We start from the raw sequence: 108213 nt of genomic DNA, 5'->3' as shown, positions 1-108213 counted from the left end.
CGACCACGAACTGTAGAGCCGGGTTGGGATGAATGAGAATGGGGGCTGAAGTGAACCGCCTCTTCAGTTCCACGAACGCCGCCTCAGCCTCAGGGTTCCAAGAGAAGGGGATAGCTGGGGAGGTAAGTCCAGTGAGGGGAGCCGCTACTCGACTGTAATCCCTGACAAACCGTCGGTAGAAGTTGGCAAAGCCCAAAAAGCGCTGGAGCTGCTTCCAGGTCACGGGTTGAGGCCACTGTGCCACCGCCTGTACCTTCTCGGGGTCGGCCCTCACCTGCCCTCGCTCTATGATGTACCCCAGGAAGTCCACGGAGTCCACATGGAACTTACACTTCTCTGCCTTGACATACAGCTTGTTTTCCAGGAGTCGCTGTAACACCTGCTTCACGTGTTGGACATGTTCCTCCTGTGAGCGAGAGAAAATCAGTATGTCGTCCAAGTACACAAACACAGTGCGATTTAAGAGGTCACGGAGCACATCATTAACCAAAGCTTGGAAGACAGCGGGGGCATTAGTGAGACCAAAAGGCATTACCAAATATTCAAAATGTCCGAGGGGGGTCTTAAATGCAGTCTTCCATTCGTCACCCTTCCGAATGCGGACAAGGTGATAAGCATTGCGGACATCAAGCTTGCTGAAAACTGTGGCACCGTGGAGGGATTCAAAAGCAGAGTCAATTAAAGGCAGAGGATACTTGTTCTTGATAGTGATATTGTTAAGACCCCTATAGTCTATGCAGGGACGCAGGGAACGATCCTTCTTGGCCACAAAGAAAAACCCAGCCCCGACAGGAGATGACGAAGGTCGGATAATACCTGAAGCAAGGGACTCCTTGATGTATGTCTCCATTGTCTCTCGTTCAGGCCGGGACAGGTTATACAGACGACTGGATGGCAAAGGAGCACCTGGAAGAAGATCAATAGCACAGTCATAGGGCCGGTGAGGGGGCATAGAGAGAGCACGTTGCTTACTAAATACCTCTCCCATACTGTGATATGCGGCAGGGACTTCAGACAGGTCAGGGGGCTCAAGCTTTAAAGGCACAGTGGCTCCCTCTGCTGGGGACAGGGCGGACCGCAGGCAAGACGAGAGGCAATAATCACTCCAACTTAGTACACGACTAGTCGCCCAGTTGATGTGGGGATTGTGTAACCTTAACCAAGGCTGACCCAAAACTAAGGGAGTGTGAGGGGAAGAGATAATGTGAAACTGTATTACCTCATGGTGGTTGCCTGACAGGACAAGGCGAAGAGGCTCTGTGCGATGGGTAACCCGTGCCAGCAGCTTCCCATTAAGTCCCTGGGCATTGAGGGGAGTAGCGAGCGGTCGAGTGGCAATACCTGCTCTGGCAACGAAGTCTGCATCCAGAAAGCTCTCGTCAGCTCCAGAGTCCACCAGAGCGAACAGTGAATGGGTTTGTTGGTTCCAGGAGAGCGTAGCCCGCAGTTGCATGCGAGATTGGGGGAAAGGTTCCGATGTGATCTTGCTCACCAGTATTCCCACCGTTACTGGGGAGCACTCCCTTTTGGCCGCTGGGGACAGGAGCTCAGGAAGTGACCGGGTTGAGCGCAGTAGATGCAGAGCCCTTCATTTATCCTCCAAAAACGCTCAGCATTGGAAAGTTTGGATCGGCCCAGCTGCATGGGCTCCTCTGCCGAGGAGGAGGGAAGGACAAAGGAATCAGGGGACTGACTGGAGCTACGACCTGGGGAGTGTCTTATAGGAACTGAGGGAGAACGGGAGGAGAACGGGTCATGAGACCGCCCGGCTCTTTCCCTACGACGCTCTCTAAGGCGATTATCAAGTCTGATAGCTAGGGCCACTAACTCGTCCAAGCTAGCTGATTCGTCCCGAACTGCTAACTCATCCTTAACTGGATCGGCTAGTCCGTTGAGAAATGCCCCCTGCAGAGCCTCATCATTCCACCCCGTCTCTGCCGCTAGCGCTCTGAAGTCTACTGAATACTCAGCTACGCTGTGGGTACCCTGTCGAAGTGTGAGGAGTCGCTTGGTGGCATCCCTGCCGCGCACCGGGTGATCGAACACCTTCTTCATCTCAGCCAAAAATAAAGCAAAAGAAAAACAAACAGCTGACTGACCCTCCCATACTGCTGATGCCCAGGTTAATGCTTTACCCGTGAGTAAACTGATTATATAGGAGATCTTGGCTCTGTCTGTGACATAGGTAGATGGCTGTTGCTCAAACGCTAAGGTGCACTGAATCAGAAAAGGCCTACATGCCCCAAAGTCACCTGAATAGCGCTGCGGCGCCGGGACACGGGGTTCACGGGCTTGGGGAAGCGGCGGAGCCGAGGCAGGACCCTGTTGAAGACGACCGGGGTCGGCAGGAGATGGGGGAGTGAGGTGTGCCGAGACAACGTTGAGTTGCTGCCCCATAGCAGTAACACAGGTGGAGAGCCCACTTAACGTGGAGAAGACATCTCGGAGAGTCTGCTCGTGTTTCCCTACGAGCACTCCCTGCGCTGCCAATGCCTGGTGGAGGGAGTCCGTCTCTGCTGTGTCCATGTTTAGGGCCAGATTGTACTGTTACGGTTGGGTCTGGAGGACACAGGCGCAGAGACAGTGTGAGTAAAAGAAGATTTATTTTAGGAGAAAACCAGCAGGGTGTTAGGACCGGGATCCGGGGAGGGAAACTGGCTGGCATGGGGGTCCAGGGAGAGAGCAACGGGGCAAGTCCAGGGGGCTGAGGGGAAGCAGGCTAGAGCGGGCAGGCAGGAGGGGTCCGAGGAGTAGTGCTGGAGAGCTAGGGCTGGAGCTGGTGGCTGGAGTCAGGCCGGGAGAACTGTGGCAGAGAAACAGGGGTTAACCAGGAAAAAGTGGAACAGAGCATAGCTAAAAACAAGTGAGCGAGAGAGTGAACTGACTGTGTGAAAAACAGAAGCTACAATCTGGCAGTGTCTGGAAGGTAGGCCCGGGTATAAGTAGCGCAGTTGATGAAGATTGAAGGCAGCTGCGAATGTTGTTAATTGACTCCAGCACACCAGGCTCCACCCCTGCAATTAGCTCAGCACACAAACACAGGTGAAAAGGGAAAACACATATAAGGCCAAGGAGCCCAAACGGGATCATGACACTAGTAGTATTTGGTGTGCTGAATAACATACTAAAAGTATACCAAAATATACCTCCCAGAAAGCCGTCATTTCCAAGATGGCGGCCAAAATGGCGGCGGGGAGCTTGAAATGGCTATATCTCAAATTGAAAAAATGTTGCAAAGGGATTTCCAACTGATTCTGGTACCTCTGGACATGCTTACGAAAATACTAAAAATCTAGGAAAATACACCTTCCGGAAAGGCTTCATTTTCTTGATGGCGTCCAAAATGGTGGCCGGCCAATCTTAAAATGGCTATACATCTCAATAGAAAAAGATTATTCAAATGATTTTTCACTTGAATTTGGTACCTGCACATATGCTTATGAACACACTAACAATCTAGGAAAATATACCTCCCAGAAAGGCTTCATTTTCATAATGGCGTCCAAAATGGCGTCCGGGAGCTTAGAATGGCTATATCTCTGGAAAATGTTACAAAAGAATGTTTCAACTGATTCTGGTACCTCTATACATTAAGAACGTGCGACAAATCTAGGTAAATATAACTGCTAGAAAGGCATCATTTTCAAAATGACTGCCTGTAAAATTGGTTACTATTCAAACTAGAAAGGTGGTGTTGATGTTGAACAACATAAATGCCACACTTATTGTGGTCTTTATTCATCATCATCTTCGGGCTCCTCTGGAAGAAACTTGTTATGTGGATTGTCACATTCCTTAAGTTGACATGGTCCACAGACGGTAGTACAAGGTAGTCCATATTTGCTGCAAGAGCAGCGGAGTGTCTTGCAGGCAGTGGTACAGTTACAATGAATGACCTTCAAGAGACTGTCTGGAGCAACATTCATTGATGACATGAGTGGGACAAATCTATTGTCCTGCAGGCTCCACCCCCAGTTCAGGGCATCCATACCATCTTCTGTTCCCATCCAGACCATGACCTGGTAGTATGCTCTACGACAGTGAAATTTGGTCGCAGATTCAGTTGGTGGCAGACGTTCAGGCGTTACAGTATCTTCTCCAATCAGCTTAGTGGTGTGAAGCAGAGATGATTCCACTGTGGCCCTTACAATGTCTACATCAGCATCTCCAATTGAATTAACCACAGTGCAAATCCTTTCTTTCAGTTCATCGCTTATCATTTGGATCAGCCTCTGTTTATTCAGATCTCTTGACAGGAACTCCTCCTTCTTACCTAAGAACTCTATTGAAGATACAGATCTTCTTGTCTTACTACTTCACTATGCACAGAGAGATAGTAAGGGCGTTTATTTCAGATCAGACAAGTCAAAAGCTGATGGCAGTTTTAAAGTGTATGCCGTAAACCATTTAAAATAAGTACTTGGACATGATGTGTGTTCTCAGTTGATGTTCATCCATGCTCTCACTCGCTGTGACACAACTTCTCCGATCTTCGGGGTTGGCAAAAAGACTGCTTTCCAGAAGCTTATAAAAGGGGATCCTGTCCTTCAATCTTGTGCCAATGCATTAATTGTCCCAAACCAGACCACAGAGGTGATCGATGACCTTGGGTGCCAAGTAATGGCTGTCCTCTTTGGTGGAAAGTGCACAGATTCCCTTGCAGCAATGCGATATAACATTTTCAGCAAGAAGGTTGTCTCAGCTTCATCAACTGTAACGCCTGAACGTCTGCCACCAACTGAATCTGCGACCAAATTTCACTGTCGTAGAGCATACTACCAAGTCATGGTATGGATGGGAACAGAAGATGGTATGTGTGTCAATACACCTGTTACTATAAATAGCCATAGCCCAACTTCTTAAAACTCACCGAAACAATGCTAGAAACGGTTAACCTCCGGCACACGGGCCGTCCTCCAACTCCTCAGACAGACAACACGTCAAAGGCATACGCTCAAGCCTCACTCACGTCTGCAGTTTAACTTTTACAAATCAATTTGTACTCTGTGTGCATTAATATCATCTCATTCTGTGTTGAAGTTTTCTTTCTTCTATCATGGAGGTGGAACTTAACTTTACCATCCAATGAGCAGTCTCTATTCCTTGTCATAACCAATTAAACGCCTCAAAGCAAGACCAACATTGATTGACAAGCTACTTAAGCGAATAGGAATTTGGGAAATAAAATAATAACTAAATAAGCACATAATGATGTATTATGATGATCTTATCAATGGGTTTATGGGCATTTATTTATTTGTTTGTTTATGTTGATCCGTTTTTGTCACTGGGTTACACTTTTATACAGTAGCCCAGGGGTGGCCAACCCGCGGCTCGCGAGCCGCATGCGGCTCTTTGCCCAGCTTCGTGCGGCTCTTCAGTTCATATCAAATTATGTGATTATAATTATTATTTTTTTTTTTATACTTTTTTTTTTGTGTGGGCCTATGTATGTGCATGTTCGCAAACGTTTCATGCGGCTCTTACGTTCGTTTTACATGTTGTCTATTATTTATTTTTTTATTTTATTAATGTGTAGGCCCTATGTGTATGCCTGTTCGCAAATGTTTAATTGAGGACGCAACATAACGTTCGCAAACGTTTGGTGCGGACGCAACATAAAACTGCCCGCTCAGCTTGGAGGGAGGTTTTCCGTGAGTAAACTATTTGTGTCAAGTTCGCTCCGAAACAGAGTGGGAGAGTTCATATTTTTTGTTGAACGTTATGCCAAGCCATTCTGCCTTATATGCCAGGTGTCATTTGCGCATTTCAAGGCTTCAAATCTTCAGCGCCACTTCAGCTCTCCATGCTAAAAGTAAGTCCCACAAAGCAACATGCATAGTAAGAGAAAAACGCTATCTTAAATTGTTATATTTTTGTTTGTGGACTTGGTTGAACTGAGAGTTTGTGTGTGAGGCAGTGCTCACAATGTTCATTGTTGAAAATGACTGCCCTGTCGTCTTTAGTCCAGTCCTGTCATTATCACAGGGGCGGCCTTAACGATCTGGGGGCCCGTTTCAAGTCCTAGTGTGGGGCCCCGTTTTTTTTTTTTTTTTTTTTTTAATAAATAATGCTTGTGCATGCATGTGCAAGCTCCCCGCGAAAATAAAAACGCTCCCCCCCCCCCCCCCCTGAAATCTTACTGGCCACCCCAGTGTCCCCCCCCCCCCCCCCCAGTTCAAATGTTATTTTTTATTTTCATTTTATTTTTTTTATTAAATTTTTTTCCTGATATGTATCCTAGTTCAGAGATGATATGTATATTTTTTTTCTTTCTTAACTTTTTTTGATAGGTAGTTGCCAAGTTCATCACACAAACTCCAATCCACTGATATGAGATCAGTTTTCAATTTTCAATTACTAAATTAATGGTAGGACTGTGGCCACTAGAACTGGTCTCTGGTCAGCAAAGGTCTTGAAAACAGCATAAGTGTGCTTGTGACATGCGTGCCACCCATGCATGTGTATAGGCACGTGTCCCAGCAGATTTTTGAAATCTGAATAAAAAAATTAAAGTTTGTAGTTAGCGAGTGTAACATGTTCTTAGCAAGGGCAGACTTTCATAAATAAAGGTTTATTTTTTTAGCAAGATATTTGGTTAAAAGCTAGTGGTCATCCGTCCCTCTGTCCAGTTGTTAGGCATCTGGCTGCTAGCAAGTTATGTTGTCTTGCTAATTTTACTATTCATCTGAGCTGAAACAAATATTGACTTTTTCCTTTATTATCTTCGCGAGAATGCACCAGAATGCTTAGATTACATGTTAAAAACACAAAAAAATCTTCTGGGGGGATGCCTCCAGACCCCTTCAGGGGTTTAGTTTTCTGACAAACATTACAATGGATACTAACATGATTTGGGCATTTGGGATTATAAATCATCTTTGAATTGGTTGTACAGCATATCACATGCTATTCATTCAGGGGTGCGGTGGCCACCCCACTCTAACTTTGTGGCCCACCTTGGCCACCCCCAGTCAAAATTTCCTGGAATCGCCACTGTGTGTACCCGTGTGTACGATGTGGCTCTTTGCAGTAACACAGTAAAACATGTGGCTCTTTGTCTCTGACTGGTTGGCCACCCCTGCAGTAGCCTATATGTCTCGTTTTATCTTTACAATGACAACCATCATATTATCTGCGAAACTGAGCAGTTTTTACGAATTTGCATAGCCCCTTCATCTGTATAAATATTAATGAGCGCAAACTTGTGAGCATAGCCTATATTTTGTCACAAAAGTGTATTCACGCCATAGTTTTAACCCATATAGTTTATAAAAGGACCGACCAGCCAAACTGCAGACGCGGAGCCCACTTTCGTTTCTGATTTATGATATATGATTTAAACCGATATTCAACGCGTATTGAACACAGTAGGCTACTATGGTACAAGTGTGGCGATTTAATTAGCTGGCATAACAGAATTAACACGCTGTGAGTATTACACTTGCGAAACCAAAACCTTTTCATTCGTTCTATACAGTTTAACATTGTAACATAAAAAAAAAATGTAAATGTTACTCACCGAAAAAACTGGTGACCACAGTTCTCAAACCATCGGTTGGTATAGTGTACCGAGGAGCATGACGACATCTCCGCAGCAAGGATCCACACACAAATGAAGGAATGAATGCACTGTCTGCAGTCGACTTCAAGATGACGGAGTTAGCATGCTAACCCTTACAACTAGCCTTCGAGGCAGAGTGAGGGACAGAGGCTAGCTGTCAATCAAGAGGCAGCGCCCCTAAAATTCATATATTTTAACCTCCAATAGAATAAAAACTAGCCTGCTAGAAAACAATTTACCCCCCCAGAGTTGTCATGGACATATGAACTAAACATACAGACTAGAATGGTTTTTCAATCCAGGCCTGAAATAGGTTTAATAATGCTGTGAAAACGGCATGTTTAATATTGGAGTCAACGGAAACGGGCTCTCTTCTGCATACAGCCCCCAGTGGCCACCGGGAGGTACTACAGTGTTAGTCACTTCTGCATTGGATGCCGGGAGAACGAGTAGTGGTTGGGGCTTGGTCTGCACATCAGTTAATTATGCCTACAACACAAAAGTTACAATGATCAAATTACATGAAACTGGAAATTTTTTATCCTGTTTTTGTTGTTGTAGTGTGTTGTGTGTATGTGTCTTTGTTTTATTGCTAGAATAAAGCTTAAACAAAAATAGGCTCTACATTTTAAATCTAAGTACAAGCTATGACAGTCAAAATCACAAGAAATCACATCTTTATCTTTAACATAAAGAATTCAGTTAGCCTTACGGGTCCCAATATTAGACTAAATCTAATTTAGAAACCCTGAAGGTAAGAAACTACATGTCATGTAAATCACTACACTATCTGCATTGCCTTACACAAGGCTACTGAGAAGTCACTGGGAGCTCAGAAAAGTTAGGGGTGTCTGAAATCATTGGGAAACAAAGTTACGAGTAAGGATATACAGTATAAATGTTGTGACCCCATGAACTGTGATTTTTACTTTTTGGAAGGGAACAGGGTTGAATTTCATATTTTTTGAGGGGGACAAATTTGCGTCTTGTAAAAATTGAGGGGGACTTTTAATTGTGCATGTGACAACATAACTGTAGAAGTAAGACTTTCTTTTACATTTCTACATATATATATATATATATATATAAGACAGATTGTCCCTTGCAACACTTAAAAAAAACAATTGCTCACGGTTTATGGGTATCTGTGGTTCAAATTGTAGTTATTCATTGGTATTATTCCATCGGAGAATCTGTAATGATATGTTCTGATGGAAAAACTGCATGAAATGAAGCAACAACATACTGTATTGTTTACACGGTGAGAACATTAGAAAGGGGCCCTTTCAAATCTCTTTATTATTTATTTACTACTACACTGTGTTTCTGTTTACTTGCGTGTTCGTCTTTGTTTTCTGTCACGATGTGTTTTATGTATTTTACAGTTTGTGTGTTTCTACAGCATCTGTGACTCAGAGACAAACATGACAGCAGGAGGTGTGTGCACTATGGAACACATAAAAGTCTGCTGTCTGTCTGTTGGCTCTACCTGAAGAGGAAGCAATACTGAGGAGACAACACCGGCAAAGAGGACTCCTAATGGGTTTAATTTTTAGAGAGGTATTAAAATGCATACTGAAACTGTTTGGGCTTTAAAGAGTGCAGATGGTAAAGCATTTTCTTCATGTTATTTTTCTGAGAGACCTAAGTTGGATATATTTTTTGACCATTTTTGTTCAAACTATGTGAACATTTAAATAAGCTTATAATACAAAATAGTTCTGTTCCTCTACTCATCCTGAGATTGCGAGCTGAAGATGATTTCGTCGAGGTCCAAGCTCCCTCTACTCCTGTATGGGATCCTCCTATGCAGCTCCTTTGCTTCTCTCACAGTAGGCAGCAGACAAACCATACGTAGTGCCAGTTCTCTGCTTTGGGCCAGTGGCAGCTCTTGGGACAAGAGGGAGGTGACTGCTAGAGATGGAGAATACCTGCTGGGTATTAAGAGATTGAGGAAGCTTTACTGTAATGTGGGCATCGGCTTCCACATTCAGATCTTACCAAATGGGAAGATCACAGGCGTGCATAATGAAAACAGATACAGTAAGTTATTTAACATTCCATGTTGAAATCCATTTAAAGCATAAAATACATGTACAAATACAAATCTTACAATTGTGATGTTATGAAAAACAAAGTTCATGATGTTCCTCAGTAGCTCTGGACCAACTGCAAGCCCTGACCGGCACATGATGGCAAACCTCTGGCTTTCTACTCATCTAATATTTTATTACCATGTTCAACCAGACACATCAAATTTGAAAGAAAGTCTGGAGACGCTTTATAATAAGGTATTTCTAATGAGCTTTTGTTAATAGTTAATATGGCCCGTTATAGATGTTAATAATACGATTATAAGACATTAATAAGCACTAATAAGAAACATTTACTAAGCTTTTTTGTTGTTGTTTTAAAAACAACTTTAAAGGAATACTTCACCCATACAGAACCAGCGTTCTATCATTATAAAATAACTATTATAATATAATGAATGAGGTTTTTCTTCCCTCAGTCTTCCCTTAGTCTTCCCTTGGCCCAGCTGTCCTGTTAATCCTAACCCACTGTGATGTCACAAGAAGGAAACTGTAGTGTTAGACAGTGAGACCATAAAACACTCTTTCTGCCTTTTCTCAGGCTAAGATAATCCGATTTAATATTTTTTTGCACATTTATACTAAATAGGATCTCCGAGTTCAACACACCTTCATATTCCAACCGGTGAAGTAGGCCTTTAAGTTTAATTTATAAGCAGTTAACTATGCACCTATTAACAGCTATGTTTTCAAGTTGATAAAATGTGAATTTAAATTGTTTTTAGCATGAAGCACAAAAACTGACTTAAAAACAGCGCTTTTGTAAAAGATTTGTTTTACTTTTAAGAACTCAGAAGTTTCATCAACAACAGTTTAATAAACATAAACATTTTAATAAAAAATAACAAAGGGGTATATCGAGAACAAGTCCACGGAATTATTATTGCCATATTTAAATACTTTTTAAAAATTAATTGTAGATTACAATGCCAGAACCTGAAAATAATTAAATCTTTCTAACAAGTGGGGTAATATGAGCACTAAAAAATCTTTATTGACTGATGTTAATCGCTGACACTATAACTGTAGGCCTACCTCACAGATCTGTTAAGGAAACTTAGATGTAACTTTGCATTTTTTCTTCTTAACTAGACTTATCCCCCAGATATTTTGACTCTTGACTGAGGTTTTTCATTTATTTAGCTTGGGATGTAAATATGTTAGAGGCAGACAGGCCCAGCAAACCAATCCAGCTGCCAATTTGTTATGTTTGACATGATGACTGATGGTTACAGGTCGGCCCGCTGTTTAAATGGTTAAAATGTAGACTCTACCCAAGATTGGCAGAAGGCTATAATATTAGTTTTTTCCATCAGTTGTCTCTTTTATATATACATACAGTATTTGGCTCATATTTTTTGCTAATTTATTTTGTCCGAGTCTTGTTAAAACTAATTTTAGAATAGTTTAAAAAGAAGGTAAGTAGTAGAATTGGATTATGATTATTTTACTATGAGTATTCCCACTATAATATTAAGATATTATGAATACAGTATTACACACAATATATAATACTACATTTTGATTAACTACGATTTCAGGTAAACTGGAAGCTTGATATTCTTTCACACTTAAAATGTACAGGTCCTTCTCATATAATTAGCATATTGTGATAAAGTTGATTATTTTCCATAATGTAATGATAATAATTGAACTTTCATATATTTTAGATTCATTGCACACCAACTGAAATATTTCAGGTCTTTTGTTGTTTTAATACTGATGATTTTGGCATACAGCTCATGAAAACCCCAAATTCCTATCTCAAAAAATTAGCATATCATGAAAAGGTACTCTAAACGAGCTCTTAACCTAATCATCTGAATCAACTAATTAGCTCTAAACACCTGCAAAACATTCCTGAGGCTTTTAAAAACTCCCAGCCTGGTTCATTACTCAAAACCGCAATCATGGGTAAGACTGCCGACCTGACTGCTGTCCAGAAGGCCATCATTGACACCCTCAAGCAAGAGGGTAAGACACAGAAAGAAATTTCTGAGCGGATAGGCTGTTCCCAGAGTGCTGTATCAAGGCACCTCAGTGGGAAGTCTGTGGGTAGGAAAAAGTGTGGCAGAAAACGCTGCACAACCAGAAGAGGTGACCGGACCCTGAGGAGGATTGTGGAGAAGGGCCGATTCCAGACCTTGGGGGACCTGCGGAAGCAGTGGACTGAGTCTGGAGTAGAAACATCCAGAGCCACCGTGCACAGGCGTGTGCAGGAAATGGGCTACAGGTGCCGCATTCCCCAGGTCAAGCCACTTTTGAACCAGAAACAGCGGCAGAAGCGCCTGACCTGGGCTACAGAGAAGCATTACTGGACTGTTGCTCAGTGGTCCAAAGTACTTTTTTCGGATGAAAGCAAATTGTGCATGTCATTTGGAAATCAAGGTGCCAGAGTCTGGAGGAAGACTGGGGAGAAGGAAATGCCAAAATGCCTGAAGTCCAGTGTCAAGTACCCACAGTCAGTGATGGTCTGGGGTGCCATGTCAGCTGCTGGTGTTGGTCCACTGTGTTTTATCAAAGGCAGGGTCAATGCAGCTAGCTATCAGGAGATTTTGGAGCACTTCATGCTTCCATCTGCTGAAAAGCTTTATGGAGATGAAGATTTCATTTTTCAACAAGACCTGGTGCTCACAGTGCCAAAACCACTGGTAAATGGTTTACTGACCATGGTATTACTGTGCTCAATTGGCCTGCCAACTCTCCTGACCTGAACCCCATAGAGAATCTGTGGGATATTGTGAAGAGGAAGTTGAGAGACACCAGACCCAACACTGTGGATGAGCTTAAGGCCGCTATCGAAGCATCCTGTGCCTCCATAACACCTCAGCAGTGCCACAGGCTGATTGCCTCCATGCCACGCCGCATTGAAGCAGTCATTTCTGCGAAAGGATTCCCGACCAAGTATTGAGTGCATAACTGAACATAATTATTTGAAGGTTGACTTTTTTGTATTAAAAACACTTTTCTTTTATTGGTCGGATGAAATATGCTAATTTTTTGAGATAGGGATTTTTGGTTTTTCTTTACTTTTTTGCCAAAATCATCAATATTAAAACAATAAAAGGCTTGAACTACTTCAGTTGTGTGTAATGAATCTAAAATATATGAAAGTCTAATGTTTATCAGTACATTACAGAAAATATTGAACTTTATCACAATATGCTAATTATATGAGAAGGACCTGTATATGGATAATTGGAGGCGTTTCTGAATGCAAATGGTCTGAGCGTGAACGAGCATGGTACTTAAGAACATGTGGGATTTATCAAGATTGATGACTTACTGGTGTGCGTACGATAGGCCAGCGCACGTTTGATAAATACCGATTTTTTTGTAGTTAAGCACATACTAAATTTCATTCGTAAGAGTGAATTTAGAACCTTTTCTACGCACTGTTGATAAATGAGGCCCCTGGCATTTTGGCATTTCCTTCTCCCCAGTCTTCCTCCTGACTCTGGCACCTTGATTTCCGAATGACATGCAAAATTTGCTTTCATCCGAAAAAAGTACTTTGGACCACTGAGCAACAGTCCAGTGCTGCTTCTCTGTAGCCCAGGTCAGGCGCTTCTGCCGCTGTTTCTGGTTCAAAAGTGGCTTGACCTGGGGAATGCGGCACCTGTAGCCCATTTCCTGCACACGCCTGTGCACGGTGGCTCTGGATGTTTCTACTCCAGACTCAGTCCACTGCTTCCGCAGGTCCCCCAAGGTCTGGAATCGGCCCTTCTCCACAATCCTCCTCAGGGTCCGGTCACCTCTTCTGGTTGTGCAGCGTTTTCTGCCACACTTTTTCCTTCCCACAGACTTCCCACTGAGGTGTCTTGATACAGCACTCTGGGAACAGCCTATTTGCTCAGAAATGTCTTTCTGTGTCTTACCCTCTTGCTTGAGGGTGTCAATGATGGCCTTCTGGACAGCAGTCAGGTCGGCAGTCTTACCCATGATTGCGGTTTTGAGTAATGAACCAGGCTGGGAGTTTTTAAAAGCCTCAGGAATCTTTTGCAAGTGTTTAGAGTTAATTAGTTGATTCAGATGATTAGGTTAAGAGCTCGTTTAGAGTACCTTTTCATGATATTCTAATTTTTTGAGATAGGAATTTGGGGTTTTCATGAGCTGTATGCCAAAATCATCAGTATTAAAACAACAAAAGACCTGAAATATTTCAGTTGGTGTGCAATGAATCTAAAATATATGAAAGTTCAATTACTATCATTACATTATGGAAAATAATCAACTTTATCACAATATGCTAATTTTTTGAGAAGGACCTGTATGGTCACAACACATCCCTTTATCAACCATGTGAATGTGTTTTATCCCTCTCCGCTACAATGGCAAAGAGGGCAACGAAAAGAAACTTCTCCAACACATAAATGGAAACCCTTGTAAACGAGGTTGAATCAAAGCAAAACATATGTTGTTGGCTCACTTAGTGCAGGCATTAAAAGAAAAGAAAGCTTGCTGCATGGGAACATGTGATATTTTCGAGCAAGTTGTAAGGCAACGGCATTGTTTGTTGTCCGCGATCTGACAACTATACGTGCAGTCATTCATAAACTCTTTCAATAAATAAGAGATGAAGATAAGTTCTTAACAACATTAGAGTTACTAAGTGAAATGAGTGATTGGCGAGTCACCGCGGCTCGTCCAGCTCACAGCTGAATGCTGTCAGATGAGACGCACAGAGAGCATCGGAGGGATCCTCCGCTTCAAATCATGTAAACGTGTGACACATTTAATGAATAATCAATTAGAGCTTACCTAAAAATAAGTGAGCCATATAACTATAACTACATCCTAAATGCAATAATTTATTGCATTTAGGATGTTAGCTCATTTGGACGCTGTTTTGACCGTCTGTTTTCATTGATGTATTGGCGATATTATATCTACTTTCAGTTTCATTACTGAGTCGTGATCAGTGTTCTTAAAGAAACTTAGATTTATAAAACAAGAGGTCCAAAACACAGATGATGATTAAACAAACAAATGTATGACTTCATATTACCCTAGAAATGCACGGGTGGATTTGACGCGTGGCGATTATAGATATAAAGAGAACGCTGGCGGTTCTAGTGTTAATGCAGACGTTGAAACTCTTCAATGCTTTGCTTTGTGCTTGTAATATCGCTATTCTACCACTAGATTCTGTTCGTAAGCATGGTCAGAGTTGTGTAAAAAGTGGCTCAGATTACCCCGTTCTCCCCTATATACATCAAGGGCCAGTTTCACAGACATGGATTAAGCCTAGTCCTGGACTAAATGGAATTTTTAATGGAGATTGTCCATTGAAAGTACAATTTAGTCCAGAACTAGGCTTAATCCATGTCTGCGAAACCGGCCCCAAATGTTGTAGTATTATATAGGACTTCTGAGGCAATCATCTTAAACTTTATGTGTCCCATTTTGTTTGGCTTTCCCTTTTTGATGTATTCTATGGACTCCTGATTATTTTCATGTTTCATTCTAGGCCTTCTAGAAATTTCCCCAGTGGAGAGAGGAGTGGTTACTCTGTTTGGGGTGAGAAGTGGTCTCTTCATTGCCATGAGCGACAAAGGGAAACTCTATGGTTCGGTAAGAACTGAACATGGCTTTCTAAATTGCCAAAAAAAGATGTATGCACAACTCAATTGTCAATGCTTTTTATTAGATGCTTTACACAACCAATACATTGATAATGGTATAAATGTAAATAGTGCTAGCAAGCGCGATCATATCCGCACGAAAGGCCGCGATTTGCAGTAAATAAATGTCCACATGTGTCTCCAAGTGTCTCTGTTGGCTATTTAAAAAGAAATCAAGCAAGTAGACTAATAATAACATTAATGAATTACTGGTTATCGCATCACAGAAGGCATATTGGCCTATACTAAAAAAAAACACCACCTTAACTATGTTTACAGTTTAAAAATGTTTTGAATGAAATGCAAACCTCAGTGAATCATTTGCTCTTGTTTCTCTGTCCTGAGATTCACACAGTCTGAGACTTGTTTAAATGTTACACATTGAGCTAATAAACTGAACTTTAAATTTTTTTGCTGCAGAAGTTATCTCAGTTAATTTTTGTTATCTAATTTGATAATAAGGTGATTGTATGCTCATGCCAGAAACTCATACAGTGGTTTTGTACAGATAAATAAATAAATATTAGCAGGTTCTCAATAGTATTTCAATTTAGGGGGGGCGCGAAAAAATTTCTGTCCCCTAGGACACAGAAAATAATTGAGAACCACTGGACTAGCACATGATGGAGAGGGAGGGAGACACTGTCCAGGATGACACTTAGTTTAGAACGCATCCTCCTCTCCGACAGAGAGTCCAGCTCCAACCCCACCACATCACCAGCCCTGCAGATCAGCATGATGAGGCTGTTAGCGTCTGCTACCCTCAGCCTGCTGCCCAAGCAAATCACAGCAAACAGTACTAGCAACCATTCACTCATAGAACATACGCAGCATAGTGTGGCAGATGTTGTAGATCTCAGTCTCTTCAGGAAATAAAGACGGCTTTGGCCCTTCTTGTAGAGGGCATCAGTGTTCTTAGCCCAGTCCAGTTTATTGTCAATATACTCTCCAAGGTATTTGTAATCCTCCACAATGTCCACACTGACCCCCTAGATGGAAACAGGGGTCACTGGTGTCTTGGCCCTCCTTAAATCCACAACCAGCTCCTAGGGCTGGGCAATAAATTGAAATTCTATTTCGATTACGATTTTGGCTTCCATCGATCATGAAAACAAGATAATCGTAATAAAACGATGATTGTGTTGCACGCCGTGTCTTGTGTGGTAAATGCAGCAAACCCTTCTGTGTGCGCTCCGCTCTGCCCCACCCCCGCCCGAACACTTTCGCTTTCAGCGATTGATAGAGCGCGCACCATATTGGCTCCGGCCTTCGTTCGCAGTGGTCGCGGGTTCAAATCTGACCCGTGGACCTTTACTGCAGGTCATCCCCCCTCTCTCTGTTTCCCCATTTAAACTCTACTGTCTAATAAAGCTTGAAAATGCCAAAAAACTTTTGTTAAATCGAAACACAAAGCCTTGCGCGAGCGAAATAGCGAGTTGCCAGTTGTAAGTCCGTGACGGTGGCCGCACAGATTCTGAAGTCCGAATATTACGTTGGCAGCTGCTGTGCAGTTTTTTTTTCAGCAACTCAACCTGCACTGTAAAAAAAAAAGGCAATAAGTTGATATTTTTGTAGATTCATACCTCCTCAACGTCCAAATAAATGAGTTGTTCACAATCACATCCCTAGTAAAATATTAATTTTACTCTTAGATTGGAAGGTTTCACTGTTTATTTATTTAGGGTGGCTTTTTAGTTGTAGGCCATGTTTGAGGAGCACATTTGGGAGTTTAATTTATGCAATGTTGAAAGAATTTTAATTTTGGTGCATCCCTACAGTGAATAGTCGTCTTTAATAATCGTGATTGCAATATCAATCAAAATAATCGTGATTATAATTTTTGCCATAATCGAGCAGCCCTACCAGCTCCTTTGTCTTAGTCACATTGAGCTGCATGTGGTTCTGCTCACACCATGTGACAAAGTTTTCCACCTGTACTCTGCCTCCTCACCCTTGCTGATACATCCAACTATAGCAGAATAATCGGAAAACTTCTGAAAATGGCAGGACTCTGTGCTGTAGTTGAAGTCTGTGGTGTAGATTGTGAAGAGGAAGGGAGACAGTTATGTCCCCTGTGGAGCCCCAGTGTTGCTGACCAGAATAATTGGTTTTTACCCATATTGGTTACTGCTTAGCTTGTGACTAATCTTATTCTGATTCATATCTTTATGTTGTCACCTGCTTGTGGTGTCAAATGTACACTTAGGGCCTGTTCACACCAGCTTTGTTTAGTGCAGTTGAAACCCTGGAGTGTTTAAGCCAGGGGTGTCAAACTCTGGCCCGCGGGTCAAACTCTGGCCCCCGGGCCAAATCTGGCCCGTTTCAATATTTAATCTGGCCCGCGAACCAATTCGGCAATTCCCATAAACCATGAATTGATGAATTTGCATTGAAGAAAATGTCAGTTTTCTAATGGCTGTAAATAGGCCAATCTATGTGGCTAAATAGCATGCTAATATTGATGATTGATTGTGTCAAGTGTCTAAGGATGAATGCTAACATTATCTGGTTTCTAACTTTTGACACCCCTGGTTTAAGCCCTTGGTGTGGTACATTTGGGTTGGTTTGAATATAGTCCGAGACAGAGCCGGCCCAAGCCTTCAGGGGGCCCTAAGCGAAATATGATTAGGGGGGCCCTCTCCAATGTTAGCGCTGCTGAAATTATAGATCTTTTTTAAATATCATTCACACACCCAGTGTTTTCCGCTAGTGCCTCCACTGTGCAGCTGTGCGAAAATATTAGACAGCCGAGATTCAGACCCTCCTAGGGTGGTCCGGGGGTTAGACCCCCCAGGAGATTTTTTTAACCTTTTTAAAGTGAAATGCATGAATCTGGTGCACTTTGAGAGGAAAATTAAGAGGCTAAATCTGAGAAATTTAGTGTGAACAAATAATTTGGAGACACTGGGTCAGATGAATTAGAAGCTATTGAAGAAGGACACATGGATTTTACATAAAAATATTAATATAAAATAAAATATTACGGGGGTCCTCTGGGTTGGGCTTGGAGCTCTTTTTCTTTTACGGGACATATTTCTCTGTAATATAATGAATGCATTTAAATGCAGTGAGAGGAACGAAGCAGAAGAACTCTTGTCCAGCTATCTTTTTTTCCACAGACGAGGCTGAAATAGGCTATAGACTATACACAGTGCATGGGCAACTGAGGGCAGCCCCATTTCCATTTAAATAAACTCAATACACACTGTGCATCGATGTGAACGTGACGTGATCAGATAATTTCGGATTACCTCACAGATTTTTAGGCTATTAATTATCTAGACCAAAACATTTTATTCCTTTTTTGTATGATAACTCAAATTTGCATAATATGATGTTAAAGGTCACATATTATGCTAAATGCACTTTTTAAATGTGTTCCAACACATCCATGGGTCCACGGTGTGCCTAGAGACTGCCAAAATATAAAAAAAAATAACAATCTCTCCTTTTCTCACTGTCCCCCTTTCTGAAACCCCCACCCCTCCCCCCCAATATACTCCAGTCACATCCCCATATTTTCTTTATATGTCCATGCTTCCGATGCTTCCCCCCCACATTAGTAACCAGAAATGTCCACCGTGCAGTAGTCTATGATAACCCCACCCCCCCATTTCTTATTGGTCCACGGCCCCGAGATCCCATGAGATCTTCTTCAAAATTTTCCGAGGGACAGCCATGTTGCTTTCCCCGCTAAGCGACAAGATGCCCATAGTACAGCCTGAATGTTACATACACCAACACAGAATGCTTTTGCTCATACTCCACTAATTTATCTTAACCACAGCAGGATAGGAAGCTACTTGTGGGTTTTTGCAAACAGTGAAACTGAAAGAAATTTTTTTATTGGTATTTTTGCCTGGCTGGTGTATAGCTATTTAGCTTTGGGACAAGCATTCAGATTTTGCTCATAAAAACATAATTCTATTACCCACACCAGTCTGGAAATACCTTGTTTTTAACAGGACAAAGAATTGTAACTTAATAGTGTGGAAGTCAATTTTGAAAATATTTTTTTCACCGATTTGTGTGGTATTTTTAGCCGGTAGCTCACGGGCTAGCTTCGAGACAAGCACTGAGATTTTGGTCATAAAAACATAATTCTTTTACCCACACCAGTCTGTAAACCCCTCGTTTTTAACAGGACAAAGGATTGTAACTTAATAGTGTGGAAGTCAATTTTGAAGATATTTTTTTCACTGATTTGTGTGGTACTTTTAGTTTATTTTATCGTCTGAGTCTTATTTTTAGCGTTAGCGCCCATGTAGCTTCTGTTGTAGCACCAAGTTTTGCTCATAACATGCTGTTTATACTCCCCACAGCAGTCTGAAAAGGACTCGTTTTTAACATGACAAAGGATGGGAATATATTCCTGTTGAAATCAAACTTTGAAGCTACTGTTTTCACTGGTTTTAATCATGTCAGGTCATGTCAAACTGTTCTCTTAGCTTAGCTCCGGCCCGGAGCCTCCGACTAAACACTGTAGACTCACGTAGTGTCTCTCTAGTATCGCGAGAGCACGGCAGAGACGGTGGGAGAGCCCCATGGCCATATAAAGAAAGCCCGGCAGAGAGGTGGGAGGGGCCAGCCAGATCGCACAAATATAGGTCATCCTGAGACCAGAGGACAATCAGGGTATAGAGGCTTGCTACAATAAATGATCTGAACGGGGTTTTCAGCAAACATCTAAAAAAATAAGTATTAGGGACTACTTAGACCATATAAAATTGACAGCAAAGTGCATAATATGTGAGCTTTAATATCAAACACAAACTAAAAAAAAATATATTTTTTTTATTTATTTTTAGAGGGGGCCCCCCTGGCGGTCGGGGGCCCTAAGCGACCGCTTAGTTCGCTTATGCCTCGGGCCGGCTCTGGTCCGAGACTCTGGTAGCACTAAACAACCAGACTGTGCTCCGCTTGAAAGAGGTGGTTTCTGGCCGTTCGAAAGTGAACTCTAGCGGGGATCATCTATGGTGTGAACCCCATCCGCACTAATCACAGGAAGCTCATTTCACCGTCTTTTGCATAATGTCTTTCATTGAATGCACATGTCATGATAAGTTATTCAGCGCACGTTGTCAGAGCATATGGCCATATGCTGCGCCTGCTACAGTCCGATATTGTAACGTGGGCTGATAGAGGAAAGTATCTCTTCATTTAATAAATTCTGGCTGTTACAATATGCGCTCCACATTAGGCATGACGATGCTCTGTGATGTAGGTGATGGTAGAAATTGCAAGCGATTTGCATTTTATACACACTGAGCAAAATATAAAGTTATTTTGACAACAAGCCGGCACTCAGGGCGAGCCCATGGACACCGCCCATCTTTAAAATATGTTTCAAATTAAACACTGACCAAGGAGCCGATAATATATATTTGATACACTGCATAAGAATGTACATCTACTTCACTACTACACAGTGATATTAACATTTTACATAACCTGATGTAGTCCAGCCACATACTAGCTATTCACGTAGTCTGATTTCCATTGTTTTGTGGTGATAATTTGTAATCTAAACACCAGTGGTCATTTGACTCCTGCTGCTTATTATTATGTTTCTTGTGTTATTAATATTCTATATATATATATATATATTCTATTACTCAATTACTAATTACTATATTCTATTTCTGACCTGCAGGTTATACTATACTATAGGATTAGACTGTGAATATATAATAATTTAAAACCTGAACAGAGGACAAAATTCCTTGAACATAACTATTAGTATACAGTTATGGTAAATGTGTGTGCTGCTTCTGTCTGATTAAACTCCATGTCTCAGTTAATTGCAGTTCTGTATTTGGCCCTAAGCTATAGGTTTAATGTTGTATATGGTAGCAACCACTCTAGTCAACATTGTTTTGAATGCTGACTTAGGCTAAATTAGCCATAAACCAAACACCAGTTAGTCATCAAACAATTAGTCATCCAGTTGCTCACCTAACAGCAGTCCTGCCTGTTGAGAGGTAGGTGGTTCGGTTGGGGGTGGAGTTAGATTGACCTTCGGCTAGTGAGTTTTTTCCCCTTTATTTAATCAAGCTATAATACTATTATAATGTGACACAATGAGGACAGCCCCTCACCCGGATGGCACTTTCCCAAACCGATAGGATATCAATGCCATGCTTTGAGTGCCCACAAGAGGATCGCATCATGCAAACAGAGTGCAAATGGTTCTCCAACCACTTCTTTTGTAAATTTGCACAAGCAGATGCTGAAGCCTGTTGCATCTAAACAGCTCACTGTGCCTATTTCTTGTTATACTTTTCTCAATGAATTGCATATATCTCAGGGTGTCCGCGAAGTCTTAAAAGTCTTAAAAAGTCTTAAATTCAAGTATCTAAAATTAAGGCCTTAAAAAGTCTTAAATTCATTAAAAATGTGATATGCTGGTCTTAAATCCATTACTCAAAGGTCTTAAATTTGTCGGGGCAGGACTATTCAATGTTATATTTTTTTTTTCTTCCGCGAATTTCCGAGAAGGAGATGTAGAGAGGCTACTTTTAACTAACTGCTCATATAAAAGTCAGACACTACGCTAGAGGCAGTACGGCCGTGTGTGGCTGTGATCCGCATATAAACGTAGCGTAGAAGAAGAATGTGTGTCCCCTGCCTCCGAATTTGAAGTCGGTCACGTGAAAGCAAGAAAGGGGAGAACGACCATGAGAACGACCCAGCGAAATGCATGCCCTGCTATTATAAATTCAGTGAGAAGTGGAGGTTGGACGACAAATATCATGGCTGGCTTTATTCACCCCGCAACCACACACTGCCGCTACTCCGTAGGTGTGCAACCACCCGCCCGCTGGCGATCTAGGTAGGCTACTGACCCAAACGCAAATCACACAGAAACAAACAGATTTATTGTATTTAGTAAAAAAATTTATGTATCTATATTTAATAATTAATAGCTGTTTATCAGACGGTCATTCGGGTCGCGTTGCCGTGAGCTCACAGAGTGAGACGCGAGTCTATGCTTCTCTCTCTGTCTGTCGCTTTCTTTCTCTCCACTCTGCCCTCGCTCTCTCTTTCAAAGGTTTTTTTATTAAATGTTCGTAACAAAGAAATTGTAGCACAATTAGTACAAATTTTTTCCCCTTTTTTTCCCGAACATACCCCACCCACATCCCACCCTCACACCCAACAACACGAAATATACACTACAAGAAACAAAAATAAACAATCAATATGAAAAAAAAAAACACATAAAGAAATAAAATTAAATCAAATAAAAGAGGGGAGGAGGTAGCTACTCTTCTATAGTTATTATTGTTTTTTTTAAATAATTTAGGAAGGGGCGCCAAATTCGGTCAAATTTATTCTCGGATCCCTGGGTAGTGTAACGTATTTTCTCTAAATTCATACATGCCATAATGTCTCGAATCCAATGTGAGTGGGAAGGAGGAGCAGGATCTTTCCACTTGAGTAGGATAGCCCTGCGAGCAAGTAATGACGAATGGCCAGTACTCTCAGCTTCACTTTAGGTAAGCACGAATTTGGTGCAATGCCAAAAATTGCAGTGAAAGGGTTCGGCTTAATTTGATGCTGAAGTACTTCAGAAATTGTTTGAAAAACTGATGTCCAGAACTCAGTCAAGGTGGGACACAACCAGTACATGTGAAAGAGTGATGCCTGTGCGCTCTTACAGCTATCACAGGTCGGGTCTACATCGGGGAACATACGAGCTAATTTAGTTTTAGATATGTGGATACGATGTACTACTTTAAATAGCACAAGAGCATGTCGGGCGCACATGGAGGTAGAGTGTATCCGATCCAGGACTGAATCCCACACGTGATCTGTGAAGGCAGAACCTAGGTCCTGCTCCCACAGGGTTCTTATAGCTGCTAATGAGGGGCTATGCAACTTCGAAATAAGGTTGAAAAACACAGAAATTGAGCCTTTTAATGTGGGGTTTACAGAAAGAAACAAATCGACATGATTGGCTAGCGGTTTATAAGGGAATTGGGAAATTAACTTCTGCGTAAAATGCCTGATTTGCAGAAATCGGAAAAAATTAGTCTTTTCGATACCAAACTGTTTTGTCAATTGAGAAAAACTAGCAAATAGATCATTAATAAATAAATCACCGATGCATTTTAAGCCTTTTTTATGCCAGATCTTGAATGCACCATCCACCGTCGAGGGAGTAAACATGTGATTAGCTGCAATTGGGCTGAAAAGTGAAAAATTCTGCATTCCAAAATTCTTCCTAAATTGGGTCAAGATTCGAAGGGAGTGCTTAATCACGGGACTACTGTTGGGAATAGCCGAAGAGAGTGGAAGTGCGGCGCTTAAGAGGGCATATAGAGACAATGGGCTAATAGTGCTAGACTCCATTGTTACCCAGACTGGGGCTGAGTCGTCAAGGTGAAAATGCACCCAATACACTAAAGAACGGATATTAGCAGCCCAGTAATAGTATTGGAAATTAGGGAGGGCCATTCCACCTGTTTGTTTGGGTCTTTGAAGAAAAGCTTTCCGTAACCGAGGGTGTTTACCATTCCAAATATAATTTATCATTAACCCTTTAGGCGCCGGGTTTTATTTTTAAAAATACTAGATTTTGACACTTAAATTTCAGAAGGCTCTGGATTGAAAGTGGTTTGAGATAGAGACAAAGTGTAAATGAGACGAATATTGAGAATGACCTAAAGTTTATCTGGGGAGTACATTTTCCGATCTAATTAGCATATTATGACGTCATATGGTGGCGGCCATGTTGGATTATGCAATTTCCATGAAATACCTGATATTTTGAAAGAGAGTTGAATTTATTTAATCAGATTCACCCCTCCATCCATTTGTAATGATGTCCACTTTGTTGTAAGCCAACAGTTGTAAACTAGAACTACACCACAAAACTCATGTAAACAGTAGGTGTTTTTTATGATTTTTTATTTTTTTACCCACCACCATTTTTATTTCCTTTTTTCTACTATTCTTCATTATTATTATGATGATTATTATTATTATCATCATTATTATCATTATAATATGATAATATTGATATATATAATGCTGCGTCGCATGGCTGCACCACTGCTGCGCATGGGCATGGACGCACCGTGACCGGGGCCGTAGAAAGAGTGAACACTAAACTCCCTACTCGTCAACTTTTTGCTTGCCATATCTCTAAATAACTCCTAAATCCAGCAATACAGCTGCAGCATAAATAGCTTCGTGGCACACTATCTGGGATTTTACACCTAACAACAGCGCGATTCATTTGCAGCCTGGACGCAGAAGTGTTTCTCCTCTCTGCTCTGACAGCAGGCTGGGACTCGCTCAGAGGGGCTGCTCCGAGACTGACCGCCTCGTAGTGCTTTGAGACGGGGAGGGGCTCTCGGCAACACCCGCTGCTCGTTGAGCAATGAGCACAGTAACTGCAGAGTGAAACGTGCTTTCACGTCAGAGTCTCCAAACACCACAAAAGTTTCAATCAAACCAGAAAAAATCGCTAGGATATGAAGAAAAAAAGTTTTGATGGGATTTTTTTATTTTTATTTTTTTGGATGGGATTTCCGCGAATATTTTGCATTGAAGGATGACATTTTTCTGAGCTAAGGTCTAGGTATGGGATGTCTGCCAACTAGTGGAGGGGAGTTTGAACAAAATATAACACTATTTAGAGAAAACAGCTGTTTGATTCAGTAAAGCGTCTTGTCGCAATTTTGCGACTTTGGCGCCTAAAGGGTTAAAGACTCAAGGGCCTGAAAAAAGGATTCGGGGAGAAAGATGGGGAGACATTGGAATAGATATAGGAACTTTGGGAGTAATGTAATTTTAATTGAATTTATTCTACCTATAAGAGAGAAAGCCAGAGGAGACCACTTCGATAATATTTGCTTCGCCTGATCCAATAATTTGAGGAAGTTCGATTTAAATAGGTTTTTAAAATTTCTGGTAAAACATACCCCAAGGTAACTCAGATGATCTGTCACCACTTTGAGTGGGAGAGCTGTACAATCAAGTTTAAGAGCTTCTTTATTAAACGGAAAGAGTTCGCTCTTACTCAAGTTAAGTTTATAGCCAGAAAACTGACTAAAGACCTCCAACACAGAAAGTGCCTCCGGTAAAGAGGTGGCTGGCTTGGCGACAAACAAAAGTAAGTCATCGGCGTATAATGATACCTTATGTTCACTTCCTCCCCTCCATATCCCCTGAATCTGTTTGTTACCGCGAATGGCAATCGCAAGTGGTTCGATTGCAATAGCAAAAAGGAGCGGGCTCAAAGGACAACCCTTCCGGGTCCCACGGTGCAGATCAAAACTACTTGAGTAACGGCTGTTTGTTAATACTGAGGCAGAAGGGCATGCATATAATAATTTAACCCAAGAAGTGAAAACAGGACCCAAACCGAATTTTTCAAGGGTGAAAAACAAATAATTCCATTCTACTCTATCAAATGCTTTTTCAGCATCCATAGAAGCGAGGCATTCTGATTCAATATTTCTGGGGGAATATAAAATGTTCATTAGCCGGCGGATATTATAAAATGATTGGCGTCCCTTTATAAACCCAGTTTGGTCGGGGGATATGATAGAGGGGAGAGCATCCTCCAATCTGTGGGCGAGAATTTTAACAAGTACCTTCACATCCATATTTAATAGTGAAATTGGTCGGTGTGATGCACAATCTAGAGGATCTTTATCCTTTTTTAACAACAGGGAAATACAGGCCTGGTAGAACGAAGGAGGGAGTTTACCTGAGTCAAATGAGTCTGAGAATACTGAACATAAAAAAGGCGACAATTCGGCTGAACATTTCTTAAAAAAGTCAGATGGAAGTCCGTCTGGACCAGGAGATTTGCCTGATTGCATAGATGTTACTGCTGCAATAATTTCCTTCTGAATAATAGGTGCCTCAAGGCTATGTCTCAGGTCTTGAGAGAGGGAAGGCATGTTTAGGTTACTGAAAAAGGTTTCCAACACCGCTGCGTCTACTGTACAATCAGAACTATACAAATTTGAATAGAATGTTTTGAACTTTTCGTTTATCAATTTCTGATCTGATGTTGTACACCCACTGTCTGTCCGTATTCCAGGGATGAGTTGCTTCGCTCTAAATCCGCGCAGTTGATTGGCCAGGAGTTTACCAATCTTGTCACCATGCTCCTAAGCAACTGGTCAGCAACTTGACGAGAGGAAAGAATGTTGAATTCTGTCTGAAGTTTTAAACGTTCTTTGTAAAGTTCAGATGAACTTTAATTAGCATATTGTCTGTCTATGTTCAGAATCTGATCAGCAATTTCAGTTTGTTTCTGTTTTGTACACTTTTTGTATGCTGCAAATGATATAATTTCACCTCTCAAATAGGCTTTCAGGGCTTCCCAAATGGTTGCATTGGACACATCTGGTGTTTTATTTATACTCAAAAAAGTTTTAATATGTGTAGAGATGTGTGCAGTGGCGTGCACAGGTAGACCTGAAGTGGTGCTGAAGCACCTGCCCTTTTCCCCTGGCCCAATCAAGTGCCCTTTTGAAAAAAATAAAAAAAATCTGAAAGTTCTTTTTTTTTTTTTTTTTTTTTTTTTTTTTTACAGTGTATGTGGCCCATGCCGACATTATCATCTATAAATGCTCAACGATTAAAAACGTTTGACAATAATGCCCCAATATGCCCCCCTTCCTCCTCCTCCGCACACACTTCAACGTGAACGCGCAGAGTGGACACAAACGGAGGCGCGTTGCCGCAGCAGTTCACAGCTGCTGCACACACACACCTACTCCCCGACCTGCCCTGCCCCACCAGTGAGGTAACACATACATTGAATGGAGTCAAGAGTGTATTGTTTGCCCCCAAAGCCTCAGTTGCCAAGCTATAACTTGCATTTATCTGTCTCTGTTTTAAAGTAGCCTCTATCATGCAGCGCCACACAGCTGAGCATAAATTAGCCGACTGTCCTGCTTAACAAGCTAGCCCAAAAAAAAAATAGATATGACGTGATGAACACATCTAATTTCGGCGGAGTTTGTCACTGTTACAGCATGTGAATCTATCAGTATGCTGAATATTTAGTGTTGTTTAGGTTTACTTTAGGCTATATAATTAACACATGCAGTAATTTATTTGCTAAATGACAAACAGGCAATTCCCAATTGCCTGCAGATAAAGTAGCCTTGTGCCTGGTTGTAATGTAACCAAGCAGTCTTATTTTATATGGTTGGTCTCTTTTTATTTACAAATTGCAATGCCTAGAAAGGAGAGGTTAAAAAGGCAAAAGAAAGGGAGCTACAGCTCTCTGCTCTCCTGGATGAAAGCATCCACCAGCAGCAAGGAGGAAGATGAAGATGAAGGGTCAGAGTCAAGACCAGAGTCATGTTAACTGTCCATTCTTAAACCTGGTCTTAACTACGCCCATTCTTAAGCCTGGTCTTAACTACGCCCATTCTTAAGCCTGGTCTTAACTACGCCCTACTTAGCAGTTACAACCAGGCTTAGTTAAGACCAGTTGGTGCACCAGGGCCTTTTAAAGCTCAGATTTTAATGTTGAACTGTTCCTCAAATGTTATTGAAATGCTGTCCACACATTTTATTTTAACTACGCAAAGTGGGTTGGTGGTACTAAATCATGAAGCTATATAAGCTAATTATATTATTTTGTCCCAACCATAAGTTATTTCTATGTTACCAGACTTGCAGTAATCTTGTATTTACCTTAGTAGGATATTATTAGTACGGAGATCAGGGGCCTAACGAAGACTTCAAAGAGATAATTCGGGATAAGGGATTATTTAAAAAAATCCGAAACTGACTGTTTTTTTTTCAAACATGTACATTTTTTCTTTCTGCTTTTTGGTAATTCTGTGTCTCCAAATTATTCCAGAAAATAGTATTAAATAGCCCACATTGACACAGGTGATTTAGCCTTAGCTTTCTTCTCAACGTGCACCTGATTGATGAATTTTACTTTAAAAGGTTAAAAATTTTCTTCCGGGGGAGCATTCCCCCTGACCCCCCTAGAAGGTCCAGGGTCCCAAACACAGTCTCCCAAATTCCTTTGAGAAACACTATGTGTGGCCGGGTATTAAAAGTCATTAGGCCAGGGGGGGATATTGTACAAGTACCCTTAAAATGATTTGGTCATTCATCGATAGAATATATTGTGCGCTTTTTTTTGCAATGAGCACCTGCCCCCCAAAATGTCTGTGCACGCCACTGGATGTGTGAAAGAAAACTCATCTGTGAGCAACAATGGATCCAGTCTCCACTGCCTTCTTGTATACTCAACGTCAGAGAAAGCCAGTTGAAGGAGCAGAGGACCGTGATCTGAGATCACAATACTTTTATAACTGCATGACTTTAGGTCTGGCATCAATGAGTTATCGACAAAAAAATAATCAATTCGGGTGTAAGTGTGGTGGACATGTGAAAATAATGAGTATTCTCTTCCTGTGGGGTATAAAAACCTGTATGGATCAGAGAGGCTATAATCAGCAACAAATTATTTGATATAACCTGCAGATCTGCTAAGAGTGGCAGGTTTGGGGGAAGAGCGGTCTAAGACTGGATCTAGATAACAATTAAAATCCCCACCAAGAATAAGATAATGGGAATTGAGATCAGGGAGCTGAGAAAAAAATCTCTTAAAGAATTCTACATCATCAACGTTAGGCGCGTAGACGTTAGCCAAGATGACTGACTTATTGTAAAGTTTGCCTGAAACAATAATAAAACGTCCATTTGTATCTGATATAATGTTTGAGGACTCAAAAGGAATATTACTATCAATAAGGATAGCTGTGCCCCTAGCCTTAGCCCTGAAATTAGAATGAAAAAATTGTCCACGCCAGCATTTACTTAATCGCCCATGGTCAGAGTCATGTAAGTGGGTTTCTTGAAGGAAAACTATTCCAGCCCTGAGCCGTTTTAGGTGGGTTAAGACCTTACCCCTTTTCACTTGGTGATTTAGCCCGTTGACATTCCACTAATTAAATTAAGATTGCCCTTCATCTAGCTCAGTTATAGTGAGAATAAAAAGAGTTGCTCCGATAAGAAAAAGAGTAGCAAAATACAGAGAAGAAAAACACATAAAAAACTGCTAAACCCCCAGTTAACACCAACCCATCCCACCCAGAACCCACCCCATATATTGCTCTAAACAGCAAACCCCAAAAGACCCTTACTAGTCTCACAACATACAATTAACTTCTAATATCAATTAGGTAACCCTGCAGCTTAAACATACTCATGAACTGAACAGAACACACAATGAGCAATGTACAGGTTCAGCTTGCCACACTTGTTATGGCTCCAAGGACTTTTTCCATTTAGGAGCAGTAATCATTCAAAACTTATCCTCTTAAGATTCCAACAACACAGGATCAGAAAGATAAATAAAAATAAGCCTGGCATGAGACAGAAACCCCTCAGCACGAGTCATAACAAGGCCCTTGAGGTTAAATGTAGGCTATGTGAACTTAACAGGCATAGGCCTCATGACAGTTAGGCTGTATTTCAGTCAAACGTGTTTGTGCAATATGAGGCATTGAGTCAAATGATCTAACACAGTCAGTGAGCCAGGCATTATGATACTTATCCCTAGGGGTGTAACGGTACACTAAAGTCACGGTTCGGTACGTACCTCGGTTTTGAAGTCACGGTACGGTACAGTACGGTACGGTTCATAGTTAAGGGAGAATGAACAGCTTTAGCTGTCAGTAACTAGCTGACAGTATGTAACATACAAATAAAATGCATAACAAATATAAAAATACTGCTGCAATTCTCCAATAAATAAAATACTTATTAAATACTAGTGTAGGTGCAGTATAAACTAAAATTGCAATGAAAAAATATACAGTAGGCTATTAATGGGTCTTTTTGACTTTAAAAAAAGAAAATATTGATGCAGCTCTCTTAACCCATTGATGACTATTGCAATCTAGGATGCATGTCCTTAATGCCTGAGGGTTTTCTGAAAAAATAGTATGAATTGTCAAGTCTACCAAAACCTTAATATCTAAGTCTGTGTAGCACATAGAAACATGAAATAAAATACATTTAAAAGTTAAGGTTCACAGGTTTTATTTGAACATGCTCCCTTAGCGCTTACAGACCAACACATTTTTCTAAAAATCGTCAAAATTAGATGGGGGAGAAAATAAATAAATAAATAATATAAAATATTTAAAAATAATGTGCTAAATGAGGTTATAATCCTGCTTCCTTTTAGCATGGATAGTAGTGACTGAGTGTGCAGTGGAGGGATAAAGATAGACAGATATTTAGGAAGGAGAAGATCGCTTTATTTTATCATTTAGTTCAGTTATCACTGGCACCATAAATCCGACTTCCCAGTACAACTGGAACGCAGACTGACTCCTGCTGTCGGGAGCCGATCAACTGGTCCAAACGGCTGTATACCACGGAGATGAAAACGAAACTGAAACTTAACTATCGCCTGGCTGGGCTGAATTTGAGTTGGAGCAGCAAAATATAGCCTAAATTCATAAATATTGTTAATAAATAGATGCAATGTGTTGTGTGATTTTCGTCAGTAGCCTATAGTAGACCTAGATTCTGCGCTCCGAACGCCACAAACTGTTCTGTAATACACTATCACCCCGTATTTTTTTTATTATTATTATTTATTTATTTATTTTTAATTTTTTTTATTGGCGTGATTTTCGGCAAACCACACAACTTTTGGGTGGTCAAGTGGTCTTAAAAAAATCAACAAAACCCACCTCATGTGTATTTGAACCAGTGACGGTGCATTCTATGTTGTGCACGCCATGAAAATTAGATAAAGTAACAATGCTGCGTTACACAGCATCAGGCAGGAGATACAATGTGGCATCGCACAGCAGCCGTCATCAATGGGTTAAGCTGTTCTCTTATCAATATAAAAATTGCAGCATTAATTAAATGACAGCTTATGTATGTTCATTATAAAAGAGAAATTACTGCCTGGGTTTGCACAGCTCCTTTTTTCTTCACAGTAACGGTGATAGTAGCTTAACACCTGGATGGTGCCTTCTAAAATGCGTATGCATGTTCGACGTGTTGCCGCATAGGCGATCGCAGTGAAACAATGCCCCTTCTGACGACATTGTTCCAAACGTCTATCACTGTTTTCATAATTCACCTGGAATCTTAAATTATCTCTCAAACGGGATTTGAATAACAGGGGGGCGCCTGCAAGCTCCGGTTTCCTGTTGACTTTCGTCATGCAGTTCGCTCTCTGTTCGATAGCACTGTATAACATCTTTATTTGCACTACTGATAGACTGTAAACAAGGGTTACTATAACTGCTAATAGTGATGCAAACGGAACACTAGAGTGGAGAGCTGTTTATCTCTTGCTCTGACTGCTGCGTGAGAACTCGGCCGCCTGTCAGTGCTCTGGGACGGGGGGAGTGGCCGCGGAGTCACCCGCTGCTCGTTTAGAAGTTAAGAGCGATACATGCTTTAGCGACAGCCAGGGTCTCCAAAAGTCACCAATAACACCAGAAGAAGCGGCTAGATTGGTCGCTGGTGACTTTTTTTGAAAAAAGAGTCGCCAGAGGGGTCTGAAAAGTCGCTAAATATAGCGACAAAGTTGCTAAGTTAGCAACACTGCCTGACCCTCATGCTCACCATGGAGATAAGAGACTCTCAATCCTGGCTGCTACTGCGCACGTGCGAGCCGAGCCGGAGGCTAAATGGTCCGGGGGGAACTCCGACGACAAGTTTTAAGTTCCACACAGCAAAACAAGCCTGTACATTCGCCATATAACCATAACGCTATGTACGCCACAAACGGACCGCGGTCCACCTCTGTAACACCAAATACGTGCCTGTACCGTTACACCCCTACTTATCCCCTATCCCCTGTCGGCTGAGGCTATTCTCTGAGCATATCGGTGTGCTTCATTTGGGTCGGTGAAGATGGTGTCAGTGCCATCGTATGTGACACGGAGCTTGGCCGGGTATAGGAGCCCAAAACTAACTCCTTGTACATCTCTTAGGATCGCCCTCGTCTTGGAGAAAAGAACTCTCTGTTTGACGACCTCGGCGGGGAAATCCTGGAAGATCCTTATCTGCTGTCCCTGGTATGATAGGTTCCTATCCTTCGCCACTTTACGCAGTATTTCCTCCAGTACATGGCAGTGGTGCACCCGCAGGATCAGGTGGCGTGGTGGTCCGTGGTCGGGTCCTAAGCGCCCTGTGCGCTCGGTCAAGTGTGGGCTTTTCGTCCAGAGCAAGAGTGTCTTTGAGTAGCTGCGCAGTGAAATCACGCACACTTTGTCCATGTTCCGCTCCCTCCTTTACCCAGGCTATTCTCAAATTTTGACGTTTTGAGCGTCCCTCTAAGTCCAGACACTTTTCCGACAGTTTTGACACCAAGCTAGAAAGGCGTTCCATCTCGGCGTTTAAGCTGTCTGTAGCGTCGGAGCTAGTAGTAGCCGCTAGCTCTAGCTCTTGTATCGTCTTGCTGTTAGAGAGGGAGGTAGCTTGAATGGCTCCTAGCTTACCGTTGAAATCCGACTCCAGTCGTAATATTTCCCCTCTCAGGGTCGTGGTCGTGGACAGCGGTGGTTTTTAAAAACACTTTTAAATGCAAGCAGTGCACAGTTTTATCCACTCCTCAAAGTTTTGAAGTGACTTTATTTGAGGTTGGTCGTTCAGACCCGGTGCTGTGCGCTGTCATATACCGACCCCCGAAATATAATAAGGATTTTGTGAATGACTTTTCTGCTCTTTTGGCTGAAATTATGCCAAAATATGACCGTGCAATTCTCCTGGGGGATTTTAATATTCATGTGTGTTGTCCTGGTAAGCCTTTGGTGAAGGACTTTTTAAGTCTTATTGACTCTTTTAACTTGGTGCAGTGTGTATCTGGCCCCACACATGAACATGGACACACATTAGACCTCGTCCTCTCTTACGGTTTATCTGTGTCTAACCTGGAGATTCGTGACGATGCGTTTTCTGATCATATGCCTGTTTTGTTTGAGATTGTGTTATCCTGTGCTGACTCTAAATCTAGCGCCTCTGTTCAGAGCCGGCGTTTTTTTAACCCTTCAACTGCTGGTCAGTTTCCTGTGGCTTTTAACCAGCTCTCAGCCTGCCCTGCCTCTGCTAATACAGAGGAGCTTAGCTCCTGGTTTAACTCCTCCTGCTGAACCATATTAGACTCTGTGGCTCCAGTAAAAAATGTGCGGCCCAAGTCTAAACCTGAGCCCTGGCCCTGGTTTAATGAGGAGTCTCGTACAGCTAGACGGGAGTGCCGCAAAGCCGAGCGGAGGTGGAAGAAGGACAAGCTGCAGGTCTCCTTCCGAATATTAAAAGACTGCTGCTACCAGGACACGGTCAAACAAAAATACTTGGCAAACCTCATTGAGTTAAATCGTCACAACCCTCGTGTATTATTTAAAACAATTGAAACGGTTCTTAATGCCCCACAGCCTGTCAGCTTGTAGGCATCCCCTGAGACCTGCAATAGCTTCCTGGACTTTTTTATCAATAAAGTTGCTACTGTAAGGGCTCTCATTTCAGCTCCTGCATCGGACCCCACTGTTCCTGTTCCTTGTTCTGCAACTCTTGAAATGTTTGAACCGGTGTCATTATCGTTTTTAGAAGACCTGATTGGCCACATTAAACCATCAGGCTCTCCTTCTGACGTGGTCCCTCCTGTCTTTTTAAAAGCAGTTTTTCCTTGCATAGGACAGTCTGTCCTGGCCATTGACAACAGCAATCTGTCCTCTGGTGTTGTCCCCCAGTGTTTTAAACATGCTGTGGTCCAGCCCCTACTTAAAAAACCTGGCCTTGACGGCAGTGTGTTGGCCAATTTCAGGCCTATCTCTAAGCTGCCTTTTATTTCCAAAATTTTAGAAAAAGTTGTGTTCACTCAACTCAAGTCGTTTTTAGATGAACATAATGTCCTGGAGGTTTTCCAGTCAGGTTTCAAAAATCTGCATAGTACCGAGTCAGCTTTGCTAAGAGTGTTCAACGACATCTTCTTGGCAAACGACTCTGGTGAACATGTTATTTTGATCCTATTAGATCTGACGGCAGCTTTTGATACCGTGGACCACAACACTCTAGTGGCTAGGTTACGCCACCTAGTGGGTGTATGTGGTACTGCATTAGGCTGGTTCAGGTCATATTTAACCGGCAGATCCATGAGTGTGAGCCTTGGAGACTCCAAATCCAGCTCTGCTCCACTGCCATATGGGGTTCCACAGGGGTCTATTCTAGGGCCCCTACTTTTCTCCCTGTACTTACTGCCACTGGGATCCATCCTGAGGAAGCATGGCATATCTTTTAATTTTTATGCTGACAACAGCCAGATTTACGTTCCTTTAAAGAAGAAAAATGCCTTCTCCCTCGCACCACTTCTGGCATGCCTTGAGGACATCAAAGCTTGGATGGCCCTCAACTTTTTAAATTTTAATGAGAAAAAAACGGAAGTGATTGTGTTTGGTCCCAGTGGCCTCTGTGAACCCCCCCCCCCCCTGTTGACCTCGGTCCTTTGAAAGAGTTTTTAAAGCCAACAGTTTTAAATTTGGGTTATAAGATGGACAGTGATTTTAAATTGGATCGGCAGATCAGCTCTGTGGTAAAGTCCAGCTTTTTCCAAATCAGACAGCTGGCAAAAGTCAAACCGCTCCTGGCACATCAGCACTTTGAAACAGTAATCCATGCCTTCATTACATCTCGGCTGGATTACTGTAATGCACTTTATTTTGGAGTCAGCCAGACGTCTCTTGCACGTCTCCAGTTGGTGCAAAATGCGGCCGCACGCCTGCTAACTGGAGTCCGCAAGAGGGAGCACATCACCCCCATCCTGGCCTCCCTTCACTGGCTGCCTGTGCACTTTAGGGTTCATTTTAAGATTATTTTGTTTGTTTTTAAATCTTTAAATGGATTGGCCCCCTCTTACCTCTCTGAGCTTCTTCACCCCTATGCCCCTGCACGGTGCCTCCGATCAGCTGATCTGCTGCTTCTGGAGGTACCGAGGTCTAAACGAAAGCTCAGAGGGGACAGAGCTTTTTCAGTTGCCGCTCCAAAATTGTGGAACGAGCTCCCCCTCCATATTAGACAGGCCCCCTCACTGCCCATTTTTAAAACACGTCTTAAAACCCATTTTTACTCCTTGGCTTTCAACCCAGCATGAGACCTTAATTTTGTTTTAGTGTCCTATGATGTATTTTATTCATTGTGCTTATTAGTTTTATTTGTGTAAATTGTTTTACCTGCATTATGTACAGCACTTTGTTTCAGCTGTGGTTGTTTTAAAGGGCTTTATAAATAAAGTTGAGTTGAGTTGAGTTGAGTGGTTACGTCTTCAATGCGAGAGTCTATTTTGGCACATATATCCTGCTTCATTGTGGAGAGTTCTCGGCGGAGGGTTTTAATAGCTTGCAGAACCGGCGTTTGGTCCGTTTGTTCCTCGTCTGCGGGGCTCTCCGGCTCAGGAGAGCTCGGGGCTTCTGCGCAGCCTTCATCTCCGTCTTTCTTTGATTTATTTTTGTTTGGCATAGTGAACTCTTTCCCGTTAACGATTGTGTCGTTAATTTTTCGGTCTCTCGGGTATATTACTGTAGTAGTTATAAGCGAATTCTGTTCAGTTTTTGGTATTATTTGTTCGGAAGAGTGCAGAGCAACCTAAAAGTGCGTCCTATCCCTCCATAGCACTACCGGAAGTCCTGCCCTCGCTCTCTGATGGCTAGTTAAGAACTATTGCCGTCCCGTCAATCTTAGACAGTAGCCTACATTTCCATCACCATTCGGTACAACCCTAATACCCGCAGTTTATTAACCTGGCTGCCTGTAACAATATGAAGAAAATAAAACATTTCGCAAATTACCGCAAACCTGTATACAGTAGCCTATGCTATGCCTACTTTACAGTGGCCTATTTCCCGATTTTGAAAGTGCAAAAACATTCACCTGTGGAACCAATTTTTAAATAGTTTCTGCCATAAGTTCTGAAAAATAAAGTTAATGTAAGTTTGTTGTTTATTGAATAAGTAGGCCAGGGGTGGCCAACCAGTCAGAGACAAAGAGCCACATTTTTTACTGTGTTACTGCAAAGAGCCACATCGTACACACGGGTACACACAGTGGCAATTCCAGGAAATTTTGACTGGGGGTGGCCAAGGTGGGCCACAGAGTTAGAGTGGGGTGGCCATCGCACCCCTGAATGAATAGCATGTGATATGCTGTACAACCAATTCAAAGATGATTTATAATCCCAAATGCCCAAATCATGTTAGTATCCATTGTAATGTTTGTCAGAAAACTAAACCCCTGAAGGGGGGTCTGGGGGCATCCCCCCCAGAAGATTTTTTTGTGTTTTTAACATGTAATCTAAGCATTCTGGTGCATTCTGGCGAAGATAATAAAGGAAAAAGTCAATATTTATTTCAGCTCAGATGAATAGTAAAATTAGCAAGACAACATAACTTGCTAGCAGCCAGATGCCTAACAACTGCACAGAGGGACGGATGACCACTAGCTTTTGACCAAATATCTTGCTAAAAAAATAAACCTTTATTTATGAAAGTCTGCCCTTGCTAAGAACATGTTACACTCGCTAACTACAAACTTTAATTTTTTTATTCAGATTTCAAAAATCTGCTGGGACACGTGCCCATACACATGCATGGGTGGCACGCATGTCACAAGCACACTTATGCTGTTTTCAAGACCTTTGCTGACCAGAGACCAGTTCTAGTGGCCACAGTCCTACCATTAATTTAGTAATTGAAAATTGCAAACTGATCTCATATCAGTGGATTGGAGTTTGTGTGATGAACTTGGCAACTACCTATCAAAAAAAGTTAAGAAAGAAAAAAAAATACATATCATCTCTGAACTAGGATACATATCAGGAAAAAAATGTAATTAAAATTTTTTTTATTTTCGCGGGGAGCTTGCACATGCATGCACAAGCATTATTTATTAAAAAAAATAAAAAAACAGGGGGCCCCACACTAGGACTTGAAACGGGCCCCCAGATCGTTAAGGCCGCCCCTGTGATAATGACAGGACTGGACTCCTACAGTACTAAAGACGACAGGGCAGTCATTTTCAACAATGAACAATGTGTGCACTGCCTCACACACAAACTCTCAGTTCAACCAAGTCCACAAACAAAAATATAACAATTTAAAATAGCGTTTTTCTCTTACTATGCATGTTGCTTTGTGGGACTTACTTTTAGCATGGAGAGAGCTGAAGTGGCGCCGAAGATTTGAAGCCTTGAAATGCGCAAATGACACCTGGCATATAAGGCAGAATGGTCTGCCATAACGTTCAACAAAAAATATGAACTCTCCCACTCTGTTTTGGAGCGAACTTGACACAAATAGTTTACTCACGGAAAACCTCCCTCCAAGCTGAGCGGGCAGTTTTATGTTGCGTCCGCACCAAACGTTTGCGAACGTTATGTTGCGTCCTCAATTAAACATTTGCGAACAGGCATACACATAGGGCCTACACATTAATAAAATAAAAAATGAAATAATAGACAACATGTAAAACGAACGTAAGAGCCGCATGAAACGTTTGCGAACATGCACACACATAGGCCCACACAAAAAAAAAGTATAAAAAAAAAAAAAAAATTATAATCACATAATTTGATATGAACTGAAGAGCCGCACGAAGCTGGGCAAAGAGCCGCATGCGGCTCGCGAGCCGCGGGTTGGCCACCCCTGAAGTAGGCTAATTAAAATTTGAAGGACATTCTTCCCCATAAATTACCAGATTTTTGTATTTCATTCTAATACTGCATGCTGCAGCTAACACATTTTCTTTATTGATTAAACTGTTCTTGTGACTCGATTAATCAGAAAATGTCAATCAATTGATACAGCTCTATAATAGTTTGAAAAGGTGGTAATGATGGGTTTTCACGTTGCCTTTACAGTGATCTTATATTTATTTGATGGTAAATGCGGGGGGACATTGTCTTCATTCAGACTGCTGAACATTTTTTATTTTCTGTAATTAGACAGCAGTTGTTAGCTAAAGTGCATTGAATATTTGATATTCAAACTTAATAAAACTCTACAGAGCATATACTGTAGTGTAGTTTGTTGATTTATGTTGCCAAGGTATTGGTGTTCATTAGAGGTCTTCAAATGTGCAGATACCCTGAGAGAGGCTACTTTCTTCCTAGCTTCTGATATAAATGAGTATCACTTTATGTTCAATAAACAGACAAAAAGTAAACTTGAATGAGTCTCATTGAGTGACACACAAGCTATGCTTGGGTTGTAATACAGCTGGACCCCCCAAATATCGCCTATATGTATTGTGTCTTAGGTCTTAAATTTCATTCAAGGTGGTATTAAAAAGGTCTTAAAAAGTCTTAAATTTGACATGCTGAAACCTGCAGATACCCTGTATCTATAACAGGGCATAGCTACCATCGTCAGTAAGAGTAAGCAATTTTTTCCGTTCTCTAGGAACTGTTCTTGATGTTGTAGTGGTAAAAGCACAATGATACGTTTGTAATGCAATAGGTTTTTATTTCAATCAATAGCAAGAAACTCCGCGGAGTGGTCACTAGTTCCAACACAGGTAAGTATGTTACAAGGAGTGACAACCTTTCCTTAAATCGTCACATATTTAAGGAATATTTACTCCCCGAGGGGGAGGCGTCTAACAGTGGGTTTGGAGGAGAGACAGACTTACAGGCAGACAGTTCTAATATACATACATTGTTATTGTAAAACATGGGAGGGGTCAGGTTGATCTGAGTAGGAGAGACAGGCAAAGGAGGGGGACGTAGGAGACAGGTAGACAGGTAAGCTGGGTGGGGGAAGAGGAATGGGAGACAGGTTGGGAGGCAGACAGGTTGAGATATACATTTGTATTATAATCGTGGGTGGGGCAGGTTGACCCAGAACAGCAGGAGGCTGTCTGCAGGAACATTGTCTTCTTTCAAATGAATAGTCAGGCTGGATACTCTCCCTCCACAATGTAAAAACTTTTTTTTCTTTTTAAATAAGCAAATGCCTGTCACTTGACGTCTTTTGTTGCATTACAGACAGGTCTCTGTAGCTCAGGCTGGTTTGGGTTCCAGATTAAAAGATCTTGCTTTTTGGCGAGGGTTCTGTCTTGTGACCGGTGTTGGTAGTTATCAATCCCCAACTACAGCGAGTTCTACCAGCATCCAATAAGGAAGTGATTAAGGGCAGGTATCGAAACAGAGCAATTTCTCATTGACTCCCATGTTAAATAGGCCGTTTTTACAGCATTATTAAACCTTTTTAGGGCCTGTTACAAAAAAACATTCTAGTCTGTATGTTTATGACAACACTGATGGGGGTGAATTTGATTGTACCAGGCTAGTTTGTATTCTATTTGAGGTTAAAATAAACGAAAAATTAGGGGCGCGACCTCTTGAGTGACAGCTAGCCACTGGCCCTCACTTCGTCTCGGAGGTATCTTCCTCCCCCGACATCACATCAATGCCCTTTTTTGTTAATATGAAATGAGGTGGAGTAAAAGTCTGACAAGACTGTTGTATTTGGCAGGCTTTAATATGGCAAAGTGTGAAACTGTAAATACAGACAAAAGAATATGTCACTCATAAAGTTACTTATAGGTAAACAGGTAAGTAAAAATACAAGAAATAGCAATTAACTTTAAGTAGCTAGCAATATAGTATGGCCAGGGCCGCCTTAATGCACGGGCTTACCTGGGCTGAAGCCCCAGGGCCTACAAGGATCAGGGGCCTCTAAAAAAAAAAAAAAAAAAAATTTTTTTTTTTTACTGTCTCAATATAGGCCCCTGATCTAAGAAGGCCCCGCACATTGTCATTTAAATAAATTATTGACTGGCTCATGATAGGCCCCTGATCTTAGGGGGCGTAGAGAGATCAGGGGCCCATCATGAACCAGTAAAGAAAAAGGAAAAAAAATCACATTATTTTTGGCCTACGAAGATCAAGGGGCCTATCATTCACCAGTACATTTTTGTTATTTTTGTTTAAATAACATTGTTCGGGGCAACGCAGATCAAGGGCCTATATTGAGATGAGCCATTAAAAACAAAACAAATAATTCAAAGAGAGAAGTATCTTTGGGATAAGGGATTAAAAAAAAAAAATTGGAATGCTGACTGACTGGATTTTTTAAACCTGTATATTTTTGTTTCTGCTTTTTGGTATTTCTGTCTCCAAATGATTTCAGAAAATAGCTCACATAGGACACAGTTGATTTAGCCTTAGTTTTCTTCTCAAAGTGCACCAGATTGATGCATTTTACTTTAAAAGGTTCAAATTTTTCTTCCGGGGGGGCATGCCCCCGGACCCCCCTAGAACAGTGGTTCTCAACCGGTGGGGCGCGGACACTCTACCGGGGGGGCGCGAGGGGGATGAAAAAAAAAAAAAAAAATCTTAATTTTTTTTTTTTTTGTAATTTCAATTTTTTTCCTGATATGTAGCCTAGTTCAGAGATGATATGTATTTTTTTTCTTTCTTAACTTTTTTTGATAGGTAGTTGCCAAGTTCATCACACAAACACTCCAATCCACTGATATGAGATCAGTTTACAATTAAGTACTGAATTAATGGTAGGACTGTGGCCACTAGAACTGGTCTCTGGTCAGCAAAGGTCTTGAAAACAGCATAAGTGCACTTGTGACATGCGTGCCACCCATGCATGTGTATGGGCACGTGTCCCAGCAGATTTCTGAAATCTGAATAAAAAAATGTAAGTTTGTAGTTATCAAGTGTAACATGTTCTTAGGGCAGAATTTCATAAATAAAGGTTTATTTTTTTAGCAAGATATTTGGTCAAAAGCTAGTGGTCATCCGTCCGTCTGTCCAGTTGTTAGGCATCTGGCTGCTAGCAAGTTATGTTGTCTTGCTAATTTTACTATTCATCTGAACTGAAATAAATATTGACTTTTTCCTTTATTATCTTCGCCAGAATGCACCAGAATGCTTAGATTACATGTTAAAAACACAAAAAAATCTTCTGGGGGGGATGCCCCCAGACCCCCCATCAGGGGTTTAGTTTTCTGACAAACATTACAATGGATACTAACATGATTTGGGCATTTGGGATTATAAATCATCTTTGAATTGGTTGTACAGCATATCACATGCTATTCATTCAGGGGTGCGATGGCCACCCCACTCTAGCTCTGTGGCCCACCTTGGCCACCCCCTGTCAAAATTTCCTGGAATCGCCACTGAGACACACACAACTCCGCGTTCAGGCTGCACAGCACATTAATCGCAGGTAGCATTTTGAGCTAAATCTGGCCACTTTCCAAATCCAAGATTCAATAGTTGAAACATTCTCTGAACTGGGTTGTCAGACAGCAGTGTTTCCCATTGATCATAGACTTTGTTTTGTGAAGCTTTTTCATAACAGGTATACCTATTGTAGAATTTATTCTGTGTATGTTCTATTTAGGCTACTATTTTCTTCTCTTCTAAGGAGATTTAAAAAAAAACATTTCCTCAGTGTCTCATTGATACAATCTCATAATTAGCTATTAAAGTGCACCAGAATTTAACGTTAAAATATAAGAAATTTCCGGACCCCAACCCTAAACCCAATGTTCAACTCAAAGGTGCGCCACTGGCCTAGCCCTTGTGATAATAACAATAATAGATTATCTATCTATCTATCTATCTATCTATCTATCTATCTATCTATCTATCTATCTATCTATCTATCTATCTATCTATCTATCTATCTATCTATCTATCTATCTGTGTAGGGTGGTGTGTGTGTGTGTGTGGGGGGGCGGGGGGGGTTGTCAGGGTCAGTGGGGGGGGCCCAACTGCAATGACCCAGCTTTGGGGGGGCCCAGCTTGCAGAAGGTTGAGAACCCCTGCCCTAGAAGGTCCTGGGTGCCCACCACTGTCTCCTCAATAACTTGGAAAAACACAGTAACCAACCATGTGTGTTTGGTTATTAAAAGTCACTAGACCAGGAGGGGGTTTAAGTACATGTTACCTTAAGTGATTTTGTATTTCATCAATAGAGATATTGTGGTGTAGACTAACATGGCTTTAACGCATCTGTATTGTAAGACCGCCGCCCGGGGGGGCCTACGAAACCTCTCAGCCCCAGGGCCTAGTGGCAGGTAAAAGCAGCCCTGAGTATGGCATAATACATTCAACAGGCATTTCACATGTTACCAAAAATTAACGTGTAACTTTAGCACAACAAAAATGTAATTCCTCAAAATAATCATCTGACACCAACATAAAACACTTAAATGATGTAAAACTTACAGATGGTGCCATCTAAAGGAAGATACACAGAAGGATGGCAGTGGATTGTCTCAGCATGCTCTGATACTGCAACATGTCCGATTTTCAACTAATGAACTAAACATCTCTTCCTGTTTACTTCTTCTGTGGTTCTAACAGGAAGTACCAACTCTGCAATCTTTCCAAATAAAATCAACCATTAAAGGGCATATAACTTCGGTGAAGTTACAACACACTCCCCGCCTGACGTCCTAGAGACGTCACTACAGACTATTTACACATATGTGTCTTCTGGAGAGATGAGGAGGACAACTTCTGAGATAGGTCTTACGATGGTCTTCACTTCCTGTTGCCGGATGACCTTAACCTCCAACTTCCTCACCAGTCCGTCTTTACTGGGAAGCGCTTTTGTGATGACTCCCATTGGCCATTCGTTCCTTCTTGTCTGGATATCCTTCATTAGAACAACGTCACCTTCCTTAAGGTTTTTGTCTCTTGTAGAGCCACTTCTGTCGAGTCTGAAGCGTACTCAGGAATTCCTTTCGCCATCTTGCCCAGAACGTCTCAGCCAGGGACTGCACCATCTTCCACTGGTTGTTGAAGAGATCTCCCTTGGAGAAGTCCATAGGAGGCAAAGAGGGAATGCCTACCTTCTGAATCAGAAGTGTGGCAGGTGTCAAGAGGAGGGGGGCCTCTGGATCAGATGAGACTGGAACCAGAGGTCTTGCATTCATGATAGCAACCACCTCTGCCATAAAGGTGGTCAAAACCTCATGAGTCAGGTTTGACTTTCCAAGTTATAGGAACATATAATCAAGAATGTGTCTTGCGGTCCCAATCAGGCGCTCCCACACGCCACCCATGTGTGAAGCATGTGGTGGATTGAAGACCCATGTGCATTTCTGGTCCAGGAGGTACTTCTCAACACTGGTCTCACCAAGACGTGGAGGATCCAACTTCAGTTCTCTCGATGCGCCCACAAAGTTAGTGCCACAGTCTGACCTCAACTGCTTGGCAGGGCCTCTGATTGAGAAGAATCTGCGCAGAGTGTTGATGAAGCTAGAGGAAGTCATAGACTCTAAGACCTCTATATCAGTGGTTCTCAACCTTTTTTGAGCAAACGCCCCCCTAACCTTACCGAGATACTCTAGCGCCCCCCCCCCCCCCAAAAAAAAAACACACACAATTAAGAATATGTTTTGGCTACATCCTCTATCAACAATAAAACATATTTTCTGTGCTGTTTTGGTTTCTTATAAGAATTATTTAAAAAAAAATCCCAATATGAGCCTGTTCTATGATAGGCAGATTTAACCCACTGTCAGGTGGCTGGTTGCATAAAAAGAAAAAACACTATCAGCATTGGTTGTAATCAGGGGTGTAAAGTAGCGAATTACATTTACTCGCGTTCCTGTAATTGAGTAGTTTTTTCGTGTACTTGTAATTTTTTAAGTGATTTTTAAAACCTATACTTTTACTTTTACTTTTATGTTTATTGTGAAGTATTGTACTTCGCTACATTTTATATCACCTGCGTTACTGAGTAAAACAATAGATAGGGAAAGGAGAAATATCGCGGGGGGCTTTTATTTTTATGGCACAATACCGGAAACTAACACAGTGAATGATCGACAGGAGGAGTTAACACATTGCGACTACATGATAACAACAAACATTGCTTCCCTTTATCATTAAAACTAAATAATCCTAGTTAAACTATCATTGTACCGCACGTGAAGACGTGAAGGCTTTTAAATGCAGCAAACCTTTCATCCAGCCGTGCGATCGGCCCCTCCCTCACCTGATAGTTCAGCTTTCAGTTTAACAGTGCAGAGTAGGATGGAGACGGTGCGTGTTGCCAGGGCTGCTGTACATGCTTCAGTGAGCCTCTCGCGGTGCACAGCGTTTAGTATATCGTCCCTCTCCAACATAGGAGGGTTGTGTCTTTAACATGGTTCTGCTTGTGTGTTAGTTAACTCCATGCTTTGGCTGATTACTCTGTGTTTTCTCCACCTCAGAGACAATAGTTAGTTTAAGTTTGAATTTCGCTGCGCTAGCATTAGCATTAGCAATATCAGTAAACGTCATTATACTAGTCTGTGATTGGCTGATTCCTCTGCCGCTAAGGCTTTGATTGGCTGGTTGTTCTGACTCAAAGACTTCTGATTGGCTGTCTGCGGAGCCTTCTCTTTTCTAAGAATGACAGTCAGCAGACCGCAGAACATTGGAGAGAATAGTTAAAAAGAGGTCGAGGGGTTAGAAACATGAAAAGTTAAAATAGGCTGTTTATTTCAGGTAACCTATTTTTGCAGTCAAAAGATTTATAAGATTTTTAAGAAAGTTTAAAATATATTTATTAATTAAAAAAAAAAAAAAAAAAAAAAAAAAAAGCTCTCGTGTCCCAGCCTGGTCCCAGCGCCCCCCTAGGTTGTACGAACGCCCCCCAGGGGGCGGTACCGCCCCCGTTGAGAAACCCTGCTCTATATGAACAGCTCTCGTAGACATACGAGTAAATAGCACTGCCCATCTCTTGCTATTCGCCTGCCCACCTCTTGTGCGTCGTGTTGAAACCTCCCAAGGCCCAAAGACGTCAAGTCCCACGTAAGAGAATGGGGGGTCCGTGTACAGACGCTCAGCTGGTAAATCCGCCATCTTCTGATCTTCAACTTTTCCTCTCAACTTACGACAGGTCACACATTTTTGGAGGATGCTGCTGATAACCCTCTTGGCTCCTACTATCCACAAACCACTGGCTTGGATAGCTCCTTCCGTCAAATGCCTTCCCTGGTGCATAACCTTCTCATGGTGATGGCGAATGAGCAAAGTAGCCACATGATGTTTCCCTGGTATTATGAGAGGGTTAGTTTCGTTCTGAAGAAAGTTTGACTGAGTCAATCGGCCTCCAACTCTCAGTAAACCATCTTGGTCGATGATGGGATGAAGTTTCCGGAGGGGACTGTCTGTAGGAAGATCTTTCTTGGCTTCTATACACTTGCATTCATTACTGTACACCTCACGCTGCACACATCTGATCACTGTTTGCTCTGCGTGTGTCAGATCTTCATCTGTAAAAGCTTTATTGCAAACATGCCACCCATGACAGCTTTCATCTCCTGTTGACTTGGTAAAACTGTGACTGATGTGATGAAGTCGTGCAAGAGTCTTGGTGACAGCACTCCAGCTTGAGAAGCGCTCAAATCGCTTCGAACCTAGCAGATTCTGTGTAACTTGAGTTGACAGTGTGGTCACCTTTGAACGTATCTCAACATCTGATTCTGGACTGATGAGTTCAAATGTTGGTTGCTGTTCTTCTCGTATCTCTGGCTCTAGCAGGAAAGCGGGACCGGACAGCCAAGTTGTGCTTGAGAGATGACCTGCTGCAACCGCTCTTGATCCATGATCAGCAGCGTTGATCTCTGTCGAAACATAGTTCCATTGTTCAGGTTGACTTGACTGCCTGATGCGCTGCACACGATTCTTCACATACACATAGAATCGCCGTGTCTCGTTTTGGATATAACCGAGCACCACCTTGCTGTCTGTGAAGAACCTTATTCTGTCCAGATTCAGGTCAAGTTCATCGACAATCAGTACTTCCACATCTAATACTGCAGCACAGAGGTCGAGGCAAGGCAAGGCAAGGCAAGTTTATTTATATAGCACAATTCAAACACAAGGCCACTCAAAGTGCTTTACAGGGGCAAGATTAAAATACATAAAACACATTAGAAGACATTTAAAAGCGAATGAAAAGAAGTAAAACATTTAAATTAAATAAAAAGTACAGGTTAAAATGGAAACAGAAAAGTCTTCAGACTCGATTTAAAAGAACTGAGGGTTGCAGCAGACCTCAAGTTCTCTGGGAGTTTGTTCCAGATATTTGGTGCATAAAAACTAAAAGCTGCTTCTCCTCGTTTAGTCCTAACTCTTGGGACTGTAAGTAAACCTGTCCCAGACGACCTAATGGCTCTGGACGGTTCATAACGTATCAGCAGATCAGTAATGTATTTTGGCGCTAAACCATTTAGTGCTTTATAAACCAACATCAGTATTTTGAAATCAATTCTTTGAGTGACAGGAAGCCAGTGTAAAGACCTCAGAACTGGGGTAATGTGATCCACTTTTTTGGTCCTAGTGAGGACTCGAGCAGCAGCTTTCTGAATTAGCTGAAGCTGTCTGATAAATTTTTTTGGAAGGAGGTATGGTGAGGTCAGGTAGGGGAGCCAACTTGGTCTTTCCCAGGACAAATCCAATGTCACTGTTGCCGTTGTCTTGCACGGTTTTCAGGTAGGCAACTGCGGCTATTGCTTTAACCGGGGCATCTGAGAAGAAGAGTAGCTCTCTGCTTTTGGCTTGGGACGTAGAACTGGATGCATATGTTCAGGGAACTTGTAGATCCTCAAGCTCACGCAGCGACTGGACCCATTTTTCCCATTCTTCATACATTCCTTCTGGCAAGGGGCTGTCCCATTCAGGTTCCTGACAGGTAAGTTCTCGGAGAAGCAGCCGTCCCTGGATTGTCACTGGAGCAAGGAATACTAAAGGATCAAACAAGCTGTTAACGGTTGACAGCATGCCTCGACGAGTAAATGGCTTCTGTTGCTCTTTAACCTTGAAGACAAACGTGTCTGCCATGATGTTCCACCTTAAACCCAGGCTGCGCTGTACTGGAAGATCATCCACTGTAAGATCCAGGTCTTTGATGTTTTTGTCCCTGTCTTCCACAGGAACAGCATCCATCACTTTGGTTCTGTTAGAAGCGATCTTATGGAGTTTGATGTTCGAGAGTGAGAGTGCCTCGCGGGCTCTTTGAAGTACATCAACAGCTTCAGCCTCTGTAGGAAAGGACTTAAGAGCATCGTCCACGTAGAATTCTCGTTCTATGAACTGCCTCACATCGCTGCCAAACGTGTGTTCTGCGTCTCTTGTTGCCTTCCTCAAGCCAAAGATAGCTACAGCCGGTGAAGGACTGTTGCCAAAGACGTGGACTGTCATGCGGAAATCGACAACGTCGTTATCGAGGTCATTATCACGGAACCACAGGAACCGTAACACATCTCTGTCTTTTTCTTGCACTGTGAAGTTGTAGAACATCTGCTGGATGTCTGCAGTGACAGCTACTGGCTCTTTGCGGAATCTGAGGAGGACTCCCAACAAGCTGTTATTGAGATCAGGTCCTGACAGAAGCACATCGTTAAGTGACACCCCATCAACCTGCGCACTGGAGTCGAAGACAACCCAAATTTGATCAGGCTTCTGGGGGTGAAACACACCAAACGTCGGCAGATACCAGCGTTCCTGGCACTCTTTCAGAGGTGGCGCTGACTCTGCATGGTTGTTGTACTGAGCTTTCATGTCTGGTTTCTTGTCCAAGGTGCGTCTGAGTGACATCAATCGCTTGTAAGCATAGTCTCTGTTATTGGGAAGGAAGCGTCTGGGGCTGCGAAATGGGAGCGGTGCGACCCAGTTATTGTTATCGTCCTTCACAAATTCCTTCTCCATTATCTCCAAGAAGGTTCTGTCCTCAATGGAAGGTGCAAGCTGGTTGTCATTCCTATCTTGGTGGAATACAGTTTCTCCTAGGTTCTCTACTGAGGTTGCTTTTGGTGGAATGATTTGCTGTAGGCTCTCTGGTATTGTCCTCTGATTGCATGTTAGGCTGTAGTTATCCTTGACCATTAAGTGGCTGTCACAGGGGGTGAAATATGTTGGACGTCCGTTTTCCAAAATGCAGGTTTTGAAGACACTTACTTCGTTGGGTTTATGTGCATTTCCCAAGCACACGTCGCCTACTACAACCCATCCAAGATCCAACTTTTGTGCATAGGGTGCATTGTGGGGACCATTCAGCTGTCTGCGCACCTTGTGAACCCTCAGGATATCTCGTCCTAGCAGGAGCAGTATTTCAGCGCTGAGATCCACAGGTGGTATTTTATCTGCAATTGACCTCAGGTGTTTCTGATGAAGTGCAGCTTCAGGGGTGGGGATCTCTCCCCGGTTGTTAGGCACATTGTTGCACTCTACCAGCGTGGGTAGGGGGATGGTTACTTTCCCATTGACTGACTGGACAGTGTAGCCTTGAGCTCTTCTGCCTGCTTCTTCCTTTGTTCCTGCACAGGTCTTCAACGTGTAAGGACTTGTGGTTCCTTGAATGCCAAACATGTCCAAGAACTCCGTCTTGGCAAGGGACCGATTGCTCTGGTCGTCTAAGATGGCATACATTCTCTTGATCTCTTTTGAACAACCAGTAGGATAGACGTCCACTAGACATATCTTTGCACATGATTTTGCCAGCGGTTTTGCTAGTGCTGAAAACCGGTGGATGGTGGGCACCAAGGCGTTTTACCTCCAATTTCTCTTCCAGACTAAGCGTCTCAAGTCTGTGCTCCAATAGATGATCTACTTCATTCATGTTGACTCGTTTTCGTTTGTGTAGGCTACATTTGATTTTGTTAGCAAGGTCTCTTCTTGCTACTGGACTTTTCGCGCTAAACTATAGAACAGCGATGGCACCACACACGACAGTGAATGAACTGTGAACAATGAAATGACACTGTCGTAGAACGAACCATGTGGTGGCATACATTCTCTTGATCTCTTTTGAACAACCAGTAGGATAGACGTCCACTAGACATATCTTTGCACATGATTTTCCACTGAATCCATTACCGCAGACTTTAGTGCAGTTGGCTGTTATATCCGGACTTACTGATACCATTCTCTTTGAGGACCCTCTTACGTTCGTCTAGAAGCATGGCTCTGAAACCCTTGCACTTACGTGAGGGGTGAGGTTTGTGATGTATAAGGCACTCCTTATTTGGGTCTTCCAAGGCTTTGTCAGCTTTGTTGGTTTCTGACCACACATTGGTTTTGTGCACTGAGATGGGTGTTCTATTGTTGTTGCCTGTAAACCTTTCCTTCTTCTGTGTAGGAGTGCAGAAAACTGTTGTGTTAAAACTTGGGTCGTTACGTGATTTAGCCTCTCGCCGTACAAACTCCACAAAGTAGGAAAATGTTGGGAAGGCTACTTTCTTTTCGTGTTTATACCTTGATCCTATGGACATCCACTTTTCCTGGAGGTGAAAGGGCAGTTTGTCCACGATCGGTCCTACACCTCTTGCTGTGTCCAAGTACGACAGACCTGGTAGGTAGCCATCAAGCTTAGCAGCTTCCAACTCCAGAAGTACATCTCTGAGCTTGCGCAGTTTTACATGGTCCTTGCTGGTTAGCTTTGGGAAGTTCTCAATCTTTGAGAAGAGGTCTCTTTCGATTGCTTCAGGGGCACCATAACACTCCTCTAATCGTGACCATATCACAGGGGTTGACACTGAGGTTTCAAATGCACTTGCCCATAGGGCAAGTACAGGTAATGTTTTACTTGCCCGAATGTTGTGTTCACTTGCCCAAAAAAAACAAAAAAACTGTTAAACAATGATATATACAGTATAGGCTAATTTGAATTATAAATTTTAGCGATCTCTTAAATGCAAACACTGCTTACTAGTCTCATCCTGACCACATAAAACGAACAACAATTCATATAAGCCTATATATCATGACATCCCACATACAGCCAAGAGCTTGGTCCTGCTGCAGCATCGTGAAAGGGCCTCTTTTTGCCATGCACCTGGCCCAGGGGCTCAGAAAACTCAGTCTAGCTCAGAGTCAAGCTGAATGTTGGCTTCCACAGAAAAATTTTACTCATTTAAAACGGTCACATTGTGCCAAAAAGTGATTGTGTGCCATAAAATGATTCAATTCCACCATGTTAAAGCTGTAAGTAGGGAGGGGGATCATTCATTTCTATTCATATTGATACCATTATAAAGACTCCACAATCCAAATTTTTATCGATACCTTTCTATTATTTTGTTTAAAGAGAACTGGTATTATTGCTTTAATTGCTTATAAGATGAGCAGAGCTCAGGATAGGACTTTAAGCAGGTCATAATTCCATATTTAGGCCTACTATTTAGTTTATATTGCTGGGAAAACAAGTTTTTTACCCAAACTGTAGGCTATTATTCAAGCTTTCCGCGAAAAACTCAAATTTCTTATTTTCTTGATGTTACATTTGAACACATGATGTCATTTTATTGACCTTTGCCTAATAATCATTTTACTGAGCCGACCTGAACACATCACATTTGAACTGTTTGCGATTTTTTTTTAGCTAACTAGGTCTTATCCTGCAGATTTTAATATGGATTTAAAAACTATCTGATTTTTTAACTGCGGGACTTGCTACAGTCTCTCGATCACCGCTGCATTGAATAAATGATGAGACGGTGCGGAGCCCGTCTGCAGCGGCAGCGGCTCAGCAGACAAGAGTTTTTTTTTTTTGGAGACGGAGCGGGTTGAAGGAGTTTCTTCAAGACAGTTGAAGGTAGAACACTTTTACAGTCCATGATGCGGTCCAGTGATGGAATAATACGCTGAAGTAGGCCTAATTAGATGAAGATGACCCACTCGATATTTAAAATTATATAATGTGACCTAGCCTACTGGACTCCATAGCGCTATCGATAAACTCAAACGTTATTGATTTCTGGGTTTTGAATATAGCGGAACCAGGTCCGTAGGATAGAGCCGGCTTTCGGAACGTAGACAGCGAAACTGCGCGCACACAGGCTGTGTGTGTGTGTGTGTGTGTGTGAGAGAGAGAGAGAGAGAGAGAGATAGATAGAGAGATCGAGTGCGAAAGAGCGACCGTGATGCTGCTGGCTGCCGCGCGCAGCTGCTCAATTGCGAATATAGCCGATCTATTTTGTGTAAGTTAGCGGGAAAAAAATGTTTTTGCAGACTGTAAAACACATGAATACATAGCCTAGACTACTGACAATCCCTCTAAAATCCACTTGCCCGTCCGGGCAACCAAGAAGCAATCTCAACTTGCCCAAACATTATTTTCAGTTGCCCCAGGCAAGCGGGCAACCGTTAGTGTCAACCACTGTATCATGTTCAAACCTTCAGCAGGGCAACGAATATTCACCGATTTAATCCTACGGGCTTGCTTACTGGACTCCGGGCCCAACCATTTGATGAGGAGATCGACTTCTTCGTTTATGGTAAGTCCAAGTCCTGCTATGGTGCTCAAGAAGGTAGATTTCCAGCTGAGATAGTTTTCAGGGCGGTCGTCAAACGTGTTCAACCCTCCAGACACAAGTTGACTCCTGGCAAGGAACCTGGCTAACTCTGTGGATGTACTTTGGTCCTGATAGGGGAAAGGGCTGAATTACTGACCACTTTGCCTGGAGTTATATTCACTGTTGTGTTGTGGTAGAGGAGCAAACTTCTGAGAGACTGCTTGTGGATTCAGGTGTACGTTCCAATTTCCTTGTGTTGCTTTTCATTGGCTTGGATTCAGTTTTGATGTAGGGTTCTGTGTTGAAATTACCAGTCATTATTTCAGTAGGCTTGATGTCAGCGTGTTGTGTTATGTATTCAATTACTTTCTGCCGTGAGGAAACCTGGGCTGGGAAGGACTCAAAGTCTTTAAAGGAATACTTCCCCCATTTGGAACCTGCGTTCTATCATTATAAAATGGCTATTATAATATAAGGAAAGAGGTTTGTTTTGACTCACTCTTCACTTGGCCCAGCTGTCCTGATAATCCACACCCCACATTTTACATAGCGTCATGGGCAATGACGCGTTTCGCGTCTTTGCCCATGTGGCTATGTTGGGCCCGAGGACTACAGACTGCTATTTCCGCACATTTTTCTGCCAACTAATAAGGAATGAGGGAGGCGGGACCTCCCTCACAAGATGTAAACAGAATGTCCGCCATGTTTCTTCCCCGCTAAGCGAGAAGCCGAAACACTGATCATGGCAGAAGGAAATTTTCCATTAGAAAAGCCTGAAGGGGATTTTTAATGTTTCCTGCAGTGAACGGACATTCGTGTCTACCTGTATAAACCGGATTACAGTGAGGAAGAGAGGTGATAGTCGGCAGGAGGAAGAGGAGAAGCTAGCTACACTAGCAGCTACTCCATGCTGTGGAAGAGGAGCCAGCCGCTATGCCTGGTGTGTTCGCGCGTTCACTGTTAGAAACTTCACTGTAGCTTTGCTCCACATATTGAAAGACGGACCCTGGAGACATATTTCAGTATTGAGAAGTTGAACTGGAGGCGCCAGCCACAGGCCGCGGGGAGAGACGGACGTCGACCACAACACAGTATGTTTTTATTTTTACTCATTCATCACCGCCACACATCTTGCGTTTGCATTTCTTTTCCCCCCCGGCGCTTGTGTTAGCAGGTCAGAGCAGCTACACAGCGCTTCATTAATGGGAATTATCATAGAAAAACTCATGTAGCAACAGGCTGGTAAAAGCAGCGCTGCAGCAGTTAGACACTGACTGTGTGTGGGGAAAAAAAACTGCGAGCTAGTCTAGATGCACTGCACAGACGTATTGGTGTGACCCGGGCGTAAACATGGCACAAGTGTTATATCTTATTACAGTTTTGAATTCTGTTCTAAAATGTCTTATTGGCACTATGTTTTCCTATTTTTGGTAACATGGGCAGCAAAACTAACGTGACGTAACCTTGCAGTTCTTTTTCATGTAAGCTACTGCAGGCTCAAATTAGCTGGCCTTACTAATGTTTTGCTCAATGTTTTATAGACAATATCGCCGATTCATGCCATTTCCTCGCGTGAATCCTGCAAAGAGAGAGACCCAGGACCGTGGCTATCAAGAGATAAGAGCAGCTGTGACCAGAATGACCGGAGCCAACACACTACACATTTTATTTTGATAAATAGTTGTTCATATTTTTTGCGATTAAAACTTTGAATTCAAGTTGGTTGATGTGGTTTGTCTACTAACCAGAGTACTGTTCAACTTGAGTACTATTAGAGAAATACTCATTTCTACTGGGGTAAAAGGTTGAGGACAATCTTCAGATGTTGAGCTACTGTATTCAATAAATAAGCAAATGTGTCTGTTTACATTAACCATATTACTCGTGGATGGTCTCGTTTCAATCATGACAATCTAAGCTTTCTAACGGTGTATGGCATGACTATATTCACCCAAGGGTCGTTGAAATAATAAGCTGATTAATGTGTGTAGTGTAACAATAGCTTGCCGGACTGTTTACATTGAAAGCTAACGAGTTAACCGCTAACACTATTATTGCTGTGAGCAACCATATTACTCGTGGATGGTCTCGTTTTAATCAAAAGGTTAAAGTGTCGTCTTCATGCCCAGAATATTTAGCTTCAGAGTCCGGTTTGAAGGCTAGGCTGCTAGGCTAGACCCACAGACTGCGCGCTATCAACAAAACTAGCCTAGCAGCGGGCATGTTGAAAAACTATCTTTAAAACTGTAGCAAACGTAGCCAAGTGCGCGTTTCCTTCCCTCCGTTTTACAGTGAAACCGGAAACTATGTATACTTTAGAAAAAAATCATTCATTGTGGAATCTAAATAGTGTTTTTATTTGTCGAGGTATCGCCCACAACTGTATTTGGAAGTTGTTGTTTACTCTCATCAGTCAGACGAGACTTCAAGGGAAATGTGGGCGGGGCCTTGGAGGACTGCGAGCGCAGTGCATTGTGGTAGTAGGAGGATTTCTGACTTTAGAGGCAGAGACAGCCAGAGAGACCATAAAAACACTCTTTCTGCCTTTTCTCAGGCTAGGATGAACCGATTTCTAAAAATGTTGCACATTTATACTACATAGGAGCATAGAGTTCAATACACCTTCATGGTTCCACCGGGGGAGTAATTCTTTAAACACAGTGCCCCCTGTTGTCCATCCATGTAATGTAGCCCACTTAAATTATATGTGAACAAGGTATCCAACAGCGGTCTGTCCACTGACCATAGTCACACCCATTACTACACTGGTCATTACCACTAGGAGCGCAAAATCTAGTGATACAGACCAGTGAGAAACCGTGGTACCTAACACAGGGACCACTGGTCATTACCACCAGGGGGCGCTGGAGCTAGTGGTACTAGTGATCATAATCAAAAATAAAAGTATATTTTAATTATGTCATGTACAGAGATTAAGAGAAAGTGGGACCAGAGATTATATTGAGGAGCAGTCGCTGTCTGATCTGTACCACGAGCTCCAGCGCCCCCTGGTGGTGGCACACAGTGGTGTGTGGCAGAGACCATGGTCAGTGTACAGACCACTTAATCAGCTACAACCCCTGCTGGACATGTCCCTACATTTATAAGGCATATTATCGGCATATATTCAAGATAGACAATCTAACTTCAATACCATTCTTTAGTAATTCTTCCTTAAAATAAAAGGTTACATTTTTCCTTGTTTGTCTTCTTTACATTCTATTCTGTTTTGTTACATTTCTCATCCTCCGTAAGAAATGTAAAACAAACCTTAATCCTTACTGGACCAAGTGATCTTAATTTAGAGCCAACCAAAAGCCTGCAGGGCACAAACAAATAGAGAGGGAAGGACACACATCTGATAAATAAAAATAATGAATAGTAATGAATGGCTAACTTGACAATTACCCTCTGTCTTTATTTTCCTTTTACTCTCTTCAGGGCCAATACAATGATGAATGCAAGTTCAAGGAGAATCTCCTGGCCAACAACTATAATGCCTATGAATCAACTGCCAACCCTGGCATGTACATTGGCCTCAGCAAGAATGGAAAAACCAAGAGAGGCAACCGGGTCACACCCACCATGACCATGACACACTTTCTTCCAAGGATATGAAGTTCTAACCGCTAACAGTTCAAAATACGCTACACTAGAAAAACTGCAATGTTTTTGCCCAATTACAAGCTTTACGTACACCGTAGGCAGTTTCGCCTAAAGCGTTTTCATGCATCAACCAAAGAACAATAATTTGGCAGGAAGACACTAATGGACACACTTTGAACAACACAAAATACCAATAAATATCAGTGTTATCATTGCTATCAGTGAAATGTGTCTCTCTACTAACATTGGGGGCAGTTCTAGGAAAACACAACATCAGCAAATGAGTGTCTTCCTCGAATTCCATTACTCCCATTTTTAAAAATATTTTTAAAATAATTATTTCAACTTGAAGTCTGGAACAGTCTCAGTACATGTTTCTTCATGCTGGTGGTAACAGATTGAAACTGTCAAGGTCCAAATCAGGTCGATTTAGTTTGAAACTGTTCCAGTAGGGACCGTATTATTGTATTATCACATGCATCAAATATATAACTGGTGTGGTATTTTGCTCCATCCAACTCTTTCATCCTTATATGGTTAGATATTTCAAGCCCCAATTCATCATGTGAAGGATCCTAAAGCCTGTATTATGTAGTTTAGGTGGTGACTTGTAAAATGGGAACCAAAATTGCAGTATCCATAATCAGGGGCCGTATTCTGAAAACATCTTAAGCCAAAGAGTAGCTCCTAAATTGCTGATTTAGGAGTAAGTTTAAAATAAGGGGTGTGTCACTTAATATTTTATTTTATTTGACACGGACACTTCATATTCATAAACATTTCTATAAATAGGGGAGAACGGGGTAATCTGAGCCACTTTTTACATTTGCTCCCCTCTAAGCGAGCTAAAATGATTTATCACTCAAATTTACACATTTCCCATTAATTCAGGATGTTTCCTAGAAATGGGCATTACCAGAATTTTTTCAAGACAAATGGCAGTGAAAATTAGCCTGGCATTCCCAGACCTGCCACTAGGCGCTGGCAAATTAAATTTGCTGCGCGTGTTGGTCTGGACACGCTCTGTTGAAGCTTTATCAAGAAAGCCAGAAATCCGGCGGGCGCGCCAGAGCCCCTTATATGGTACTCTGGGGAGGACGTAACCGGATGACGACAGTGAGGTGCATGCGACGTCGAAGCCGTGATAGTAAACATCAGAGATGGCTGCGGATATGTTGTGTGCGTTTGAGACTGCTTTGGCCTCGACCCTTAAAGGGGTAGTTCAGGATTTTAGACATAGGGCCTTATTCCCAAGTTAGCCTTGGTGTTCTTTATCAGTGGAGACAGTTTTCAACACATTTAATTCAGTCCTTCTAGTTGCAGAGTGCGCTCGTGCTAAGCTAGCGCACGGCATCGGGGGGATACCTAGCCTGCTACTAAAACAGTCTTACCCACTCCACAGTACACCCGAGGCCAATCAATTATAACGCCAGACTATCGATGTAAATGTCTGTGTTGATAGAATAATTTTAGAAATAAAACCAACCTCGCATATTGCATTTTGAGGGACTTTATTCCTTGTAGGCTGCGGCAGCGGCGGACTAATACCTAGGTTACAGGTTCTTTAATAGTTTGTTTACCTGCTGCTGTCTTACAGACGCAGAGTACAGTGCACAAAGGAGTTGTATTAGCCTATGCAATAAACAAGATATGGCCACGTTTGGAGGACTTACCAATGCGTCTGCTTTTGAAGACGATTATGAGGAATTTGATGTATCCAACGAACCGTACCTGTACGAGCCGGAATACACTGATGAAGAATTGAGAGGGATGCTCAAAGGGCAGAAAGAGAAAGAGCGTCTGTAGAGACAGCCCCCGCTGGAGCTGCAGCAGAGAACCGGGACAGAATGACGGTAGACTGGTGGCAGTGCAGTTTCAGTTTCTGTCCCACGCTGCTTTACGTTTACTTTCTGCTGTAGTGATTCGGTTACACAGCAAAGTAAAAGTCCGCTGCTGCTAAGAAAGTAGTCCCTCAAAATGCGATAATTCATGCGATGTGAGGTTGGTTTTATTTCTAAAATTATTCTATCAACACAGACATTTACATCGATAGTCTGGCGTTATAATTGATTGGCCTCGGGTGTACTGTGGAGTGGGTAAGACTGTTTTAGTAGCAGGCTAGGTATCCCCCCGATGCCGTGCGCTAGCTTAGCACGAGCGCACTCTGCAACTAGAAGGACTGAATTAAATGTGTTGAAAACTGTCTCCACTGATAAAGAACACCAAGGCTAACTTGGGAATAAGGCCCTATGTCTAAAATCCTGAACTACCCCTTTAACGATTTGGAAGACGGCACTCAAATCTTTCATTAGCAAGTAAGTGGAATGTTCTGTTTTGCCGACCGACCACGGCAAACGTTTAATTTAACAGTTTAACAGCTGTTCGCTAAACGAAAGGGGCTTACGTCGCCTTGTGCATCGCTCTGATTGGTTGTAGTGCTATCCAACTGCGTGCAGTGGCATTTGAAATGCACGAGTAGGAGCCGCCCCTTGAGTTGGAAATTACTATTGATCGTCGCCAGACCCTCTATCGTTCAAGATATCAGGGTCTGGATTTCCAGGCTAAGTGAAAATATGATTGTTTTAAAAAAAGTTGTCATGTGGCTCACTTTACCCCAGCTGTGAAACTGATCCACTCTGATTCTACCATAACAACACATATTGTAACATGAAGAATCCTGAAAGCTAGCCACACATTCCAGAACTAATGTCGGACTAGTAAAAGAATGATGGGGTTTGGTCAATTAAGCAAAGCAAATTTTCTAAACACTTGAAAGTAACTCTGAACAAAATCAAATACAACATATTATAATTCAAAAGGTTTTAATAAGATTCAAATTAAAGAAAGAACCAGTTAGATTAGAACACAGTCTGGGGGTCAGAACACAGGACCCTTAGAGCCAGCTATAATGTCTGAGGGTCAAAGCATAGGAAAATCAGAACCAGCGAGAACAGCCTGGGACTCAGAACACAGGAGAAGACCCAACTGGATTATAACATCAGCCTGTCATACTCTACAACTAGGCCTACTCTACATTCCAGCCCTGAAGGTTACAGGGAAAGATCAGAAGGTGCTCTTTTCGTGTGGTTGCCCCAGGTCGTCTTCCTGGTGTATTTCCTTGGCATGATGGCTTTTCTACAATGTGTATGACATTAAAATAAAACATATATTATGTAATATTACATTCAAATATGGTTAAGACTAAACTTAACTTGTGCCTCATGGTGGGGGACAGTGAGACAGTGGCTCACTTTCCCCCACAGCATTTGGCTCACTTTCCCCCACCACCACAATTTGAGAAAAAACTACCTCTCTTAGCATTTCAGGCTAATCTTCAGTTATCAGCATCCCATGGTTTAATTTGTTGGTAGTTCATCAACACGTATGATAGAAGTTTTTCTACGTGAATACATTTGCTTTGGCACAACAGTTGATTAAGTTGACATCAAGAAAATTTACTTTTACATGCAAAATACCTATTTTGGTAAAAAAAAACATGCTTACCAAAGCACCATGAGGTCCTCTTTTTCAGGGCCATGGGGAAATGAGTGGGGCTTGAAAACATATATCTCACATGACCACAAATGTTTTCCGTTGCCTAGATGCAGGGGGTGGCTCACATTACCCGATGCCTCAGATTCCCCCGTTCTCCCCTATGCCAGATTAAGCCAGTCCTTTTCATCCGCAGTCCCTGGCCAGGTGTTAAAATAGGCAATAATGTGGCATGAAGACACCAATGGATAAACTTTGAAAAGAGCAAAATACAAAGACGTATCAGTGTTATCAATGCTTTCAGTGAAATGTGGCTCATTACTAACATTAAAAGGCAGTTCCAGGAAAACATCAGAAAACCCTGGCAAAATGACTCCTGACTACTTATGTTAGGAGTCCTTAATTTTTGGGATAAGAGTATTTCCAGTGTCACCAAGTCTCACGCTTTGGCCGTGAGACACACGCATATCAACCAGTTCACACGCTCACACGCCACACCTCCAATTTCTCACGCAGAGAAATGAATCCCCGTAATATATATATTTTTTTTGGTACTTTTACTTTGAAAGTCTTATTTTGAAAAGCTAAACGGACTGAGTTCCGTGACATCCTCTTTCTGCCATGCTTTCTGCATGCGCGGTGTCTTTATAGGTCCATGACCGTGCGCAGCCATGGACCTATAAAGAAAGTGTGCAGCCCGTACACAGTAAATTCCCCAGTGTTAAATATGCAGTGTCAAACTCCATTAACTCTATCTGAGTTAATATAACAACAGCTGGAGTAGAATGCCTCCTAGTGTTGGTGTCAATTTCGGTAGTTAAAAACGGGGTGTAGAAAGTACTCTATAAGGCTTTAAATAACACTATACAGTGTATTTTTAACTCTATTTTGAGTTAATTTAACTCTAAAATGTAAACACTTTGAAAAGAGTTAAGTTAAGTTAAGTTATCTTTATTTGTCAGTTGTACACGAGGCACATTGAAATTCGTCTTTTCGCATATCCCCTCTCAAGTTACCACACTTCGGAGGGGGTCAGAGCGCAGGGTCAGCCGCAGTACAGCGCCCCTGGAGCAGTTTTGGGGTTAAGTGTCTTGCTCAAGGACACAATGGTAGAGATGGTGGGCACCGTAGACGAGAGTTCATTTAACTCCAATTCTGAGTGGGACCAAATACACTCGGAAATAGTGTTAAATTTAACTCTTTTAGTGTTATTTTAACACTTCAAAATTTACTGTGTAGCCGCAGCAGCCACTTGGCAAACCACCACGGCCATGCCCCCCTGCGTTACACTACAAAACTAATAAAAACCCTCCGCCTCCCAGTCCCGCCCTTTGTTCAAATTATATGGAAAATTAATGACAACAAGGACGCCGGTATTAAATGAACAAAGAGGTAAGAACACCTTAATTCAAATCAGTCACTTCACTTGATATATTCAAGCTTGTTTTGCATTATGTTATTGGGCTGGTTGACACACCAACACATTTTTGTTCTAAAATGTTGTCAACATTAATTGAATGAATGTATTGAGTAACTAAGCTTAGAGGTTACTGTGGGAAAAATATGTTCTGAGAAGACATCAAGTGTCATCGATTTAATATAATAATGGTGAATTGAAATTGGATAATTGGATAATAATAATAATAATAATAATAATAATAATAATAATACATTTTATTTATATAGCGCTCTTCTCTCACTCAGAGCGCTTTACAAAAACAAAACAATAAACAAACAAAAATAACATGTAGAGTTGGGTTGGTGGGTGAACTAGGGGTAGGCAGAGGAGAAGAGATGGGTCTTGAGTTTGGACTGGAAGATGGTGAGGGACTCAGAGTCACGGATATGTTGGGGGAGGCTGTTCCAGAGCCTGGGAGCTGCCCTGGAGAAAGCTCTGTCGCCAAGGCTGCAGAGTTTAGATGTGTGGGTGGAGAGGAGACTGGCTGAGGAGGATCTGAGGGCCCGAGGGGGTTGATAGGGGGAGAGAAGGTCAGTGAGATATGGGGGGGCCAGATGGTGGAGGGCTTTGTAGGTGAGGACCAGGAGTTTGTAATTGATCCGGAATGAAATGGGGAGCCAGTGGAGCTTTTTGAGGACTGGGGTGATGTGGTTCCACGAGTTGGTGTGAGTGAGGAGACGGGCAGCTGCATTCTGGACACGTTGGAGTTTGTTGATGGAGGTGGTGCTGATGCCGGCGAGGAGTGAATTACAATAGTCAAGGCGGGAGGAGATGAAGGCATGGATGAGTCTTTCAGCAGCATGGGGTGTGAGGGAGGATCTAATCTTTGCAATATTACGGAGGTGATAGAAGGAGGTTTTGACAGTGTGACAGATGTGGGGTTCAAGGGAGAGGGTGGGATCAAAAATAACCCATACAATGTTGAATAGGCCTACATATAGAATAATTACCTTTATTACAGTTTAACCAAATGTTTTAACAATAGGCTACAGGAGATATTTGAAAGCACTACACATGCATTGTAGGCTATTCAATTAAATTTGTGTCAGCGAAACCGTGAATGTTCTCTTTTACTTTACATAAAAATGAATGCAGAAAAGGCACACATTGCTTCATAAAAATTCACCAGAATGCAGGAAATTAAGTGTTTAATGCTAAAAAAATTCTGGGGGGGACCCCAAGACCCCCACTTACAATATGTCCACACCCAATGTTTAATTAAAACCTGTCCTACGACTTTGCAATTCATGAATTCGTTTATTTTAATAAGATTTTTGATGTTTTATCACATTTTCCAATTGTCTTTTATTTCTGATTTATTATGAACAATATGTAAACTTGCAGGACACAAGCAAAAATTATTGGGTGGGAAAGAGGACACGGTTTTGGGTCCCTCGGCCAAAAAATCTCACTCCAAACTTTTGGTGAAACTTGGCAGCCCTGGTATTTCACAAAGCATTTAGTGCTGAAACTAGCTCCTAAACCTAAGAAAAGGTAGAAGCACTCAATTCACTAAGAGTAAATCACAAACAATCTTTACTCATTTGGAGTGAGATTTAAAAAAAAAAGGTATTGCCTTAACTGTAAGGCTTTTTTGATCATAGTAGAGCTAGGCTATATTTAGAACTATAGATGACATGTTATGACATTTATAGCAATGTTAATTTAACACTTTCTGTTCATCTTTGTATAGGCCTTATAAATTGAGTGATATGGAATTAAAAAATTGTATCAAACTATCATCCTTGCCTATTATTTTAATGTTGTATTTTTTATGTAATTTATTATAAATAATGAATACATTTTATACGTGACCCAAGAAAATCATGTAAGTAGAATGAAAAAAAACGTCTCTTATGCAAGTTTGTTTATGAAGCTCCTTTTCCTGGGGCCTGTTTCAGGAATTGGATTTTGTGGGAACACAGAGTATGTTGAGTGAGAGTCACACTAGTTACGACAAAGCTTTGCAGAGATCTGCCTTTCAGGCCTAAAAGGTAATCAGTTTTTGATGCTCAAAATATATATTTTCAGTATAATGCACCTTTGAAATCTGTGTATCTTCTGTTTAATCCATATCCATTTTGGTCAAAACATAAAAACGAAAGAAACAGTTTGATTTAATGTTTTGTTTTTTTGTCATTTAAAAAAATTAAAATTCGGACTGTCTTATTCAAAATATACCTGTAAAATATGAATTGATGGCCATTTCTTATTCTTTATTTTCCATGTCTCCCTTTACACAAGAAATTGGAATTAAGACAAACAGAAAATGTAAAAAAATAGAATTTTCAGTTGTGAAGTTCCAAATAATTAATTAAAATAAATCAGCGGCTGTGTACGGCTGCTACAATGAGACGAGCTATGTGCGGCCACCGCTGTGAATGGCTCTGACCCATAGACTGTTTTCTGAACGTGGCTATCTCCGTCCTTTAAGTTGGCTACAGCATATTGTAGGTAGTGGAAACGCATGTCAGATCTAGTAGGGTAACACTGCCGAACCGAGCTGTGCTCAGAGGAAAGGCAGGATCTAAACAGCGATTGAACCCTCAGCACTGTTGGTCGCAAGATCCACATCAACAGTTCATTAGATGAACGATCGAGATCAAACTGGACAAACCACCAAATGTTTAATGTTTATGGGAAACATATTCTGGATGAAAAGTAGGGATAAGAATTGATAAGAATTTAACGATTCTGATTCTGCTTATCGATCCGATTCCTTATCGATTCTCTTATCGATTCTCATTGTGTGAGAAAATAAGTACAAATTTGTTTATTTGTATTAACCTGCTTAAATATCTGATCAGAAGTGTGTCTAGTGTGTGCAAAGATTATCAAGATATTGTCGATTGTCAATTTTCACATTAATTGGTCCCGACAAAAAAAAGGTTTGCCTTTTTAAGCCCAAATGCCATTTTCTTCCCTAATAACTAAAAACACAGACTGAAAACAGTCAAGGAAGAGCTTGTGCCTTTTGGAATATTAACAGTGCTCATTTGCATTCAACTTGAAACAAAATTCAACTGACATAAAAAATACAAAGAAGTCTTCTGTAAAGATAAGACTCTAAAAACAGATACTGCATATTACTTAATTTAATTGATGTAACATTATTACACTCAAAAATATGGAGTAGATTTCAAAGCTTTGAAATCAAGTAAAACAAACCATGAATAATGAGTAGATTTACTTAATATTTTCTATTCATAGTTTATTCTCAAAAATATCAATGAAACATACTGTAATTATTCTAAAATATTTACACAATGTAATCTGTCAGTCAAGTAATACATTTTGTTGATTAAATAAACTTACTTTATTTATTACATTTCACACAAATATTTCTGTTTAATTTTTACTCATGAATTTTGATTAAGTTAACCCAAATGCTCACCAAAATTATGTTTACTCATCTTTTTCAAGCAAAAAATACTTTTATATTACTGTTACATTTACTAAGCCCTTGAAATATTTTTTAGAGTGCAACTGTCAATTTTGGCAAATTAACCATTTGATTGCAGAAAAAATATCATATATGCCCTCTCAGGAAGGATACGAGATATTTTATATACATGCTGTTCTAATGTGCAGCGCGCTGTTTATTATTAATATAACGGCCCGTCATCAGACACATTTGCACATTGTTCGCTCCTCAAGTAATAAGTAAGGAAAAAGAAACAAACCAGCTGACTAACGTGAGTAAACACTGCGGGCCTTAAGGAAGCGGTCAATAAAACCTTTTTGCTTTGCTTTATACTGCTCTCACCTTTTTATCTCTCGCCCTCTTTTATTAGCCCACACATATGCCTACACACACGTTAATTCTCACACATTGTATGTACAAGTCCAATGGGCAATTCTGGTGTCGACTAGACAGGCAGTGGACATTTAAACGTTTAACCGTCAGGATCGCCGTCTGCTCGCTTGCGCTCGTGCTTGAGCGCGTGTCATTTGACGAAATGGAAACTGATTGGTAGATAGTTAATAGCTTGATAATTGAATCAGTTCATCTGGGAGGTAATCCGAGGTTAACTGATCACGTCACGTTCAAGTCCATGGCATGCACAGATTGTATTGAGTTTATTTAAAAATATTTGAAAATGGGGCTGCCCTCAGTTGCCCATGCACTGTGTATTAGTCTATAGCCTTTTTCAGCCTCGTCTGTGGAAAAAAAGACAACTGGACAACAGAGTTCTTCTGCTTCGTTCCTCTCACTGCATTTAAATGAATTTATGATATTACAGAAAAATATGTCCCGTAAAAGAAAAAGAGCACCAAGCCCATCCCAGAGGACCCTGCATAATATTTTATTTCAAATTTATATTTCTATGGAAAATCCAATAGCTTCTAATTCATCCGACCCAGTGTCTCCAAATTATTTGTTCACACAAAATTCCTCAGATTCAGCCTCTTAATTTTCTTCTCAAAGTGCACCAGATTCATGCATTTCACTAGCCTGGCATTCCCAGACCTGCCACTAGGCGCTGGCAAATTAAATTTGCTGCGCGTGTTGGTCTGGACACGCTCCGTTGAAGCTTTATCAAGAAGACCAGAAATCTGGGCTCACGTTTCAATTGGTTCTATCTAATATGGGCGCGCCAGAGCCCTTTATATGGTACTCTGGGGAGGACGTAACCGGATGACGACAGTGACGTGCATGTGACGTCAAAGCCGTGATAGTAAACATCAGAGATGGCTGCGGATATGTTGTGTGAGTTTGAGACTGCTTTGGCCTCGACCCTTAACGATTTGGAAGACGGCACTCAAATCTTTCATTAGCAAGTAAGTGGAATGTTCTATTTTGCCGACCGACAACGGCAAACGTTTAATTTAACAGTTTAACAGCTGTTCGCTAAACGAAAGAGGCTTACGTCGCCTTGTGCATCGCTCTAATTGGTTGTAGTGCTATCCAACTGCGTGCAGTGGCATTTGAAATGCACGAGTAGGAGCCGCCCCTTGAGTTGGAAATTACAATTGATCGTCGCCAGACCCTCTATCGTTCAAGATATCAGGGTCTGGATTTCCAGGCTAGCATTTCACTTTAAAAAGGTAAAAAATAATCTGCCAGGGGGGCAAACCCCCGGATCCCCCTAGCAGGGTCATGACCTCGGCTGGCTACTATTTTCACCCAGCTGGACATCGGAGCCAATAGTGGAAAGACTATATATCTATATAGTGTCTATAGTATATAGCTCTGGACTACCACCATCCAGGTTGCCCAGTCCCAAAGCTTTCTCTTCTATCAGCTCAGGCTGCCTACAGTTAATACTGCGATTAAAAAAAAGATACATTATGTTGTATATAATGTATATTATATGTTATTCATAAAAATTTTGGAAAAAAAACATGCAAGAATCAAATCTCCCACACAGCAACACTCAAAGTTTATTTGCATATTGTGTTCTACACAATTCACAGTAAATGTGCTAAAAAGCAGACGCAGAGATCTTACAAGAACAAAAAAATTTGGCTCACGCGCTCTGCGCGCGCTCGCATCTACGGTCTCTCTGCCCAGTGTGCCCACCTCAAATTTCTACAGGCCCACCCTAATCTAACTTTCTAGAACCGGGCCTGTCAGACACTATGTCCAATCTCAAAAATGAATTGTTAAACTAAATAAAAAATGCGTACAAAATATAGACTGCGACTTCTACAGTGAGTCAAACTAGCTTAAACCCTGACCGAGCTGAACCCGTTGCTGTGCTGGAGTTGGATTTGAGTTCCCACTGCTGGCTGTAACAACGTGTCCCGTCGCTGCTGTCAACACACCCGCTAGGAGCAGCAGCAGCCTCTGCCTCCATCACAGGGATCCGGCTCAACAGCCGGCAGGCTACTGCTGCTGCTATTGGGCTTCACACGATCAAAGAGCATCAGCCCCGGACGATCTTGGAATGAATAAACCCAACCAGAGGAGTATACTACGAAGCAAACTCAACAACCCTTTTCTTGATCTGGTTCAACATAACACATACCCTTGCTCAGAGCAGACCGGTATCACGAAGGAAGTTATCAACCTCTTATGTTGAACGAGGGTTTCAGCTTCAGGCTTTGTGCGCGTCCCCATGAAAGGGGGCGTTTGACCCGTCATTTGACTTTGCTTCCGCACAGAATGGACTGATCTTGTGCCGCTAACTTTACACAAACGCACTGATTGCGAGGAACTAACTGTAATCGCCACTGATGAAAAGAAAGAAGCCTACAGTGAAATAATGTTGCAACCTGTGATTTTACAGAATGCTTCAATAAGAGCCAGTGTGTGTAGATCGCCAGGTAAAATCATTTGAGGAGAGAGCATAGAGTGGCGCTGCTTACAGTAGGTCTAGGCCAGTGGTTCTCAATTATTTTCTGTCATGCTCCCCCTAGGGGACAGAAATTTTTTCGCGCCCCCCCCCCCCCCCCCCCTAAATTGAAATATTGAGAACCTGCTAATATTTATTTATTTATCTGTACAAAACCACTGTATGAGTTTCTGGCACGAGCATTCTGCATACAATCACCTTATTATCAAATTAGATAACAAAAAATAGCTGAGATAACTTCTGCAGCAAAAAAATTCAGTTTATTAGCTCAATTTGTAACATTTAAACAAGACTGCTCAGTCTGTGTGAATCTCAGGACAGAGAAACAAGAGCAAAAGATTCACTGAGGTTTGCATTTCATTAAAAAAAATGTAAACTGTAAACATAGTTAAGGTGGTGTTTTTTTAATTATTATTATAGGCCAATAGGCATTCTGTGATGCAATAACCAATAATTCATTAATGTTATTATTAGTCTACTTGCTTGATTTATTTTTAAATAGCCTACAGAGACACTTGGAGACACATGCGGACATTTATTTAGTGCAAATCGCGGCCTTTCGCGCGGATATGACCATACATAAGCACACATCGCGCTTGCTAGCACTAGGCTATTTTACATTTTCTGCATCAATAACTGTATGCATGTGGCAAAATGTAGCAAAAAGAGAGCCACCTTTCATGATACTGAAAACTCTGGCTTTAGACTCAACAGACCTCGCTCAGCCCTTAAAGCGGCAGTTGAGAGTTTTTTTACTGTAATATTTGGCAAAACTGTCATAATAGCCATTCAGCTATATGTAGGTGAAGTGGTCTGAAAATATTTTTTTATCACTTTGCTCCCCCCTGCCTCTGTGTGCTGCCCCCCAAAATTGCCACCGCTCATGTTAATTTTGACCAATCAGAGCGAGGTCAGATTCTCCGTTCTTATTGGCTGTGGGACCTTGGCAACGACGTTGATGCGTCAGTTGCGTGAGCGTTCACGACCCTAGCAGTCTGACACTAGCCTACTGTTTGGTACAAGGCTACTACGGCGGACAGCGAGTGGGAATGTCTTCACAAACGAACCCTCAATTTACCATTCCCAGGATACTAGTCTCGCAAAGCCAGACCAAACTACAGCACGTAGTATGGTCTGGAAGCACTCTGTTTAGAGCCGTCTATTCGGGTGGGGAAACCGGGGGAAACTGGACTAGCTTGTTTGTATTTGTTTAAACCAATCACAATCATCTAGGGCGGGGCTAACCCCGGGAAGCAGCAGCGGTGTCCTGCAAAATAGTGCCGGGGGGGGGACTTATTTTGATGGAACGTCTTCACGTCCAGAGACTGTCAGAGAAATGGCTAAACCCGCAAACGCCACACAAAAACTATTAAAGACAAAAGGAATATACATAGTGTGTTGCTTTCTAACCAGCATGTCAAGACACCATACACTTTAGCCCCCGAGGAGCTCACGGGATAACTTAACCGGAGTTAACTAGCCACGTAGTGTTATCTCTGGTAACATTATCATCGGCGGTTGAGAGGACGGCTACGGCGGTCGAGTAGAATTTTTAGCATTCGAGAACTTATGTCACCACCTCCTATCGCTGTAGTCAGAGCCGTAGTCCGTCTGTTTACAGGCAGAACAGGGTTTTGACGTTGTGAGCGCTACACCAACTGCAGCAAGTAGCCGTAAGAGTTGCTAGGTATAGTGGAAGCCGTTGGAATCTTTCCCCGTCGCTAAAACACCGCTGCTTAGTCCCTCACCAAAGAAAGGGAACGGCGGATCTTAATCTAGCTGGTTATAAGGTCCGGTGCTCAATTCAAACCCCCACGCTTCATTTTCCAGAGTTTATGAGGGTATTTCTGCCCGGGGGTAGTTGTACAATGAAGTTGGACAGCTAGGCTAGGCTAAGCTAGGCTGCGTCCCGGACCGCCGCCGCCAATATTATTATCCCGAAGTATAGCCACACTTTATTTCTGTCTACAGTAATGTGACTTCTCACACCCTGTGTGTGTGTGTGTGTGTGTGTGTGTGTGTGTGTGTGTGTGTGTGTGTGTGTGTGTGTGTGTGTGTGTGTGTGTGTGTGTGTGTGTGTGTGTGAGAGAGAGCGCTGCACATAAGCACACGGGTTGACTGTGAGCGAATTGTTTCCGAATTTGAGGGGGATCACAATAGGGGAAAGCCAGCAACCGGAAAAGGAGGGGGCTGCGTTGCTTTTCGACGCAAGCGAATAGACGCTGGCGGAAGTGGTCATGCCAGACTACCAGGATACTAACAACTAACACCGCTAAGACAGCAAAAAAACGAGGAAAGACGAATATTGAAAAGTTAACTGCTGAAAGGGAGACGGAGAGAGCTTGAAAAAAAGTACACCGGCCATGTCTTCTTGCCCTATCACATCAAGACCTCTCCGACCGCGACCTCGCGACTTTTTTTTTCAAAACAGCGACAAGCGACAAATCTAGCTTTTTGTTCTGGTGTTATTGGTGACTTTTTTCGCCAAAGCAAGTATCATCTCTTCTCAACGAGCAGCGGGAGCACTGACACGCAGCCCGCTCCTCGCGCAGCAGCCCCGAGCTGAGAGGTGTATTTCCTGCTCTGACCGCAGCTGAGAGGGGCTGCTGTGCGAGGACCGGGCCGTCTGTCAGTGCTCTGTGACGGGGGACGGGCCAGGAGGCTCCCGCTGCTCGTTGAGAAGCGTTAAAAGTGATATTTGCTTCGGCGAAAAAGTCACCAATTACACCAGAAAAAAAGCTAGATTTGTCGCTTGTCGCTGTTTTGAAAAAAAAGTCGCCAGGGGGGCTGAAAAGTAGCTAAATATAGCGACAAAATCGCTAAGTTGGCAACACTGCCCTCCCAGCTGCGGTCAGAGCAGGAGCAGATAGTAGGAGATACACACACACCTCTCCGCTCTGTTACAATTAGTTTGCTATCTTGCCTGGCTGTTACAGCTACTTTTGTTAGGCCTACCAGCACACTTACAATGATTTTAAGCTAACATACATGGTATGTCTGTGATTAAAATGTATGCTCAATATGTACGTATGTAGTTATCATTACTAATGTTTAATCACCTCGGAATCCTGTCAATGTAACTGAATTCACATGAACGCGCGCAGCTGTCGTTCAGAGGGAGGAGCTACAGCAGGTAGAGCGTTGGGAAAACAGCCGTTGGGATCCCAACGGCTGAAAACGGCTGAAAGTATCAACTGCAGCTTTAAAGCGACTCTTACCTTTGGTGCATTTTTACACTTTTTTTGGATTAGGTTAAAATGGTATTAATAAGGTAATTACACTCTAAAATATAAGACAGACCCACCAGGAGTAAAAACAAACAATGATTTCAATCTCATAATATTATGAGAAATATATATAAAATTCAACCAATCAAATCGTTCGGACCGAACGATTTGATTGGCCGACAGACCTGTCTGTTTGCGGTCTGCTTCTGTATTGCGCATTCTCAACTAGAGGGTTTGTTTTGATTCCACGGCAGACAGTAGCGAGTAGCGACCATTGTAGAAAAGGCCCCAACTTTCATAAGTTACAGTGTTGTTAGTTCTTACAGTGTGTTAAGATGTGTTTTGTTCAGTGTGGATAGCAGTCAGTTAGGGCCGTGACGTCAGTCGGACAGAGAGCCTGTTTAGTTTCCGTTCTCTTCTCCCTCGGTCAGATGTGTGAGCGTTGCCGCAGTAAGCGATCATTCCACATGAAAACGTGTTTATCTGAGTTTAAATGTGAATCACCCGTGTGTGAGTATGTACATGCAGTCCCGATCGCTGTTATAATATAGTTTGCATGTGATTCGCGGGTCGCAACAGCTGTTGTAACGTCTCCTCACGAGCGGAGTTTAAACCTTTGTTCTTTTCCCGCGATCTATATGCGACTGTGCCTGTGAAAGAAGGAAAATAAAGAGCGGATAAAACCCTACTCCTCCTCTCCTAGTCTCATGCTTATAGTCTGACGCCTTTGGCCATAAGTGGTATTCTGGCCGACACCTCTGAAGTGAAACCAGTGATACAAGCATGGAACGAGGGTGTGGGGGCATTGGAGGGAGGCGGGATGGTATGATAGTGCTGTAATTCTCAATTGCACGATGGGTGTGAGTCCCTTTAATCTCGCTTCGTAGTATACCACTCTGGTGTAACTGGATAAGTTTCCAGCCAGATTGGTATATGTTTATTTGTGTGTATCTGCGTGGTGCGGCATGCCGCATGCGTTTTTACGCATTGCTGTTGGCATCATGCTATGGTATTTAATGTGCCACCGTGCACACAATGCTAATGTGTTTTGTATTTGGCTGTTTGTGTGTGTTAATGTGTGATATTTGCAAGCTGCGTGCGTCTTGAGGCAATGTTGTGATGGACATGCTGATGTTTTTGCGCTGCTGGGGACTGTTGCAATTGAGTTTTTTGTGCACCTGTCATAATATTTATGCGGGCCCTCCCAAACACTCTACGTGCCCCCTGTAAGAACTTGCTCTGGCGACGGGTCTGCCCACTTGGCACATGCCTTGCCATAGTATTGGCTATAGAGGTAGGCTATATTATTGCACGTCGAAAAATGACAATGTTGGGATACATTGTTGGTCAAAAAGTGACTCAAAGGGACACTGACCATTCGATAATGTGGTGGAGTTTGGGAAAAAATGTTGAGCAGTTGGGAGTGAGAACATGTTCTTAAATTAAAAAAATTCAAATAAGTATGTGGCCTATTATTTCATTCGAAAATGTAGGCTATACATTTGACAGATTGTGCTCAATAGGGCATAGGCTATGGGTCAGTGTATACTGTATGATCCTATTATAAAGGTTACTTTTACGCTGGAAATACATAAGTAAGCTCTCAGTGGCACAGCCGATGAGGCTTGTTTTTCCGTTCTCCCGTTTTCTTGTTTGTATCATAGTCTTTTTTGATTGACAATAAAAGGAGAATTCAGAATGTGATAATTTTGTAATCCTTTTTCACATCAAAGTCAGCTTTATTGTCAACACTTCACATGTACAAGACATGTAAGGGAATCGAGAAAACGTTTCCCCCTGTCCCGCGGTGAACATATAAAAAGTGCACAGGCACAAACAACAAATATACGAGACAACACTAAAAATAGACAAGATAGACAATGACATAAAATATAGGAGTTTCTGTATGAATAAATAAGTAATTAATTGTGCAAAAAGGCAGTCAATACTGGCAGCAAAAAGTCATGTAGGATGTGATCAGTATTGTCATGACTCACGGCCAGTGTTGGGCAAGTTACTTCAAAAGCGTAATGCGGTATTTATCATTACTTGTTACTGTCATTTCAAAGTAGTTAGTTACATTACAATATTACTGTCTTTGAATTGTAAGGCATTACACTACTTTTACATTACTTTTGATCAAACTCCACCACGCTTTAGAACAAACAGCAAAACCAATACAACGCCAGCAACGAGGGAGCAACCCCAGCACTCCCGTCTACCAAAAAGAAATCCACAGCGCAGAGCATTAAATCAACAAACGCACGTGTGCTAAACAAAGTTTTGACGAGCCCACATATGTTACGGCCGGCCATACCAGGCTCATTAACCGGCCAGTAAACATTAAATAAACCAGAAAAAACCATGAATCAACGTTTAAACCATAAGGTTGTTTACTAAATCAATCCCACAACTCAACTCAACCAGAGGCTGTAAAAGAAAAGGAAAATGGGAGGAAGCTGTGGTTGCTGCTGCACAAAAAGTTGATCGTCAACAGATCAAGAAACTGACAGACTCCATGAATGGAAGGCTTGTGACAGTTATTGAAAAGAAGGGTGGCTATATTGGTCACTGATTTTTTTTTGACATGTCGGAAATTTTTATTTGTAAATTTTGAGTTGTTTTATTATTCTCACTTTAACAGATGAAAATAAACAAGTGAGATGGGAACATTTTAGTTTTTTTATTTAGTTGCAGAATAATTCTGCTCCGAGCCCTTGATGGCTTGCATCGATCTCTAGGAAAAATGGCTGGGTGAAGACTGCATAAGCCAAGACCGGTGCCGAAATAAGCCGCTGCTTCAGGGCCTGGAAAGCTGTCTGACACTTGGTGCTCCACAGTTGCTTGAAAGGCGGGACATCCCCTCTGGACTTTTGTGTCTTTGAGAAATTCTCCACCAACCGCCTGTAGTATCCTGCATGGCCACTGAATGACCTCACTTCTTTAAAGGTAATGGGTTGCTGCCATTCTGCCACAGCACAAATCTTCATGATGAGATGATGTGACCCAAATAGGAGACTTCAGGCTGGAAAAGCGAACACTTGGAAAAGCAGTCTTCACTGATGCAGTAGGTCTCACAGCTCCTCCCCTTCAATGGCCGATGTCTTCTCTCTATGCTACTGTTTTCCAAACCTTCCCAAGTAATTTACCTTACCTGCATGAAAATTCTCCACAAGACCCAAGTGCGTTTGTTTCAGGTCAATTCAAAGTGCCTTACACAGAAAGATAACGCATTAATACAAGAAACATACTGCAGCTGGGCATTACAAGTATGTAGTGTGCATGCAGTATATGCTCCAACCTGTACAGGTATATTTCGTCATAACGTTGCGCCTTGAACTTGCCTCTGGACTTCTGCTTCAGTGGATTGTGGGTCAAAACCTCCACAAAGCTGCTGGTTTAAACAACAGGACTGGAAGTTGTCTCACTCCTACAGACGATACAGAGACACCGAGGAAACAGGCCACCTAAACCCAAACCCAGGATAAAGAGGTTCAGTGAATGTGGTGTTGAAGGTGTGGAGGTGGATCAGTGAGTCAGAGGAGATTCTGTAAGACAGAGAGCCAGCAGGACAGTCCGCATACACTGCTACTCTGTTTGAGACAAAGATGGAGGAGATGGATGTTATTCTGTTATTGTGCCGGACAGAGTAACGCCCACCATCACGATCAGAGCAGATCAGATTCCTGGGGCCTCATTTATAAAGCTTTGCGTGGGATTCCCGTGGAAGCTGGCGTAGGGAAGAAATGTAGGATGTGCGTGCGAACAGAAATATTCAGATTTATAAAACAGTGCGCACTCACGTCCTACGCCTGTTTCCCTTTATAAATCACAATCAACTCTAAATCTGGATCAGCTTTTGGCGGCTGTGTGGCACGCCCATAGTTGCCTATAAATAGTCAATGAAACGCCTCCAATTAATATTCATTCTGGGCCAGCAGAGAAAGAAACCTGAAAGAAACATGGCAAGCGCAGAAAAAAAATAAAATAAAAATTCTCAGACTTTGAGATTGAAGTTTTGGTTGGGGATGTGGAGAAAAGGCAAAAAATATTATTTGGAGGGCACAGAATGGTCGTTACGAATGCAAAAAAAACTTCGGAGTGGCAAACTATTGCAGAAGGTCGGTCTGTGGCCGAACTTAAAAAGAAATGGTCAGACATAAAAATCGGGGCCATAAAGCGCCTGGTGCACCATCGCCAGAGCGTGTCTGCCACGGGCGGGGGAGAGGGGACGCCGGAACTGACCCCTCTTGATGAGAGGCTGGCAGGCATCATAGGAGAGTCCCTCTTGAGTGGAGTGGTGACAGAGGTGGAGGGGGACACCGACGTGCCAGCAAATGAAATGGGTATGTAGGCTTATTTGCAATTGCTTTTATGGAATGAGTAACATAAATGCATTCAAGTCACATAAATGCATTCAAGTCACTCGTGTATGTACAAAACACTTTATTTACACAAATCAATTTTTTTTTTTTTTGTTGCTGCATGTTCCAGTGGAGAGGGTGTTGCAGCTGAGAAGCCGTCTGGGCGAGCCGAACCTCCACGTGCGTTTGAATCTCCATCCAGCAGGGGGCGTGTCCTCACTGACACAGTCCTTGACATGCAGAGAGAAACAGTTCAGTGCATCAGAGAAGTGGCAGGAGAGTTGAAGGCCATCAAGACCGTGTTGTCCGAAACCAGCACAAAAATTAGATAATTTATTAATAAATAATTTTGTTTCCATACCTTGTTTGGTGTTTTTACAACCGCCGCATCACAGCCAAACGCTGGCGCACAGCTGCACCGTTTGGCTGAAATGCATGGGGATGGGGTTCGGGTCGAACACAGCCTTCCGCTTCAGGGGGTAGAGGCACATTTTTAATCTGTGCCATATTATGCAGCACAGCACATGCTCGTATAATCTTGCACACCTTCTCCAGTCTATACAGCAGCCTCCCTCCAGTGCAGTCTAGGCTCCTCCATCTGCCTTTTAACAGCCCTATGGTGCACCCCACCACAGAGTGTGTGTGGCTATGGCTGGAGTTGTACTGCCTTTCCTCCGCGCTCTGGGGGTTAGCGAAAGGCGTTGGCAGCCACTGCTTAAGTGGATACCCACTGTCCCCTGCAAGGATGGTGAGATGATTAGATACTGAAGTACAGAGAAAATGCGTTTTAAGATGTTCACATAAATCAAACTTACCCAGAATCCAGCCATCACGCACAGCCCCAGCCTCAAGTCTCCGACCAACACTGCTATGTCTCATAATGAATGAGTCATGGGTTGACCCAGGCCACCGAGCTACAACGTTTACGAGTAACATGTCTGCATCACAAATGACTTGGACATTGATTGAATGAAAATGCTTTCGATTAACGAAAGCATTTTCCTTCCTACTCGGCGCCCTTATAGCAACATGAGTGCAGTCAATGGCACCGATTACAATTGGGAAACCGGACATTGCTGCAAATTGCGCTTTTTTGTTTGCCTGTTCAGCCACCGTGTAAGGAAACTTGATGTACAGATGTTTCAAACTTACAATTACTCTTAATACGTCTGGCATAACACGGCTGAGATATCCCAGACCTTTCAGCCAACTCCCTCTGAAAAGTGCCGGTTGCCAGAAACCCCAGTGTGGTCAAGACTTGAAGTGGGACTGGCACGGCGTTATTCCGCCGGGTGTTCTGCTCCAACGCTGGGCCCAAAACCGCACACAGGTCGAGCAAAACAGCGCGCGGCAGTCTGAACCGGCTCATCAGCCACTCCTCCCCATTTGCCAGCAAATCAGCATGTTCTTGGAAGATTCTCTCCCTCCGAATTCTCTGTCCTACCACGTCTTCCAAAAAACCCAATTCAGCCATTGTGCATCATTACGGACTGTGATGGCATGCCTTTCTATACCCATCCATTTGATTGAACCTAACATGCTACAGGTGTAGGAGTTCATCTAATTCGTAAATTATGGAAACAACAAATGGTTTTGCACAACAAGCATGTATAATCATAATTAAACTCCCTGATTTGAACACGATTTAGGCTACAAAAAAATATTTAAAACAAACGATATCCATATTAAGCGCTATGTGCTCCTATCGCCAGACGAAGGCCTCGAGAAAAAGCATCAGTGTAAACTCGTCCTTATCGCCGTATTATTTATGAGAATAAATTCCATAACATGCACATTTTGTTTAATAATTACAGAACATGGTTTTATTTGCAAGATATCTTTATTTGAATATATGATAGAATACTAGTTTTCTTTATTTTTCCCCCCGCACTGCATAGAGAATCTACAGTATGAAACAGGTGTTTGTGTATTAATTGTAAGAATGGCTTTTGAGAATTCTTAATATGATTAGGCCTAATCAGAGGCAATAATTTGATTTATTTTACACAATGGTCTCAGTTTCAAAATGATTCCGCATTTCATTCTTCTGCCAACGGAGTTGCCGTTTCTCCTTTCCCCACTTTCTGTGCGTACGCATGGGTCAGAGTTTGTGTGGAGGACCGCACATCTTCCCGTGAAGTTTGGTTTTTATAAATCCCAATATTTGCTTAGAAAGTAGCGTGCGCCCTCTTCTGGGCGTACACCACGTTTATAAATCAGGCCCCAAGACTGGTCATTCCTTCCAAACATACTGTCATCACTGTATCCTTTCCTCTTGATTCCTCTGTAACTCACTGACATAAACATATCCTCTCCACTCGACCTCCAAGTAATAGCGACCAGTCAGACCATTACTACACAGCAGCTAAGACCAGTACTCAAATCTCTGTAGAGATGATCAGGAAATGGCTGCTTCTCCCCAAAACGTGTCACCTTCCTGTTGTTGTCAGACAGTTTGAGTCTGCCTGTTTACTGTGTTTGTGTCCAGTGTGAGTTTACAGGCCCCTGATGGAGAGAAAAAGACACAACCCAGCAGCAATTTATCATCAGACACCTGAAGGGTTTATTCTCTGATTGTGTCCTGATGTTCATTTCTATAAAGTTTGATAATGACACATTTTGTCTGTGGTGTGAATAAAACCTTACAAAACATATTTGAGTAAGAGATATACAGACCTATTTACAGAACCATTTCTCAATGCTCAAGTAAAGTAAAAGTGCATAAAACTTGTACCTAAATAGATATAGTTAAATTACCAACCCAGTCTCACAGTGAAATGTAAAATAGGTACATTGGTCCACAGCGCAAAATGTAGAGATTTCACAATACAGGCCTTGAAATTGTGAATTACCTACATTTGTTCCCCCTATTCATTTCTAATGGCCAGCGTACATGTCACGTGACTTTCAAATCCTCCCGGCCGAAACGAAACCCAAGCTGTGACCGCCATTGCCCCAGCTTTTATTCTGCAGATTTTTAGGATGTATAAGCTATTAAATGGGTTTTTGATAACATTGTTAGTGAGAAATGTGTGTCTTACTCTCACAATCTTCACTCAGTGAATGTATACGATGTAGTTTGATGGTTATCACGAATATTATTCTGGACATCGCCAAGAAAATGTAGAAATACAACATTTATTGGTTGGTTGATATACTGGTTGCTATGCTGTTGCTATGACGCTCCTGGCGCTGCCTTAAACCGGAAACAGGAAGCGTTTGAATTGTTATTATTTCTTTGCTGTAAATGCTTAATTTGTTGTTCTCTCATTTAAAAAACACATGTTTATTACAGAGGAGGGATGACGTCTACAGAGTCGCCTGCTAACAGCTCCCGTGACAGTTATGAACGTTTTATATTTTCGTTGTCACGAGGAAAGCCAATAAAGAGAGCAGAGCTCAGTCATCCTCCACGGTCAGACAGGAAGTGAAGCGATAAATTACAAAGTAAAATCAGTTTGACACTTCCGGTTTCACCATATGTAATGAATTTAGCTTTCTTGATATGTCATTTAGAGCGATCTGATGATTCTGATCACTCGATATTGCGGACTTTACAGTTAAAATAGCAGGAGAGATCACTTTGCTTGCTTTTTAACCTCTGCATAATCTTGTGGATTAAATTACTTTTTATTTTATTCATTATTTTACATGAAATTACCTTTGAGGGATATCCTTGACACCTATTTTTTTTCTCACCTGCACACTTTGTTACCTTTTACCTTTTACGTTGTATCTTATTTTCTATTGTCTATATCTTTTTAGTTTTTTTATTGTGCAAATAAATTAAATCAAATCAAAAGCATTACACCGGAAACAGGAAGCGTTTTGATGACTTTCGTTTTTTATTTTTATTTTATTCTTTGCTGTAAAAGCTTAATGTAACTGCTAAATTGTGTTCTCTAATTTTTAAAAAACATGTTTATTTAAGAGCAGGGATTACGTCTCCAGAGTTGCCCGCTTACACCTCCCGTGACAGTTAGGAACGTTTTTTTTTTCACGAGCAGCTCCCATGAAGCATGGAAGCGATGCCTATGAGTTCATGGCATGGACATATAAAGAGTTCCGAGCTGTCCGCCGGTGATGGGCCGCATTTTTTCAGCTTGTGACGTCATCTGAATGGGCGCATTCCATTTTCATGTCTGCACCAAGCTGAATCAAAAGGCCACTATGTTTGTTTTATAGCCTGCTATTGATTTTAATGTAATTTCATGTGGCTGATCATATTTATTATGAAATAAAATATATTAAAAACATATATTATATCAGTTAATAGGCCTATTGAACCAAATCATGAGTGTGTGTGTGTGTGTGTGTGTGTGTGTGTGTGTGTGTGTGTGTGTGTGTGTGTGTGTGTGTGTGTGTGTGTTGAGTGATAGTGAGAGAGAGAGAGAGAGAGAGAGAGAGAGAGAGCATGGTCAATCAGACTGAAGACTATGTTAACAGTGAGTGAGTGAGTGAGTGTGAGTGAGAGAGAGAGAGAGAGAGAGAAAGCATGGCCAAATTGACTAAAGACTGTTAAGAAATGTTTCATTGCATGCCCCTCATTTAATCCCTGCACTCTCTTCATAGGCCTATTTTAATGAGATATTCAGAATATTCAGCAGTTGAGGGTGGTGGCATGCACCATGCATGGCACAGTTTTGTGCCATGCATGTTGTGGGAGGAAGATGATCGAGATGGTTGTGGATTTTTGGAAATGGAGCACTAGGCCGAAAACAATAGGATGCCTGGCTACTCGAATCCTGGGGGAAGAGGATGAGATGGTGGAGGGCTACAGAGACCTGCATTTACTTCTACAACAGACTGCAAATGTAACATGGGGGTTGTGCATGGAGGGACAGAGCAGACTGTACTTCATGAGCAAATCATTATTTACCTATTTGGGCCCATAGTTGGTTGTGGAGAGAATGATAATTCACAAGCTGCTGAAGATAATGGACAGCACTGCTCCTTCAGCTATTCAACCACTACAGAAAGTCATTCCTGCCAACTGCAATACAATCCACAATAACTGCTGCTTCAATGCTACAATTTCCCTATGGCAATAAATAAAGTAGGCCTACATTATCCATCTACAAATCCATCCATCCATCTATGCAGGTATATTTGATTTAGGCCTGTATTTTAGATTATGCATAGCGTTCTGCATTATAATCTCTGAAAGTGACATCCTTTGGATTATTATTTCCAAAAGAAAACAAATGAGCAAACAAAAAGCTTCATTTTCATTATTGGGCTTTAAAAGTGATCAGGGGCCTATTTCAGGTAGCTGGTTTTGAGTCAACCCAGAGTTTGTTCGCTCTGAGTTAGTGGAAACTCAGGGTTTTCCGTTTCAGGTAGCAGGTTCAGCGCAACCGAGAGTCAGTTACTGCGGCAACATACGCCGTGGGTCTAACCTGCTGGATAGGTGGTTAGACCTACCCTGAGTTTGTTTTCACTTTACGCTGCAGCTCCAACTGAAGAAAGAGTGTCACTGTCACACGCGTCCCTGTACAGTTTGAAGCAAAATCACTCCATAGAAATCTCCATCGGGATGTTTTTATCATTTCCTGATGATTTTACGTTTGACCGATCGTTTATCTGATCAGTAGCCTTGTTCTCAGTCCGTTCATATAGGCGGCCACCTTACACATCGTGACATGCTCTACATTCAGATTAATAAACCTATTTGTATTGTTTTTAACTGGACTTAATTGTCTTTCACTCCCCATTTTAAAGAAGCGACAGTCTGTTTACTGCACAGTGGGCTATTAGGCTATAGCTTCCCAACATATTATACAGCGAATATAAAACACTGTCAGAAATGCTGTGCCGCGCCAGCTTTATACTTTACTGCTGATATGCGTAACTTTTTAAAATAGACTATGGCTTCTCATACGGAAGCGAAATGATTGCTCTGTTTTTTTCTGAATTGCCGAGGAGATTAGATCAGAGTTATGTGACAATATCCCTGTTAATTCTTCTCCATAGGCTACCATAAACTCATTCGTTAATATTTCTAACTCCAGTGGGAGTGAGAAGTGGAGAAGTGGGAGGATCACGCATTTGTTTCTTCTGTTTCCATGGTGAATCATGTTATCAGCGATCCATTGACGATGGCTTTTATGCACACGCTCCACCCAGAGTGAACACGCTCAGAGTTGATTGACCCAATGCTGATCCACTGTTCTGTAACCGAAAACCCAGAGTTACTCATCAACCCTGCGCTCTGAGTTGACCAACTCAGAGCGCAGGATTAAACTCAGAGTATGTAAAACCAGCTACCTGAAATAGGGCCCAGAAGATCAAAACCTTGCCATAAGAACACCAACTGAATACATCGCTGGAAAGGTCTTAATGTTGTCAGTGTAAAGATTCTACGACTCTACATTTAAACACACCTACAATTCACCATCATGCTTATTATTTGATTTAATTTATTTGCACAATAAAAAAATAGGCCACAGAAAAATAAGATATAAAGTAAAAGGTGAAAGGTAACTTGTGCAGGTGAGAAAAAAAATGGGTGAAGGATATCTCACCTCAAAGGTAATTTAATGTCAAATAATGAATAAAATAAAAATTATACAGAGGTTAAAAAGCAAGGAAAGTGCTTTTTGTTAGCACTTGCTATTTTAAATAATATACATATATTTTGCAGGTTTCATACCCTTCTATTTTAAAACGCTCTATAAGTAGAAGACACCACCACTCAAGGGCATGTCCGTCTAAAGGAAATGCAATGAAGAGAGTAAATCATGATATATATTTCTTCTCTTCTCTCTCTTTATGATGAATGTAAGTTTGATTTAATTTATTTGCGAGATAAAAAAAAGGAGGTGTAAGCGGGCAACTCTGGAGACGTAATCCCTGCTCTTAAATAAACATGTTTTTTAAAAATTAGAGAACACAATTTAGCAGTTACATTAAGCTTTTACAGCAAAGAATAAAATAAAAATAAAAAACGAAAGTCAACAAAACGCTTCCTGTTTCCGGTGTAATGCTTTTGATTTGATTTAATTTATTTGCACAATAAAAAAACTAAAAAGATATAGACAATAGAAAATAAGATACAACGTAAAAGGTAAAAGGTAACAAAGTGTGCAGGTGAGAAAAAAAATAGGTGTCAAGGATATCCCTCAAAGGTAATTTCATGTAAAATAATGAATAAAATAAAAAGTAATTTAATCCACAAGATTATGCAGAGGTTAAAAAGCAAGCAAAGTGATCTCTCCTGCTATTTTAACTGTAAAGTCCGCAATATCGAGTGATCAGAATCATCAGATCGCTCTAAATGACATATCAAGAAAGCTAAATTCATTACATATGGTGAAACCGGAAGTGTCAAACTGATTTTACTTTGTAATTTATCGCTTCACTTCCTGTCTGACCGTGGAGGATGACTGAGCTCTGCTCTCTTTATTGGCTTTCCTCGTGACAACGAAAATATAAAACGTTCATAACTGTCACGGGAGCTGTTAGCAGGCGACTCTGTAGACGTCATCCCTCCTCTGTAATAAACATGTGTTTTTTAAATGAGAGAACAACAAATTAAGCATTGACAGCAAAGAAATAATAATAATTCAAACGCTTCCTGTTTCCGGTCTAAGGCAGCGCCAGGAGCGTCATAGCAACAGCATAGCAACCAGTATATCGACCTGAAAGAAATGTTGTATTTCTACATTTTCTTGGCGATGTCCAGAATAATATTCGTGATAACCATCAAACTACATCGTATACATTCACTGAGTGAAGATTGTGAGAGTAAGACACACATTTCTCACTAACAATGTTATCAAAAACCCATTTAATAGCTTATACATCTTAAAAATCTGCAGAATAAAAGCTGGGGCAATGGCGGTCACAGCTTGGGTTTCGTTTCGGCCGGGAGGATTTGAAAGTCACGTGACATGTACGCTGGCCATTAGAAATGAATAGGGGGAACAAATGTAGGTAATTCACAATTTCAAGGCCTGTATTGTGAAATCTCTACATTTTGCGCTGTGGACCAATGTACCTATTTTACATTTCACTGTGAGACTGGGTTGAAATTACACGTCTGCATTTTGTCTCAGACGAACTGAATCCACACTTACACTTCCTCATACCAGGTTTTAACCTCTGCTCTCCCCCGGGGTCCACCATGGAGTAAGAAACACAGTCAGAATGGTTTTCTAGCAACATCCTAACTGCTGTTCAACATGAAGCGGTGTTCCTCAGTTTGTCAGTGTGACAGAGAAACTGGAACTGAAACTGACTGAAACTCATCAACTGTCTCCACCATTCTCTCACTGCTGTCTGCCACAAGACGAAGAAGATAATATATATGTATTAGGGCTGTCAATCAATAGTGAGTATTATGAAAAAAATATATAAACTTTATGTGTGTGTATATATATATATTAGTGGTGTCAGTTAAACGTGTTATTAACGGCGTTAACGCAAACCAATTTCAACAGCGTTATTTTTTTTTATCATAATATTAACGTTCTTTTTGGTCTAACAAACTTTGTAGTTTATTCACATGCTGTTGCAACAACTAGTAATGTTAGAAACACTACATCAACACAAACTATACATGTAGCTCACAGTTAAGTTACTGTTAATTTAAACTGAAGTGAACACTTCCCACAGTGTACTTCACATTAACCCTGGCTCCAGATGTCGACCATGTCAAGTGATTTGACAAGATTATTGAGAACGGGTACGGATTTCAATACTGTGGCTACTTTCGAGGACGATTTATCCAGCAGAGGGTCAAAGTAACAATTAAAATCACCACAACAATTATATTGTGATTATTATGTTCAGTAATGAAGTTAAATACTTTACAGAAAAATGCGGGGCTGTCGAAATTAGGGGCATAAATATTTAAAAGAACTGAGTTGACTGTGCCAATTACAAGAACGAACCTCCCACCTAGATCAGTAGTCTGCGATTTGAATACAAATGGAATGGGTCTGCGAACAAGAATGGCAACGCCCCTCGCCTTGGAGGAAAAGGTGGACTGGTACACCTGAGACACCCACACAGATCGTAAACGTCTCTGCTCTGAAGGTTGGATATGGGTCTCCTGCAAAAACACAATGTCAGATGACAGGGATTTTAAAGGTCACACATTATGCTAAATGCACTTTTTAGATGTGTTCTAACATATCCATGGGTCCACGGTGTGCCTAGAGACTGCCAAAATATCAAAAAAATAACAATCTCTCCTTTTCTCACTCTCCCCCTTTCTGAAACCCCCACCCCTCCCCAGTCCGAATTCTCGCCGTTTATGACTTCATAAACTGCACAGCCACAACCCCATATTTTCTTTATATGTCCATGCTTCCCCCCCACATTAGTAACCAGAAACTTCCACCGTGCAGTGTTCTATGATAACTCCCCTCCCCCCATTTCTTATTGGTCCACGGCCCCGAGATCCTCTGGAAAATTTTCCGGGCGACAGCCATGTTGTTTTCCCCGCTAAGCGACAAGATGCCCATAGTACAGCAAACCATGCAGAGTGTTGCATAAACCAACACAGAAGCATTCTGCTCATAATCCACTAATTTATCTTAATCACAGCAGTCTTAATAATGCCGCGTTTATAACGAGACAAAGCTTAGGGAACTACTTGTGTAGTAATTCCATCGGTGAAACTAAAAGGAATCTCCTCAATGGTCAGTACACACGGAAGGAACGAGCAAGCGTGCCAGCGGTGTCGGAAGTAATTCGCCAGCTGCAAACTGTTTGATTCGGTAGGTTCTTTGTGCTCTAATAAGCGCAATGCCACCGAAAAAAAATCCTGCATCTGCGGATGAGGTCGATGACATTAAAGTATCACTCGACATGTTGACGGTGGAGGTTTCTGCAGTTCGAAAACAGCAGAACTGCATCATGCGATTAGTTGAAGAAGTTAAGGAACTGAAGCTACAAAACTCCGAGAAGGACAAGCGGATTATATCGCTGGAGAACAGGGTGGGTGATTTGGAACAGTACACCAGAATGAACGACATCATTGTCACTGGGCTGGAGACCAAACCCCGCTCTTATGGGCGGGCATTATCACCGCGGAACGGAGGGGAGACGAGCGAGCAGGACGCCACATCGGTGGAGCAACAGGTGATGGCGTTCCTCCACTCAAAGGGGATTGAGTTGGACAGTAGCAACATCGAGGCCTGTCACCCGCTCCCACGGAGAATCAAGATGGATAAACCAGCCATAATAATTCGGTTTGCCAACAGGAAACACAAAACTGATCTGCTGAAACAGGGAAGACGACTGAAAGGCTCGGATGTGTATCTGAATGAACACCTGACAAAGAAAAATGCTGACATCGCCAGAAAGGCCAGATTCCTGAGAAAGCAGAAGAAAATTCAATCAACGTGGACGACCAACTGTAAAATATTCACCAAGCTCAACGGAACACCAGAACAAGCCAAAGTACTACTCATCAGGGACCTGGATGAACTGGATACATACCAATAAGATGCACCAAATCAAGGTAATGGAATTCACAATTCACCATGACAATTCCTGACAGCAAACCTGTTTCTTTATCAGAACTAGAAACCTTTGCATATACAGAGCATAACACACAAGACATAGAAAATGACATTGATCCGGATAACAACTTACTTAACAACTTCAAAAACAGCTGCAGTTATTACACAGATTAGCAATTTAATATACATTTCCAATCAGTAAACAACATGTCAATTATCCACTTTAATAGCAGAATGTATGTATGTAGAAATATGCCAACTTCCACAGCATAAAAGAATATATAAAACTATTCAAGATTCCATTTAACATTATTGCAATATCAGAGACTTGGATCAGTGCTGCTTGGATCAGCACTGAGAAAGGTGTGGACTTTGGGATTGATGGCTATGAACTGAATTATACTAACAGAGGCAAAAAAATTGGAGGAGGTGTGGCTATCTATGTGGACAAAAGACTGAAATACAAGGTGGTGGAAAACATGACAACAGCGGTTGATGATTTATTGGAATGTGTTACAGTAGAAATATGTATGGAAAAGACCAAGAATGTTATTGTCAGTTGTATATACAGAGCTCCCGGATCGAACATTGAAATATTTAAAGATTGGATGGAAAACATGTTCACAATATCATTGCAAAATAATATGTTCATATGTGGGGATTATAATATTGACCTTTTGAATCCAAAAAAACATAAAATAGAGGAATTTATCAATACTATGTACAGTATGGGTCTATATCCTACAATAACAAGACCTAGTAGAATTACTTCTCATTCGGCAACATTAATAGACAATATATTCACAAATACTATGGATAACAATACAGTAAGCGGACTGCTATACAGTGACATCAGTGACCATTTGCCTGTTTTTGTTGTTTATCACTGTAACTATACGAAACCAAAGAACACCAGTCATTTTAAATACAAAAGACTGAGAACCGAAGAAAACATAAATGCATTAAGGAATGACTTACTGAAACAGAATTGGAGTGTAATATATGAGGTAGAAGATACTGACGAAGCATATAATGGATTTCTTAACGTTTTTAAATCACTTTATGACAAACACTGTCCTGTGAAACAATACAGTGATGGACATAAACAGACAACTAGTCCGTGGATCAATAAGGGTTTGAAAAATGCCTGCAAAAAGAAAAATACACTGTATAGAAAATTTATGAAAAATCCAACTGCAGAAGCAGAAAATAAGTATAAAAAGTATAGAAATAAATTAACCAATATAATGAGGATATGTAAGAAAGAATACTATAATAAAATACTAGAGAATAACAAAAACAACATGAAAGGTTTATGGAATGTGCTAAATAGTATTATTAGAAATGGATCAAAAAATACAGGTTACCCTGAGTATTTTATGGAGAAAGAAAATACAATAGATAATATGGATGATGTGGTTGATGGTTTTAACAAATTCTTCGTAAATGTGGGACCAAATTTGGCAGAAAAAATTAATGACCCAGAATCTGTGAGATCTGAAGACAATAATTATGATTTAATAGACATTAATCCAAAATCAATGTTTCTAAAAGCAGTGGAAGAGAGTGAAATTATAGAGATTGTTCATAATTGTAAAAACAAGACTTCTACCGACTATAATGACATTGACATGAGAATAGTTAAACATGTCATTGAAGGAATTGCAAAACCACTTACGCACATCTGTAACTTATCATTTCAAACTGGTAAATTCCCCCAAAAAATGAAAATTGCAAAAGTCTTACCGCTGTACAAAACTGGAGACAAACACCACTTCACAAACTACAGGCCTGTTTCACTGCTTCCTCAATTTTAAAATTTTTTAGAAAAACTCTTTGCTGCCAGATTTAACAATTTCATCAATAAACACAATTTACTAACTGACAGCCAACACGGCTTTAGACCCAACCGATCCACTTCATTAGCAGTCATTGAGCTAATTGAAAATATATCAAATTCCCTGGACCAAAAGAATTATGCAGCCGGTGTTTTTATTGATCTCAAAAAAGCATTTGATACCATAAATCATGACAGAATAATCAATAAATTAGAACGGTATGGTATCAGGGGGGTTGTATTAAACTGGCTGAGGAGCTATTTACAGAACAGGCAACAGTTTGAAGATGGGTGAACATATGTCATGTTGTTTGGACATTGCCTGTGGGGTCCCCCAGGGGTCAGTATTAGGGCCAATTCTTTTTATTCTCTACATTAATGATATATGCAAAACATCAAAGATTTTACAATTCGTGTTATTTGCAGACTATACTAATATCTTTTGTACGGGAGAGGACTTGCAGCAGCTTCTGGAGTTAATTACAACTGAAATGAGCAAATTAAAAAAGTGGTTTGACAATAATAAATTGTCATTGAATCTAAGTAAAACAAAAATCATGTTGTTTGGAAATTGTAATTTAAATAATGACGTAAATGTTATGATTGACGGTGTTAATATTGAAAGAATGTATGTAAATAAATTCCTTGGTGTGACAATAGACCATAAGCTCAGCTGGAAACCTCACATAAAACATGTTAAATCTAAACTGTCACAAAGCATCTTAGTCCTGTGTAAAGCAAAGCATTTATTGGATCAAAAATCATTGCATATTCTTTACTGCTCAATGATCTTACCTTATTTAAATTACTGTGTGGAGGTCTGGGGGACCACTTACAAAAGCTCACTGCTACCATTAGTCACAATACAAAAACGAGCCATAAGAATAATCAATAAAGCTGGATATTATGATCACACCAACCTCCTCTTTTTACATTCCCGTATCATAAAGTTCAATGACCTGGTTGAATATCAAGTTGCACAAATCATGTTCAAAGCTAGAAATAAACTGCTACCAGGTAACATTCAAAAACTTTTTTTTGACCGAGAGGGGGGTTACAATTTGAGGCAACAGTTAAACTTTAAGACACTGGCGGTACACATGACTTTAAAAAGTCATTGCATCTCAATTGGGGGTGTGAAACTGTGGAATGGGATGAGCACGGAGCTAAAGCAATGTCCAAACATGATCCAGTTTAAAAAAAGGTTTAAAGCAATGATTTTCAAAAGGTACAGGGATGAGGGTGTGAAGTAAGAAGGAAATTATAATTATATGGATATATATACTGATTGTATAGATTTGTATGTAGATATGGATATATTGATTGTTTATAAATATAAATATAGATATATGCATTGTATAAATATATAAAATATATTTTTTTATAGTATATTAAGTTGTATGTATGTATAGTTCATAAATGGCAAATATAGTATCGCCAATTGTACAGAGAATATATGGATTAAGAGAAGCGAATATAATAAAAAAAAATATATATATTTTTATTATTTTTTTTATTTAATAACTATTTTTATTTTTTTTACTATGGAAAAGGGTTAGGATTAAATAAGTGTATACTTCTTCCTGCTCCTTTTCAGGCATATCTCAGCAATACAGATAATTTGTTTTCTTTTATTTTTTATTTTTTTGTGAAAACATAATTTTTGTTTATTGTATTTCCATGCTTTTCATTTTGTTATGTCTGAAATAAATTGAAAAAAAAATAAAAATAAAAAAAAATGGTTGTTTGCCTGTTATTTACCTAGTGTAGCATGTAGCTTCGGGAGGTGACCGCCTTCCATTCCGACATACCGCAACTCCGACATTGACGTCTAATTGTCGGAGTGGCGGTACTTTTTTTTTATAACGTACCGCCATTCCGACATATAAATTCCGACATATAAGATAATATATCTATCTCTACTCTCTATTCCACTTTGCGCTCTCTCTCTCTCTCTCTCTCTCTCTCACTCTCTCTACTCTGTAGGCTATAGCCTATGCAACTTTCTCTTCTCTCTCACACTAAGCACCAAAAAGAAAACGTGAAAATAAAGCTCATTTTGACATGGTGTTTCAGCACTCCAATTACAATGAATCGACAAAGCGATCAACTTTTACTGTGGCTTTTTTGCTGCGGCACTTGATAGCCTAGTGCTGAGGAGAGCTTGCCAACTGCACTGTCCTTTACGCACCATCACTGCCGCAGTAATGTTTAGATTTCATAATTTGCATCAAAACCCTTAGGATAATAAGAATGAGAGGCTTTATTGAAACGCAGTCCATGCGGTGGTTATATTAACTGTGTCGGCTGTAGACTTAAACTAACTAACGAGGGAGGCGTCTGCTTCACTGTACAGTTCCATAGTTGCGCATTCAGTTTGGCGACATGTCGCCCTGTGTATCAGGGCTCAGGACCCGAGTCATGCAATCGGATCGCGGAAGGAATCTCCGGTGATCATTTTAGGACAGTCCTATTAAGGTTACATGTGTTCATAGCTCTAATGATAATAATAAAGAGAAGCTTTATTCAAACACTGTCCATGTGACGGTGGTGATTGATTCATTGTAACTCTGTTTGAATTGCTAGACAGAATCTCACAGAGGGAAGGGCTGTCTCCCCTCACATTATGGCTGCATTTGCATATACAGGTGAAACTCGAAAAATTTGAATATCGTGCAAAAGTTCATTTATTTCAGTAATTCAACCTAAATGGTGAGACTAATATATTATATAGACTCATTACATTCAAAGTGAGATATTTCAAGCCTTTATTTGTTATAATTGTGATTATTATGGCTTACAGCTTATGAAAACCCCAAATTCAAAATCTCAGAAAATTAGAATATTCAATAAAAAAAGGATTTTAAATACAGAAATGTCGGCCCTCTATAAAGTATAATCATGCATATGTACTAAGTACTTGGTTTGGGCCCCTTTTGCACAAATTATTGCCTAAATGCGGTGTGGCATGGATGCTATCAGTCTGTGGCACTGCTGAGGTGTTATGGAAGCCCAGGTTGCTTTGATAGTGGCCTTCAGCTCGTCTGTATTGTTGGGTCTGGTGTGTATTATCTTCCTCTTGACAATAGTCCATAGTTTCTCTATTGGGTTCAGGTCAGGAGAGTTGTCTGGCCAATCAACACAGTAATACCATGGTCAGTCAACCAGTTACTTGTGGTTTTGGCACTGTGGACAGGTGTCAAGTCTTGCTGGAAAAAGTAATTCAGCATCTCCATAGAGCTTGTCAACAGACAGAAGCATGAAGTGCTCTAAAATCTCCTGGTAGACAGCTGTGGTGACTTTGGACTTGATAACACATTGGACCAACACCATCAGATGACATGGTGCCTCAAATCATCACTGACTGTTGAAACTTGACAGTGGTCTTCAAGCCCCTTGGATTTTGTGCCCCTCCACTCTTCCTCTAGACTGTGGAACCTTGATTTCCAAATGAAACGCAACATTTAATTTGGATCAGTGATGATTTGAGGTATCATGTCATCTGCTGCTGTTGGTCCACTGTGTTATCAAGTCCAAAGTCACTACAGCCATCTACCAGAAGATTTTAGAGCACTTCATGCTTCTGTCTGTTGACAAGCTTTATGGAGATGACAATTTCCATTTCCAGCTAGACTTGGTACCTGCCCACGGTACCATAAACCACTGGTAACTGGTTGACTGACCATGGTATTACTCTGCATGAATGGCCAGACAACTCTCCTGACCTGAACTCCATAGAGAAACTATGGACTATTGTCAAGAGGAAGATGATACACACCAGACCCAACAATACAGACGAGCTGAAGGCCACATCAAAGCAACCTGGGCTTCCATCAGTGCCACAGGCTGATAGCATCCATGCCACGCCGCATTTAGGCAATAATTCATGCAAAAGGGGCCCAAACCAAGTACTTAGTACATATGCATGATTATACTTTCTAGAGGGCCGACATTTCTGTATTTAAAATCCTTTTTTTATTGATTTTATGTAATATTCTAATTTTCTGAGATTTTGAATTTGGAGTTTTTATAAACTGTAAGCCATAATAATCACAATTATAAAAAATAAAGGCTTCACATATCTCACTTTGTATGTAATGAGTCTGTATAAGATATTATTTTCACCTATAAAGTTGAATTACTGAAATAAATGAACTTTTGCACGATATTTAAATTTTTCGAGTTTCACCTGTATAGGCAGGTAAGTATGGCGACACAGCGCTGTGTTCGGGCACAATAAATGCAATCAGATCGTGAACAAGGTGCTCATGTAGGACTAGTGGATAATCCACTAGGCCTACATGAGCCTATCTGACCAAACCAAACATTATGGGCAGGAGCCGGGCATCACTGGAGCTTCTCCCCGCGGGGAGAGCCAGCGAGTCGGGCAGGGCTGAAGCGGCTCTGCCCCCAGCTACGGCGCATGAAACTATAGGCTATTGCGACCGGGGAACATAGGACAATTTTTGGGAAAAACGGGAAACAAAGGACCCTTTTTTTAGCCTACTATTTAGATTTTAATGTGGGCTACTTGCAACAGGCAGTGACGACAACACAATTCAATCAAAGCACATAGCCTAACATTTAGAAGTTATAACATTCACAGACAAATAGTCACAGTGAATAGACCGATTTGTCGATTTATGCCTCTGACACGTAGGCCTATACACGCAAAACAATGAGCCGTGCATAAAACAAACAGGCTCATATTATCAAGTGCCGACATAATTATTTACGTTTGCAAGTCAGAAAGCCATAGCCTAATAAAAAAATTAAAACGAGAGTAAGCTAAACAGCCTGCTGCCTGCCGCGACTTAATAGCCTACTTAACTAAAGTTTAGGTCTTTTCTCATATCAAATAAAAACTCATAGAAAAAAGAAAAAAGCAAGCCCTAATGCACTGATAACAGTCTCTCTCGCTCGCTCTCGCTCTCTTCGGAGTCTATCAACTTGTAGTCCGATCAAACTTTATTCAAAGGTAGTCCATAATTCAAATAAAATTGTTTTCTAACGAAAAAGTCAAAAATTGGGGCTCCTAGAGCGATATTTCAGTGCTTCTTAATTGTTTCAAATAAAGGTTTGCCGCAATGTCGCAGATTAGCCTATTTGACTGCACATTACGTGTGTCCTTTTCCCCCTCTGAGAGCTACTTTAAAGAATACAAATGAGGGAGAGAGCTACTTGTGTAGCCTACTGTCAACGAAACTTTGTTTCATTATATATATTATAACATTTTGATGAAGGTAACACATTACATACTGTCTTGCTATGAACTTTGTTTGACCTCACAAGAGAGGTACTGTGAATGTCCTTGCAGAAAGGGGTAGAGAGACTCCCACATTCCGTTCTCAGATAAGAACCTCTGCGCAATTAAAACTCATCTTGCAAGAAACTCAATGACCTGGACACACAAGCCTAGTGTGTTTTCGCACACACCATCTTCACTGCATATAATCCTGTACATTGTTCAGTTCCTTGTCTCAATCATGTAAGCTACACTTGTGATGCATGTTGATTCCCTTGCATTTGCTGTTGCAAGTAAAAACTCCACCTGCTTTTGAAGAAGCCTTGACTCAGATTCTCTTTATTGAAAACACTTGGGTTGTTTAATAAAATAATTCCTTTAACACCTACATTATGTATAATGTTTATTCAAATGGCAAATTTGTATAAAAATCCAACTCGTTGGAATTATAATCTATCAGTGATTCGCATGCAGGCACAAATATGCGGGAGAACACGAAACAAGTGTGTCGGAATGGATGTATAGGCTAACCTTTTATTTGTCTCTCTTATATGCAATATTCATGTTAGGTTAAAACAATAGACATAACCGTCTGAGTGTTACTTTTAGCCGTTAGCGCACATGTAGCTTAGGATGTAGCACCCAACGTTTGCTTCTATTACACTAACTTGGCTTTCCCACTGCAGTTTAATAATGCCTCGTTTTTAACACCACAAAGGGTGGGAAGTTATTCCTGTAGAAATCAAACTTTGAAGCTACTGTTTTCACTGGTTTTAATCATGTCAGGTCATGTCAAACTGTTATGTCAAAGTATGGCTTCGCTCCGGGTAAACACTGTGTTCGCAGTCACGCAATGTCTCTAGTATCACGTAAGCACGGCAGAGACGGTGGGAGGGCCCGGCAGAGAGGTGGGAGGGGCCAGCCAGATCGCAGGCAGCAGACACCAATATAGGTCATCCGGAGACCAAAGGAACGTCAGGGTATAGAGGCTTGCTACAATAAATGATCTGAACGGGTTTTTCAGCAAACATTTAAAAAAATAAGTATTAGGGACTACTTAGACCATATAAAATTGACAGCAAAGTGCATAATATGTGAGCTTTAAGTGCAAGAAGACAAGGAGGCTGCCGGGTAACAGAGCAGACCAGATTGCACGCTGAAAAACCCACCTACACTAGCGCAACGTGCGCATCTCCAACATATAAAATAACATGAAAACTGCACTTACAGAAAGTATCCAAGTTTAAAGAATCATTCACACTTGGTAGGATATGTGGGAAGGTAATATAAACGGTGCGGCATAATCAACCACCAATTTAACATTCAAGCTTAGAAAAAATAATAATGTTTGATTTAAAAAAATAAATTGGACACGGGGCGTGTCAGCAAATAATGATTAGTCCTAAGGACAATAAATCCAAGTGCCCCAGCAGTTATGCACCATAGTAAATGCAGCATGATGCACATTAACTCCCACAACACAAATTTGACACCGCTACATATTCAGCTTCAACGAAAACGAGGGGCAAAAACACCCCATGGGAATCTTGTCGTCATAGAATTAATGGCAAACGCCACAGGGGAGACATCCATCAACGTGCATGGATGGTTTGTGCGTGCGGCATAGCAAAAGTCTTGAAAGATAAAGTGCATCAAAAACAAAAGGTTACATTCCCACTATCCAGTGCAGATGCATCTTACAACCTTAATGTTCATTCATTTGAATAGAAAAGAGTATGTGTGTATAGAAGTTAGGATGAATCTGCTTGAACCAAAGAGTTGTGTCAGAGAATATATTCTCCTGGTTAATTGTATAATATTTTAATGCTTAAACATTTATGATCTATGTCCCAGTGAACTTAACACAGTTTTTTTTAACATGTCCATGTTCACTGTTTCACATGAGAACATGGCCAGAAGATACATCAGGAACAATTGGAGGAAAACTCCCTAAAACCTCCCAATGCATTGCTTGATTAGACCAACTATGAGATCATTATACCTACATCCTGTAAAAGCATCTTTTTGTGGTTACACACACAAAACCGAAATGTTACGCGCACACATTTGTGGATACAAATAGCTGTGATCCTATGTACTATCTTCAGTTAATTTCTCTGTTGCATTGGTGTAACATTGCTCATTCTTGCAAGTCTTAACCCATTGATGACAGCTGCTGCGCGACGCTACATTGTATCTGATGCTGCGTAGCGCAGCATTGTACTTTATCTAATTTTCATGGCGCACGCAGCATAGAATGCACCGTCACTGGTTCAAATACACATGAGGTGGGTTTTGTTGATTTTTTAAGACCACGTGACCACCCAAAAGTTGTGTGGTTTGCCGAAAATCAGTCAATCAAAAAAATAAATAAAACATAAATAAAAATAAATAATTAAAAAAATACGCTAGCTGTGTCGGCGATAGTGTATTACAGAACAGTTAGAGGCGTTCGGAGCGCAGAATCTAGGTCTACAATAGGCTACTGACGAAAATCACACAACACATTGCATCTATTTATTAACAATATTTAAGAATTTAGGCTATATTTTGCTGCTCCAACTCAAATTCAGCCCAACCAGGCGATAGTTAAGTTTCAGTTTCGTTTTCATCTCCGTGGTATACAGCCGTTTGGCAGACTGACTCCCGACAGCGGGAGTCAGTCTGCGTTCCAGTTGTACTGGGAAGTTGGATTTATGGTGCCAGTGATAACTGAACTAAATAATAAAATAAAGCTATCTCCTCCTTCCTATATCTGTCTATCTTTATCTCTCCCAGGGCTGTACGCTTATTTTTTTAGGTGGTAGCACTGGTGCTAGCAAGCAAAAAAATTCAGTAGCACAAAAATAAATTTGGTAGCACACAAACTATGATCGAAAACTTGCATAACCTTAACCCTTGCATTTCGCTCTAATTACCTTTGATCATGTTATCTTGGTCTCATTTGAGATTCTCAATTAATATGATATCCTAGTGTGTGCAGTAATAATTATGGAAAAATTAATAGGGGTGCACTGATTGCAATTTAGACAAAAGAATCTAACCTGCCAATTGCAATTTTTTGCTGATTCAGAATTATTATTATTATAATGTCCTTCTGTTAATTAAAACCAAACTTTAAAACATTAAACATAGCCTATTAAATAAACAAGTATACATATTGGTACAATTTAGGATAAATTAAATAGGTTATTGTGAATGTGTTGGGAGTAGCTTTTCAGTGGCTTGTTTAAAACTTTGTTTAAATAGACTAGGCTACTGTTGACTGTTCGCTGCAGCTGAAGGAGTTGCCTTTCAAGCTAGAAAAAAGCGCTAACTTCCTGTTCTTACCGGCTTCAAAATAAAAGTCAACTCACGTTTGGCTAGTAACAGGCTTTTAATGTGAAGGCGCACAGGAAATGTTCTGTTTGTACACGCGCTAACTTAACTGCGGTAATGTGCCGTCTCCTTCCGGTAATTACCGTTGGTGAAGTTTTTATACCTAGAATCGCTGCACGAGCACACATCTTTCACCAGCCAAAGTGGAGGGTGGACTCAATAACTTACTTGCCTAAGGGGCCGTGTCCACCAAACGCGTTTTTAAAAGCTCCGTGCGCTGCTTTCAACGCGTTTGTGCGCGCCGCTCAAAAAAGGCGCACGGAGCGTTTTTCGTTTACGTCATACGCGTCATCGCTTGTATCCATAGATATACAGCTTCTATCTGTTGGCTCCATCATCTGACACCTGACACAAAAATTTAGCCTACGAGAAAATGAATGCAAGATTGCTGGCACTTCTTGCCGTGGCAGCGGAGTTTGCGGACCCCCCTGCGCCTGTCGTGGTTGCCCGGAGGAGAGTGTGGGTCCACAGCATTAATCGTGGCAGGAGGCAGTACGGGGAGTACCACCGGCTGTGTCAAGAGCTCCGCCTGGACGAGGATCGCTTCAAAGAGTATTTCCGACTGAACCGGCAACAGTTTGAAGGAGTGTTAAAATGTATTGGGCCGACCATCGCCAAGATGAACACCAATTATAGGGAGAGCATCAGTCCCGCCAACGGCTGTGCATTTGTCTGAGGTGAGTAGCATAAACTGAAATGTGTCTTTGTAAATAAACACAACAGTTGGTATTTAACGTTAGGTCTATATTGTTTAGACATAAACAGGAGTTGAGTCAACTAAATAGCGAGTTGAATAGCAAATGGGACAATGCGATATCTGAGTGTGTATTTGTAACAAGAGCAAGAAACACTGAACGTGTCCTATTGCTCACAGACAATCGTATATTGTTCCTCAAAGTCACAGAGTGATTGGATAAAACTATCATTTTGACCTGTGCAGGTGAGCTCACTCATCTGGTCTTGTACCAATACGCCACCCAGTGTTCAAAAATAATTACTACAACCCAATCTTATTGTATTGACTGTAAACACAGACACTTTATTTTGGCAACATTGTGACATATGCAGATCCATACACACACAATGCTTTACATGTCTTTTGTCATATGGATAATTTAAACGGTTTGCCTTCTTATTAATTCAATAAATTAAATGTAGGCTATTTTCATATTTAATTAATAAGAAGGCAAACCTTTATTAGCAACTGTGCAGTTCTTTTTTGTTTTCTAATTAACTGAAGATAATGTAGGCTATCTTTGTTTATGTTGCAGGTACCTGTCAACTGGAGACTCGTACAGGTCCATAGCCTTCAGCTACAGGGTGGGGTTCTGCACTGTGGCGAGGATTGTGAAAAGTGTGTGTGAGGCCATATGGCAGTGTATGGTCTCCACATACATGCCTGTGCCAGGGGCAGAGGACTGGAGGAAGATAGCAGGGGACTTTGAGAAGCTGGCGGACTTCCCCAACTGCCTCGGCGCCATAGACGGCAAACATGTCGTCATCCAGGCCCCACCGTCTACTGGCAGCCAGTACTTCAATTATAAGGGGGCATTCTCCATCGTCCTTCTGGCGGTGGTGGATGCCCGCTATAGATTCAGGGTCGTGGATGTGGGGGCCTACGGCAGGAGCAGTGATGGAGGCACGCTCGCGTCTTCGGCCTTTGGCACTGCTCTGCGGCTGGGGAACCTGGACCTTCCAGCTGATCGACCCCTACCTGGAGCAGACCATCTGGGACCCCAGCCGCATGTATTCATTGGGGATGAGGCTTTTCCTCTGCGGAGGAACCTCCTGCGGCCCTACCCTGGCCAAAACCTGGGGGGAGAGCGGAGGATATATAACTTTCGGCTGTCCCATGCCCGGAGGATTGTGGAGTGCGCCTTTGGCATCCTCGCCAACCAGTGGAGGCTCTACAAGAGGGTTCTCGGCGTGTCTCCAGAAGTGGCAGAGAGCGCCGTGAAAGCCACCTGTATCCTCCACAACTACATGCGTTGGGATGGTGAGGGAGAGGATGGCCCCCGCTCTCCAACTGTGCCATCACAGGGTGCAGTGCAGAGTATCCCCAGGGTCGGCAGCAACAACGCCTCCAGGGAAGCGGTCGCAGTGAGGGAGACCTTCAGCAGCTATTTTTCATCTCTGCCTGGTCGAGTGACTTGGCAGGATGGAATTTAGTTCATAATTTTTTCATATATTTAAATCAAAAAAGGCGAAAAACCAAAACTAATAATTAAATTTCTTAAATCAATATAACATTCATGTTGTATGCTGTATTACTTCTGAAGACAAAAATACACCTTCATCATCATCAGAGCATTCATTATGTATCTACTACCTAATGTAATGAAAACAAAACAACATTGTCTTAGCATTAATATGTTTAATTAACAGATCCGTTAAAAAATTATTCCAAGATATTATGTACACATTTGAAACATTTCTTATAGCTTATACTAAATCTAAATAGAAAATGATTCCAAGATATTATGTACACATTTAAAAAAATCTTAAAACTAAATCTAAATAAAAAATTATTCCAAATCAATTACTCTCCAAACTCCACATCATAAAGGACCTGCTGCATCCTCATGCGCGCCTGTGCCTTTTTCTGGTGCGACAGCCTCCTCAATGATGGCACTCGTCCAGAGCCACTACATTCTCCTTTTCCTTTTGTATTGAGGACATTATTGACTTTTGGAACGCAGACAGCGGCTGCTCCAGCAGTCTCCTCCGTGGTGGTGGAGGTGCAGGAAGCTGCGGTGTGACCAGAGCCAGAGAGGTGTCCACAGCGGACTGTGAGAGGCTGGGAGAGGGAGGAGATATCTCCTCTTCACTTTCAGCCACCACCTGTGAAAGAAAGCATACATTTGTTTGTTTAAAATGTGCAAATTAAAATGGTGAATTCTTATAAATATCTCTGCATCTGGCTTCACCTAACAAAAACCTTAAGGGAAAAGTAGATTTGTATACAGAAACAAGTCTTGTTTTTCAATCTTGAACAGGAAGACTTTACTTAGATGTGTTATAAATGCATGCCTCATCTTCTAATTTAAAAATACTTGAATTGAAAAAGAGGTCTTGCTCTCAATTGCCTTCCCTGAAAAAAATAAAGGTTAAATAAAAGGAATCTTATATGATGTGTGTCTGTTTACAAATTTTAATAGGGTAATTACATCATCATATCGTCATTCCTTTAGCACAAGCTCAGTCTTATTCACAGCCAAGACAAGTATGTTAGGGTATGTTTTTAGCACATGTTTTAGGCTACTAGCTTTTGTTATAGGCCTACCAGTAGCCTACCTCTCGTTGGGGGGGACATCATAGGCGCTAGCAGGGCCAAGATGTCCGGTGCTATTTCCTGGCTAACCTCTCGTTGGGGGGACATTTCCTGGCTATCCTGGCTATCTCCCTGCTCCTCTGAAACCATATTACTTGTCGTGGCCCTCTCCTTTACATGGCGCTCCAGGAAGCCCATGATTACCATGTACTTCCACCTCTTAAAAGAGGTGGCACCGGCCCCACTTTTCTTCCTGTCTCTCTCTGCCCTCCTCTCCTTCAAGTATTTGTCCCGCAAGTACTTCCACTTCTTGCGGGACACTTCAGCTGTTGATACAAGATTATGTCTCTACAATTAGCAATTCACACAACCTACAAGGTTATTATCAAGCCTACCTATCAGTAACGTTAATACTAACTGAAATTTTAGTTAGCTTACTTGACTACTGTAGTTTGTAAACACAAGAGCAAGTAAACGGGTGGCAGTTTGTACCTAACGGCTAATAGTTAAATGCGATAATATCATTAATAAACATGATAATAATATAAATAATTAATGAATAATTCTCACCTGTAACGCCCAGCACAGCTGAAATGTCCCGCCAGGCCTGGTTCCGTTTTGTTTGGTCGTGATAGGACTTCAAAGTGAGGTCGTACAGGACCGGACACTCACTGACAGCTGTGATTAGACTTTCGTCCGACATGTTTCAGTTTGTTTCAGTTTGTGTTCTGTTGATACTTTGAGCCTCGCCTCCTCCTCGATTTTGATTGGTCGTTCGAAAAAAAGCGCCGATGACGTGGAGCGCTTTTCTTCAAAAGTTCAACTGTTTTCAACTGGGGGCGCGCGGCTAGAAGCGCGAGGCGCGCGGAGCGTTTAACCGCCCCGGGCGGCTTTTTAAAAGGCGCGCCGCATGCGCGTCCTGCCATAGAGAATGCATTGCAGACAGGCGCTCCGCCTTTTTAAAACGCTTTTGGTGGACACGGCCCCTTAGTCTACATTTACCCCCATTTGGAGTGTTAATGTAGAGCACTCTAAGCAGTGTTGTGCAGCGCTCCTGTGTTTCAAAGACAGCCTCTCCTCATTAGCAGCCTGTCGCACGAGTGCGAATGGATTTGTATTCATCATCGCACGTGATCAATTTCAGTAGCAAATGCAATCAAAACTGTCGCACTGTACAGCCCTGCTCCTCTGCACACTCAGTCACTACTATCCATGCTAATTTTCTCCCCCATCTAATTTTGACGATTTTTAGAAAAATGTGTTGGTTTGTAAGCGCTACGGGAGCATGTAAATAAAACCTGTGAACCTTAACTTTTAAATGTATTTTATTTCATGTTTCTATGTGCTAAACAGGCTTAGATATTAAGGTTTTGGTAGAATTGACAATTTGTACAATTTTTTCAGAAAACCCTCAGGCATTAAGGACATGCATCCTAGATTGCCATAGTCATCAATGGGTTCTAAAGTCTCTGCGGATGCTTTTGAAATTTGTGCTTTAAATTGCAAACGTTGTTATCAGTTTTTCTGAACTCTCGAATTAGAAAATACCAGTGACAAGTTGGCAAACCGTCCAGCATCAGCCGGAGAGTCAAACGACTTTGTTGTGTTGTTGTAGTCGACCTGGAGCTTGGCTGGAAAACGCAGAGAACACTTCTCGCTTCAGTTAGCCATTTCCTCACGCTGTTAAAGGCCTGTCGCTGTGATGTAACCTCTGCTGTGTAGTCTGGGCATATGGAGACCCTCTCACCATGGTAGCGCAGGGGTGCATGTTGACGACTGAGCCGTAGTATATTGAAAACGTCTCGATCATTGTGGACATTGCCGATGATAATCCGCGGCTGCTTGTTAGCCTGCGGCTTGGGCCTCAGGCTATGGTGGGCTCGGTCAATTTTCACGGGCAGTAACTTAACTGTGTTAATTTAGAAAGCTATGTGCTGGTGTTGGTGACAACTTGAGTTTATCAAAGGCAGACGTTAGAATAGCCGCCCGAGCACATATCTTTCACTAGAGTAATAACTTACTCGCCAAGACTTACTTAAGACTACATTTATCCGCATTTGGCGAGTGTTTATGTAGAGCCCTCTAAGCAGTGTTGTGCATCTCTCCTCTGTGTGTTCAGATCACTAAAACCACCTAATCCCAGGTGGAAACAGGATCTGAAATTATATGGACAAAACATGGGAAAAAGTAGAGAAATTCAAATATCTGGGCATTTGGCTGGATCAGAAGGGAACATGTAAAAATCTGGTGGAAAAGGTAGAATCAAAATGTAAAAAAGTAATACATTTAATGAGAGCAGTAGTTGAAAAAGATGGGGAGCATATAAACAAGCATTGATACTGTATAGCCTACAGTATGGCTCTGATGAGGGCGACAATAAACTATGAATAGGTTACCTGGTGTATGGAGCAGCATCTAAAATGCATCTAATTAAAATAGAGTGATAAAGAAATCTTTGAAGATATGTGCTGGGGCAATGATGTCAAGAAATGCAATTCAGGCAGAAGTAGAAGTGCCGATAGATCTACAAGAGATCAAATAATGCTTAGAAGCACATGTTAGTCATTTAGATATATACACAGATGGATCAAACGTTTAAAATGGTAGAGTAGGTATATTAATATTTATAGGCTATACCATAAATGAATTTTAGCACAGGGAAAATATTACCAAACCAGATATCAGTCTTTTGGGCGGAAATGAAGGCCATTATCACAGCATTACAGTGGGTGGAGGAAGTAAGACCCAACAGAGTGGAATTTGGCAGCACAGTATCCAAAATTGTAAATCAAAAGGGGGAGATTAAGTTAAGGAAATTCAACAAAGTCTTTATAGATTATATAGAACTGGAATAACTGTCATATTTTGTAGTACACCTGCTCATGTAGGCAATATAAAGAATTAAGGCAAGGCAAAGTTAGAGCAATGCTTAAAAATGAAATAAATAAGAAATGGCTAAATATATGGGACAAGATATTAGTGGTAGGAAAAGACAGTGTACAGAAAAGTGTTTATGTGCATGGTGTAGAGCAGACGGGAGGAGACAATTCACTAGACTGAGATTTCATTATTACGCGTTAAATAATACACTATTCATGATAAGGGGCAGAAGTGAAAGAGATGGCAGCTCTTAATGTGGAACGACAAAGTGTAGAACATGTAGTGAGGAGAGGTTTGGCTCAGAGAGTGTAAAGGACTGGAAGAAAGTGGAGCTGTGGGGGTGTATGAGAACAACAGGCGAAGGAGTAAGAGTCCCACAGAGGCATTGGTGAGTTATTTAATAAGATTTAGTGAAATGTTTTGTTTAGTTTGTTATGTTATAACATTGGTTGTTATACCCATTCATTAATTATCCTGTATTTAAACAGGGGAGACACACTGAGCCAAGACTCTCTTTCAGGGGTGCCCTGTGACACATAACAATTTATACATTTCATTTACAATTAGACATAACTACAAACATGGGAACATAACAAAAACAAATTAATTAAAAACAATATAGTCCTTGTTAGAAAAATAACTCTAATTTGTATGATATTATGCCCCTCCCCCCCCCCCCCCCCCCCATTAATATGCATTTTCTCTTGTATAATCAATTTAAACAAGTTGTATATTCTTCACATATGACTTTAATAAATGTTCTCACTCAACATTTCTTGGTGCTGTGGAAACGAGGAGGTGAAACAGCTATAAAACCTAACCTGATTCTCCCATAGATAGCAACATTCCTGAGGCCTGATAACGCAAAGGCCTTGCTGGTCAAGCAAGTTGTAAACACTCTATCAGGCTGGGAAGCTTAACCCAGTCAGTAAAGTTCGGCAGAGGACGTCCAGGATGTGCAAGAGAATGATCCCTGAAACCAGATGACAGCAATAAAAACCAATCATTGTCCTTTGTTTAGGGAGGTTAAAAAGCCTTGCTGTCGAGAAGGACTTTTGACTTTTTTGACTTCTCCTGTCCCTGAGGGCTGCATAACCTGTCCTGTGATATCACTTCATTAAACATCCTCTAAGAACTTGGAAACTTCTCTCCAGTCATCCTTTATTTTTGCCTTCCATATTTCCGAATAAACCAACACGTAATTTAACATCCTGTTATCCTACAAGAACAAATAACCTCCATGTCACCAGAATATTAAATCAGTGATTCTTGAGAAGCGGGACAAAAGGCCGTCTTCCAATATTAACTGCTGTTATGCTGTTAAGTAAACATATTTAAAATTGTATATGTTATTAGGGATTAAGAATAGAATGTCTGGAGCACACACATTATCCCCTTTAATGTAATTTTATCATTATTATGTCAAATATATGACACTTGTTATCTTCTCACAACGTCCAAAACAGTGTTTCCACATAGAAGGGATCAATCATTCATATGCAATAAAACCTATTAAAAATTTACTTTAAAAAATAAAAAAGTGGGGGGCCCCACACTAGGTCTTGAAACGGGCCCCCAGATCGTTAAGGCTGCCTCTGCCTGCAGGGGTTTGATTTACAAACTTTCAGCCCCACCTAAAATAAAATTCACCAGCCACCACTGATATAGCCTATACAGTCCCCTCCGAAAGTATTGGAACATTGAGGCCAATTCCTTAATTTTTGCTGTAGACTGGAAACATTTGTGTTTGCTGGAAACCTCATATAAAACACATACAAACCAAACTATCAAGAAGCATTTCAGTCCTGTCCAAAGCTAAGCACTTCCTGAATAATAAATCACTCCATATTCTTTATAACTCATTAATATTACCATATTTGTATTACTGTTCAGAAATCTGGGGAAACACATACAAAAGCTCTTTACAACCGTTGTATATTCTTCAGAAGCGAGCCATTAGAATAATCCATAATGTAAATTATCATGAACATACTAATCAACTATTCATACAGTCCAAAACTCTCAAATTTCCTGATCTGGTTGAATTCAAAACTGCCCAAATAATCTTCAAAGCCAGAAATGATATGCTACCAAAAAACATACAGGCAATGTTTTCTGAAAGGGAGGGACGTTATAAGTTAAGGGGACAGCTGAACTTCAAGGTCCACCACACACGCACAACGAAAAAGAGCTTCTGTATCAGCATCTACGGAGTAAAATTGTGGAATAAGTTAAGTGTGGAAGTACAGAAAAGCCAAAACATAAGACAGTTCAAAAACAGATATAAAGACATCATCTTCACAAAGTACAGAAATTTAGAAAAGCCTTTATAACATGGACATATGTAGACTGTAGTTTTGTAGAATACATGGTATTTGTATTTATATTTGTAATATTTATATATGTATAGTAACTTACAATATACATGTATGGGTATTTATAATGTAATATAAATAGTTTATAGTATATATATATATGATTGTTTATTATATATATGTATATGTGTGTGTGTATGTATGTATGTGTGTATATATATATATATATATATATATATGCACAAAATGATTCGGTACTCATGTATATATGCATTATTATAGCTTTTTATTATACTGACATGCTAATAACATAATCTATCCAAGCAAAATTGATCTGTTAAGGGGTAGGACTAGATAAGTTTTTTACTTCCTCCTACCCCCTTTCGAGCATGTCTGTTTTTCTTTTTTTTTAATTCTATTTCTTTGTTTTGCTTTTGTTTGTTTGTTATTTATTCATCTATTTTTTTATTGCATGTTCGAAATAAAGACAATCAATCAATCAATGAATATGAGACGATATCTCAATATTTCAGCTTTCATTTCCAGGTATTAACATCTGGATCTGATACACAACTGTGAAGATAGCATTATTTGCAAAGGAACACCACATTTTTAGGTGAGCAAAAGTATTGGAACTGATAGACTTAAAATAAATTAAAGTAAATAAGACTTAATATTTTGTTGCAAATCCTTCGCTTGCAATAACTGCATCAAGCCTGTGACCCATTGACATCAATCTTTTTCATTCTTCTTTCGTGATGCTTTTCCAGGCTTTCACCGCAGCCTCTTTCAGTTGTTGTTTGTTTACGCTCTTCAGTCTCCTCTTTAGCACACTCTAAAAAGTATATTTTTGAAAAGTTGAAGTAATGCACTTTTTTGAATAAGTCTGACTCAGTTTTCTGCTTTAGTGATGGCAATGTACTTTCGTGGATTACATCAAATTGAAATTGTACTTTACTACATTGACCTGACATTGACTTGATTTTCTTATGCAAATTAAAGCGATTCAATTAGGTTTTCCTGTCTAATGCCCCCTTTCCCACAATGACGTACACTGGTCTAAACCTTTGTTATGTTGCTATTTGCACCCTCAGTGAAGGGGATGTTTCATTCCATTACGTCACTATGCATTTTGTTTAAATAAAATATCTCTTTGTGAACTAACCGTGATTTTGTTGGTTATAACAGAACGGTTTGTGGAACTCTTAAGCCAGATCCCTAGTTCAACTCAGGAGACAAATTACAAAAGAAATTAATCATTCCATTGAACTTGATATATTGTAACAAGTGTGTTGAAGTAACAAACAGAAGCTGCTGTCTATGTTTAGCATTTTAACAAATAGGGGACATAGTAAACTTATATAGGGTTGAAACACATCTGCCCAATGAAATATAACATCCCCTTCACTCACGGTGCAAACAGCAACATAACAAACATTTAGTCAAGGTTGCCTTAATTCAATTAAGTTGGTGCAACTATTTTCTTTTAGGTTCTACAGAAGCAATATTTTACTTTAGGATTAAACAAGAAATTGATTCAGAAAACACTGAAATTTTAAGTTGTCGTCCCTTAATTATAAGTTGGATTAATGCAAACTTTTGATTTGAAAACAAACAAACTATTAAGTTGATCTGACTTGAAACAATTGTGTAAGTGTAACTTACATTCTTTATTTCAATAAACTTAATTCAATTGTGTGTTACCGGTTGCCCTAATTCAATTAAGTTGGTTCAACTATTGTCTTTTTAGAGTGCAGGTAAAATGCATGCTCTAAAGGGTTTAACTCTGGAGATAGACTTGGCCAGTCTAAAACCTTCCATTTCTTTCCCCTGATTAATTCCTCTTTTTGTTTTTGCAGTGTGTTTTGGGTCATTATCTTGCTGCACGATGGAGGATCTTCCAATCAGTTTGGTTGCATCTTTCTTTAAATTGGCAGACAAAATGTTTCTGTAAACTTCTGAGTTCATTTAGCTGTTGCCATCATGTGTTACATCATCAATGAAGATTAATGAGCCCATCCGAGAAGAAGCCATGCAAGCCTAACGGCCTCCACACACATCCTGCGTCTACCTCTGGAGCGCGTCGCGTTACCTTACTGCTGCCTCTCTCGGACTTTTCTCGGACACACATGCAACGTCTCAGCAGCTGCTGCTGCTGCAGCGCTGCTTCTAAAAGCCCTATCTTTCTACATAGAGTTTTCATAGATCATTCCCATTAAAAATGAAGTTCTTTCATGTCATCTATGATGCATATGATTTATATTATGTCTGGACAGTAATCCGTGCGCCCCATTGCCATTTTTTTTATTTTATTTTGCCATATTTTCGCTTGTTGGAAGTTTTATTTTGAAGGGGACACACCAGGAAATGGTGAAACTACAGCGAAAGCTGCCAGTATGAAGTCAATATGACTCTCAGCAGAGTATTTCAAAAATCACTTTACTGATTTATACGGGAGAGAGAGAGGGGGGTGTGGTCGGGGAAGAAGAAGGCTGTAGACACAGATAGAGCAACGGAAAACTGTTGCACTCATCATGATCTTTTTTATTTCTTCACTATATTGGATCTATATATGCGTCATTTATCCAAAAATGAAATGCCAGAACTACACTCAACAAAAATATAAACGCAACACTGTTGTTTTTGCTCCCATTTTTCATGAGATGGACTTAAGGCTGTTACATACTCCGCGAGAAGAAAGAACAAAGTTCTCGGTGACAGAGCTGCGAGAAGAAAATGACGTCATTTTCTTCTCTCAGCTCTTGTTTAGCTGTTCTCGCAGCTTGTTCTCGACACATCACCCGGGCCGAACTTTCTTCTCGCAGCTTGTCCGAGAACTATTGTGTGATTGGTCAGTCTGAAGTCAATGAGGAAAGCGAAGTGAAATCAGCTGGCACTACTGAGTCAATTACCATGGTAACAATGCGCCGCGGTGAGGAGTTCGGCACTTGAGTTCTCGTGAAGTATGTAATGTCAGACCAGAAAGAACTTCTCGCAGCTCTGTCACCGAGAACTTTGTTCTTTCTTCTCGCGGAGTATGTAACAGCCTTTAAAGATCTAAAATTCATTCAAGATACACAATTGTACCATTTCTCTCAAACATTGTTCACAAATCTGTCTAAATGTGTGATAGTGAGCACTTCTGCTTTGCTGAGATAATCCATCCCACCTCACAGGTGTGCCACATCAAGATGCTGATCTGACATCATGATTAGTGCACAGGTGTGCCCAATGACGGATTACCGCATGGGCAAAGTGGGCACATGTCCAGGGCCCTGGCCAATAGGGGGGCCCTTGATTTTTTTTTTTTTTTTTTGTAATTAAAAAAATTTGACGGGGGTTTCCCCCCTCATCCCCCCCTGGGAATGGGTCGTAAAAAGTCGGGTCGTTTTATATTCGGGGTCTTATATTCGGCCGAGACAAGCGTGTGTGCGCTTGGAGAGAGAACGATGTGTCTAGAGAAAAAAAGGCACGGGAAATGGCCAAAGAGCTCCACATCCCCGCACTGAAATCAAAGCCTCGACTCATTATGTTGCGAGTCAACGTGTCAGGGGCACGAATCGGCACAGCGATCGACCTACAGTGGCTTTTCTGCTGTGGCAGTTGTAGTGAGGAGAGTTTGCCAAGTGCGCCGTGCTTTTACGCACCAACACTGCTTCCGTAATGTTCAGATTTTATAGATTGCATCAAAGCCCTTAGGACAATAAGAATGAGATCGCTTTTTTTAACCGATGTCCATGCTTAGGTGGTGATTATATTAACTGTGTCGGCTGTGTCACTTTACAGTTAGTCGGCAGTGAGATTGGGGATTGGGGTATCCATGCTCGGGACATGCAATCGGATCGCGGAGCCTGTCACCCGCCTGTCCCCTCGACACCCGTTAACGTGCAGGAATACCCTGTGATCAATTAGTCTTAAACCACAGTGTGTCTGCACGGCGGCTCACACTGGCACGGTCTCACTGTGAACGACACCAACACAGCGTTTCACCGGGTGACGCGCTGCTTCGCTCAGACATTGAGTGTAGGCTCCGAGGGGGGGCAAGGGTGGGCCAAAAACCAGGCGCAGAGATCTTACAAAGGCAAAAAATTCTGCTTGCGCGCTTAGCGCGCGCTCGCATCTTCGGTGTCTCTGCCCTAATCTAACTGTCTAGTAGGCTCAGGCGCAAAGAGTCTCTTTCTCTTGCGCAGCACCAGAGAGCTTTTATAGAATTGTATTTCACTCTCGCTCTCTCTCTCTTTCTCTCTCTAGGCTGCGCGCTGCATTATAATGTGTGTGATTGTGGATTGCACGGTGTGCTAGTGCGTGTATTTGCGTGTTGGTAGGGGTCCATGGCAGGTTTGTGTCCAGGGCCCGTGGTCATGTTAATCCGTCCTTGGGTGTGCCTTAGACTGTCCACAATAAAAGGCCACTCTGAAATGTGCATTTTTTTGCTTTATTGGGGGTCTGGGGACTCAGAACCAGTCAGTATCTGGTGTGACCACCATTTGCCTCATGCAGTGCAACACATCTTCTTCGCATAGAGTTTATCAGATTGTCAATTGTGGCCTGTGGAATGTTGGTCCACTCCTCTTCAATGGCTGTGCGAAGTTGCTGGAGACGGCTTATGGTGGAGAAATGAACATTCAATGCACGAGCAACAGATCTGGTTGACATTCCTGCTGTCAGCATGCCAATTGCACGCTCCCTCAATGCTTATGGCATCTGTGGCATTTTGCTGTGAGACAAAACTGCACATTTCAGGGTGGCCTTCCATTGCATTGGCTCAGGACTTCCTTCCCTCCACGTGAAAAATTCGAATGGTG

The 108213-nt window shown here is 41.4% G+C and overlaps 1 protein-coding gene across 1 annotated transcript; it reads left to right on the top strand.

Annotated features, from left to right (window-relative positions):
• Positions 1 to 9321: 9321 nt before the first annotated feature.
• On the top strand, positions 9322 to 55181 carry LOC307256625 (fibroblast growth factor 4-like; the record flags this gene model as incomplete). The annotated part of the gene is made up of 3 exons (XM_080035659.1): positions 9322 to 9607; positions 15128 to 15231; positions 55005 to 55181. The coding sequence occupies 3 exons, from the start codon at positions 9322 to 9324 to the stop codon at positions 55179 to 55181; spliced, it is 567 nt and encodes a 188-aa protein (XP_079891785.1).
• Positions 55182 to 108213: the final 53032 nt, after the last annotated feature.

This window comes from Ammodytes marinus (assembly GCF_949987685.1).
Source record: "Ammodytes marinus genome assembly, chromosome: 10".
NCBI classification, from domain to species: Eukaryota; Metazoa; Chordata; class Actinopteri; order Uranoscopiformes; family Ammodytidae; genus Ammodytes; species Ammodytes marinus.
Note: the sequence above shows the minus strand (reverse complement) of the source record. Positions and strands in the feature narration are given on the sequence as shown.